Source organism: Ahaetulla prasina, chromosome 5, assembly GCF_028640845.1.
Source record: "Ahaetulla prasina isolate Xishuangbanna chromosome 5, ASM2864084v1, whole genome shotgun sequence".
In the NCBI taxonomy this organism is placed as follows: domain Eukaryota; kingdom Metazoa; phylum Chordata; class Lepidosauria; order Squamata; family Colubridae; genus Ahaetulla; species Ahaetulla prasina.
Window position 1 is genome coordinate 31,847,987 of NC_080543.1, and position 144,179 is coordinate 31,992,165.

At 39.2% G+C, this 144,179-nt stretch overlaps 1 protein-coding gene across 5 annotated transcripts; it reads right to left on the bottom strand.

Moving 5' to 3' along the window:
- Positions 1-18,035: 18,035 nt before the first annotated feature.
- LOC131199916 (galactosylgalactosylxylosylprotein 3-beta-glucuronosyltransferase 1-like) lies at positions 18,036-78,278 on the bottom strand. Of its 5 annotated transcripts, none has more exons than XM_058186199.1 (9): positions 78,048-78,278; positions 74,631-74,703; positions 65,173-65,310; positions 52,500-52,742; positions 33,441-33,646; positions 30,494-30,638; positions 28,009-28,544; positions 26,563-26,859; positions 18,036-21,119 (listed from the first exon to the last, which is right to left on the bottom strand). In XM_058186199.1, exons 6-9 carry the CDS (start codon positions 30,603-30,605, stop codon positions 21,024-21,026), a joined length of 1,041 nt encoding a protein of 346 aa, XP_058042182.1. In that variant the 5' UTR covers positions 30,606-30,638; positions 33,441-33,646; positions 52,500-52,742; positions 65,173-65,310; positions 74,631-74,703; positions 78,048-78,278; the 3' UTR covers positions 18,036-21,023. The 5 variants fall into 5 exon arrangements, with proteins under 5 accessions (XP_058042182.1, XP_058042184.1, XP_058042181.1 ...); XM_058186202.1 differs by lacking the exon at positions 65,173-65,310 and adding an exon at positions 25,312-25,415 and having other exon boundaries at positions 18,037-21,119; positions 78,048-78,271; XM_058186201.1 differs by lacking the exon at positions 74,631-74,703.
- Between the last annotated feature and the right edge of the window lie 65,901 nt (positions 78,279-144,179).

The following is a 144,179-nucleotide window of genomic DNA, read 5'->3' on the forward strand; positions in this document are numbered from 1 at the left end:
ATAGATTAGGCATAATGAGGCCAATCCTGAACAGCAAACAGACACTGTCACAAAGCCCTTGCCAGATCTTATGGCAAGCCTGGAATAGCAGTCACGACTACCTAAAGCCCCCATCCAAGCTCCAGAGTCTAGGGGGGAGTCCAAACTCCAAAGTCCAAACCCCCATCCAAGCTCCAGAGTCCGGGGGGGTGGAGGATTCCCATGCATTGAGTGCCATCATTGAACACCATCACACACGCAGACCACCAAGGCAGAAATAGCCGGCCCATAATAGCCAACAGGTCCAGATAGAGTTCCAAAGAGAGAGAGAAAAAGATGGGGAGAGCCTGCTACGATCACTGCCACGGATAGCTCAGGCATCGTCCACCACCCCAACAAGACGTCTTCGCCTCCATGGCCGCGGGCGCCCCCCCCCCCACAATGACCTCCGCTCTGCAGGGACCCGTGGGGACCTCGACGGGGTTCTTACATTCCGTTGCTTAGCCAGAGCTCCTCTTCGGATCAGAGCTAAGCCAGGGCTTCCGTTGCTTAGATCAAGGTTAAGCCGGGGCTCCTGTGACCGTCAGCACCGTCACCACAAAAGATTGAAAAGTGGGCCGGGAAAACGCTGGAAATAGGCTGAAGAAAAGGCTACCTGGGAAAGGGCCAGAAAATAGGCCGGAAGATAGGCCGGAGCTTCACCGCCCCGCCCCATCCAACCACCGCCATTTCGTCGCCCGTTCCGCCGACTCAGCTCCTGGCCCGGCACTCAGCAACTGCAGACTCCACGAGGGCGAAAAACCCCTCACGCGGTTGCTGAGCAGTTCGCCCCTCTGGCTTGTCAAACCATGTCGACTAGGTCACCCGCAGCCGCTACTGTGATCAGGACATCTCGGCCAAGGCCCGCTCCAAGACATCATCAGGCATCCATATTGTGCAGAAAGATTTATTTATTTATTTATTTATTTTTTTATTTATTATTTAAATTTATATACCGCCCTATCTCCCAAAGGACTCAGGGCGGTTCACAGGCATATAAAACATCGATACACAAAATTAAAATAATCTTTAAAAAACTTATTCCAATGCCCTATCATTAAAAATAGAAATATAAATATTAAAATCAATTTAAAACCCCTATAAAATTTAAAATCTAAGCCAGTCCTGCACAGATGAATAAATGTGTCTTGAGCTCATGACGGAAGGTTGAAGGTCCGGAAGTTGGCGGAGTCCTGGGGAGCTCGTTCCAGAGGCGGGAGCCCCACAGAAGGCCCTTCCTGGGCGTCGCCAGGCGACACTGCCTAGCTGGCGGCACCTGAGGAGTCCCTCTCTGTGAGCGCCGCAGGTCGGTGAGAGGTATCTGGTCGCAGTAGGCGGTCCCGTAGATAACCCGGCCCTATGCCATGGGCGCTTTAAAGGTGGTCACCAAAACCTTGAAGCGCACCGGAAGGCCACAGGTAGCCAGTGCAGCCTGCGCAGGATGGGTGTTATGCGGGAGCCACGAGGGCTCCATCTATCACCAGCGCAGCCGCATTCTGGACTAACTGTAGCCTCCGGATGCCCTTCAAGGAGCCCCATGTAGAGGCGTTGCAGTAATCCAGGCGAGGCGTCACGAGGCGTGGTGACCGTGCATAGGGCCTCCCGGTCCAGAAAGGCGCAACTGGCGCACCAGGCGAACCTGGTAGACGCTCTCCTGGAGCGGCCGTCAAATGATCTTCTAGAGACAGCCGTTCATCCAGGAGGCGCTAAGTTGCGCACCCTCTCCATCGGGGCCAGTGACTCGCCACCGATGGTCAGCCGCGATTTAGCTGACTGTGCGGGATGCGGCATCCACAGCCACTCTGTCTTGGAGGATTGAGCTTGAGCCTGTTTCTCCCCATCCAGACCCGTCGGCCTCCAGACACGGGACAGCACTTGATAACCGTTGGGGTGGTCCGGTGTGAAAATACAGCTGGGTGTCATCCGCATACAGCTGGTACTTCACACGAAACCACTGATGATCTCACCCAGCGGCTTCATGTAGATGTTAAACAGAAGGCGAGAGAATCGACCCTGCGGCACCCACAAGTGAGGCGCCTCGGGGCCGACCTCTGCCCCCTGTCAACACCGACTGCGACGGTCGGAGAGATAGGAGGAGAACCACCGATAAGCGGTGCCTCCACTCCCAATCCCTCAATCGGCGCAGCAGGATACCATGGTCGATGGTATCGAAAGCCGCTGAGAGGTCTAATAGGACCAGGGCAGAGGAACAACCCCTATCCTGGCCCTCAGAGATCATCCACCAACGCGACCAAAGCCGTCTCCGTGCTGTAACGGGTCGGAAACCGGACTGGAGCAGGTCTAGATAGACAGTTTCATCCAGGTGCAAGGAAACTGATATGCCACCATACTCTCTACAACCTTCGCCATGGCGGGTTGGAGACGACGATAATTACCTAAAACAGCGGGTCAGGAAGGCTTCTTGAGGAGGGCCTCACCACCGCCTCTTTCAAGGCGGCGGAAGACTCCCTCCACCAAAGAAGCGCTCGTAATCGCCTGGAGCCAGCCTCGTGTCACCTCCTGCGTGGCCAGCACCAACCAGGAGGGCACGGGTCCAGTAAACATGTGGTGGCATTTAGCCTCCCCAACAACCTGTCCATGTCCTCGGGAGCGACAGGGTCAAACTCATCCCATACAATGTCACCAAGACCGCCCTCAGCCGTCTCACCCGTATCACCGCAATCTTGGTCCAAACCATCCCGAAGCTGAACGATTTTATCGTATAGATAACCGTGGCCTCCTACAATCTTTTTAAGAAAGAGTGCTACACTTTTGCATATCCCAATCATGTTTACCTGACCACATTGATAACATTCTGACACAGTCATGAAATCCTACCGGTTTGCACTGGTTCAGGTGAACCAGTAGTGATAAAAGCTACTGGCTGGTCCGAACTCATATTTCCAACGATCAGCTGTGTTGTGCTATTTAAAATCGCTAGAAAGCAGGAAATCTGCTTTCTAGTGAATCTAAATCGCGCAGCACAGCTGTTCTCCCCCTTGCTGTTCTACTTATCTTCCCAACCCTCCTTTTTCCATGTGCAGCGCGCTTTTGGCATGTACTGCATATGCATACACGCACAGCGTGCATTTGGTGTGCACTGCGCATTTGCACACAGCATACATTAGGCACGCACTGCATGCACATGCGCAGCATGCATTTGGCATGCAGTGGATGCATGCATGCAGCACACACTTGGCGTGGATCGTGCATGCATGGGCAGTGAATCAGTGGCAAACCTGGGAAGATTTCACCACTGTTCTGACATCTTTTTCTTGTTCAGTGAATGTTCCTTGTTTATGTTCTCAGTAATATTTTGTGACAAAGAGAGATTCTTTCCCAAATATGAAGTCTGATTGTTCCATATAGTCTTGGAATTTTTTTTTTACTGCCAGTGGATATACATTCCCATCCCTTCTAACTTCAAAATTTATCTGCAGAAAAATATAGAAAATATACAAAAATATAGAAATCAGAGTCCATGGAGCAACACAGCGTTGCAACAGAAAGCAACTCTTAACACCTGTTTGGTAGAAAAAATTTTTTTTCTCCTTTGACAAAAAGGAATCTTCAAAACAGCCTTTTCTGTATTCTGGAGTACTAAATTTTAATTATAATAAAGATGCCAAAGAGAGAAATGAGAACAAAAGAAAGATCATTTTTTCTTTCACAGTTTTGGAATCATAAGTGATTAGGAAAAGAATCCATCACATCATACATTCTTTTCTTAATCATAGACTTAAGAGTTAGAGCCATTTAGGTTATCAGGTCCGAACTTCTGACAGGAATACAGTATCCCTGACAGATGCCTGACTAACTTCATCTTGAACATTTCTAATGACAGGGAGCCCATCAATGATTAATGGTTCTTCTGTAGTCATTGATAGGAAGGTTTTTCAAATTATATATATCTCTCTCTATAATTTAAATCTATTATTCTATATTCTGCTCCCCGGGAAAATGTAGAGAAAGTCTTGTCTTCTATGTCACATACATTCAGGTATTTGACATAGCAGACATTTGACATATGATATTCCTCTTCAGTTTTTTCTTCTGGCTAAATACTTCTTATTTCTTCCATCAATCTTTGTATAATTGAGTTTCTAGTACTAATCTTCTGATCATTGTCCTTCTTGGAATTTGTTCCAGTATGACTCAATTTTTCCTAAAAATGTGGTGCCAAGAACTGGACACAATAATTTATAATAAGAAACACTCTTGCCAGTTAATTGGGTGTTTTACAGATATGTAAGCACTCTCTACAACCTTCGCCATGGCGGGTTGGAGACGACGATAATTACCTAAAACAGCGGGTCAGGAAGGCTTCTTGAGGAGGGGCCTCACCACCGCCTCTTTCAAGGCGGCCGGAAAGACTCCCTCCACCAAAGAAGCACTCGTAATCGCCTGGAGCCAGCCTCGTGTCACCTCCTGCGTGGCCAGCACCAACCAGGAGGGGCACGGGTCCAGTAAACATGTGGTGGCATTTAGCCTCCCCAACAACCTGTCCATGTCCTCGGGAGCGACAGGGTCAAACTCATCCCATACAATGTCACCAAGACCGCCCTCAGCCGTCTCACCCGTATCACCGCAATCTTGGTCCAAACCATCCCGAAGCTGAACGATTTTATCGTATAGATAACCGTGGCCTCCTACAATCTTTTTAAGAAAGAGTGCTACACTTTTGCATATCCCAATCATGTTTACCTGACCACATTGATAACATTCTAACACAGTCATGAAATCCTACCGGTTTGCACTGGTTCAGGTGAACCAGTAGTGATAAAAGCTACTGGCTGGTCCGAACTCATATTTCCAACGATCAGCTGTGTTGTGCTATTTAAAATCGCTAGAAAGCAGGAAATCTGCTTTCTAGTGAATCTAAATCGCAGCACAGCTGTTCTCTGCTGTTCTACTTATCTTCCCAACCTCCTTTTCCATGTGCAGCTCGCTTTTGGCATGTACTGCATATGCATACAGCGTGCATTTGGTGTGCACTGCGCATTTGCACACAGCATACATTAGGCACGCACTGCATGCACATGCGCAGCATGCATTTGGCATGCAGTGGATGCATGCATGCAGCACACACTTGGCGTGGATCGTGCATGCATGGGCAGTGAATCGGTGGCAAACCTGGGAAGATTTCACCACTGTTCTGACATCTTTTTCTTGTTCAGTGAATGTTCCTTGTTTATGTTCTCAGTAATATTTTGTGACAAAGAGAGATTCTTTCCCAAATATGAAGTCTGATTGGAAGTCTTGGAATTTTTTTTACTGCCAGTGGATATACATTCCCATCCCTTCTAACTTCAAAATTTATCTGCAGAAAAATATAGAAAATATACAAAAATATAGAAATCAGAGTCCATGGAGCAACACAGCGTTGCAACAGAAAGCAACTCTTAACACCTGTTTGGTAGAAAAAATTTTTTTTCTCCTTTGACAAAAAGGAATCTTCAAAACAGCCTTTTCTGTATTCTGGAGTACTAAATTTTAATTATAATAAAGATGCCAAAGAGAGAAATGAGAACAAAAGAAAGATCATTTTTTCTTTCACAGTTTTGGAATCATAAGTGATTAGGAAAAGAATCCATCACATCATACATTCTTTTCTTAATCATAGACTTAAGAGTTAGAGCCATTTAGGTCATCAGGTCCGAACTTCTGACAGGAATACAAGTATCCCTGACAGATGCCTGACTAACCTCATCTTGAACATTTCTAATGACAGGGAGCCCATCAATGATTAATGGTTCTTCTGTAGTCATTGATAGGAAGGTTTTTCAAATTATATATATCTCTCTCTATAATTTAAATCTATTATTCTATATTCTGCTCCCCGGGAAAATGTAGAGAAAGTCTTGTCTTCTATGTCACATACATTCAGGTATTTGACATAGCAGACATTTGACATATGATATTCCTCTTCAGTTTTTTCTTCTGGCTAAATACTTCTTATTTCTTCCATCAATCTTTGTATAATTGAGTTTCTAGTACTAATCTTCTGATCATTGTCTTTCTTGGAATTTGTTCCAGTATGACTCAATTTTTCCTAAAAATGTGGTGCCAAGAACTGGACACAATAATTTATAATAAGAAACACTCTTGCCAGTTAATTGGGTGTTTTACAGATATGTAAGCAATTTTTTAAAAAATTACTCAAAACCAGAGATATTCAATGAATAGTTTGAGACAAAAAAGCATAGAGTGCACAAACAATACCCAGGAAGGGATGGGAAGGGGGGAGAGAGCAGATTTTTAAAGCACTTATTAGTGCTGGTCCCTGATCCAGCATCTGATGCTGCTAATATTTTGCCATTATGCTTCAGCCTGGGGGCTTAGCAATTCTGTGACATATTGAGACCTGGATAACATCTGTGCATGCAGAAATAAGCATATGGTGATATTCTCCATCTTCTGCAGTCAGCAATACCTTCTGGTAAAAGGAACCCTTCCTAAGCAAGCTTTATCGCTGCCTGTCACTGACCCCTGTTGATCTATTGTGGCTAGCTAAAGCCAGCGAGAAACAGAGAAGGAATAGTACTAACAACCTTAGGTTTTAATGTACAGTTCATTATCTAGCCTAAATAAGTGTGATTAAATATTATTGTTTTGTATCTTATGCACATGCATATTGATACATGTTCTACTGACAATGGAATAATTATAAAAGGTAACATTGATCAATGAATAAATAAATATACTGACAATGCAACACAAATGTGTGAAGTATGGGAGATAAGCAGATATGCAATTCAGCTTCACAAGAATGTTAAAAACTCAGGTTGTTTTGCAGTATTTTGTTGCAGATTTCAACTTCTCTGTCTTTTAAATGAAAATGTCTACAAGATCTCAGTCATTACAGAAGTGAAAAAGAATCAGAAAGACGTTGCTTTCTTGTTTTCAAGGAATTTGCTTTTCATCATAAGCTTGTCATATTTTACTGTATGTATAAATATTTATAATACAGTTACATTGCAATATGCTTTTCTTATGTAATTGCTGTCTTTCATCATGTTGTGAATAATAGTTCCCCAAATGATATTATCACCACTATGGCCTATATACTACTAAAACTGTCATTGTCATGACCTTTAAATGGATGAAATGGTACATCATAAGGAAGCAATTTTTAACTAAGGTATCTCAGATGCACTAACTTGTAGAATGCAGCCAAAAGCCAGGACTCACAACACTTAAGGGAATGAAATTTGGGGAAGTTTTAACTGATTCACGTTACTGCTGGGGTTGGACGGCTGCAATGGTCATGGGATGAAATAGCAATAGCATTTAGACTTACATACTGTTATGTATTAACAGTTGTGCCTTTAAATATTTGGGCGGGAAATCAGCACGTTGCTGATTGGACGAAGCCTCCAGCAGAACTGTATAAAAGGAGAGGTTTTTTCCCCCAGCCCGTCGCTGGGTTCACCCTATATTAAAGAGCTGTTGTCACTACCCTGGTCTCCAGCCTCGTTACTTCCCGAACTTAACATTGGCGACGAAGGTGGGATCTCGAGGCTAAGGAGAACCAGAACCGAGCTGAAGCACGCTAGTCCCGAACCCAGCAAACTCAGGGCAGAATGGCAAACACGCCACCCGCACCGTACAACCCGGGCAAGGAGAAATGGGAACATATATGACCCGTTTGAAAGCTTTCTAGAAGCCAACGAACTACAGGATCCCTGATAACCGAAAGGGCTTATTTCCTAAGCCATTGCGGGCGGAGTGTCGAGATTGCGGAAGCCCTGGCAGAGCCAACGCCGATACAATCGGTATCGTGGCCGACTCTGCAGACTTTGCTGAAGAACCATTTCGCACCGGCGCCGTCCAAATCGTGCAGCGGTTTGAATTGAGCGTAGACAGATGGAGGCGAGTCCGCCGGTGACTACATGGCGCTTTAAGAAGGCGTCCAAGGACTGCGGATACCGAGACTTAGGCAGTGCTACTCGAGCAACTCATCCGAGGGTCAGGACATCCGCCTCGGCGGCGACTGCTAGCCAGGAGCAACCTGACACTAGCCACCGCTCTGGGCGAGGCCAGAGCACACGAAATCTACTAAAGCAGCAGAGACTCTGCAAAAGCCTCTTCAATCCAAAGGCGGCGCAAAGCCAGCGCCAGTACACCAGGAGGAGATTCAGTCCGAATCCGAAGGTGAGGCGAGGATGAGAAGGGTCTGCGGACCGAGAAACGCGACACTGAGGACCGTGGCGAGTGCGGAAGCTGCGGAGGGCAGCATCAGCGCCAACGCTGCAGGTTTAAAGGCGCAACATGCGGCGGTGTGGGAAGAAAGGACACTTAGCTCAGGTTTGCAGGCGGCCCAACCTTCCGCCGAAAATTCAAATCGGCCAATCAAAGCGGAACCGGAAGGCGGCCCGCGATTGGTTCAAACAAGAAAGCGCAGTCTAACCAAGCGACTGTCATTATAGGCGCGCCTCAACCAAAGTGGAAAGAAGATTTTCACAAAGCCCAAGATCGAGGGAGTACGGTGCAGGCTTGAAGTGGACACGGGATCAGCGATCACCATCATGTCCTGGGACACCCTGGCGAAGTCGCTGCCGTCCGTCGCGGCGCCATCTGCAAGCACAGCGGCTACAGTGCACGACTACCAGGAATCGCATCCCTGTTCGAGGACCACCTCCGTCCGAGTCGAGTACGGCCCTCACAAAAGACCCTGCCCATCACGATCGTCGAAGGAACTCTGCCCAGTCTGTTGGGACTAGACTGGTTTCGTGCCCTGGGCATGGGAGTGACTGGCATCTACAGAAGTGACTGTAATTTGAAAGACATTCTCTTTAACGAGTTCGAAGATGTCTTCAAGGACTGCCTGGGCAAGTACAAGGGACCCCTATTTCCTTCAACTTAGACCCCAGGTAGCCCCATTAGGCTTAAGGCGAGGAGAGTCCCTTTGCCCTAAAACCAAAAATTGATAAGGAGCTGGACAAGCTCATAAATCAGGGGTTTTGGTGCCAGTCGATCACGCAAAGTGGGAGGCAATCGTCACCCCATCAAATCGGACGGGTCAATTAGAATTTGCGCTGACTACAAGGCGGCGCTTAACAAAGCCTTACAGAAAAGCGCTTACCCGGTTCCGTGGTGCAACATTTATTGCACTCTTGGGGCAAGGGCAAGTCTTTGCAAAGTTAGACTTGGCCCAAGCCTACCAACAACTGCCAGTAGCGCCCGCACAGCGAAGCCCAAGCGATTGTGGCGCACAGGGGCATTCAAGTGCACCGATTGCAATTTGGGGTTAGTGTGGCACCAGGGCTGTTCCAAAACCTGATGGAACGACTACTGCAAGGGCTCCCAGGGGTAGTTCCCTACTTCGATGATGTCCTAATTTCAGGGGAAAACATGGAGGAATTGGGGGAGCGGTTAAGAAAGGTCTTGAGCATTTTCCGGACAGCCGGATTAAAAGTCAAGACAAATAAATGTCAGATAGGGGTCGAATCGGTCGATTTCTTGGGCTACGGATAGACAAGAAAGGAATTCACCCTACTGAGAGCAAAGTTAAGGCAATTAGGAAGGCTCCAGCGCCCAAAAACAAAGCAGAGCTGCAGGCATTCCTGGGATTGGTTAATTTTTACGCGGTCTTTTTGAAGAACAAAGCAACCGTTGCGGAACCGCTGCATAGGCTCTTAGGGAAAAATACTGTTTGGTCTTGGGGAAAGTCAGAAAATAGGGCTTTTGAAGCAGTAAAGAACCTGCTCTCAAGTGATAGCCTGCTCATCCAATATCACGACTCACTACCCCTAGTGCTGGTTTGCGATGCGTCCCCTTATGGGGTGGGGGCTGTACTCAGCCATAGACTTCCAACCGGCACAGAAGCCCCTATAGCGTTCTACTCTAGAACGATGTCCTCCCCAGAGAGGAACTACAGCCAATTAGACAAAGAAGCATTAGCCATTGTATCAGGGGTCAAAAAATTCCATGAGTATGTCTTTGGGCGGAATTTTGAAATCGTGACTGACCACAGACCGTTACTGGGATTACTGGCTGGCGACCGGCCAACGCCTGTGGCACTTTCGCCACGTTTGACTCGATGGACTATATTTTTAGCCGCTTACTCATACAAGCTGCAGCATCGACCGGGGAAAGAAGTGGGGCATGCAGACGCGTTGAGCCGATGCCCACTGCCGGGCGACGAAGACCCCACCCCGGGGACACCCATCCTCCTTATTGACTCGTTGGACTCTGGCCCAGTCACATCAAAGGAAGTGGCTCGGGCATCATACCGGGACATTGTGTTAAGGACTGTACTCGGTTGGGTACAAAGAGGGTGGCCCGCTGCGCCGGGCGAACGGTTCAAAGAATTTGTTAAGAAACGTGATGAGCTCTCGGCTCAAGGGGTGCCTGTTATGGGGTGATCGTGTAATAATTCCTGTGAAGTTAAGGGGCAAGGTATTGGACCTCCTCCATGAGGGTCACCCAGGCATCGTGAGGATGAAGGGGTTAGCTAGAAGCTATGTATGGTGGCCACTCATGGACGCAGAGATTGCTGAGAGGGTAGGGAAATGCCAAGCTTGCCAAGAGTCCAGACCGCTACCCCCAACAGCCCCAGTCAGAGAATGGGAAAAGCCCCAAGGGCCTTGGTCAAGAATCCACATTGACTTTGCTGGCCCCTTTCACGGCCAAACGTTCCTAGTGGTGGTGGACGCATTTTCCAAATGGTTAGAGATCATACTTATGAAGTCCACCACAGCGAGCAGTAATCGCAACCCTGCGCCACCTATTCGCAACTCACGGGTTGCGGACACTCTGGTGTCCGACAATGAGCCCAATTCACGGCAGCCCAGTTTGAAGAGTACCTGGCAGAGGAAGGCATCCGACATGCCTCTCTGCACCTTTCCACCCTCGTCGAATGGCCTTGCAGGCGTTCCGTCCGGGCGCTAAGGAGGCATTGTCCAGGCTCAAGCCAGGTGACTGGCAAACAAAAATAGACTTTTTCCTAGCCGTCCAGCACAGAACCCCAAGCACAGCCACTGGGAAAAGCCCAGCCGAATTGCTAATGGGACGAAACTCCGGTGCCCACTTGACGTTTGAACCCCATTACACACCGAGGGTTACAAGGGGAGCTAGAAAAACAAGGGAAATGAGCATAGGCGACGGGTGTGGGCCGAAACTATGGGGACGGCCCTAGTTGGCTCGCAGGACAAATAACAAAAGTAACAGGGCCAAAATCGTATGTGGTAGAGCTACCAGACAACCGAATGTGGCGGCGCCACATAGATCAGTTAAGGAAACGAATAACTGACCAAACCAACCAACAGAGACAGGTAATGACCAATACCACTTTGAATCCACAGCTGACAATGACCGGGAGGCGCAAGACTTAGCTGAGGTCCCAGAGTTCCAGCGACGCCATCAGGTCCCCGAGGGAAACAGCAAGGAAAATTCCAAAATTAATCCAAGGCCGGATGGCCAAGAAAAAGAGTCGGCCAATAATCCAGAGCCCGATGGCCCAGAGAAAGAGCTGGGAGGAGAAAACAGCCCCTCCGACCAGCTCAAAACACCACCCAGAACTGAACCGCGCAGGTCAGAAAGAACTAGGAGACGCCCAGGTTATTTGCGTGACTACGTCGAAAAATAACATGTAAATAAATATGTAAATAAGACCAAGTGTTTTCTGGGAGGGGAGGAGTGTTATGTATTAACAGTTGTGCCTTTAAATATTTGGGCGGGAAATCAGCACGTTGCTGATTGGACGAAGCCTCCAGCAGAACTGTATAAAAGGAGAGGTTTTTTCCCCCAGCCCGTCGCTGGGTTCACCCTATATTAAAGAGCTGTTGTCACTACCCTGGTCTCCAGCCTCGTTACTTCCCGAACTTAACACATACCACTTCACAGTGCTTTACAGCAGTGGTGAAATCCAATTTTTTTTATTACCGGTTCTGTGGGTGTGGTGTGGCTTGGTGGGCATGGTGTGACTTGGTGGGCGTGGCAGGGGAAGGATACTGCAAAATCTCCATTCCCACCCCACTCCTGGAGGAAGGATATTGCAAAATCTCCATTCCCACCTCACTCGGGCCAGCCAGAGGTGGCATTTGCCAGTCCTCCAAACTACTCAAAATTTCTGCTACCGGTTCTCTGAACTACTCAAAATTTCCACTACCAGTTCTCCAGAACCTGCTGGATTTCACAGCCCTCTCTAAGTGGTTTACCAAGTCAGTATATTGCCCCCCAACAATCTGGCTCCTCATTTTACTGACCTCGGAAAGATGGAAGACTGAGTCAACCCTGAGACGGTGAGACTCGAACTGTTGAATTGCAGGCAGTTGAAGTGGCCTGCAGTGCTGCATTCTAACCACTGCACCATCATGACTCTTCAAATCTGCTTCATTTTGTATTTTTTACTGTGGTTTGATGAATTGTCCAAGCCAAGAATACAATATTGTGATCTATTTGTGCAAGTTGAAATTCTTAACAAAAATGAAGATCTAGAGCTGCATATATTGAAGCACATGATCTATGATCTATATTGTAGCAGAAACTCAGCATGTTGGAAAAATGGTAAATGCAGTAAGGGATATCAGAAGCCATGCAGGGAACATACAAGATGTGGCTGGCAATGATGCCTATCCTAGCCAATGGAGACGGTCTTCAGAAATGGGAGAATATGAAGGACATCAAGCATGACATACTATTAAAACTTTGGTTCTGACAACTTAATTGAGCAAAATGGTGCAAACTTTTTAAATCAAGGTACCTCAAATGGGCTAACTTACAGAATGCATCCAAAATCCAGGACCCATGACTCCCATAGAAATTTGGCAGATTTTATAAAACATTCTAGGACAAAAATATGTTCATAAAGCAATTTATGACATAATACCAAATATCATAAAAATTATTTGCAGATATTTGAGTGTACTATAGAATTCAACAGATATGTCTCTGAACGTATTCCAACATTTCCAGTAAAGGCAGCGTATTAGAAAAACTATCATTGTTGAATGTATTGAGGAATCTGATAAAGGAATATCTCTGAAAGAATGACTGAATGAGAGAGAGAGGGAGAGAGAGAGAAAGAGACGGAAGGAAGGAAGGAAGGAAAGAAGATAGATCTATGTGCTATTCAATTCAACATAGGCTATTTGCAAGGCAGATACATCTCTGAATATCTTCCAACATTTCAAGTGAAAGCATTATATTAGAAGCTAATAGTTAAAGGCATTGAAAAAATGGTAAGGAAATATTTCTGAAACATGTCACAGATTGTCTAGTTTATTTTTTAAAAAATGAATATGTCTCTTATCATTGATCTCCTTTTGTTCCTTCTCTAAACACCAAATTCTTTTCATTAGATAATATATTTTGGCAACATGGTATCCGAGCACGGAAAGAGTTTTAATCTAGATGAAGGATGCCTTCTTGTTTCGCCAACTTCTTTTGTTGTAGTAGTTGTGGTGAGTCGAACAAATAATCTCATTGAAATGATTCTCTAAAACAGTCTTCGCTTTTGTGATTATGTGAGAATGAGTTTGCCAGAATATCTTTCCTCTAGCATTTTCTGGCTTCAAAGATTTATTTGAACATCTAGGGTACAAAACTGCTGTCACTGTAGCACATTTTTATTTCTGATATTTTGCAAATAAGTTTGGCAGAGGGAGAAATGAATTTGTTATTCATGAAGAGTCTTTGAATACACAAATATATGCATGATTGGAATTTGATTCTTTTCCCTCTTTTATGAATACACATATTTTCATGAAGCGAAAACAAGAAAATTGCATAGCCATGTTGCAATATGGAATTTATTTTTTGGTATTTGTGTACATTCTACAGAGGAATTATTGAGTCTGTCATCTGCACCTCTATAACTGTTTGGTTTGTTTCTGCAACCCAACAAGACAGACACAGACTTCAGAGAATAATCAGAACTGCAGAAAAAACAATTACTACCAACCTTCCATTGAGGAACTGTATACTGCACAAGTCAAAAAGAGGGCTGTGAAAATATTTACAGACCCCTCGCATCCTGGACATAAACTGTTTCAACTACTACGCTCACTGCACACCAGAACAACTAGACACAAAAACAGTTTTTTCCTAAATTCCATCACTCTGCTAAACAAATAATTTCCTCAAACTAGTTACTAAGTCTGCATTACTATTAATCTTCTCATCGTTCCTATCACCCATCTCCTCCCACTTATGACGTTATGACTTGTTGCTGGTATCCTTAAGATTTATATTCACTGTTTCCTAATAGGATTTGATTGCTTATTTGTTCCCTATGGTATCATTAAGTGTTGTACATTTTGATTCTTGATTAATGTATATTTTCTTTTATGTACACCGAGATCTTATGCACCAAGACAAATTCCTTGTGTGTCCAATCACACTTGGCCAATAAAGAATTCTATTCTATTCTATTCTATTCTATTCTATTCTATTCTATTCTATTCTATCCTATCCTATTCTATTCTATTCTATTCTTCAGACATATAGGTGGTTTTTTAACAAAATATTTTACAACACTGGAAACTTATTTTTATTTCATTGGTATTTTCTCTTACAAGTCTTTCAGCATGGCCATCCCTGGGGAGACAGGATTATGGATTATGAGGGAGGAAAGTAAAAGCAGACATTTTAGAAGTAAATGCTTCTAAATAATCTCTAGCACACTTTGGTAGCAAATTTCTATCTTCTATGCTACCTGTATGCCTATCGTCAACCTGAATTTTTTTTCAAATCGGCATAGCTCTGAAAAAGAAACTACAGATGCAATCTAAAAGATGCTTTTGTAAACTGAATGGGGGAAAAAACCTATGAGGAATCTGTTGTTTCTTGTTCAGAGCAGAGAATTCATGGATCAAGTAGGCTGAATCCTCTCTAACCCCAAATCATTTGCTTTTACATAAACTCAGTTTACAAATTAAAAGATAAAGCAACTACAAGTCTACTTCGTAAAAGTATGGCTTTTGACATACACACATGCTGTGTGGCCTACACATCAGTTGAGGTTTGTTTAACCTCAATTTAATAAACCACAATTAGTTGCATTTGCAAAATACACTGTCTCATATATTTGTGTATGTATATATGCGTATCTGTATGAGTATATTCAGACTCCCTCAATGAACAGATCTGCATGTGCATGCGCGCACACACACATAAACACATAATTTGACACAAATATATAAATCGAAACAGTATCTCCTTTTCTATTATTTTTCTTTGCAAATTCCAATCCCAACAATTTTTCTATCAAGCGCACACAAACTAACACATTTTTGATATAAATCAGCCACTTAACAGCAAGAATTCTCAGACTTGTGACAATACAGCAGGAGTTATTTGGTGAAAATGGTGAGGATTGCAAATGACATAAGGAAACATCATTTTGGAATGGATAACGGTGTGAAGAGAATATTCACTCTTGTATCAAAGAAGCAGGTTATTAGAAATTCATATACCCCTGAGTTACTGAGTTAAATAATATTAATGAGTTCCAGTTCTAAATTCAACAGATTCAGGTTTTACTGCATAGAAGAGACTGCCTTCCATCTGATTCCTCCCAGATTTCTTTCTAGCTGTCAAAAATAAAAGCGATTCGGTGAACAGGGTACATTTTTTCATTATGTTCACCATTTGTGTATTATGCTCTTTGCTAATAGCCCAAGATGAATCGTTGATGCTACATAATGAGAATGGAAGATGTTTTTTTTTTAAACACGACTGTACATGCCAAGTTTTGGAATGTATGACTCATCAAACTTTAATGGAGTCAACATTTATTCAGCTAAATTTGGGGAAGGTCATAGTTTTTGCAGAGGTAAAACAATGACGTAAACATTACCTCAGAAGACATTGAGAGCTTATTCACATTGCCTATGATTAAAATGTTCAGAAGTTGTCCTATCATCAGAACATTCTGGCAACTGTTTCTGAAGGGCAGAATCCCTATTAATCCCTCCTCATTGCCGGAATGTGTTTTTCTGCTTCACTTGGTTCTGGTGGTTTAACCTGGTCCATTTCTTGGTTATGTTCAATGTTCAATTGTGACTTTATTCTTTCCCCCCACTTCCTATGGTTTTTATTTAATTGTTTCCATGTTTTTAATCATTATTTATATTGTTATCTGCCTAGAGTCATGTATCTAACTCCACTAAATAATACTAATAAATATTGTACTTTGATGTAGCTATTCCAAGTAATGTGCCTTTTACAAATGACTGGTGGTGATTTTTCAATGCCAATGATGTTCAAGTGGTGATTCAGATGTTTTGGGATTGCACCCTCAGTGCTAATACCACTGATACTATCTTCTTCTTTCACAGTTCTTCTTAATATTATTCATTTTTGTTTTCCCCAGGTTACCCACTTTTCCCTGTGCAAATGATAATATTTAGTTTCATCATTTTCCAATCGCTGAAAGTAGCAGTGTTTTACTCTCAATTTTCAATAGATGTTTACGGGCTAGGATGAAATCCTTAGATGATTGGAAAAATGTTAAGTATTGGATTTTAAAAATAGCATGGCAAGAAGTAGGAAAGTTAAAAGAAAAAGGTTGGTCTGGGTTTTGAATTAACCTTTTATTTACAAAGTAAGAAATTATAGATATATCTTTCTGTATCTATACCTGTGTGTGTGTCTATATATATGCAATAAAAATATAACTTCTGATTAAAATTATGGTAAGAAGTCTTGGTAATTATGGTAATATGGTATTAAAGGCCGAGTTATAGTCTATAAAAAGCATTCTGACATCATTCCCAGATTTCTCAAGAGACCTCAGTGCAATATGAAGAGCAGTGGTGATAGTGTCACCTGTCGACTTGTTGCTTCTATAAGCAAACTTGTTGCTTCTATAAGCAAAGTTGATCAAAATTTGGTCCTGTCTTCCACCAAATTTCGATCAACACCAATAGGAGCGGGTTTCCTCTTTTAAATTCTTGCCATCATTAGTCAAGACCTTACCTGGAAAAACGACACATCCCTGGTGGTTAGTAAGGCTCAACAGAGACTTCATTTCCTTAGTCCTGTAGAAAAATCAGGTGGAACAATGGCTGATGACTTCTTTGTATCGGTCCATGATAGAAAGTGTCCTCACATACTGTATAACAGTATGGTACACTGGTTTAACAGCTGCAGACAGGAAGGCACTAGAGAGAGTAGTTAATTTGGCACAAGAAACCATTGGTTGCCCCCTAACATTGCCAGGTCTCGCTGTTTCAACAGAGTAAGGAAGATATTTAGGGATGATTCACACCCTGGCCAGTGTCTTTTTTCACTTTTACCATTGGGCAGAAACAGGAGTGAAATCTACTTACCTTCCTTACCAGTTCAGAAGTGCACATGTCATGTGTGCGAATGAAGCAAGTGTGTGCGTGCGTCACCTGTGCATACAGACCTGCCAATGCGCAGAAGGTAAAAAGCACATTACTTCCTGGTTAACACCAGGAAGTAATGACACCCCAGGCAGTTGGGTGGAGCTTTGCTTTGCCATCACTACTGGGTCGCCGAACCACCGGCCACAATCGCTACTGGATCGTGTAATCCGGTCTGAACTGGGAGCATTTCACCCCTGGGCAGAAGACACAGAAGTATAACCAGCTGGACAAACAGGTTTAAAAACTGCTTCTACCCATGGACTATCAGACTCTTAAATACAATTAAATGGGACTTGGGAGGCAGAGAATAGATGGGGGCGGGACCAGTCAGAGGTGGTATTTGGTATTTACTCCAAAATATTCAAAATTTCCGCCACTGGTTCTCCAGAACTGGTCAGAACCTGCTGAATACCACCTCTGTAGTGTAGTGTATATTATGTATATACCATGATATAAGCTCATACACCAGAGTAATATACATGTTGCACAAAATATGATGCATATATGGAAATGATTAGTTTCCCCCCCCTAACTACTTGCATAAGGATTATTCTTTATGTTATTCATGTTGTCTTGTATTCTTGTATGGACTGCACCAGTAGAGGCTAAATCAATTTCATTGTAAACATGATGTACAATGACAATAAAGGCTTTGAACTTATGATTATGGAGTCAGTATGTTTCCAGTAATCCAACAAACTATTTGTGATAAGTTGTTCTTGGAACTATTGGAAATAAGAAATACCAACATATTTCCTTTATTGAAACCAAATGGGCAAGAGGCTGTAGCAAGAGAAGCACATACAGGATACCAGTTATCTTCATGTGATGTTTTCATTTTATATTTATCAATAGTCAACATAAATAAGCATTAAAGTGACTTGCTAACACTCTTTCTTATTTTGGCGTTGATTGGTATTGTGGATTTTTTGTGTTATGTTTTTTCTCTGACAATACAGAGTATTAACAATTCATGAAATTCACGGATCAGAACAATGGCTCCGTGACATACCCAAGAGCTTTTCTGTACAGTACTTTTTAAACAGTTCAATTCTTTCACATCACATTTCTCAGGAAATTTTACAAACACCCTTCTAAATACGTCTTTAGTGGCTGCTGTGGTCACACCTCACATAGCTCTGGGTTCCAGTAACTTTCTTTTCACTGAACCAATTCCATTTGCTCCCTTGTTGTAATAGAAGTGGAAAAAAACTTTTGTCTTCAGCCACACACTTCTTCTTTTTTTTCATTTTGTAGCTAATCATTCAACATTGCACAAAAGAAAGGCAAGTCAGGATTGAACTTTGGGAATTTGAGATATGTTAAACGGTACCAGCTGTAAGTTTGGAAGCTGTTTTCAAGTTGTGCTCCTTTTTCTCTGTGGCTCAGTAGATTTCCATGAATCTTAGCCTTCCTGGTGTTTCCACCTCATTCCCTTCCCATTGTCCTCTCTGCCTTTCTACATCTGAGCTCTTTAGGCAAACTCAACCACTGACTCCAAAGTAAGGGTATACCAGACTGAACCATTAGCCCAAATAGATTGTGATTAATTTTATGACTGGTGGATAACTTTCTTCTGATCAGGTATATTTTAATAAATATATTTGTTTCCATGGAAGGTTGGGCATATGGAAGTGATGTATTAATATTGTTAATAGGCTAGGTTGAAATTTTTGGCCTATTCTGGAAGCTTCAATTTGGTGCTAAAAGATCCTCCTCTCTTTGGGAGTTTATATCTCATTATCATATGTGGTTATATTGCTTCAGGCAAATCTGACATGTCATTTAGCAATTTTTATTAAGTAATAAATAAAGGTATCTTATGCTAAGTAGAAATAAAAACAAAACACCCCAGAAGAAGATAATGGCCAACAAATTCCTTTTTGGCAGTGTTTATTTTTGTACTTTACTTTTTTTTCTTACTATCAACATAAATAGGTGCAAGGTGGGATCTAATAATTAGTTCTCAACTATTTTTTTTTAAAACTAGGTAATATTTTTAGACACTTCTGAGGATTCTTCTGGCCACTGAGTTCTATTATGAGATGACACTCTTGGTTTCCCTCAAAGGAGTAGATGGTAAGTGAATTGAAAGGTTTGACAACCTTTTTCTGTCAACTTTAACTCCCACATAGTCTCTTTTTCCTTTAAATTATATAGACATTTCAGCAGTGAGTAGAAAAATTGTAATTCCCTGTTGAGTTTCAGATGAATACAGGGTGGAAGAGAAATAAAAATATTCTCCATAAAAATAGCAGACAATCCAGGTTAATACAAATGAAATACAGTAGGCAGAAAAGACCTATGTTATAAATAAGTCAAGAAATAAAGACACGTTCTGACATATCTCAGAATCATACTCTGAATTGGCTCAGTTGCTAGAAAATGTTCTCCTTCAGTTTCTTCAGTTACAAGAACTTAACACATACAAAACATCAAAAGTATGGTGTTTTTTTTGAAGTGAGCACAGCCCACCTTAAAAAAAATTTTTTTGTGCTTTTACCAGCCATTACATTTTTGGCCCTTATATCTCCCCACTCACTTTCTCATTTGAATTCAAACTTGCTGATGACCTATCAACTCTTTATTATCTGCAGATATGATTGCTGATTGCTAATAAGTATTTCTGTTTGCAACTGATGCTCACAATTGAAAAAAATAGGGATAGGGATAGTGGCTTTTCCTACTGTTTGTGAATGTTCACTTTTTAGTATTACTTTTAAAAAAATTTGCTTTCATCACATCTATTAAGCTAGGAGTCCATGGCTCAGTATAAGTAAACATTGTCTATTCACTCCAAGCATGGCTTGGTTGGAGTCTGTATCATTCCACATAGAGTTGAAATTCATCATGCAGCCGCATTGACAGTTTAAGAATATGCTAGATATTTACAAAGCTACAAAGACTAAAGAAAAATCTTTCTAGATTGGACCAAAGGAATACTGAGATTTTCTAGTTCCAAAAGTAAAATCATAACTAGTTCTGTCTGACATATTGCCCACAAACTGAGAACTAAGTAGCTGAGTGCTTCTTATTGTCTCTATTTCTCATGACAAAGATTTATCTATATAGCCACAGGACATGATGTTGAGTTGCTGATGCTGAAGTTCTCAAACTTGCTACTTCAGTTTATCATTCAGATTCAAGAGGAACTAGTTGATCTTGGCTTGGGTATGAAAAAAGGAACGGATGCTTATCTCATTCTCCAATAGACGTCTTCATGATCTTCCAAGCAAGAATTGCCCACCCAGATTCTTTCAAACAAGAACTCCTAAGCCTAAAAGAGGTTTTAAGTAATTCTGAGAGTGACTCTTTCTTTCTTGCAATCGTATGGAATATTTCACTGGGACTAGGCAGGAACTAGTTCATTTTGAACTCCCATTATTTGGACTACATTTGCAAAAGCTGATGTCTTAATACATATTGCAAAACAAAGCTTCAAACGTGCGGATTAGCAAAGAGAAATTTCACCCCTTACTCCAACTAGGCTTTTCTTAACAGTATCCCAAATGGGATGTTTACAGAAATGCTTCTGTTCTTGAAAAATGTCTTCCAACACAGAAATAACAATGAAGAAACAGGTCCTCTTAGTTGTGTTGTGAATGACTAGAATATAGAACAAATGGCCTTGAATTGACTTTGTTTCTTTATTCCCGGATTTTAGAGAACTTAGAAGTTGGTAAATGCAATACAAATGTGGATATTATTCTTGATTGTTGTATCAGTATTCTGCTGATCATAGACACGTGTGCAAGAAGTTGCTATCTACAAAATAAACAACAAGAAAGGGAATTTTTAAAGGGCATATATAAGCATATACTATATTCTTGGACAGATTCAGCAGAATTTAGAATACAAAGAACTACATAAATTCATGGGAGAATTTACACTAGAACAGTATAGTTTTCATCCAAACCACAAACCTCTTTTTGACACAAAAAGGAGAGCATGCCCAGAGCTGATTTGCAACAATTGTTCTGATGCTACATTACTAATTTGATTTTTATCCCTACCTATTCCCAAGAAGCATAAAGCCATTAAAAAAATTCATTACAACAAGACTGTCAATCAGCATATTGAAATGAGAAACATTGGTCCAATAATCCTGGATTTCTGACATTCCATCATATAGAAGATGTTTTAGAATGATACCATCCTTTAGCTGAATGCAGTTCATAATGGCAACAGAAATGATATTGAAAAAATTGAGAAAGTGAAATTACATGTTGCTCTGGGAGCAGATAATATATGATACATTCAAACTGTTTCTTTCTTAGCAAGCTTAGTCTTATACCCTACCCCCTTCTCCTTGCTCAAGAAGTTTACTCTGGGTTTGTTGTAGATCCTTATTTTTTTTTCCTGAAGTGCAGAGTCTCCAAATATGAAATATTTCTGCTGCATCAACACTGGGAATAGACAATGCACTCAGTGTTGGATAAGGAAATTTCCTTTCTATTTAAGGTGTCTTCATGGGTCAGTTAAGGAGACTGGGGAAAATGTGTGAGAAGAAGGATGGAGATGGAATTAGTCACTTTTGACAACGTATCTTCTTCACAAGGTCCACCTTGATCATGGTATCATTCTGTCACTTTGGCAGTCTGATCTTACATTGGAAGAGCTGCTTTGCATTAGAAAATATATTGGAATTTCCTATATGAATATTCTGGTTCAAATGTAGGAAGAGCCTGAGGGACATCAGTGACCTACACAACTCTACCTGGTATGCTGCAGGATTGCTCTCTCCCATTTATCCATGGAGCTATGTGCCTCCATGGCCATTTTTGCTTTGGCTTCTAGAGACAAAAGAATATCCCCAGCAAATTTTTATTTAGTTTTTGTTTTAAGGCTCAGTTACAAATAGTTTTTCATAGGAGTTGTTTTTCCTATCATTAACCATTTTTCTTCCCCTCAGGCAAGCAAAAAAACCTGAGATTTCCCAGGAAGTATCTATGCAGTGCATAAGTGCTGGGAAAACAGCCTCAAAGGACAGCTGTTAATAATCCAATTTGTTTTATGTGGTATCACCTATTCTACTTTTTTTCTCATTTGATTAATGAGACTTCATTTTATAAATTCTTTTAATGGTAAGGAGACTTCCTGGAGAAGTCTGCATTGCTGATGTATGGTGTTTTTGTATTTCTTGCATTTGTTAAAGTATGAAGTAATCAAGTGCCATGAGTGAAGGTCCTGTTTTTACTCTATAATCCCCTTTCTAGCTGTCTGTAGTCATGTTGGCTTCAAACTGCTGAAGAAAGATGATAGTGCAAGTAAAAACATAATGAAGGAATTCTTCCACTGAGGTTTTTTAGAAGTAGTGCCAGTTCTCATTACTCTGGGGAGTTTTCTTCTTAACAAATTGTACCATGGGAGGGAGAAATCATCTATCCAATTTCTGTGCTCATCAAACTGATAGACAATATTGAACAGACTTATGTGCCAGTTCTAGTTTTAAGAAAAACAGTCAAACTTGAAGCTGTTCAATTTTAAAACTTCCCCTGTTCCACCATTATATTGTAATATTTTTTGAACTAATCTATCTATATAAGATCCTTGGAATTTTGATTTTGGGGGGATTAAATGTAAAACTAATGAAATAAATAAAGATGGATAGGTATTTCAATCTACATATCACATCTCAAATAACTTCAAGTCACAAAGACATTGAGTTGAGTCAGGACCAAATGAAGAATTATATCAAACATATAACTGCTACCAGTAGAAGAAAATTAGTTTTCCCTTCTTCATGTGTAAAGCGTAATATGTTGAGAGGTAATGTGCAGGTTCTCTTACTTTTGTCTACTTAGTCTTCAGGAAAGGAACCAGATTCCTGACAAATCTCTTCATGGAAGAGCCATAGCTCAATAGACCAGGATGTGATTTGTACATAGGCAATTCAGGTAGATTCTTTAACATTTCATTTAAAAACAACAGATAATAAGTACACATTCAATGAGAGAGTCATTGTTAACTCTGCTAATTAGAATACATAATTCTGGGCTGAATGGTTGAGTAGTTTCATTTGATAAAAGGCTATCTGATATGTTCCATGTTTGGCATCTAATAGGGATTACTTTAGCTGCTTCGTTCTTTATTCTAAGCTCATGCTGAACAGATGAATGCAGCCCATTTTTATTTTGCAAAGAATTAGAATATTGCATTACCAATACCTACTGTAATTAACTAGAGCAGAAGCCTCAATCCCTGAAATCTTAACAGAGAGCCATCTTAGTTTTTAGAGCTGCCAGCCAATACTTCTCCCTGGATCTTTTAAAGTTATTCTTAAAGCTTGCAATATAGCCTTTTTGTAACATTGAGATTGTGCTGAGTCAGGCTCAGCTTCATAATCAATTACTTCCATAAAGCAACGAGACTGTCCAAGAACAACAAACCTGGCAATATATAGATCAACAGAGCTTTATCAGTTCAGTTTTCAAAGACTGAAATATAGGTCCCCCCCCCCAATCCTCTTTTAATTATTTTTTTAAAAAAGGAAATAAAAATAAATCTCATATTCTGGAAAACAAAAGACCACTTGTGTTGTCTTGTTAGAAATAAGTGGTTTAAAATTCTTGGTTTTAGACAGGTTTAACTATTAAATAAAATCAAACAATGCCTTTTTTGATTTTAGGGTCCCTAAATTGATTGATTGTGTTAGGCGATATAAAGAGCTACAAGAAAAACCGGGTAGCACGTACTTTGAACTAGATTAACCAAGGAATTATCTATGATGGGAAACTATTCTGACTCTACATTAGCTAGCCCTTCTACTTAACATTTTAAGGATCTCTATCAGCCAGTTTGGTGTAGTGGCTAAAAATCAGGAAACTGTGAGTTCTAGTACTGTCTTAGACATGAAAGCCAGCTGGATGATTTTGGGCCAATCTCTGTCTGTCTGATTCTCCCTCTCCCTCTCCCTCTCCCTCCCTCCCTCTCTCAGACCATGATGCCAGGCTTAGGCAACGAGCCTGTCAATTCCTGTTGCAACCAATGGATCAACACAAATGGACTCTGCACTTGCAGGAAAAAAACTAGGAAGGAAAAAATTTGACATTCAATTTTTTAATTCAGAGGGCTATTTATAAAATAATTGAAGAAAAGCATATAGCAACGAGCTGTGAACTGAGGAACAAGATTAATAATGTACTTCAGGGTATTTTGGTACTCTTCAATGTATTTTAATATATTCTGTAGTCAACTTGATGATGGGAAAAACACTAGATCTCCAAATGAGATCCTCTTGTATGCCTAGCAGGCTCCATGCCCCAAATTATGCAATTTTTAAAACATTATAATTTATTAATAGCTATTAAAATATGAACATGAAATGAAGTAAGGTAGGGCTCATTTTTCTTTTCAAGATAGCCTCTGGTCTCCACATAACTCCCCTAAATTATTTTAAGAAATAAAAATGATTGATTATAGCTGCCTGCTTAATCTAGTTGTTCATTGTATTTATATCTGCTGCAGTCTGAGAACTCTTGGTAACTCTTAGACCAAGATAAGTTCAAAACTGCTAAGAACTTCCTGGAAGCTTGACATTCAGACAAATCAATAGACACATAGAAACAATCCCTATTTACACAATATTGAAAAGAAGCAATAAAAAAGCTAAGAAGGAAACAGAAAGGCTAGAATACATCTTCTCCAAAAGCCTAGACCCAGATAAGCAGGCATTAGCACCAGGCAAACAATCAGTCAGAAAACAGTACTCTAATCAAAGAACCCCATGCCTGGGCCTAAATTCTGACTTTAAGAGTGGATTCAAAAGTACATTTTGACAGCATTTCATACAGCATCACAAGCAGACCAGGACTGATAATTTGAGACAGTAAGCTATTCATACATGTATCGAAGAACCCATCCTGATGCATATTAAATGAACCCTACATTGAAGATGCTTGAAGAGCTACTTGCAAATTATAGGGAAATCTTGAGACAGCAAAAATCTTATACTTACAGCAAAAAACAAGTTATCTACACTTCTACCCTTAGGTCTGTGAATCCACGTTTGCCTTCATTAACTAGTGTTGGCCTTTCAGTCCTTGTGTGCCAGACCAAAATCTATCAAGGAAATTTAATATTAAATATCAAATTTTAGATATTAAAATTATACAGCAACACATAATAGGTATCAGCAAACATAAACATACTCTTATGCATAAGAAATCTCTGAATAGGACTCAAAAGAAATTGCAAGTCTTTTTGGAAGGGTATATTTACATAATCACACACTTACCTGGTTTATTTTTAGACTCATTATAGATACAGCAGTATCCTATAAAAACAACAAAATATTTATTCCCACAAATGCTGGGAATAAATTGAATGAGGAGGAGGGGATGTGTCTACAGTTCATTACATTCAAAATAGCTAATTGAGACAGAGGATAAGAGGCACAAATGGGGATAGGGAGAAGCATGGAAATTGGTCAGATAGCTTCACACTGGTTCCTAACGATGTATGTGTCATTTCCAAATTGAAAAATGTACAGAAGGGTACTTGTTCTGAATCTAGAATACAGTATTTCTACTGCAATGATTGATCACCTGTATATCTACCTATCTTTAAAAAAAATCTGCCAATGTCTCCATAGAAGGGCAACCAAGTGTCGGCTGCAAAAATCTAAATGATCCTTATCCCCCACCCCTCTATTCAATTGTCTTCTTTACTCAGAAAGTGCTTGGAGAAATCCCTGTAGTTTTCTTGGAAAAGTTTTTCAGAATAGAAAAACTTCCTAAGACCAAGTGGGAAAACGTTTGGTCCAAGGTCATCCAGCTGTCTTTATGCCTAAAGTAGGACTAGAATCGATGGTCTCCTGGCCTTAACCAGTACCCAAAACTGGCTGTCACATGACCTTTAGATGGCAGCCAATACATACAGAAAAATCATTTGGATTTTTGCACCTGTTCTCATATCCATGTATTAAGATATATGTTTTTGTGTGTGTTTTATGTTTTAATTGCTTGTGGACTAATGTGCTAAATCTCTTTCTTCATTGCCTGGTTGCATTGTAATAGCTGTTTATATAAGATCCTAGCTCCAATGTTTTAAGATATCTAGATCTGGACATTAGTTATGCGCGTGTAATTATACTTATATAATTAACATAAATGTAATCGTAATTTATGTAATTGACAACATAAGCATGAGAGTAATGGTCCACTGGTTGGGGGAAATTATTGTGATTCCCCCTCCCAACTTTGCTAACCTTTGTGCAGTTGGCAGCTTTAGGCTCCAGTCCATCCATTGTCACCAGATCCTTTAATAAACTAGTTTCTTGATAGCCTCCTTTCACGCCATCCAACTTGAAACTGGCCTGCGGTTTCTCCAAAATCAGTTTTATGCTGATGGCAAAGCCAGCCATGTCGATGGCAAAAGGCCGGTTAGGATCGAACACAGTCTTCCAACCTACAACTTTGCCTGCTGGACTCACTTTGGGGGATTCGTACCTGAGACCACCAACAAAAGCAACTGGCCAGACAGATACCTTCTTTGTGTAGCGCATCTGCTTGTCAGAAAGAAAACAAGAATACATGAGTCCTTCTAATCTTTTTATTATATACTGTGAGCCCCTCTTGGGAGTTGACCAACTTTTTCTATGTTTATCCTTGCAATAGTTACATATTATCATACATTTATTATTTTCTTTTTACTTTTGGTTTTCCATGCCAAACTTTCTGCCTCACTTTCTGCATTGCCCTTCTGAAGGCCTTTTCCTGAATGAGTTCTGTCTGCGTTTTCTACATGGATACGAGATATGCAGGAACATGATCAGGTGGGGTTTTAAATATGCCAGGCAAATATCTTGTTTGTTTCCAAACACTCCTGTCTCTATTTCAGAACCATAACTATAATCGCAACCCTCATTCTCTAGCTATAATTGCTGGTATGTTGTACTGACAGTTAATCAATCATCTATGGACCTATTTCATCTTCACTCATCTGATACTACATTGATTGGAAATTCTGATAATTGTGGTCCAGCACAAATACAGGACACCTGTCTGGAAAGGGCTAATTTACATTTAGTGCAATAGCAAGTCAGGGTTTCATTGAGAAACTTTCCCAACCTTAATGTAAAATGCCAGAGATTAAAACCGTGATATTTTATATGCAAAGCATGAGCATTTCCACTGACCTTCATCCCTTCTTTATTTTACCTGCCTATCACTCTCTAACCCAGTGTTGGCGAATCGTTTTGGCACTGAGTGCTGAAACGGAAGCGCAGGCGGGTGAGGGAGTACCAGACTGGAAGAGCAGCTCCCCAGCGTGCACGCGCTGGAGCACCGGAAACTGGAAGATCAGTTCACTTTAGCTGAGTTAGCTAAATGATGTTAGCTGAACTTCCGGTTTCAGCTGCACGCACGCATGCCAGTCCCCTGGTCTTCCAGTTTCTGGTGTGCATGTGCAAGCAAAGACCAGATGGCTGGCGCGCATGTGCACGCCAGAACCTGGAAGAGCAATGTGTGGCAGCTGGCATGCCCAGAGACAGGCTGTGTGTGCCACTTCCGGCATGCGTGCCATAGATTCGCCATCACAGCTCTAACCTATACCTCCCTTTGTATAGCAAAAGAATAAAGGATAGAGAATGTAATCATTATTCTGCCTAAATCATGGGTCAAAAGTGAAGTCATCAAAACTTTGAATAGCATACCTCTTCAAATAACTCCAGGCTATAGGTGTTATCATCATCTGCAAAGTATACTACACCTTCAGGTACTGGCGTGGTGCTAAAACTTTCTCTAAGCCAATGCAGTCCAAGATTCCTCTGGAATGTGCCCCTGGGAGTGTAAGATGGAATCCAGGACAAACCTACTTTCAGGCTCTTAGGAGTCTCGATATTCAGGTGAGTAAAATGAATCCCTGCTTTCTCCAGTAGATTGGACACCAGGTTGGTTCTTCTAGGAGAGTCTTCCACCACTACCCAGTGGAGGTTCTGTACATGAAGGAACGTATTTGCCAGTCGGGTCAGCTCAGCCTTCTGTACTGGTCGAGTGTAGGTAGGTGTGATCACAAATATTGCAGGCAATGTGTCTGACCATGGGGGAGGCCTGGAGTACACGTAGTTCCGGATTATTTTGGGAGCTGTCCCAATGGCAGGCTGCCGAGTGCATGATGCAAGCCCATCCTCCCTCGCTAGAGATGTCCCATTGAAGAGTGACTTGGCTGTGCCATTTTCATCTGTTTCCTCTAAGGCAAAAGGGGGGGGGGAGATAATACAGCACAAGCCATCCATCAAAACACTTCTCTCAGTTTATATCATCTGTTTCTGATTTAAAACTGGCATTCTGTTTTCCGATCTTGGACCATCTTTTTTAAAATATATATATAAAGGAAAAACTAAAGAGAAAAAAGAACACCCCAAAAAGTAAAAATAGGGTTTGCATCAAATCCAAGTATTTATTGTAACAATAATATCCTTAAGAGTTTGCAACCATGAATCATGGAAGCAATATCCAGGAGAGTGCTTAATTTTCTTTCAGTGGGTGCACTGTGAGGTCACACTGACTGTTGTGTAGGGGAGGAAGGTATTCTGAACACTGTTTAGTTATAGTATAACATATTAACGTTGCCATTATGCAACCCATAAATTCATTGCCACCCCCCCCCCACAGCTGTGGGCGGTCTTGCTACCTTTATAATTGTAATTTAGTTACTTTAGGTCCAAAGATTCTTCCTGCTTTCACCTTTGAAAGCAAAACACCCACGCTGTGTTCTGTGTTGGACAGAATGAGGGGAAGAGAATCTAACCAAAAGCTAGACTCTGGTGTTGGCTGTTTATTTTTAAATTAGAGATTAAAAATATATCTGGATTGTATCTTGGATTGCAGCGTATACAGTATATTAGTAATGGACTACATGTGGTTAGCTGTTTGTGGATGTGCAAAAGAGCCAGCCAACCTACATGGAACTCAGCTTTTGCAAATGGCTCAGAAATGGAGCAGTCATTTAAACGGGGACTTGCTTGTAGAAGGGAAAGTAAATAATAGTCTAGTAACAAAGAGCCTCTGAGGAAATGAAAACAAATTGGTTAGTATAAACTGCCAATGAATTATCAATTAACATGAGATACACATGATCAAAAAGAAAAGACGCCTTACCCTAGCTATATATTACAGATTAATAGTGAATTAAACCTGAGTAGTCAACAATGTCTAGCTGAACTTGACTGATCTCAGAAAAGTTAGGTCTCGATAGTACTTAGAGCAAAGACAGGTAGAAATTCCAAACTGTTAGCTAATCTGGGAACCAGGAAAGTCAGTCAGTCAGTCAGTCAGTCAGTCAGTCAGTCAGTCAGTCAGTCAGTGTCTCTGCCTGTCATTCTGTCTGTCTATCATCCATCCATCCATCCATCCATCCATCCATCCATCCCAGCCAGCCAGCCATCTATCCATCTATCCAAGAATTAGGTCATTGCAAATTGTTGAAAATGGCATCATCTCTATGCAACTGACTGTTTAATACAATTTAGGCACTATTCAATTCCAAATGACTCTGGGCTATTTATAATATATTCTCATAAAAATCCAGTACAAACTCAATCAAGATGGCCTCTGGTGACTGTTTACAGACAACAAAAAGAGTAACATAAACACCCAACAAGGGCTTTATGAGTCTATTAGATGAGAAAAAAATATCTATGCTGTTTGTCAAGAATATGTGCTGTTAAGAGATAAGAAATTTTCTTCTCTTTGGTGCTTCAGATTTTATCACAATTTTCCCTGTCTTTAAGATGTAATTTAGATAAAGGCATGTATTTTTTACTTTCATATACTTCTTAATAAATCTAGCTTTTTATACAAATACAAGGAATGTTTATTAACATTTACTTATAGCTGGGCTATTTCTACATCTAGACAAACTTATGGGTATTTTTTAAAAATGGGATATTCTACTACTTAATTATTCAGTATTCTTTCAAGCATGTTTTCAAACAAGAGTGCCTGATTTCATATCTCCAACACAAATCACCTATGTCTTGCCCCTCACTCAATGAAGTCTTAAGCGTCAGAGAATTATATAAACATTATTTTTAAAATATCCTGATTTTAAGTAATTGAGTATTATTTTTTTTTGCAAAAGATTTGTTATGAAAGAATGTCACAAAACCTTTTGTAAGCCAGGATTTATATACTTACTTCTTAGAAGGCTCAGATAGCGGGTGGTTGGATACTGATGCCACAAAGTTAGGAGAAGACCCCATGGCAAAGCAATCAGAATTGTGGTGAGAAGGTTACGTCTCCTCAGCATGCTGCAGAGAACTTCCACTGGGCATTTCCCTACCTTCCAGAGCAAAGTATGGTTTTTAAAAGCAAGATAACTACAAAATATACAAAATGAAACAAGAGTTTTTGCTGGGTGGGCCAATAGATTCTAACACAGGATTTGCAAGTATGGCCCCGGTTTTCAAACCAGTTGATTTTACTTTGATTGATTTACTTTGATTGTGAACTAACATGCTACTGTATTTTTTTCTTTTGAATTAATTAAAATGGTAAAAATACGATAATGTAAAAAAGTAAAAGAAATAAACATAATCCTAAATTATGTTTAGAATTCTAACCATGCTAAAGTGGCATTAAGCTTTTGCATGGTACATAAGATGAAGGTAAAGGTAAAGGTTCCCCCTCACACATATGTGCTAGTTGTTCCCGACTCTAGGGAGCGATGCTTATCTCCATTTCAAAGCCAAAGAGCCAATGCTGTCTGATGACAATTCCGTGGTCATGTGGCTGGCATGACTCAACGCCAAAGGCACATGGAACGCTGTTACCTTCCCACCAAAGGTGGTCCCTATTTTTCTACTTGCATTTTTTACGTGCTTTTGAACTGCTAGGTTGACAGAAGCTGGGACAAGTAACAGAAGCTCACCTCGTTACGCGGCACTAGGGATTCGAACCGCTGAACTGCTGACCTTTTGATCGACAAGCTCAGCATCTTAGCCACTGAGCCACCACGTCCCTATATAGTACATATATAAGGCTAAACCAAAATATGGTTGAATTATTTTTGGCTTAGCCTGATATATACACAAGTCATAGGTTAAAACTTCTAGCTTTAATATGCATTTATACTGAGTGTATAGCTTAAAAGTAATGTAGGAGTAATGAGCAAACGAATACCCTTGTCTTATGAGCAACAACCATCGTCTCAAATAATCTTTTCAAGCCTGCTCCAAGATCAGAAAGGAAAACATACAAAAGTAATGAGAGGTAGGAAAAACAAGAGAGGATGAAAAATTTTAATTCCTTCCCATCATTTCTTGCAGTATACATTAATGCTTTTCTAACAATCTCTTCTCTGTGCATGTACACTTTGTTTCATAACAATAATGCCTGGAATTGAGATATTTGGGGTTGATGGATCAAAACATGCCAAAAGTAATTGGATGTCAAAAGTAATGGTCACTATTCAACTAAAGTAATTTATTCCACATTCCACTCCGAACCATACATTCCCATTCCTCACAAAATCAGTGACTTGATTTGAGCCCGTAGCAAAATAGTAGTAACATGTTGTTATCCACCACACCACTGTTTTTTTTTTTTAAACAGAGATTCTGTACTGTAATGGTTCAGGGATTGGCCTGAAGGAACCACCATTATGCAGTGTTTTCTCAATTTTGAAAACATGGACACGAAGAAAGGGCAAGAGAGGAAAATGATAAAATGAGCATTGCGACATTGTGATGCAAGTGCTGCCCCTTTTGTAAATGCATTGTGCATTCATGCTCATAGGTTTCTGATTAAACTGTCTGATCTGTGGATACCTCTACAAAAGGCTACACAAGCAAAAAGCTTTTTGTGTTGGGGCAGAGGAAGACATATATGTAGCCATTTTATTTAGCTCTTTAGTATACTCATTTATTCCTTTTCTTTCTCTTTCCTATGTAAGGGGGGGTTTTAGGGCTCGCCACATTCTTAAGGTAAGGTGGGGGGGAAGGAACGGATAGATACTGAGGATTGTTTTGCCTAGGTGACTTTCTTTCTGTGAGAATAGAGGCTGCTCCTGGTGAGAATGGAACATGGAGTTTGAAGACACTGAAGAATGTGAATTGAGTATTTAATGGAGAATGTGACTTTTGAGGGAAGTTTCTAACTTGCAATATTATGTGGTGTAATTCCAGTTTGTGTCAGATCCGGAATTATAACAGATTTTGCCAAATTGATGCTTACCTAAATAAAAGAAATTTGTTTTGGAAGATAGACTTTGGTTACTGTCTTTTTCAGAGTATAAGACGCACCAGTGTATAAGACGCAGCTTAGTTTTTGAGGAGGAAAATAGGGGAAAAAAATCTGCCTACCAGGTATTTATCTGGCTAGCGTCCTTAGTCTGGTCAGCTTCAGCACATTAGTTTGCTGGTTTTTTATCCCCTACTTGGGGATAAAAAACAGCTTCTAAGGCACAGCTGAGAGGAAGCAGCAATGGGGAAAGCAGGCAAAGCACGAGGAGATCACTTCACTTGGCTAGCACCTAGTTATAGGATATCTTCTGCTTGGGAATAAAAACTGCTTCTAAGGCACAGCTGAGAGGAAGCAGCAATGGGAAAAGTAGGCAAAGCACGGGGAGATTGCGTCACTCGGCTAGCACCTAGTTAGGGCTGAAAAAAAGCTGCTAAAGAACAGCTGAGAGTCGGAGCAAAGCATGGAGATCACTTCACTCACTAGGGCCTCGTTAAAGCACAGCGGACAGTCGAGGGAGCAGGCAAAGCTGGGAAGATCGCTTCACTTGCTAGTGCCTCGTTAGTGCCTCGTTAGGGCGGAAAAAAAGCTTTGAAAAAGCTACATTCGGAATATAAGACGCACCCAAATTTTCCGCCTCTTTTTTTTGGGGGGGGGGAAAGGTGCGTCTTATACTCGGAAAAATATGGTATTTTTTTTTAATGGGTTTCATCACTTGGAAACCTGACAGTTTTTCCCATTGGGCAGATAATACTAGAAGCGGGGAAAATGCATGGAGATGAAGAGACTAGTAATTCCATTCAACTGTAATCCATGTGCAAAATATGTGATTCAGAACCCCAGCACATTCTCCCTTGCATGGCAAGCACTTTATCTGCATTGCACTGTTGCAAATGCCACTCACCAGTAATCCGTCGCAGGAGAGGGCATGCCTTGACACCAATTGCTCTGAGGAACAGGAAGAAGCTGGCAGATCCCTAGTCCCTTGGCTTTCTTGGAATCAACTGGGATTTGAGGTTCCCTGAGAATTTCTTCAAGGGCTGAGTATGTATATTTAGCAACTTCTTTGCAGCCTGCTTTCCACATTCCTGTCAAATAGAAGCTGTACCTCTGGAAGAGATAGAGAGTATAATCTTCTGTATAAATTCAACTGCCTTCAAAGGAATAGCACATCTGGCTGTAATCATAGTTCTTATGAGCTACAGAATAACATTTCATTCATGCTTAGAAGAAATACGATATTATGGACATCCTACATAAAGTGCAAAACTATGAGTATTTCAACTGACTTCTCTCCATTCCTTCCTGGCGGTCAGCTTCATAAACACAAAAGCCTATGGAACAATAGAGTCTATACTATCTTAGTAAAAGAAAGGAAAATATGTGATATTACAGAGGTTTCTAAATTCTTTAGGGCAGTTGTTAATCTTAGAACCTGTTGCCCAGATTCTTGTTTTACCCACTACTAATTAATACTTAACATTCTTTATAGTATAGACCCATAATGGCGAACCTATGGCACGCATGCCAGAAGTGGCACACAGTGCCCTCTCTGATGTCACGCAAGCCGTCGCCCCAGTTCAGCTCCGCTGCACATGCGTGCACGCCTCCCGGTGGCCAGCTGGTCTTCGGGTCTCTGCTGCGCATGCAGAGGGGAAGGGCAGGTGCACAGAGGCCAGGGCACATGTGGGGGGGGGGCACGTGTGCATGCACAGATGCACATGCATGGGGCGTGGGCATGTGCAGGGGGGTGCTCGCACTGCATTTTGGGGGTTTGAGCACACTCGCGTGCTTTTGGTACTCAGTCCGGAAAAGGTTAGCCATCAGTGGCATAGACTAAAATAGAAATAAACACACAGAAACTGATTTGCTAACCCTGATGATAATGCAATTTTATTCTTTTAAAATGGAAACATAGGTGATGACATTAGTTATACACATACACACACACACAACACACACAGACAAAACCAGAAAAGGGAAAAAAGAATGCAAAAAGATACACAAAAGAGTTAAATCTCATTTAAGAAAGCTCATTTCTTAAACACAAAATTAAATCTTAATTACACAAAGCAATAGTGAGCACATTATGTCAATTTAATATTCTTCACATATAGAGAATGAGTATATTTTTTTAAAAATCAGAAATAACACAGTATTTCCATCAGAGCAAAGTAATCTTTTTTGTTACAGACTTGGCATGGTAAACCCATAGTTTTTCATACTGCTATGAGCACATTCTACTTCACATTTTAAACTCCTTAAATCAAGGCTATAAGAATAAAATGGAGTTTTGGTGCCTTAATCCTGTATGCATTCATTTTGAATTAAACACAATTTCCTTCTGCTAGAATTCCCATGCTTGTTGGGGACTTCTGGGAGTTGAAGTCCACATTTCTTAAATTTACCAAATTTGAGAAACATTGTGTTAGATTAACTGACAGCACCCTGAGACATCAGTGCAAACCACAAAACAGAACAAAAGTCAATTGATGCCTATTTCTTAAATTGTTGCGGTTCCTGAAATAGTTATTTCTGAGTAAGAAACTTGGTAGGGAACCCACTGATTGCAAAGACACCCTTACTTGTTTTACTATTAAAAACCAATAATGTGTAAAGCCATAAGAATAGCATACTTATCGTATCCTTATGGCCTTTTGGCATCTATTTTTTGTCGTAGGTATAAGTATAGTTTTGTTGTTCTAGTGCAGGGCTGTCAACTACCTGGCCTGGAGGCCAGATGGGTCACGTGCTGGCTATGCCCATGGCCAGTTTAGCAAAGGGAAAAACAGTCCCGATATGTCACGTGATGCCGACATAATGATGTGAGTTTGACACCCTATACTAGTGGCAGGAATGGAAAGAATGCTATTAGAATTGTGCTGTGTTGACCTCCTGTATTTTTTGGGAACTGTTCCAGGATGTGCAATAGCCCAGTCACAGCAATAGGGAACAAATTGGTATAGGAGTGAAATTGGCAAGATTTCAGTTTGTTTTTTCCTTTTCTTTGACAGTAGGTACAAAGTGCCAAGTTGCTGCTTGCTTTTGTTTCTATTTCCTACCAAATACCTTGACATACAACCTTGGGTCCTGAGTAACTAATTGACTGCCTCTCCCAACTGAAAGCTGTACAGTGTTAAAATCTGCAGAGGCGCACCATGCAGGGATTTCCCTTGTGTCACAAGTATTATTATTCCCTTGTGTCACTATTTAATATGTGGAAGAAAGAATACAACTCCTCTGGCAGCAAATACAGTCCCCAATCTCAATACAGCCAGGAAATCTGTAAAGACTTGTTTGTCAGATTTTTAATAGTTAGATTTAAATTTGTGGGTTTTTTTTCTTTTTTGGTAAATTTAATTCCCACCTCCCCAATAAATTTTTATCACGGTCACAGACCATCATGTTTAATTGCATTTGTAACTTTTTATATTATGCTTTTAGTTTCAATCTTTTTCAGCCAATTTAAATAGGAAGTTGTGCTATAACACAAATAGTTTTTTTTTAGTGGTATGGAAAACCAGTGAATATAATGATATATAATCATAGGAGATGAATAGTCAATAATCAACGTAATTGTGGAAATGAAATGGACCAAGGGACAGAAGAGATGGCAGGAATTCTAAATGCTAGATGAGGTTTGGAAAGACAGAACTAGAAACTTCTCAGCAACTTTTCTCCTTTTTTAAATATTCTCTTTCCTTTCCTTTTTTTTTTAAAAAAATCCTCCCAAAACAAATAGTTGTTTCATGTCTAAGAACCTTTAATAACATTCACCAGCACATGATGGATGCCTTCAATATGTTATATACAAGCTTTTTGAGCCAATTTCTGACTAAAACATGTCCTTACTTAATTTCAGTCATCAATTCCATTGTATTTTACACAGACTTTCTATGGCAGCATCAATGGTTTGAATTTCAACCTTAGAAGAGAAACCTCATTTTAACCCCAAGCCTCCTGCAAAAAAATGTATTCAGGTAATATGTATCCATGGGAATAGTGTGTTTACTAATAACAGACTTATAAGAAAGGATTAAAGTAAGGGAAAAAATATTGAAAAACAAGATCTTTCAAAAATTTGGTTGATGTGACCATCCAAGTTTAAAGTCCAGAGGAATATAAATTGAATTAAAACTGTGTACTGTATGCTTAAAATGCACAAGACGAAACTGCAGTGTGTGAAATGCTGCCCCATATGGTTTTATAGGGGTCAGTTTATCAAGTTCATCATAAACAGCTAAGCATTGGCGTGAACATCCAGAGAGGGAGGCAAGTGATAACATAGCATGCCATAATAAAGATTTGATTTGATGATTTGTTGATCCAAAGCTACATATTTGTGCGTGGTAAAAATATGTGATCCTTTCCCTAAATCTCATTTTAGCAGGAACTCCAAAATACTGCCTACCGCACTACAGCTCACTGAAAGCTCACCTTTAAAAATGTTTAATGTTTCTTAAAGGGTAACTCGGACTTAAAGTGCAAGAGAGAATGAGAGAATGAATGCCTTTCATAAAAACTTCATGACATTTTGTTATGCTCATAAAAAAATGAGAAATCTGCTAGATGTTTAGTTAAAAAAAGTATCTGGTTATTTATTGGTTTCATTCACTGTTTAGTTTTACTAACATATTTAAATACCTTTGCCATAGTACTATTTGTCAGCAATGACCATGATTTATATTTTTTTTCCAGAAAGATAAGTAATAGTTTTGTACAGGTAGTCCTCGCCTTACAACAGGGATTGTTCAAAGTTACAACAACACTGAAAAAAGTGACTTATGACCGTTTTTCATACTTATGACTATTGCAGCATTCCCATGGTCATATTGCGGCATTCCCATGGTCATTTTAATCTGGGTTTTAATCTGGGTTTTAAATGTTTATTTATTACATTGTTTTATATTGTTTTAATATGCCTGTGAACCGCCCTGAGTCCTACGGGAGATGGTGCGGTATATAAGTTTGATAAATAAATAAATAAATAAAATGTGATCAAAATTCAGATGCTTGGCAACTGACTCATACAATTGTAGTGTCCTAGGATCATGTGATCACCTTTTGTGACCTTCTGACAAGCAAAGTCAATGGGGAAGCCAGATTCATTTAACAACCCGGTTACCAAATTAACAACTGAAGTGATTCACTTAACAAATGTGGCAAGAAATGGGGCAAATTTCACTTAACAAATGTCTCACTTAGCAATAGAAATTTTGGGTTCAATTGTGGTCATAAGTTGAGGACTGTCTGTGTATGGCTATGACAATTCATTGTGACCAACTTGCTGTGGGACAACTCACCAAGGCCAACTTGCCATGGCCAACTCCCTGTGGCCAAGTTACTGCAAGACAACTCGCCGTGGCTGCAGCGAGTTGGTGATGGTGAGTTGTCTCGTTTATTAATAGCCACATTTTAAAAAATATAAAATATTATTTTTTATAGTCAAGCAGGAAATGGCTTGAAATGTTATAACAATGTAAGATTGCAATAAATGTCAATTCTATGGTCATAAGACATTTTAATTTTTTTTAATGGACATTGGTATCCGAGCACCCCCTAAAAGCTACTATATCTTGACTGAGCTGGGGCTAATATGCAATCCGTCCATTTATTTTTACTCTTTTTACATAATAATATAAAAATTAGTATACTAATATATCTGATTTGATTTTGTGTAATTAAGTCATTTTTTACTTCTAACAACCATATCGATTTTCTCCATAGCAATCTATCCCTAACTTAGTCTTTTGGGTCTTGCAGTTGTGCACTAATCACTGTAGCTGAGTCTATCCATCTTGTTGTTGGTTGTCCTTTTCTTCTCTTTCCTGCCACCTTTCCCATCATTACAGCCTTTTACAGAGAACTGAGTCTTTGCATAATGTGTCCAAAGTAAGATAATTTTAGTCTGGTCATTTATGTCTCAGGTAAGAACTCTGGGTTGATTTATTCAATGACCCACTGTTTTGTTTTCATGCATATCTACAGTATTCTCAGGAGTCTTCTCCAATATTAAGTTCAAAGACATCAATACTCTACCTACCCTGCTTCTTTAAAGTTAAACTTTGACTTCCATACAGTATCACAGGAAATACGATATCTTGCATGATTCTGATCTTTGTAGATACAGAAACATCACAACATCTGAATATCTTTTCCAAGTTATCTCTTGACTGCTTGTCCCTTAACTGTTGATCGTTGATCCTAAAAGCCATTCACTATCCATCACTACAGTTTCTTCACTGTCAATTCTAAGTCTGGTTGTTCTACCTTGTTGTTGTTAATTAGGTCTTTTAATTATGACTGCAAATTAATCCTAAATTCAACCAGAGCCTAGTATATAAGCACTGAAATTTGCTGTATATTGTCATGGTAGCATTTTCTGTTCTACAGCTTCTTTGCTCAGTTCTGAAAAATATTGAGGAAATCCATGCAGATTTCATGAATTGCTGCTGGCAGGGGAAGATACAAATGGATGGCTAGAAGTCCTTGGTCCATTATTGATGATGTTGACCTCTCTTTAAAGAAGGGATGCATAATTCATGCCAATTCTGGTATCTGTGGCATTCCAGAGCCATTCATCCTGCTCCCTGAAATTGGTAGGAGCTTGCAGTTCCTTGCCCTTCCCTCAAATTTTCCTCAGAAACACCGGAATCTTCCATGATGTGTAGCAAACATTGATTTAAATGTTCAGCAGTATCTGTTTCTACCTTAGAAGAATGCCTGCCTGTTTCAAATACTCAGAATTTTTTTTAAAAGTGGTTGTTTTGTACATTAAATACTACTAATAATAAATATTTGGTGTGGTGATTAAGGCACCAGGTACTCATGGAAAATCATGAGTTTTAATCCTGCTTTAGGCATGAAAACTAGCTGGGTGATCTTGGATCAGCCATATTCTCTTGGCCTATCTCGCCTCCAAGGGTTGTTGTTGTGGGAAGATAGAAGGAGAAAGGAATATTATGTGTGTTTGTCACCTTAAGTTTTTTTTAATAAAAATAATAAAGGCAATTGATGAACAATTGTACAGCCAAATTTAAGATCCCAAAATTGGGATGGTGGCAGACTAGAGTTGCTGACTTACTGAAACCCAGCAAAGTCCCAGATGATCTGAAAAATTACTGACCAGTATCATTCCTATGCATCTCTACAAGGCATTGGAATGTATGATTCTCAATCATATTTTAAAAAAAATATTGATGAAAATATTATAAGGGAGCAAGCAGGTTTTAGACCAGTGAGGTCATGTTGTGGTAAAATCCTAAACCTTACACAATATATTGAGGATGGTTTCAAAAGGAAACCAATTACTGGAGTGGCTTTCATCAACTTAACTGCAGCATATGACACTGTAAACCATAGGGTATTGCTATGTAAATTAAATAATATAAGCAGAGATCATAAGCTAACCAGAGTCATTGGCAGCTTCCTCCAGAACTGGAGATTCTATGTACTACTGAATGATAAGAATAGTAGAGAGAGGATGCAGAAGAACAAGCTGCCAAAAGGAAGTGTATTATCTCTGACATTGTGCAAGATATATACAATCAACTAGTCCCTGACAACACAAATCTATATATTTATATGGACAATATAGCAGTGGCCAACAAGGATCAACTTTTGATGAGGTAGCTGGAAAACCTCAGAATTAGGATGATACACCATCAACCATTTAAAGCCCAACCCAAACAAGACCCAAGTGTGCGCTTTGAACCTCCAAAATCAAGATGTAAGGGAAGAGTTGGTTATTATGTGGCAAGGGAACCAACTACAACACTGTCCAACACTGATTAGCAATAGCAATAGCACTTAGACTTATATATTGCTTCATGGTACTTTTACTCTAAGCGGTTTACAGAGTCAGCATATCTGGGTCCAATCTGGGTCCTCATTTTACCCACCTCGGAAAGATGGAAGGCTGAGTCAACCTTGAGCTGGTCAGATTCGATCTGCTGAACTGCAGCTAGCAGTCAGCTGAAGTAGCCTGCAGTATTGCACTCTAACCACTGTGCCACCTCATCTCTCAGTCAACAGGAGGCTCTTTTTTAAACAGCATTGCCTGAACACTAAGACTAAAGTCAGTTCGAGGAACAGTATCACCAGGAAACTCATAAACTATACATGGTGAGATCAACTATCTATGTTGTCCACATCAGCTTTGGCCTTGAGCATCTCTGCAGTAGAGTATGCTGCCCCAGTGCACGGTGTATCTTCACACGCAAATCAAGTTGACATTGCCATCAATGAAGCAGTACACTTAGTGACAGGATGTCTCAAATCTACACCAATTGAAAAAATATACTCCCACACTGGCATTGCCCCACTTAAGATCAGGAGAGAGGTAGCAGCAGTTGTGGAGAGAACTTAGCAAGAGTTAGCAATTATCAATATCAATTATCCCTGAAAATTCTCTGAATGGACATATGCTCAGTGGTGGGATTCAACTGGTTCGGGCTGGTTTGGGTGAACCGATTGTTAAATTGCTGGCTGGCCCCACCCCTTCCCACCCCACCCCTTCCAGGAGTCCCCTCCATGCCCTGTTTTGGCTTCCAGGTAAATGCAGGGAAGCCTACTAGGCCCAAATGGGGTGGGGAGGAGGTGCAGCGCCTGCCTGGCCTATTTTTGCTCCCAGGAGGCTGCAGGAAGGCCTACTAGGGGGCGCCCCCCCCTTGCCCCATTTTTGCTCCCAGGTGGTTGCAGGAGGCCAAATGCTGTCTATCAGACCCCTTGGCCATGCCCACCACGGCCATGCCCACCAAGCCGGTCATTAGGGCAGATAACCGGTTGCTGAATTATTTGAATCCCACCACTGCATATGCCCCAAGCCTGCTGACTCAAATCTAGGAAAAGCTTTATTAAAAGATAAGAGGAAGGAGACCATTAAGCAAGAAATAACATTAAAGGAGGTTATGGCTTCCTTTATACTACTTGGAGGACCCTGAATAGGTTGAGAGTTGGAGTGCCTAAATGTAAGACCAATCAAGTGGAGGCTTTTAGTGGATAACGACATGCTGTGTCAATGTGGAGAGACATAGAGCCTTGCCCAAGTGCCATTTTCATATTAGTATAAAATTTAAATCAATTGCTTATCTCTGAAAGTTGCTGTTAGGGCCCTTTTAATTCTTTGTTTAATCCCCGAATTGTTTTTTATAAAGCACTGAAGGAGCTATTGAAGGAGAATTGTTTTTTACTGACAATGCAGCTTCATAAGATTACTAAAGTCATTTTACTTATACTTGGGCAAAAACTTTCATTCAGATATGTAAACCTCTTTTTATACTGAGTGGAAACATCTCTTGGCTTAATTTTCCTCTGATGATTGGTTATTTTTCAAATTCTCGTGAACTGATATTAAAAAGAGAACTCTTGAGAGTATTTCTTGGAGACATACATAAGCTCATAGGGAACATATATGATCTGTATATCATTTAACCTTTATCTACATATGTAGTACATTTTGTACCAGGTGACACTTTCAAATCCTCCAAAGAGAATCTAGTGTTATACCCATTACAATCTAACCTGAGTGTGACCATACCGTATCAGTTTAACCTGCTAAAATGCACTACTCGCCACTGTCATCATTTGTGCTTTCACAGATATTTCTAAGTCCAGAACTATCCTGAAGCTTTGAACTTGGTTTTGTAGAAGTGAAATAATATTACCGATATTCAGACTCATATACGAAAGGCAATGGCCATCATAATTAACTCTGTCTTACTTGGATTGAACTTTTAGTGTGGCTCACCTCAAAACAACATCCAGGTATTGTTCAGAAGTTCCAAAGTGATTTTCTAATTAGTAGATCAAAGGGAAAGCTAGATATGATTTTCATTCTGATGACACTTTAGCATAGACTATTAGGAAAGTCTGCTTCCAACATTTGTTTAAGGAATTACAGAGAAGCTTGTGGCACTGTGCAAGCTGAAGGGAGCAAAATGGAACAAAAGAAGCCGATTTTGTGCTGCCAGGGGGGGAAAAAAGAGCATTTTAAAATGTTTTATGATGAAATGGTTGATTCAAAAGATCCTTTGATCGATGGTAACAAAGATTGTCACGAAGTTCAGAAAAATTATCATGGAGATTCTATTTGATAAGTGATGCATGTTTTTTTCATGAATTTAGCATGTCCCTTTATACCATTGCTCAGCTAGTGACGATCATCACATAAGTCAAATTCCCTAGTAACATTATGGTATCATTTATATCAGATTTTTTTTACCACACAATAGCAAGTTAAAATAAGTATTTACATAATTTCCTAGTAATTTCAAGGTGGCATCTTGAAATTTTGGGTGGAATAAGTGGGAAAAAGCTTGGCTGACAGGTCCAGCTGAAAATGGGAGTTTTGAGAATGACAACAGATAATTTGTAGTAATAGCACCGTTTAAAGAGGATGGTAGAATGATACAAAATTATGTTTATTAATTAATTCAAATTGTATAAATTGAAGGTTCAGTTTTGCAGTTTAATTGACAAGCCCAGTTCAACATTTCTTAATAATATTACAGAAACTGTATTCATGCTGGCACTGAGATTATAATACATAAATTAAATTCAAGTATCTGAATATATCCAAACATTCTGAATTCTTGATTAGACTGGGGATGCCCACATAAACATAGCAATTAATATTTAAGTATTCATTCTCAGAAAGGCAATAGACCAGAACATACAAATTGACATAAAAATCCATCAAACATTTTTTTCTGAGAATAACCTGCAATGGGAAACAATATATATGACACTATCATCAGTTATGCAAGGAGAAGATGATCCACTGTTAACAAGGTGAATCAAATCAGCTACATGAGAGTTATCAGAATAGGATGAAAATATTGTGAAACTGAGGTACCATGGCAAACTAGACATCCCTGCCAAAGCGGGATAATGTTTATGGTGGAGATCAGCAGCTGGATATCAAAGGCTGGCCAGTAAAACCTCTCAAAAGAAGAGCTTGTGGGATAGTTCATGTGCACCCTGCATAGCTGCTTCTCATGAGTAGACCGCATAAATCAAGATATTGTATTTGGCTTATGAGTTGGGTGGCTGGATGTTGAGGGATACCATCTGAGCTCACAGTCTCATACTGCTGTTGATCATCAAGCATATATTATTATTAGAGCATTGAATCAGAAAGTAGTGAGTCTGAGTTTTGTCACAGCTCAATTTTTATCCTATTGTAATATGATGGTTAGCAGCGATAGTAGCTCTTGAAGCAGTTTTCTGTCTGCTTAAAAAGCATACCTGTGACTATTAGTTTAGCCTACTGATTTCTGTCTGTGGGCACATCAGCTAAAAGACAATTCTGCATGCTGGGGAAGCGTCGTGATGGAATGGTTGCAAGCCCCAAAAACTCCGGGATAAGCACCGATATCCCCCTCGAAATGGAGGTCCATTCAGGACCATAGCTGCCCTGTAAAGGCAGCAAAGAATGAGGGAGCCGCTGGAGCGAACAGGGAAGTTGCAAATTCCCTGTAGCTCCGGCATTTTCCCCTCGATCCAGTGAGGAGGAACTGCAGCCGCCATCAGCTGCTCCAAAACTGGGACAGCCACAAGAACGGGCAGGAGGTGAAGCACAAAACTTGACCAGGATATCGAAGCTGGGTGAGTTGTCACCAGCTCACGAAGAGGCATTTTTTTCTGGAAATAAGCACAAGCTTAAAGGAAACATTGAATTAGCAGCTAACTTTAAGTGAAAGTGAAAACGGAAGGAAATAAGTTTAAAGATACCTAAATTCTGATAAAGAGGGCTTGGAATTGAAGTTTAGAGCCCCAATTAAATAAAGGAAACTAAGGTTTTTTTTCTTCTTTAATTAAATAATTGTTTGAGACTTTTGGAAGTTTTAATTGACTAAGATATATACAAGAAAAGAAAAAAGAGAAAGGAGCCAAAATAAACATTACATTAATTTTAGTGGAATAAATCCCTCTATTCTCTGCAATTTGGGACTAAAAGAAATATATAGAAACTATTAAAATGGGATAAATTCTGGAAAAAGGAAAACAAGCGGAGACAAAGGAAAGGCGTGATCTAGCATTACAGAAACAAAATGGACACTGTGTTATTTGTGGATTGTGATTCTAAATTAAAGAAGGACACCTAAAGGCAGAGGAAGAAATGAAAGAAAGAATTGTCTTTGTGATTTCAAGACAATTCCAAGAAAGATGGACATATCCTTGTGATTGCAGGATATTTTTAAGAAAGGATTTTGAATAAGAAAGCTGACTTTATGATTTAAAACAACTAAGCACAAGAAGAAACTCAATTGCCATTTAAGCACAACTGAAACAAAATGGACATTTTGTTACTTGTGAAGTGCAACTGTATTAAAGAGTGACATCTCGAGGCAGAGGAAGAAACACAAGAAGAAATGGTCTTCATGATTTCAGGACTATTTCTAGGAAGATGGATGACAGCTTAAGAAAGGATTTTGGATGGCTGACCTCAGATTTAAATATATTAAAGAATAAGCGACTGACTGGGACTTCCTGTGGTGCCGCGTCGTTGATGGCCGTTTTTTTTAGACCGCCAGCCCTGTGATCTGTAGAGCCACTCAGCCAGCGTAAATCAGCTGTCTTGCAGCTCAGAAACCTCTCCCCTGGGCGAAGAGGGAGAGGTGAGCAACCGAGCTAAGGTAGAGCTCTCTCGGAAAGCCCCAGGAATGATACTGGATGCTTGAGGGCGAGGGCTCCCTCCCAAGCTCGGGGAAGCTCTGGATCTAGGATGCCTCTACAGAAGGCAGAGCACAACGCCGCATCCCAGCTGCTACCAATTTTAAACTTGGAATGGATTTATAAACAGACAGAGCAAAATCAGGAGTACTGGCAGTTGCAAGTATCAATTTTTAACTCCCCAGTTATTTTATATAAATATTTTTTTTTTATTGGAATGATCTAAGAAGGAAGGAAGGAAATGGCATCTCCAGTGTAACAAGGCATGAAAACGAAAGTTAGAGGAAGTGCTCGTTAAAGCTGTCAGCGCCGGAGTTACATGAAGAGGCTAAGCCAAAGGAATGATTTTAAGTGATTTGATTAAAGGGCCGGTTTAGCTCACGCTGGTAAAGCCTGTTATTAAGGCTTATTAAGAACACAGTAGCCTGCAATTACTGCAGGTTCGAGCCCGGCCCAAGGTTGACTCAGCCTTCCATCCTTTATAAGGTAGGTAAAATGAGGACCCAGATTGTTGGGGGGGCAATAAGTTGACTTTGTAAAAATATACAAATAGAATGAGACTATTGCCTTATACACTGTAAGCCGCCCTGAGTCTTCGGAGAAGGGCGGGGTATAAATGTAAACCAAAAAAAAAAAAAAAATTAATTACAGTGTTTAAGAGAAGATTTGAAGATTTTCTCCTCCTTTTGAAAAGTTTAAAGTTTAACAAAAATGGCTTTTAAGCAAACTAAGTTAAGTGCTTTTAAGGACGTTGAAGTTTTGCCAGTTCAAATACATAAGTTAAAAGAAGAAATGAAAGAATATCTAAAAGGTTTAATAGATCAAAAATTTAGTAAAATTGAAAAAGAAATATTGCAACTTAAAAACACATTGGAAGTTCAGAATAAAGATATGACTGAAAGAGTGGGGGTCGTAACTCAATGTTTTTCAAAAAGTATGATCTGTTTGGAGGAAAGAATGGAAGAAATTGATCAAGTTAATTTGAATTTGGAAAAGAAGATAGAAGAGGTTCAGAATAATCAAACTAACTTGAATCTGGGAAACAAAATAGAGAGAATGGAAAAAGCAATCTTGGAACTTAAAAATAAGATGGAACCTTGGAATAATATGAGTGAAAGTGTGCTGGCAGCATTGCGATGTATTGGAGAAAATATGATTCAGTTGGATGAAAGAATAGAAGAAACTGATCAAGCTAATTTGAACTTGGAAATGAAAATAGAGGAAATCCAGAATAATCAACTTAACTTGAATCTGGAAAATAAAATAGAGGAAGTTCAGAGTAAAATGGATAGGGCGGACGAGGAAATTGTTATATTGCAATATAAATTGATGGAGTATGCTTTGAGAGTTAGAAGATTGAAGGAAAATAAGCAGGAGAACTTAAAAGAGATTTTTGTACAGGCTTTTACAGGCATAAATGGAGAGTATCCAGTAGATTTTGAAGTTCATATCAAAAAAATTTATCGAGTTAACTCGTGGATTGCTAGACAAAGGCAGCTACCAAGAGATGTTGTGATTTATTTCACAAACAAGAAGATTAGGAATGGAATTTTACAAGCATTTTATAAAAATAAAATTCAAATATTAGGACAAGATGTATTAATGATGAAAGAAATTCCTTTTAAAATGTTAAGAAATAGAAAGGAGTTTGCCTTTTTGGTGGAAGAACTTAGGAAACATCAGATACAGTATAGATGGGATGTTCCAGCTGGATTAACAGTGAATTATAAAGGAAGAAAGTTTTATTTTAGTACAGTTCTCAAAGCAAGAGACTTTTACACTAATGTACTAGAGGCTGGAAATCCTTTACTGTTAAAAGCCAAGATGAGAATAGGTGAAAAGGCAAAAGGGTGGGAGAAGGAAGTAAAACAAATACAAGATAAAGAGGGGCCTGTAATTGCTGAAGAAGAAATAGTAGGAAAAATAGGTGAAGTAAAGGAACAAATGGGTTGGGTAACTACTAAAAAGGTACAGAGAGAAAATAAAAAATGCCGCTATGCCAAAAGAGTTTTTTCTTATGGGAAAGGATAAATTATAATTGAAATTGAATATAATATAAGAAGAAAGGTTAATTTATATATGGTTTTGTAAGAATAGTTATTGGGAATTTGTAAAAATTTTATTTGTATTTGTTTGAATTTATAATGTGAGGTTATTGGTTTATATATGGTTGAATTGTTAATAATTGTATTATTTGATTTGGGAGAGTCCTGATAAACATAGAAAGAAATATTTCATTAGGGAATGTATGAAAAATGGCTATAAAATATCTGGTAATTTTTGCGTAAATTTAAAATTTCTAACCCAATTTTTTTCCCACATTTCCAAAAATATTGGTTCTTGAATATTTTGTGCCCATTTTATCATACAATCCTTTATTAAATCCCTTTCAGAGTCTATTTCTATCAACACATTATACAATCTCTTTATATGCGCCTGAGTTTGATTTATAATTTGTTTTACCAAGTTTTCTTCATTCTGCATGATACCAATTTTCTGGTCTTCTTTCCACCTAGCTCATAATTGCCCATACTGGAACCAAGTATAGTTTCTCCCTTCTTCTTTTAAATTTACACAAGCACAGAACTTGAGGGAAATTTTTTTTAAAATGTTTTATAGGTGGCACTTAGACCCTAAGAAATTATCATGTATGTATCCAGATATGCAAGTGAAATGTTGGAGATGTAATTGTAATGATGCTATATATTTTCATATTTGGTGGACTTGTAAGAAGATTAAGGCTTTTTGGATAAGGTTTTGGTGGATTATACAAAATGTTTTGAAAAAGAAGATAAAGTTCCTACCGCAATTTTTCTTATTGGGAATTATTACGGACTGTACAGTAATTGAGACTAAGTTGATTTTAAATTTAATAACAGCGGCAAGACTACTGATAGGGCAATACTGGAAGAAAAAAGAGTTACCTACAATAAAAGAATGGATATTGAAAGTTGCTAATTTGGCTGAGATGGCTAAAATCTCAGCCTTTTTGAAACACACTACAAAAGAAAAATATCTAACTGAATGGAAAAAATGGATTAAATATACGCAAAATAGGTATCAGAATAAGAGATATCAGATTGCTTTTGAATGATTAGGATGTATTTAACTTTGATTTGTATGGGGGAAGTTAGGATTTGAGAACAAGGGGAGGATTATAATTTGTGTTAGAAAAAATTTAGTGAATGATTGTTTTTTCTTTTGAACTATACCTTGTGTTTGTTCTGGGAAGTCGGGGGAGGGGGGTTTGGAGGAGGGGAGGGTATGGAGTGGGGGGGAGGGGGAAAAAAGGGGGTAAAAATTTTTGTAAAAACTTTTTCAATAAAAAAAATATCTGGTAATTTATAGGAATGGAAATAGGGGGAATAATTAGGATTAAATGTAAATTGTATTGTTTGAATTAATAATTTGAAAGTTTGATATAAAGTGATGGAAGTATGGGGAAGAATTTGGATTAAAGTTAAATGGTATTGTTTGAATTTATAATTTAAATATTTGTGTGATTGTAGTATTGTAAATTACTTAGGATAAAATTTGATTTGGGGTTAAATTAGGTAATGATAAAAATAGAATAAGAGATGGAGTATTAAGGATTGAAAAATGATATTATTTGTTAATAAGCGTGACAGAATTATAAATTTGGTGGATTACATAAGACATTATTTTGAAGAATAATAAGGCCTAAATTGACTTTAAATTTAATGTTAGTAGTTGGACTTTCGTTACTGATATATTGGAACATGCAGCACTGCTGATTGGACTAATTCTAATGGATTTAAGAAACAAAACAGAAACTTTAATGTACTCAAAGAATTTACAAGAAAGATATACACTGGAATGGAAAATTGGACTGATTACATTTAAATCAAATTTTAGATTGAGGTGTTAAATAGTTTAAGAGTGATTGTAAGAATTGTATTGTATTAAGGTACTTGTTTATAATAGAAAGGGGAGTTAAGGTTTCAAAGGGAGAGGAGAGATTATGGATTATGGTTTATTGCTGTAATTTAGCTTATGATTGATAGATGCAATAACCTGTAATCTGCTCTGGAAAGTCCTGGGGGGGGGGAAGGGTGGAGGGGAGGGGGAAAGGGAGAAGGAGGAGGGTGGGTGGTGGGTGGGTGGGAATTAAGTGGTAAAAATTTTTGTAAAACTTTTTCAATTTAAAAAAAGAATAAGCAGAAATTTTTGATATTTAATAATTATTCTATAATTATTAATAATGTTTTGGGAAATTGAAGAAAGGATTATAAAAATAATGGGGAAAGGGGGAAATGAGTGTTAAGGAATCTATGTTAAGGAAATAAGGTTTTTCTTTTCTTTTTTTCTTTTAAGAATTTGTAATGGAATTGAAATAATTTGTGACAAAACTTCCAATGGAGTAGCTGAATACAACGATGGAATTTTTTTGAGAAATAAGAAGTATTTGCCTTTTAATCTTTATGTTTCTTATTGAGAATTGATTATATGGAAATCATTAGGCATATGTTACTTAGAGACAGAGGAAGATGATAAGAAGGGAATGTCTCTGTGATCTCAGGACATTCCCAAGTAAGATAGATATGTCTTTGTGAGTGCAAGGCAGCTTTAAGAAAGGACTCTTTAATTAGATGGTTGACCTCTGATTTAAAAGCATTACAAAGTTGAGATTGAAGTGTTAAATAGTTTAAGAGTGATTGTAAGAATTGTATTGTATTAATGTACTTGTTTATAAGGAAAGGGAGTTAAGGTTTCAAAGGAGAGGAGAGATTATGGATTATGGTTTATTGGTGTAATTTAGCTTATGATTGATAGATGCAATAACCTGTAATCTGCTCTGGAAAGTCCTGGGGGAAGGTGGAGGAGGGGAAAGGGAGAAGGAGGAGGGTGGGTGGTGGGTGGGTGGGAATTAAGTGGTAAAAATTTTTGTAAAACTTTTTCAATTTAAAAAAAGAATAAGCAGAAATTTTTGATATTTAATAATTATTCTATAATTATTAATAATGTTTTGGGAAATTGAAGAAAGGATTATAAAAATAATGGGGAAAGGGGGAAATGAGTGTTAAGGAATCTATGTTAAGGAAATAAGGTTTTTCTTTTCTTTTTTTCTTTTAAGAATTTGTAATGGAATTGAAATAATTTGTGACAAAACTTCCAATGGAGTAGCTGAATACAACGATGGAATTTTTTTGAGAAATAAGAAGTATTTGCCTTTTAATCTTTATGTTTCTTATTGAGAATTGATTATATGGAAATCATTAGGCATATGTTACTTAGAGACAGAGGAAGATGATAAGAAGGGAATGTCTCTGTGATCTCAGGACATTCCCAAGTAAGATAGATATGTCTTTGTGAGTGCAAGGCAGCTTTAAGAAAGGACTCTTTAATTAGATGGTTGACCTCTGATTTAAAAGCATTACAAAGTTGAGATTGGTGATATTTAAGAAGTTAAAAGATAATTAATAGAATAATTATTAATGATGTTTTGGGGAAACTAAGAGAATTATGTTAAATATGAAATTGAAATTGAAATACTAGGTAAGAGAAAACTAAGATTTTATGTTGATCCCCTTTGTTTTTATTGGGTATTGGGTTATGAAATAATAATTGTTTTAATGAAACTACTGCTATATTTGGAATGAAGGAGGGTAGAGTAAAAAGGGGGCTTGAAATATGGGGACTAGACTTGGTTTAAAATATTGATTTCAGAATAGGGGGATGGAACAGATTTTTTGATAGATATGTGCAAATAATAATAAATTTTTAAGAGGGAAAAGGAAATATAATGGATGTAATACAATAGGGGTGAAATTTGAATTATGTTTAAGGATGTATCTGACTGATATCCTGTTCAAAAAAATTTGATTTTTTATTTCTTAAAAAAATAAAACTTTTTACAAAAAAAAAAGACAATTCTGCATGCCTACACATCTGAGCTGTACTAGCAGTACTGTGATAAGAGTTCTGCTTTACAGCACGGGAGAAATGAAAGCTATATATTTTAAGGAAGAGAAAGTGGGACTAGAAGGGAAATTGTGACAATTTGCATGGAGTTAGGAACAGTGGCAGTGCTTAGTCTTCATTTATCTTCCTAATCCTACTTAGTTATTTCAATTTCCACAGAACTGGAAGGTAGCCTAAATTTATAATTTTTAAAAAATCAAGCACAGTACATTTTAAAAGCATCAGTAATACAGCTGTTAAGTTTAGTTGTTATGAACTAAACTCAATATCGTCCAAACTTCACATATATATATAATTTCAAAACCTGTTTAAAATAAGTAAGCTTTGCAAAGCATCTAAACACAGTCCATATCAGTTTAGGGAATCATGATTGTGATGAATCACCCACAATAATCCAGATTTTTCTCTATATCATATCTTGAGCCATGATATGAAAAGGACTATGATGGACATTTGCGAGTCTTTCACTCTGTGTGTGTAGAAGATAGAACTGTCTTTTATCATAACAGAGCATAACACAAAACATAAATTCTTTTATTTCTAATACAAAACAATATCTTACTCTTTTAGTCCCTTATGTCTGATTAGCCTTCTGGACTACCTTATATCTTTCCTGATCCTCCTATTTCAAAATACCTTTGCCTAGCACTCATATCTGAGTCTGTGTCTGAACAAAACTTTTATGTGCTATGTTTTGTGCATGAAACATGTGATGGAACTTCCTGCATAACCCTTTCAGGTTCTTCTCTCTAAAGCAAGTTGGTTCTGCATAGGTACTAAATTACAAAGATTTTTGAGATATAGCAGCTCAAGAGCACCTCCAACTGTGACATCTATGTGTGGTATCTGTGTGCTGTCTTGATAGCACAAATAAGGTGACAACTTCAAGCTTCATCTCCTGGTGTATTATGTTGTCGGCTTTTGGAAAAAAAGCCTACATTAAATTTTCAGAGTAACAAAAAACAGTTTCAGTTTAGTGGAACAGTAACATGGATAACATCCTTTTTCAGATCAGAGTGAACTTGAATAGCAAATTTACCCAAGAATGATTTTAGCACCTACAGACCAAATCTACATGTCTACATGCTCTGAGGACCACTACTGCTTGAAGTATGCAAAGTTTGTATCCTATTGCACTGAAGCACTGAACCTAGGTCTCCTCTGTTCCCTATCATGACAGCTATACAGTAATGCCTTACCAATTTCTCACTGAATGTAAAAAACAGTCCTACTGGAAAGACTTCTCCACAGGATATTTGAATTATTATACTTAAATTACAAATGCAACAAAAGAGAACAAGACAAAGCAAAACCTCTGTAATGCCATTTTTTTTTCACAACTTACCTAAATCTCCTTCAAGTCAAATTTTATGGAAAACAACAGTTTCATTGGCAACATCATAGAAGTGGTTCCTATTGTCTTCTTCTGGACATCTTTTGACCTCTTAGCATGATCTGCTGTTCCTGAAGCGGTCCATTAAAGTTCTAATCAGGCCCAATTCTGCTTCGCTTCACATAGAGGCTTCCATCAGCTGATAAACTTGAAACAGTTCAAATTACTCTTATAGCAATACGGCACCTGGAATAGCTGGAGGAGGGTATATTGGGAGAAATTCAAACACATATTTCTTTCATTGTTGCCCTTTTTTTAAAAAAAATATCACAAACTAGTTAAGAAAATTATCAAGTATCTCCTCTAATCTTTTGAGGAAAAAGTGTAATCATATTATTTGAAATCAGTTGAAATAGATAAATACTAACACTATGTTGAAATCTGCCCACAGGTTTCTACCAACCTTTCTTCCCCATGGGGAAAAATATTTTTATATTTTATTCTCTGGGTGTTTTCATTTTATTTAGCTATGTTTGTGAAGTTACTTGCTGGGACACAAAGCAAGATGTTATTGATGTTGCTTTCCATTGCATGCCTCTAAGTCCTTACTAAGCGTCCTTTCAGTCATGCACCGTGGTAGAATATTCCTCATGATAGCCTTCCCTTGGCTCAACAGAAGGGTAGAAAACTAGAGTAGCAGCAAGGTGTGTCTACATGAGACTCGACACATTCTAGCTTAGCTTATAATTAAGGTAAATCTTTGAATCTTGCACATTACCAATGACAATTTAACTACAATATTATTTTATAAGTGTCAAATTAAATTATGACCCAACAGATAAAGAAGAATGCATATTATTATCACAACATTATTGACATAGCACATATATTGATTTTATTTAGTCAGGGATAGTTTTAAGCTGATTAGATCCAGTACAGGGATTCCTCTAGCTCTCCTTCATTGACATTCCAGCATGTGGAATTATTAGTAATTCTGACTGAAGAAAATTGAATACATGAGTTTTAAAACTGCATAAATGAAGGAAAAACCTGGGCATACTTTTGGTTTTATTTCAAGGAGTAGAGACAGTTTGAGAACTAGGCACAGCAAGAGTATATCTTAGTAATAGGGCACAGAAAAATGTGATGCCTGGGAAATTAAAACAGTCAGAATATTCTGAGTTTTTTCACCATTAGAACAGCGATTTGTTAGACTGCTTCATATTGCCAGTTCCCACTGTTCCACATCTAATGACATAAACTGTGAAGATATAGAACATACCAATATTTTATGCAGAAATTGCGATACTACAGCATTGATTGAACATTTGAAAAATGGATTTAGTCAGTTTTGGATAAATTACTATTTCTGAACTATAAGTTCCCATCAATAAAATCAAAATTGTAGAAATCCATTTACGTTTCAAAGTCCCTGAAAAGAACAGTTTAGATTAATGTCTCACATAAATGGTGAGCTTTCTGGGAAATATTTCAAATATTTTAATATTTCAATATTTTAATAGTTTTAATATTTTGTATTCTGAGTTTGTGTGTGCATGTTGTAAGAATAAATCTACTTATAAGTACACATAGCAAATTAATGAAATCAATATATATCTATATACTGTACTTAAAAAGAATGTAGTTAACGAAAGCATGGAATAATGAAGATTTAAAAATAACAGAGAAAATGCATAATGATTTGCATTAAAATATTTTTGATGGGAGTCAAACATGAAGCTTCCAGTAGACTGATTAAGAATAAAAATTATGAAATGATCTGCGATGCAGGTAAAGTAAGAGTGTGATGAAAGATGAATCCAAGCTTTTGGGAATGACAACAACATATTGATGAGTGGTATATGAATTCTGAAAGTACAGATACAGATTAACAGAGTTGGAAGGAACCTTGTAGGTCATCTTGTCCAAGGTCCCACCCAAGCAGACCCTACACCATTTTTGACATATGGCAGTTCAGTCTCTTCTTGAAAGCTTCCAGTGTTGAAGCTCCCACAATTTCCGAAGGCAAGCTGTTCCATTGGTTGATTGTTCTCATTGTCCAAAATTTTTTCCTTATTTCCAGGTTGAATCTTTCCTTGTTCAGTTTCCATCTATTATTCCTTGTCTGGCCTTCAGGTGCTTTGGAAAATAGCTTGACCCACTCCTCTCTGCTATCATGTCTCCCCTGGTCCTTCTCTTCACTAGACTAGGGCCGCGGTGTGGCTCAGGCTGTAAGAAGCCTGTTATTAAACACAGCTGCCTGCAATTACTGCAGGCTCGAGTCCCACCAGGCCCAAGGTTGACTCAGCCTTCCATCCTTTATAAGGTAGGTAAAATGAGGACCCAGATTGTTGGGAGGGCAATAAGTTGACTTTGTATATAAATATACAAATAGAATGAGACTATTGCCTTACACAATGTAAGCTGCCCTGAGTCTTCGGAGAAGGGTGGGATATAAATGTAAATAAAAAAAAAAAGACTAGCCATGCCCAGGTCCTGGAACCGTTCATCATATGTTTTAGCCTCCAGTCCCCTAATGATCTTGATTGCTTTTCTCTGCACTCTTTCTAGAGTCTCAGCTACTTTTTTTATAGTGTGGTGAGCAAAACTGGATGCGGCACTCTAGGTGTGGTCTTATTAAGGCTTTATAGAGTGGTATTAGTACCTCCTTTGATCTTGATTGTATCCCTCCATTAATGCAACTTAGTATTGCATTGGCTTTTTTGTGGCCGCCGCACACTGTTGGCTTATATTTAGTTGGTTGTCCACCAAGACTCCAAGATCCCTATCACAGTTATTGCTATTAAGCCTGATTTTACCCAGTCTATATGTGTACTTGTGGTTTTTCTTGCCTAAGTGTAAGACTTTACTTTTCTCTACATTGAATTTCATTTTGTTAGATGGGGCCCAGTGTTCAAGTCTGTTAATGTTAGTGTCCAAGAAAAAAAAGAATATCACAAATACTTTAAGAATGTTTTAAAAAATGGAAGGCTGGAGGTGTAGATAGTATCATTGGAGAACTGTTAAAATATGAATGTGATTTGCTTATGAAGTAGTTGTGCTTCTATCTGCACCTGGCTACTGGAAGAATGTTGCTATACTTGCTCTACACCAAAAGAAATTTTGCAAAAGTGAATGTAACAATTACCAAACAATTTGTAGAATTCTGTTTGAAAAAGTATGAAAGGAGACAACAAAAATATTTGTAGATGTATGAATGCAGGTTTGCTGATAGTATGATTTAGAGAAAACATGTAAGAGTATAGCCTGCAATTATGGAATTTTTCTAAGTATATGAGTTTAATGTTGGTTATGAGTGCAGTAAAATGACACATAACGAAAGTAAAGGATGAGTGAAATAAAGAGAACAAATGAGTACTTTGATAATGGTTTAGTACTGAACAGAAGTAAAATGTTTGGTGTCCCCCTGGTTTTCAATGAATGATTGAATAAATATATTAAGTATTCATATGGTGATGATATAAACATGTTGGTTGGGATACATGTAGTTTTGTACTCTTTGTTATTTTCTAAGGTTGGGCTCTGAAAAATTCAAAATATGGTACACAGCAAACCCTTCTCCTTTTTTACCCCGAACAAAAACATGGAAATGGTACTCTTGGCTAAGAATAACAAGCTTATGTCAAGCAATTACATATGGAAAGAGTGTGTACATCCTGGTCCTGCTAAACCAATCACTGGTTAACTATCTTCCTGGACTGTCTGCAAATGTTAGGAGTTGGAGACACTATTTTCCTGAGGTTCCACTTTAGTTCAGTGGATAGGTCCAGTCACTGGGCATCAGTGCTTGAGTCCTTAATTGCTCCAGTATGGGCTACTACCTGATTCTGTTCTTTCCTATGCTAGCTATCTATCTATCTATCTATCTATCTATCTATCTATCTATCTATCTATCTATCTATCTATCTATCTATCTATCTATTATATTTGAAGCTGCTGGGTGAGACCATCATTTGGTGATTTGAGGTGTGATATCAGCAGTATGCTGGCAATATTCAGCTATTTATAGATACTTCATACTGAACCAGGATCACTGCAAAAATGCTTAAGCAGTACCTGGAGGCTGTTAAGATCCATTGGGAAGTTGCAACATAAACTTTGTCCTCTTGATACATGCATTGCAACATTGCTCATACAGCTATAAGAGGCAGAGCTTGCATCTCACCATCCCATCCCCATCTTGGCATTCTGATTAAGGTACTGGATGTCACTGATACATTTAAAAAACTTATAGCAATAGCATTTAAGACTTATATACAACTTCGTAGTGCTTTACAGCCCTCTCTTAAGTGGTTTCGAGAGTCAGTATATTGCCCCCAACAATATGCTGGGTCCTCATTTTACCAACCTTGGAAGGGTGGAGGGTTGAGTCAACCTTGAGCTTATCAGACATGATATAATACACATTAAAAATATCTCCAGATAAACAATTAAAGGCCTATCACACACACATACACACATATTACTAGCTTGATTTCCATGCCAGGGACATCCAAAACGTGAGAACCACCACTGAGAAGGATCTTTGCTTTCTTTCATCAATCATCCCCCCTTGTTAGAGAAATCATAAAATAGGAATTTCCCCAAAGATCCAGTCACTTAGCCAGACTCAAACAGAGGATTCTGCTTTCAACTGCCTGGTTCCAAGACTAATAGGCTTTCATAAATCAACACGAGCACTGAATTCTGCCCAGAAATAAAAGGCTGGAGGTGGACGAGAATGAGAAGGGAGGGAGGAAGAGATGATAATGTGGCAGAAAACTTAGGGTACAATATAGCAAAGCATCACAAAAGGGAAGAATAAAGGGGAAACCAAAGCATAGAATGAGAAAATAAAGTGGATAAAAGATTTGGCTGCAAATATGCAGCTCCTCTTAGAACAAATTTCCTCCCCTTTTTAATTTCGTGAGCTTGCCTTAAAATTGCAAAGAACGTAACAGCACAACACCAGCTCTCTGATTTATTAATTCTATCCTACCCTAGAAATCTTCCAAACAAAAGCATTAGTGTTTTCTCCAGAGAAACACATGAAGGGACTTATTCATGTTGAAGGTGGGGAGAGAAGCACCAGATATCAGAACAGCCATCCCAGACTCCTCCTTGTTCCTAATTACCTTCCTGCAGATTGTTCCGCAAGGCGGGGGTGGGAGGAAGAATGCGGGAACAGAACTATGGGGTGTCATGATATAACAAAAGAAAGGAAAATGAGATCAACTGTAGATGAGGAAGCCAATCCAAAATGCAAAGTAAGGAAATGGGCTTTTTACCTTATATTAATCTTGCTTCCACCCAAAGCCAAACCTTAATTTAAAAAATAACATTGCGCCTCCTTTGCTTTTCCTTCAGTTTTTTCCTGAGGCCATTTGAACATCTTTATAATGTGAGCAATGCATCCCCTTGTTTACAGCCCATGGTGCAATTAATACTCCCCCTCCTACTATGATTGCTCAGAGTGCAGCTCCAACCTTGCTCAACAGCTATGATCACTCATTGCATTAAACTTTAATGTGCTTTGCTTGTTTAGTGTCATATATAAGGTCCACCACTATGGTTCATTATTATATGTAAACTGGACCATTATGCCAGGCTCAAGAAACCAGAGTTTAAACATCCTGATTTAGTATCAGGTGTGCATATAATCTATAACTGAATTAATATGACAAATGAAACACAAAGCAGGTCACCGTTTTAACTTATGCGGCAGTGCAAACTTAAGTTTACCTCTAGCATGCCATCTGAATTTTTAAAAAACTGGTTGGGTAAACCATGCTTCAATTAAACATAACCTTGTGCATTGTATTGTGCTTATAAATCAATGCCAGGAGGGACTACATTCCTTGCTTTTCATATTCTTCAAACAGAAACATAAAAGAATTACTATGTGATACTAGACAGCATAGGCAATCTATGATTCTATGGGGCTTGGAAGATGTGAAGTCCTTCAAATATTACATCTCTTACATGATTTTGTCTCCATTTTTTCCCCTTCTGCAAACAAAAACAGTTCAAAAATAGGGAAGCTACTTTACTCGTTCCTTTCTTCCTTTTTAACATTCATTCCTGTCTCATTCTTCTTTTACAGGAAAAAAATATAGTTTCTACCATTTCCTACAGAAAGGGAGAAAAAGAGTTTGGACTATGAATGTGATCTCACCTTCACCTGCCATCTGAGTACACTTCCTGAATGTCCCTCTTTTTTTTTCTAGAGAGAAAAAAGTAAATCTTTTTTTGCTTGTATCCAAATTATATTATAGTAACTGCCTCTGAAATGTTCTCAGCAATAAAAATTAAGTAGCAATCAAAGTATGACTGCAGAAAACACATACTAATTTGAAAGTAACTTCAGTAGCTCCCATGTAGTTAGGAGGCTCAAGTCATAGTAATTGCATTTTAAAGCTATTTTCAGATTGTGTTTGTGATATCTAAAAGCACATTTCTTTCATATGTGCCTATGTAATAGGAGTCTTCATCCTTTTTGAGAAGATTTAAAATTTGAAAATTGCCTGATAGAACTCTGAGACTTGGACTGTAAAGGTGCTGATGAGCATCAGATGATGGTAGGAAAGTCTTAAAAATTAGAGCTCTCACCCAGATCTGGGAGCCCACGTTATAATTGACATCCTTCTCTAATCCTTTTGCAACTCCCAAACTCATCCACCATGACGTTTTAAAATCTGTGAGAAACAAACCATTCTTTCTCTCGAGTGCCAGAAAGCAGAAGGAATTTCCTAGCTAATTGAGTTTTGGCTTGAAGCAGCCAGCAATTTTGAAGTCTCATCCTAGGAATATTGCCAGTCTCAAGAAGGTCAGCTTCCAAGAGACTTGGGGGAAAGCATCCTAAAGAGCCATCGGGGTCAAAGTCTTTTCTATCTTGTGCTCTGGGAATAAATGAGAAAAAGCATTTTAAGCAAGACAAGGATGTTCTTAAACAGAATAGAAAGAAGTCTTTAAATTAAGCAAATTCTCAAACATCTGAAGCAGAACAAGTTGAAAATCAATATTGTTGCACACACTGTGCACTGATTCAAGGAACTCGCTCATAACATATTAAATGACTTCATCTCCCTCTCCTTTCTAGTTAGTGGCCTCAGGGCTGGTTGACTTTTTTAAGCAGCAGGTGCACTGTTGTTAATCATATTAGCCAGCGTTTTACAGCTGCCGAACCCTTTTTAATTAATATGAAAAAGGCTATCATTTGAAGAATACAACAGTCAAAAACCTCAAAGAAAAAGAAATAAAGGAATGACATGATAAGGGCAAATGTGTGTTACCTAGGGCATGGATAAGAAACTCCATGAGTAAATGTACATCTATTACATGATTTTGTCTCCATTTTTTTTCCCTTCTGCAAACAAAAACAGTTCAAAAATAGGGAAGCTACTTTACTCATTCCTTTCTTCCTTTTTAACATTCATTCCTGTCTCATTCTTCTTTTACAGGAAAAAAATATAGTTTCTACCATTTCCTACAGAAAGGGAGAAAAAGAGTTTGGACTATGAATGTGATCTCACCTTCACCTGCCATCTGAGTACACTTCCTGAATGTCCCTCTTTTTTTTTCTAGAGAGAAAAAAGTAAATCTTTTTTTGCTTGTATCCAAATTATATTATAGTAACTGCCTCTGAAATGTTCTCAGCAATAAAAATTAAGTAGCAATCAAAGTGTGACTGCAGAAAACACATACTAATTTGAAAGTAACTTCAGTAGCTCCCATGTAGTTAGGAGGCTCAAGTCATAGTAATTGCATTTTAAAGCTATTTTCAGATTGTGTTTGTGATATCTAAAAGCACATTTCTTTCATATGTGCCTATGTAATAGGAGTCTTCATCCTTTTTGAGAAGATTTAAAATTTTGAAAATTGCCTGATAGAACTCTGAGACTTGGACTGTAAAGGTGCTGATGAGCATCAGATGATGGTAGGAAAGTCTTAAAAATTAGAGCTCTCCCCAGATCTGGGAGCCCACGTTATAATTGACATCCTTCTCTAATCCTTTTGCAACTCCCAAACTCATCCACCATGACGTCTTAAAATCTGTGAGAAACAAACCATTCTTTCTCTCAAGTGCCAGAAAGCAGAAGGAATTTCCTAGCTAATTGAGTTTTGGCTTGAAGCAGCCAGCAATTTTGAAGTCTCATCCTAGGAATATTGCCAGTCTCAAGAAGGACAGCTTCCAAGAGACTTGGGGGAAAGCATCCTAAAGAGCCATCAGGGGTCAAAGTCTTTTCTATCTTGTGCTCTGGGAATAAATGAGAAAAAGCATTTTAAGCAAGACAAGGATGTTCTTAAACAGAATAGAAAGAAGTCTTTAAATTAAGCAAATTCTCAAACATCTGAAGCAGAACAAGTTGAAAATCAATATTGTTGCACACACTGTGCACTGATTCAAGGAACTCGCTCATAACATATTAAATGACTTCATCTCCCTCTCCTTTCTAGTTAGTGGCCTCAGGGCTAGTTGACTTTTTTAAGCAGCAGGTGCACTGTTGTTAATCATATTAGCCAGGGTTTTACAGCTGCCGAACCCTTTTTAATTAATATGAAAAAGGCTATCATTTGAAGAATACAACAGTCAAAAACCTCAAAGAAAAAGAAATAAAGGAATGACATGATAAGGGCAAATGTGTGTTACCTAGGGCATGGATAAGAAACTCCATGAGTAAATGTACATCTATTCAGGTTTGAAACTATCATATGCAGTGACTGTAACTAAGTAGAAGAAAATCCCAAGTTCTTGGTATGTCCATGCAGGAGTTGGAAAGAACCCCAGAGAACCACAATTCATTAAGATTGAGAGCACCTTATAAGGACTTATGCAAGATAACTATCATGGTACATATAGCTAGTGAGAAGCCCTTCATTTGACAGTTACTGGGATGCAGTTATGTTCCACTATTCTCCTAGCATTTCAGAATTAGGCTACCAGATCTAGGCTGAAAAAATGCATTTGGCCAATGGATGAGAGTAAATTTAGACTGTTCTGTAATTTCTGATACCCTATAGTGATCATCTGGCTTTCTGCAGTCCACTTCTGGACTAGTGTTTTTCCTGAATGTGGCTTGCCATAATGCAGCAACTGAGTTTTGCTTAAACCAAAGAGTCATGGTTTTTGAGACATTAATCTGGTTTGCCAATGTTCTTGTGTGTCATGTGATTTCATGCCACTTCCCGCTCTCACAAAATACACAATGTATCATGGATTTTAAAATGTTGATGGAAACTTTATTCTTTCCAGTGACACACTCTACCACTGCCGTAATATGAATGAGTGATTTGGAAGCTAAGTTGTATAACTTCAAACAAGAAATGTGAAATGTGGCATTTGCTGTATAACCATTGTAGAATGAACCATAGTGGCAGGGGTGAAATGCTTCCGGTTTGGTCCTATTCGGCCAAACTGGTAGCGATCGTGGTGGGTGATTCGGAGAACCAGTAGCGATGGCGGTGCGAAGCTCCGCCCACCTTCCCAGTTCTCATTACTTCCTGGTAACTTCCTGAGCCTTCATATAAAGTCAGATTCTTTCATCCCAAAATTGTTAATCAGGTCGATGCAGATCACATGCAGTAACACCCACATGGATTATTATTCACACAACGACACTTGAGCAGAGGGGAATAGGGCTATAGCACAGTCATAGCCCAAAAAAGTCCATTATTTCCCTGGTGTATGTAATTCTGGTTTATGGATATGGTCACTTATCTAAAGATTATGAACAAAACTTCATTTCCTTCCTCCCTAAGAGTTAATGGGGGAAAAAAAATCTGCTTCTGTTAATTCAACAGAATAGACAATCAGAGAGCTGGGCCCCTAGGGTAAAAACCTTATGTTTTTGTTATGTTACTCTGTAAAATGTCATGTATATTGTTGATACTAGTGTCTCACAGGGACCTTATAGTAATAATGATAATCTCTGTACAACTTTAACAAATATCCACCACTAGGGTGTATTTCGGTTCACTGTTAAGTCATTTTCTGCAGTAGTACTGAAATGCATCCATGTGATTGTTACAGTGCCTAACAAAATGGGTTTTGCTTTGCTTTGTTTTTTAATTTCTGTAATTGGTCTCTTTAAGCTGAATAGCCAGCTCATGCAGAAAATGTTATAGATGTGAATATTTTTTTTATTTCCAATTTAATGTATCATTGCACATGGAATCAGAATGCCCATGAAAAGACCTGAACATGATTTTTTTTAAAAAAAAAACCCAATACAAAAGTCTTTGTATTCTAGTGTGGTTCATGAAATAATGTCTCAAGGGAGCTTTGCAGGTAGGGTTTAAAAAAAAACAAACAGCACTGGCAATGCAAATTACATCCTCAGCAGACAAATCCACTCTATCCAAGTATTTGTGCTTTCAAACTATAGGAAATCTGTGTCTTTTGGCGATGACTGCATACAGCTGTCATCAATATGTTCGGTATCTATGCAGAAATGACAAGTGGCCACACAAATTGGTTACATTTGTATTATTTCCACAATCAGCATTTTCTGTTTCCATTCAGTATCATCAGATTTCTTCCCCTGAATAATTTTTAATTTCACAATGCCTGTTTTTCAGATAATATTGAGTGAAACTTACAAATTTATGCTACAAATAATCAACCACTTTCAGTTCTGCCAGAAAACTTTCCATGCAGTGTTTTTCTGTATAATCATTTAAATCAATACTTGCTTATCATTGACAAAAGTTGGAATCTTGTAAATTACTACATTGGACCAATCCAGCAACCCTCAATCTACCTCCTCTTTACTGGTTGCACCCCATACATTAGCCTTCATGTCATATACCTGAATCTTTTAAAATTTTATAAATGCAATTGGATTTCATTGAAACTGTTGGTTCTGCAAAATAAGTAAATGAATTTGGAATTCTGTAAGGAGTTACAATTTATAAAAACTAGTAGCTAGAAAAGACCACTGAGTGTGATAAACTGGGAAAGGGGAAAGATACAGCAGCCTGGGCTGTTCCACATGATTTCCACATTCCCAATTGTTCTAAGCTGGCTAGACCATTTTTTTTTTGTTCCACTGATGAAATTAACGGACATGGGAGCTACTGTAACATGTTGGCTGAACAAACCTATATCTGTTTCACTCTAATTTGGGGGGTCCAGAACCTTTTCAGAAAGTCGGTTTCATTAGACCATACACGACAATGGCAGCAAACAATAAAAATGATGAACACTTTAAAATATTATTAAAATATTAATATTATTAATATGAGCTGAAATGAGTTGAAATTAACAATATTTAAAATAATATAAGCATATGTGTGTGCATTTACAAGCACATAAACAGAACCATGAGTTCTTCTAGTTCTGTCTTAGGCATGGAACCTAGCTTCTTTTAGTCATAGGAAGAAGGTACAAACATACCACTTCAAAAATGTTGTCTAGAAACTGCATAGATTTGTCCATATAGTTGCCAAGAATTAAGGTGACTCAAATGCACAATAACAATAGTCCAAATCATATCAAGCATAGAATATCTTGTGAAATTTGTTTGTTTAGATTTTGGTTAGTGGATGCCATCTAGTAGTGTCTTGGGTCCCAAAGCCTCCAGGGATCAGATGCTGTATTGTTCATTCCTATGTCTGTTAATTTATCCTTAGCTTGCAGATATTGCATTGAGAATAAAGTGAGTGGTTGGATCTACACTGCTCTAGATATCTGAGGAAACAACGATAAAAAATGTAATTAACCCCTTCTCCCAAGCAAGATCATTGCTAAAAGCAGTAGGGGGAATAGGGTAAAAATGACAAAACTATCCCAATCCGAAGTGTCAAAATTGGGTGGTCTATGGTTGACTTGGGATCAGAGCACCTGGAACACTACCCATTCCCATGCCATGTTCTTTTTCACCCTGGTTTCCAGATGTGTTAGGTTACATCTTTTTGGTTACGTCTTCAGATTTCCCCATGAACATAAACAAAGACTGGGGTTATAAGAGTTGAAATCTAAAATATCTGGAAGGCACCCGCTGGTGAACATTTCTGTATTCTGAATCACTATCCCAGTGGTGGCTGCCAAAAAGGGACTGTTGTATCACTATAATTTAGTGTGATTCAACAATCATCCTATTTAATGTTCTAATAAAGTACTATTTATTATTCACACAACATTCATGTTTAATTTGTAACTGGATGTTGTTCTTCCTTTCTTTCAATTTTCCTTACACACAATGCAAAAGCTGCATTATTTAAAGTTCTGCCTCTTTTTTTCATAATGATCTGAAGGATTACACTGTTGGAAATGTCCAGTTGTGATGGAAACAATTGTTTTATTGCATTCAATCCATATATATGATTGATAAGAGAAGTTGGCATCCAACGTAAGTTCCCAAATGCACTAGATATGTGAAGAGCCACAGAGACATAATAGTACTTGAATGTCTACAGTGAACTTGTTTTTATTTAATGTAAAATCAGTCTTGGGAGGTTTAGAGAAATATTAGGACCGGAAAATTGGAAGGTGGTATTTGAATTTTTCTTCCCCACCCTGTTGCTATAGTCCTGATAAAAACTTTGGCAGAAACCAGCAAAACAACAGTGGGCATGGGAGAAGAAATCAGCAGATAAAATAAGTAACCACTATATTTCAGAAAATATTCTTTTCACCTCTGAAATATATATTTTTGAACATATGAACAAATTACATTATTCTTACCATTACATTTGGACCAGCTCCTTGTACCTATCTGTACCATTAGGAATCAGCTATATATCTATTCTTCTAGATAAGTAGATGGATGGTTGATTGATAGATTATTTGCTCTGATACTCATGTTTCTCCAATCTGAAAATTCTGAGTGGTTTATTAAACATGACAGAATAAGATTAAAAATAGTAAAAAAAATGACAAAAGGTTATGTATAAAAAACTGACAACTACTTAAGTATAATTAACTTACTTCCTTGATATTTATATAATGGCTTATTCAATGTAATTAAGCTGTTATGTGATGCAATGTAAGAGTTCTTGAATTATTTTTGAGTTTAAAAAAAAAAAGGACTCCTGGCAAGGATGGGATGGAAGGCAGAAATGAGCCAGTATTTTGAGTGAAGCATTCCTTCAAAGCTGCTCCATGAAATAATTCATCTCCCTGCTTCTAATCAGCAAAGCAAAGCTGTTTCTACTGCTGGACAGAATGCAAAAGAACCCCATAGCAAAGCACATGGGGGAGTCAAATCCTGTCATTCCTGCACTTAATGAGGCCAACAGTGTCACCTCAATGGTGTGGAGCACCTTGGACAGATGAAATAAAGCTGTCATCCAATAAAGGATAATAAGCAGGCAATGTTCCACCCACAATGAGCTATTAGTGGCATTCTAAGCTTCCCGATACTACAGTGGGGTTACTGAAGGAGAAGTAAGAAAAGGAAGAAGGTGAGGGAGATGAGGACATTGTTAGGGGCTAGGAAATAACACACTTTTGACCTGATAACAATGAATCTTAAAGACAAGTGCTTTTTCTTCCAACAATGTCACGGTGCAAGTACTATAACATTTACATTGGACATATTCCTGTGTCAGAGCAATGCTAGCTAGATATGATATGAACCATTTTGCTGTTTCTCAATTCCCATCCTCCTCGGTTGCTTGCTTTAAGGAAAAGATGGGAGACATTCTATCAGCAACCTATTTCTGTCTTAGATTCCAAAATATTTTTGTAGATTTATTAAGTCTGCGCCCAGTACAACAGACAGCAGTTTCCCAGTTTAAACAGGGCTGATGCTGTTTACAGCAAAGTTATGAAGCAGTGAGCAACCTAACACAGAGAATTCTATGGGCACTGATAGAAAGCTATTGATGGAAATTCCATTGCTAATTTAGGAACAGAGGAGTCACTGCAGCAGGAATTAAAATTAATATTGCTTACATAATGCGGCATGGTGACAGCCATAACAAGGTCAAACCCAGCTCACCAATGAGATTTACATTCAATTAATCTTATAAGTGCTTCTCACAGCGGTGAGAGTCCCACTTCAGTGGGATGTATTCCCTAAAGATTTGTACTTAGTATGTAAGTTCAATAAATAACTTGAACTATTCTAAAGTTCATAGGCAGTTTGGAGTATGGTTGAGGATCAGGGTCAGGATTAGAATTTTGAGAGCTTGAGTCTGATCTGATCCCTTTCCAAATGTTGTGGAAATTGATCTTGGAAATATAGTCTTGGAGGTCTTCAGGGAAGCAGAAGACACTGTAACACTGCAGTGGATTTCTCTTTCAAGTCTAGATGTTTCTGTTTGATCCTAGAAAGGGAATTCCAACATAGTCAGCATTGTCCCAGGAGCTATAAAATTCCCCTTTTCAGATTTTAGGCCAGTCATTATCTGTTTGGAAAGTTAGTCACCGTATATCATGTCACAGAATACTAAAAAAAGAAAAAAAAACCAATTTAATTACAATATGTGTTTTATAGTATGCTGATTATTTTTGTTTTATTTCAATATATCTTCTGAGCAACTCTATCTGAATTTGGTTATAGCAGGCCTATGAGTGACAGGGTGAAAGCCTAATATAGATACCCAGCAATTTTATGTTTTTTGTTAATCATTCAAATACACTGAATCTTCACACATATTGAATCTGGAATGATATGAAAAGAGAATATGCTTTTAAAAAATCCTAAAAATAAAGCTCTTTCCAGGTGGGCCATAAGAATACGTTTTCAGAAAAGTTTGAAAGCAGTAGAGGAATAAGTACATCATCATGGTAGATTCCCAACAAGAGGCAATACACTACAAAAGTTTTTGCACTATTTCAATTGATATTTTCATTTGTGTCTTTTAACACCAGCTTGACATGTGAAAATTAAAAGGTGAAGTTTCACATAAAGTGTAGTTAAAGGTTATTACCCATTAACTTGGGTGGGTAAAGCCCCTGCTAAAATTATGACTACAACAATGGCTGGTTTAAAACCTTTAAGCAGAAGGTCCTTTGTGGATTACTTGAGTAATATTCTTCCTCACATAATGGGGAAGATGAAGGGATAAATCCTTCCTGAGGGATATGGAGACGAGAAGATAATGGAGCTTGCATTTCATACTAGCCAGAGGTAGTATACAAACACTTACAAGAAATAAGTCAAAACTCATCATTTTAAATGCCAAGCTAAAAAAAAAAAAGAAAGGAAGGAAGAAGAAAAACCAAACAGGGGCAAGTTCCTTGAAATGGAAGGATGCAGGAAAACAAAGAAAATATTTCTTTGCTTACAATAATACCATACACTACCACAATCATAGTTTTATCCCCTATTCCCACAGCTAAACAAAGCTGGAACTAAGATTGCTATTTTTCAGCCACTGCATTTAGTATTTTAGTAATGGTAGAAATCTGCTCTTCCCATGCAATAAAAATTGTTCATTGAGGCAATGTCACCTGAGTAAATGAGTGATAAATAAACAGTGTCTCTACTCTATCCTTTTGGCAAAAATGCAAAGCACCTTGAAAGGACATGGCATGTTTCTACATGGAAAAAAAATTCCATTTGTGAATAGCCACATGTGCAAATAAAATTGGTCTCTAGAATCTCAACAAAGGTTAAAATGTGGAGGAAAATACATTTGCTTCCATGTTGAGCAAAAAAATATATCTGTGTATTATAAATGAAATCCATTCTGAGTACTGAAAACATCCTGCTTTCTCATAAAACTCACTGGATAATTGCAGTTTTTATATCACTATTGGGCAGAAATCCCTGAGAAATCTCTCATAAGACAAAAAGAAAACTAAAGGATATTAGATAAAAGCACAACTGTGTTCTTGTAAATTCTTATTTCCTGCAATGGCACCTGAAGAAGATATATTCTTAATGACCGAGCCCATTAAATATTTTAAAAACATCAGTAAGATATGCAATTTAGAGGCTTGTCTAGTGAAGCTGCATTTCCCATGAAGATAATTAGTAAACACAATGATGTTCAAAACAGACAGACACACACATACACACACACAGAGCAGTAAATACGTGCTTTGGATACCATCAGCTAGGACTGTTGGTTGGCAGGGCCCAGAAGGAACACCTTTTCTGCCATCATGGTATTCACCCTTTGCTTTATTCTTCCCTTGAGATTAAAATGGCCCATCCCTATTGGCCTTTTGCAAAGCTTTAAAAATTTGGGTTTGTGCTGGCCATTGGTTAGAGCCCATCTCCTGGTTGTATGGATTAGATGGATGGATTAGATCATGCCTGGCTGCTATGTGTTTTTATTTTTGCTTTAAATGTTTGTATTTTGTGTTTTCATTTTGTTTTATTATAAGAGTTGTGTAAAAGTGAGATGGATGGCTATATAAACCAATTAATAAATACGTTTCAGATCTTACCTCACTCCAAGACAAGTGAAAGCAGATCCTAAGGAATTTGCCACTGTTGTCATGATGCCATTATAGTTGCTGTTCTTTGCCCTAATTAAAAAAGAAGTCTAAGATAGATTTTTTGGATGAGGACTCTATTCCTTTCCACATCCCCTAAGCAATATTTGAAATGGCAAAAATCCAGCTAGCTAGACTTTTTTAAGGACAACTAAGCATTCAGTATGTTTATTAGGTGCTCATGAATGACATACTCATGGATCCTTGTGCTTGGGTGCTTTTGTGAGAGGAAATATTTTTCCTCAAAGTCTCTGAAAGCCTGATGCTTTAATATTAAATGTTTGGTCAAAGAAAGAAGAAATTATCACACATGGACTTCCATTTATATGCTATTAATCACAATATATAAAATAAGTTTCTAGAAGGTGATCCAGGATTCAAAAGCTTTCAGGGTTTAGATAGAAAATCTGGATCTTCTTGGTTACTGACAAAGCATCAGAGCATCTGAATTTCAGAATAAGCTGAGAATAATATGACATTTTTTGTAACAGATGGACAATGATAAATACAGTACTGGGAAAATAATTCAGTGGAATTTGGAATAAATCAATGTATCAAAATGAGGGAATATTGTTTTTCAATATTTAAAATTCTTTTTCCTGTCTACTCCTTTTTGTATATACAACTTACAACAGTTACAACAGTATATACAACATTTACTGACTGTTCAATGTTACAACAGCACTGAAAAAAAGTGATTTATAACCATTTATCACACTGATGACCATTTTGCAGCATTTCCCTGGTCATGTGATCAATATTTGGTTGGTTGGCAACTGACTCATATTTATGACAGTTGCAGTGTCCTGGAGTCATGTGATCACTTTTTCTGACCTTCTGATGAGCAAAGTTAATAGGAAAGCCAGATTCAATTAATAACCGTGTTACTAACTTAACAATTGCATTGATTCATTTAACAACTGTGGCAAGAAAGTTAAAATGGGTTAAAATTTACTTAACTAATTTTTTGCTTAGCAACAGAAATTTTCGGCTAAATTGTGGTCGCAACTCGAGGACTAGGTGTATACATGTAATGGCTAAATTTTTATTTCTGAAATAGTTATTCTCAAAGCAAAATTTAATTGGATTTGCGCAGCAAGGTTTGCTTAAAACTAGGAATGATACATTACTAGGTACCAGTTTGTTGTCTGTTGGTGTTGGCTCTGACTTAGCTCGCTTTAATTCATATCAACAGCCTTTCAAAACACACAATACTGATTATTAATTGTTGCAAGGTTTCTTCCCCCATTGTTGTTAAATATTTATTCAATGTAAAGTTGAGCATACGCTAATAAATGCAATGTGGCATTGCCTTTTTCTGCAAGACATGGATGATGATTATACTTGCTCTCCTGTTTCCAGCTTTCAGATTGCATACAGCATTTAAGTGGAATAACCATTAAATAATGCATGCGGATATATATTTATTAGGGATGAACACAGGCCACTTAAGCTCTTTAAGGAGTATGATACAGACATGAAGAAACATGACTCGGTCTGGAATGGGCTGTTCTACCTAGATCTGGATGATAAAAAGAAAAAAAAACTGAACTCAATTCTCCCATAATATGGAGATTTTTTTTTACAGAGCAGCCATTTTTGTTTTATATTAATTATATGAAATTTGTAAGCAAGCTGAAGTTTTAAGTAATGATCAACCATGCCTAATTTCTCTGCAGCACAAGAACCACCTAAAGCCTTCAACCTACCTACCTCTATTAGTGACATGGATATGCTGGTACCTGAACAACCTCCTATTTATATAACAGCTGGGAAGCAGGATAGTTTAGTCATTATATAGCCATTTTGTGGATGAAGGCACTTCTCCCAGCTATGTTGGTACTTGTTTATGTTCTCAAGATCTCCATCACTGTGTTTGTAGTGACAGACAGGCATAGACTCCAGACATTAAATTATATCATGTATAACAATTCCTCTGGAGCTAATTTAGCATCTTCCCAGTGGCTGTTTGATACAGAGAACACCACCAAGCAGATAATTCACATCCGCAATATGATGTATATTTGCAATGGGTCCATCAAAAGAATCGATGTATGTGAAATAATGATGCCACCATGCTGAATGGTGGGTTGTCCAATTTCAGCTAAGTAGCATATGCAAGTGGCAATCTATATTAAACTTGAAAATCATCATCATCTGATGGACTAGACTACAAATCTAGGTAGCTTTCTATTGCAAACACTTTTTATAAGTGGGTGGGTGTGTGCAGAAGGGGAAAAATATGCTACACTTTCCAAGAGTTTTTCAAAATCCTTCAGTTTTATGGACAAAGAAATTGGGTATATGATTTTCTGAATTTTTCCAGAGAAAGCAAATTTTTTCAACCACTTGGCCAGGCAGGATCTTCCTTAACAATAACAACGTCCCAGGGGTTGGAATTCCCTCTTGATACCTAACTTTCCAAATTAATTGAAGGCCAGGAAGCCAAGAGGACAGAAGACAACCAGAAAAAGTCTTGAGGTTCAAACACACGTTTTTTATCTTCTGGGAAAGAAAAGTCTCTTTCATCAAATGGAAGAAGAACCAGTAAAAGAAAATAGTGGAGAAATGTCAATGCCCAACGATTGTGCATTATATTTGCCCATGTTTGTGTGGGCATGAAAGGGAGGGGTGACTGCTCATGCTGTCTCTGCTGTGCCTTACTGATTTTTTCCCCTGCCTCTTTTGCTAGCAATACAGACCATCATAGCCTCTGTGAATGCATCGCCAAACTGCTAATGCTGTACTGTCCCGTTTTTTCCCTCCTGCTTGGGTGATTTTTGCAATGAGAGCTGCTGTAGCACTGCCACTTCAAAATGACCCCAGACCATGCTGCTTCTCACTTTCTACCTCTCTGCAGTCACTCTGGAAACACTGCCTGGAATTGGGAATGGTCTTAGACACTTTCACTAGTCAGCTAGTTTCTGCAGAAGGTCTCCTGGTCTCCTCTTTCAGGCATGCTGTGGCTCATTGTCTCCCCCCCTCCCATCACCACCACACTTTTGCAGGGTTTGTGCAGCTTTCAAGAAGAATCCCATTCTTCTGCCACTAAGTCTACCTCATTAGTATCAGCCTCTTGAAGCTCAGGTGGTACTGAAAGAAGAAGCTGCCTTCTTCTTTCTCTAGCAGCTCTGAAATTGACACTACCAATTATTATATACCAGTTGTATATATTAATATACCAATTACTTTTGTTACTACACCGAATATGCTGCAGTATGATTACTATCCTGCCATGGCTCGCCTCCTTATTTTCTCTGGCTTAATTAAAGACTTTTTAGCACTATTAAATCATCACGTTTAAAGGGATAAAAGAAGATTGAATTTATTTCTAAAAAATTATGTTTTATTTATTTACATTTATTGGCCATCTAACCCAAATGGACTCTGGGTGGCAAAGAGGTTGGGGGGAGATATTGGAAAATATGTTGGACAAATTAGGAGATCATTTGCTTTGTACCATGATTATTAAGTATAGTGGATTTATGATGTCATGGCAATACTATTGCAATGTAGATTTTGTACCACAACATACTTATCTATAGGTAGAACACCCCACTGAAAGAGGCCAAAGCTTAGTCAGAGTTTTGGAAGTTCAAGGCTTAGTCCTGTGCTAGCTCAGGGGTTATTCTTGGCTCTGATCTATCCATAACGTAACACTAATGATAGACACAGAAGTAAAGTCATATCACAATTAATTATTGAATTCCACAATACTTCCAATCCCCAACTATATTACAGAATTACATTTTTGACTAATTCAGGAATCAATATAAGACAATATTGACTCATTGGGAAGCTTGATATTTATTTTTAAACAAACTGATCTGAGCCAGGCTTTTTGACTAATAAATAGGTCAGAATACAGACATCCTTTGGAATTTTCCTCTATTGGAACTTTGCAAAATTTGTTCATGGTACTAGAATTATATATAATATGCATTTCACAGAAAAATACAAAAGAATGAATATTTTCTCTAAAAATGAAGGATTAATGAAGAAATTGAAAAGGACAACTATGAATTAACTCATATGAAACTGAGGAGGACTTGTGGGTTACTGGAATTAGATGCAGCTGTCCATTCTTACATAAAACTCTGAAAGGGAACACAGATTTTGCATACTAAGATCTTCTCCAGTCTGGTGTCTTCCAAGTACCGGTATGTTGAAATTACAATTACAAGCATTTCCTAGTGCAATCAGCCTCAACAGTTCAACCTTCAAAAATGAAGACCATAAATGATAGTATAAAATCATGACAGTTTCCATATCCGAGGTGATTCAGTGTGTCCTAGGGCTCCAGAAGTTCCTTTTAGAAATGATTGGTAGATGTTCTGTACCTGTTCTATCATCTCAGAAATCTTCATGACAAGGCACACAATTGGAAGACAGAAAGAGGTGTTTCATCATAGTAACCCACTAGATCAAAGCCTTACAAGATGAAGAAAGAAATCCCAAACTCCAAAAAACACTGATAGTAGGATAAATTAAATGATATGGCTACCATGATATGAAATATAGTTGGTTAACTAATTACAATTTCCTGATTGCTTATTTGTAGCCTATGAATATCATTAAGTGTTGTAAGTGTTGTACCTTTTCTTTTATGTACACTGAGAGCACATGCACCAAGACAAATTCCTTGTGTGTCCAATCACAATTGGCCAATAAAAAATTCTCTTCTCTTCTCTTCTCTTCCCTTCTCTCTTACAATGTAAGCCGAGAAACTAGCCAGACATTGTTCATGATTGAAGTAAGAAAATAGGGTTAGGTAGAAAGACAGAAAAAACAAAGGTTTTGGAGATGAAATAGAATCCACTACTTAATTAGATGAGGTCACTTGCAGGAGGATTTGGCACTGCAGCATCATGTATTTCAAGATTAGACTCTATTGGTCTTCTTCTCAACCAGTAAAATAATAGGTAAGGAGATAAGGACTGCAAGGACCATGGGCATGACTGCAAGGACATTACTGTACAAAATTGCTGGAGAAAAAATGACATTCGTGGTTCTTGGAGGTGGGGGCCCTGTTCATTAAACTTCTACCAATCTTAAAGGACACATTTTCTTTCTTAAACTCCCATTATTCCAAACAAGCGAATTTGACCTCTGTGAAAGTAAAGCTAGGGGCCATAGATGGCCCACACAGGCTCTACCTTTTAAATTCCACATCCAGATGTGACATATGCTGTGTGTACATGGTAACCTACTACCCAACAACCCGCTATTGAGATGTGTAAGCTTTGACAAAGAAGTAGGGTATGTTCCTATTGAAGTGAAATTGTTCATTATATATGAGAAGAGATGTGGAGTGGTTTTGTAACAACTTTGTTTCATTGGGACTGCCAGAGTAGGTTAGAAGATAGGCAGCTATATTGCGAGCCGAGCCGTCTTCAATCTGATTTGGAGCACTTGGGACAGCACTTGGGACTCAGGGAAGAGGAACAGTAAAACAAATAAGTAAATAACAAACATATTAAGCCTGGTAAACTCTTCATGAAATTGTTTTGCATATTATTAATAAACAAAACTGACCCCCCAAAAAAGCCCAACTCCAAACTGAAACATTTTGACAGCGAGAATCAGGTAGCCAAATGTTGGTGATACGACCTGAGTGTAACCTGGGAGCTATCAAATACTCTACAAATTGTGAGTTACCAAACAATTTTATTACATATAGGTATAATTGCCAAAAAGTTCAGATTTTGATTCCTATAACTAAATAGAAGAAAACATCTTGTTCTACTCACTGTTTAGAGATAGAAGAAATCTCTTTCGTTTCAGTTAGCAGTTGAGTCTCTTCAAATATTGAATCAAATAAATCTGTCAAATACCAAATGGTGGAATTTAAAATAATTTCTCACTAGAACACTTCACTGGTTTCTGCATTCAAGACACATCAGGAATGTTTTCCAGGTAGCTAAACCTAGTGCTTTAATCTTCAAAGTTCTTCACACATTATAGTTGTTGCTATAAATTTCTTTCTTCTACATTTCATATTTTTATTTTATTATCCAGCTTTTTTCTTTTTCTACTTTACTTGTGCTTTTATATCACTTCAAGACTTATCAAAGGAATACTGCATGAAATACGTCCATTAAAAAATTCGTTATGTAGAAAAAGCAACTAGAATCAATATTACTTTCATGTTTTCTGATTGGAAGTCTGCAAGCAAGAAAAAGCAACATGAAAATCAACATAAGGCCAAATTAGAAGTAATGTTAAACACATTTTTGCACTTAATGGCCTTGGGTGTTTTCTCCCAAATGCAGCATACAGTATGTTAATTATGGAGACTGTACCAAATTAGCAGGGAGAGGAAGACCCTGCTGCAGCCTTGATAAAAAGGCCCTCTTCTGAAGCTGCTATTTGTAATGGGAGAAAACTTTCTGCACTTGTACCAAAGAAGCATATTCTTGCCAATGAAAATTGCAGCTTTTTCATCAGGACTAGAACCGGCAGAGAAAACTCCCTTTTAGCACCTTCTTCAAGACTTTATAGTCTTTTTAATTGGGCATGAAACTTTGAAAAGGACAAACTTGAGATGTAACGTCCCCCCAAATGGGGAAAGTATGAAATGGCACTGATTATGCATTCTGGCTGAACCCATGCAATAAAGAAAGCACATACTCTGCGGATAGCTGCTTACCAACTGGTTATTCAATATTCCACCACTACCCCACTTGAACCTGCTGCATTTCTATTTGTATTCAATTCACCTCCACTCCACTTTTGCCAGGAGCTAAATTCTGATTTAAGGGAAGCATTTGCAGTTTGTTTGGGAAACCTCTATGAAATATGTGTGTAAACATGTATGTACACATTTATGCACAGAAACATTCAAGATTATCTTTATATCTCCTGTTGCTCTGAGGATGATACATATATACCATAACAAACCCAAGTTGGTATGCTCAAACAACAGCTTCAGCCAAAAACATATGTCTCACAATACACCTTTCCAGTCATTTGACATATTCATACTTTGTATATACTATATTTTAATTTGTGTAACATTCAAACATATGAAAACTGACAATTCTGGCTAGCTAAAGGTTAGTTTGTGCTGTACAGAAATAACAAAGTAAAAATGACCCTTTTAATTACCACTACAAAGCGGTCTTCCAGAGTAAGAGCAGAAGCTAATGGAGATGTGGATGATCCCCAAATCTATGTGTGCTTTGTAAGAGATTTCTAATGCTCTTTTGAAGGGTATATTGCTAACATTTTTTTTAAAAATGTCCTTTTGCTGGAGAATGTTAGAGACTTAATCTGCTAATCATCTGGACTTAGTTCACAGTATATCTCACCTTTTTGTAATTCCTGAAAGAAAATTCAATAAACTCATTTCCCTCTAAAAATGCCTCAAATTGCAGAATTGCAGTATATGATTTCAGATTATCTTGATTGGGATCAGATTGTCTTCTTCTATATATGTGGTTTTTGCCTACATTTCACCTGAGTGATAGTGACTTCTCTGATACTTTGTTCTAGGCACTTTTATTGCAAGCATGACTGGAGGAAATGATACATTGCTAAAGCCATTTTAGATTCTAGAAGCAGATGAGAAACAGATGGAAGGACCCTGAAGTTCCTTATGCTTCCTACTCATTTTTCCCTGTGACAAGGATTTTTCAAAAGGAGCTGGAATTGCATATTGTCATTATTCATGCCAGGCAGGATCCAAATTATCTGAATTAAAATAATCTACCATGCGAGGAAGCTATATTCAAATGAGATTGGATTTTATTTAACACTGGGACATTCTCCTAGAAGTTGAACCTACCAAACTTCAAATAAAAGGTTCAAAATACTGGGGTTCTGTCCAATAAAACTGGAGGGGGAAAGATTACATTTATTAGATGTTACTATGCCAGGGCTGCAGAGGAATTCAAGACAACCATTGTCCAAAGCAGCTCTTATGTTTTTTTCTGAGACGTCTATGTCAAATCTATAACAAACTTTCCATTCCATTGGTACTGTATGCTTTGCGTACCAAGAGGGTTTGCATCAGAAACTATCTTTAATGTCATAATTCAGTTCTGTAAATGCTTCAGGGCAAATCTAAGAGTTTTTTGCAAACCAAAGTACAACTCATGCTAGTCCCGAATCATCCTAATGATGACAATAGATTTTTGAATAGCCCAGTAGGACTTTACACAGAACTCTCCTTTTGGGGAATTAAATCTCCATTTCACTTGCTTGATATTTCCCCGATTTTTCATTTCAGGTAGAGCTGCTTGAGAACAGCAAGAGAAATGAAATTCTTATCTTTATCTAATTTATCCACCACCCAAAAAAAACCCCCTAAAGCAGAAGGATGTTTCCTACATAAAATCAGCCATAACAAGGACAAAGGGATTGAGGAGACCAAGAATATATCCTTCTACTTAATATTTAACTAGCACCCCATCACATCGCATTGCTTCCAAACTTGAGCTAGATCTATCTTGCCATCTTATAATTAGTCATTTTTACTGCATCTTGAAAAATCGTTCTCCCCCTACTCACTACAGCTGCTAGTTGTAATCTCTTTTGTTCACTCAAACAAAAGGAGGTTAGCTTGAAAATTAGAAAAGGGAGTCCTTTTGAATTTCTCTACCCCTGCTTTGCTTTTTCTCCCACAGGCAAGTAGGATCAGCAAAGTGTACCATCACATCCCACATACGCATTTCCTCATTAATTAAGCCCAGGTGATTTTGCCCCAGAGGACGGATGGGTTAAAGGGAATGGTTTAGTCTCCAGGATTCTTTCACTGGAATACTAGAGAGACATCATGGGGAAAAATACATGGGAGGTAGTGGGGAAGAATTGTAATGGGGCTTTTTTTCACCCCCAAAAAATTTGCTGGAAAGACATAAATAATTCATACTTGAGGATGGAATAAAAGGGAACCTGAGACTTGGTAATTTCTATTTACTAATAAACCAAATCTATTTTGCGCTTGCTGTTTAAAGAGTTGCTCCTGTCCAGCTATCTGTCCCATCTTGACCAAAAAAACCAAACAAACAACCCCCCCAAAAAAAACCCCAGAAAAGTGCCCAGTGTTCCTTGATCAATTTTAAATATAGTGAGGGGAGAGAGAGGGAGACCCACAAGCCCATTTGTCCCCGTCCCTCCCATGTACCATCAGTGGTAGAAGATTCAAGCTGTATGTCCCTCCTTACCTGAGGGAAATCAATGCGTCGGTTTGCTTCTGAAGCCGGTCTTGAAGATCTTCGAGAACCTCCGAGCAAGTGCCGGCGGAGGCTCAGCCAGCGTATCAAAGCAGCGGCGTCTCCCGCAGACGAAGGCGGCTGGTCCAGCTTCTCGGCTACAGGTTCACTAGTGCGACTGCCGCACGTGCCCGCGGCGGCAGCAGCAGCCGCTTTCCAGCGATTCGGCTCTTGGACGGTGTTGTTGTTTTTTTCCCCCCTCTCTCTTGCTCTTGCTCTTCCCGACTGGAGCGAAGCCGGTGTGAGACGCTTCCTTACAGGCAGAGCCGCGGAACGCAGCTCAAGCTGGAGGCTGGCGGTGGAGGGAGGCGAAGAGGTTTCTTTTAAGGCCCCCTGCCCTCGGAGAAGCGCAACGCTTTCGGCGGAAAACGCCGCAACTCGCCGAGCCACCTTAAGAGGGGAAAAAGCGGGCTAAAAAGCGAGGAAGGCAACTTGAGCAAAAGAAGAAGAAGAAGAAGAAGAAGAGAGAGAAAAAGGGGGGGGGGAGAGAAAGGGGGCGCGGCGACCAAAGCAGCAGCAGAAGCAACAGGACAGCCCAACCTGATTAGGCGCCTTTTTTTTTTTCTGGTGCAGATCATTTAGTGAAGCGGAAATCTCTTCACTCTTTCCCCTCGCGGCCTTGACACCCGCCCCCGCCCCTCTGCCGGTGCCTTTTATTCTCGACGGGCGCCAAACTAAAAACTCCTCCACGGTTTTAGTCCACGAGCCGCCCACCCCCCCCGGGTCTTCGGTTCGCTTGAGCGTTAACCCGGGAGACAACATTTGAGAAGCGACGCGGGAACGATGAAGTGTCGGTGCAAGAAGCACCCGGCGATTCGCCCGGGGAATGCGTAGAGTCTGTCTATTTATTGGTGGGTTGGTTCGTTGGTTTTAAATTTACTTGCTGCCATCTCCGCCGTGGGGGGCTACTCTGGGCCGTTTAACGACCATTCCTAACTTGGTGGCTTCGTTCTCCACATGTGAAGAGCATATGCACCAAGACAAATTCCTTGTGTGTCCAGTCACACTTGGCCAATAAATTCTATTCTATTCTATGTGCTGGACGGCGAGTGAAGTCGCGGTAAAGGCCCCGCACGTAAAGGCCACTAGCTTTGCTGGATGGAAATGAGGAGAGCTACCGTCCAACATTTGGAGAGCATCTGCTGTAGATGGGGGAAAGGCTGCGGAAAAGGTTATACGAGAAGGGCAGAATGGAGATGCTAAAAGGGAGGGAGGGGGAGTTTAGAAGAAATTAGAAGGAAGCCAGGTGGATTGGGTAGGGGAGATAAAGCTAGATAAGGCGATCAGCGCATATATTGCTCAGTTACAAATTACAGCATTTCCGAGGAAGCATAGACATTGATAAGGGATGCCTGTTAATGAATTCCAGCAACATCTACCTACCTGATTGTACAATACAGCAGCAGTCTTAATGAGGGCTTCTATTACATCTATTAATGAATTGGGTTAATGGGACCAAAAGCTTATTACTAGATTTACATCAAACAATGTGCGGCAAAACTCCTATGAGAACAAGTGTTTCCTTCCAGCAAGGGAAATGTCTTTTGGAAGATAGTGTCTGCCCCCTGAGACTTGTGAGATTACAAATCCTGAACGTTTAAAAAAAAGAAAAGAAAAAGGTAACAATTCCTCCCTATCTCTGCCTCTTACACTCATGCAAACACAAACTGCAAACTTCCCTTTGTAACCATGACACCTGAAGCTTCCTTTTGTGAATTTTCAAGCATAATACAAAACGAAGTCTTCTGTTTCTTTCATGTTTTATTACTGTCTTAATACAGTCATTAATCTTACAGAATAAAGGCATTTTAAGCTGGAACAATTTGTAAATCCATAATCATATAGGATTTGAACTGATTCCTGGTATTGATCACAGCTAGGTTTTCTGCATTATGGGAAATTTTGGGTTAGTATTGTTGGACACAGGGAAAACTAGCAGTTCTGATATGAGCAGAGTACATTACACAGGAGGGAATGCCCTTCTAGTTAAAGAAGTATTAAGTGTGCTTGATTAAAATGGAATACATTTACATATGAATAAATAATTCTCTGTTGAAAGATGAGGAACTTGGCACCATGATATTTAAGTATTATTCTGAAACCAGGACTGAATAGCATAATTGCTCAGTCGCAGAAAGGTAGTTTGCCCACACTCCCTGCATCATTCCATTTGACGATGTTCTTAAACTGCCTTTTATGCTGCTCTGTTGATTTCCAAGTGACAGGATTGTTCCCTTGGAATGGTAAATATACTTTTTAAAAAGAAACTGAAGTAAAAGAAATTGAATGCCTCACTTATGCTTCCTTTTAATCAACCACAGCATTGATCTAAATAACTATTGGTTAACAGTGCAATCTAGCAAAATAAGGCTTCTCTTGTTTTACTCACCGTTTTTACTTTAGCCACAAGAGACAACCCAAAAGTGTTCTAACAAAGAAATCATAGTCAATGTCAAGTTTGTTTTCCATTTTTCTTTTTATTAGCTCTTGATCTGCTCCTTTAGGGAACTGAGCTGAGACCAGGATGAAGCTTATGGACCTCAATCAGTTCCAAAACATCTTCTTTGGTATCCATCTTTATTTCATCTTTTATTCAACATAAAAGACATGCCACATAGCAAAAGATCAGCTTCTGGCATTTTCTTTTTTTCTCTCAAAAGTGCCTTGAGCGGTGTAGATCTTAGACAATAAAAATAGTTCATGCGACAGAAGTCTTCTTGTTCAAAAAGGAAAAATGTGGGAGGCTTTAAAATACATCATCAAAATTTCAAATATGGCCCCTGGCTCAAAAAAGTTGAGATCCTTGCAACAGAGGTCTGAAGGATGCATAAAAATACGCCAAGAATACACTAGAAAACTACAAACAAACAAAAAACAGCAAGGTGCATTTTCAAATAGTGATGTATAGTCTGAATACAAATCCAATTTATTCACTGACTCTTCTACACATTCCACTAATTCAAAATCAGACAAACCATATTGTACCTACAATGAACTCTGACAACATATTGCAGGGCTCAGTTTAGTTTCTGATACTTTGAATTCAGTTACTTGATTACTTTGAACTTTTGAACAATTACATTTTCTCGACTGATCACAGCCTAATACTTTCTGGTACTGGTCTTTTAAAAGTAAGCTCTCCCTCAAGCTGAACAGAGTACCTGCTGTTTTCATGCTGTTTTCCTGGAAATGGTACAAATCATTGCTTTTTTTCCTCCAATCTAGCCTGTAACCATATTGTTTTTGGATGTTCTAACTTGGTCCAGCCTGATTTAGATTTATTAGATTAATCAAGGTTATCTAGGTGCTTCAATTTGGGCAATTCCTTTAAAAGCTACAGCTTTATCTACTAGTATTTCCTTGGATTATTTTTTTTAATGCAGTTAAGAGAGGCTGTTGGTGATCTTTCCCTCTTGAAGTAAGATGCCTGGTTTTTCTTCACTGACTTCTTTTGGACTGATTGGGAAAATCACGTAGAGAGAATAACTCTCCACAAAATGAGAGGGGCACATTTTCCTGACACCCTCAGCCATTGTATTTTAGTCCTAGCTGTGTGGTATAATGAGAGGCAGTGTCTTGTCTCTAACCTCTAGCCTTACTTTGCTGGCTTCTAGCAGAGCAGTATAACTAACACTGCAATATACATTTGCCAGATTCAATTGCCCTGGGAAGAAAAGTCTTACTGAGTGTGTATATATATATATATATATATATATATATATATATATATATATATGTATGTATGTATGTATGTATGTATGTATGTATGTATGTATGTATGTATGTATATGACGTAGACATCAATTGCCAGAAAGACTCAAAACAGCTAAGCAGTGGTATTCTAATGCTTCCAATATATCAGCGCTGCCTCTCAGAACCATCTGCTACTGCTGTCTTTAGCCAAGCAAAGTGAAGGCTGGGGATATTGTGTGAGTCTATGATCTTTTGCTCCCATCCCATCCCATTAAGGAATTGGATCATATGAGATAATTTTTCAGAAGCAGCTGCATTTTTGGTTGACCATCGTAAAAGAGAAAAGAACTGCATTTGAGTTATGCCTGCTAGATTTTTTTTTCCTTGAACGAAGACTGATATTGTAACTATTTTTCACAAAGAACTGGCTGCTTTCACAATATCAATATCTTCAAGGTGAACATTTGAAACCTTGCTTCAAAACTTGTTGGTTTTTTTCCTTCACTCTCATCTTTCCCCATCAACTTACGAAACAGTGCCTTTGGAAATACAAACATGATATTTAGATTCTCCTCTTCAAGACATCCAGTAAATCACGGATAAGAAAAGATTTTGAGAATGTGTTGTGATAATGGTAGGAATGGGCAAAGCTCTTGTGAGTTGTGACAGAGTTATAAATGAGTTGAACTGTGAATAAAAAATGAGCGTAGAACTTTTCTTCCCAACCTTTTTCAGGCTACTCTGTGAACCTAAAAAAGGCTGCAGGTATGTGATTTTATTAAAGCGGTAGCATCTTTATTCCAGCCTTGCTGAAGAATCTTGAAAAGGGACAGGTCATATTTACTAAACTAATATCTTGCAGAAAAATTTAAAATTAGACCCAAAACCATGGATTTCTTGACCCTACTTTGAAAATTTATATTCAGGGCATTAAAAAAAACTGTTTGCACCTGAAGATGTAGTTAATGCCAATTTTCCAATCATTTCAAAGTAATTCAGATTTCTACAAGTGGAAAAACTAATGATATTAAGACTTACCAAATACTGACTAATTACTATCAGCTATTCTAAAGCTCTTTTCTAAGCAAATTCCACCTCCCCACCCCAATAATATATAACATTACATTACAGATTTATATTAATGGAATAATAATTTGGTAATGGGTTTTGTAGTTTTCGTTGGACTAGATTATGGCTTTTAAATTGTTGATTGTGCTTGTTTTGTTTGTAAATTATTTAAATTAATTAATTAATTAATTAATAATTTATTTATTTATTTATTATAAGCAACTCAATGTAAACATGCCTAATACTTTTTCCTCCTCCTATTTTTCCGTACAGCAAAGATGTGAGATAACTTGGGCTGAGAGAGAGTGATTGGCCCAAAGTCACGCAGCTGGCTTTCAAGCCCGGAGTGGGATTAGAACTCAGTTTTCTGGTTTATAGCCTGATGCCTTTAACCACTACACTAAATTGTCTTTCTATGTCATTTATATGAATATAATAAAGACTTTAAAATTCTTTTAATCTACTATCACTGGCAGGTTTTAGATATATTTCACTCATTTCAACCATAGCTTTGTTTTTAGATAGACCACAAAATACAGAAGATTAATTTAAGATTTATGTGAGATAGACAGTAAGAAATGTGATACTAACTATCAGTATTTTTTGCAGATTTTAAAAGGCTGCAGTGTTGTCAAACATCAGACTAAAATGGAATTTATAAAAGTAGAATAAAGGCTGGGGGGAAAAATATACTATAAATGAACAATGAAAAAAGGCCAAGATTCTGAAAAATCTCTGGCACTGCTTCAGAAGCAGATCAATCACCACTACCTAGTACAAGGTAGCTTTTTATGTCCATATAATTCTGATGGAATTGATACAACTTTCTATGACCTTTAATTTTAAAAGTTCCACTCAAAAGTCAAATGTTGTAGGATAGACCTTCAGTAGCACACAGCTTGCTGCACTTAACCCAGAAACAATAAATTGCAACAGATAACTCCAGCTGGTCTATCTAGGTAAACCTAGTTAGTATATAAAGCATGAAAGTACAATACAGGTAGTCCTCAACTTACAACAGTTCATCTGGTGACAATTCAAAGTTACAATGGCACTATAAAAGTGACCTATGACCATTTTTCACACAACTCTTGCAGCATCTCTATGGTCACATGATCAAAATTCAAATGCTTGACAACTGGTTCATATTTATGACGGTTGCAGTGTCCTGGGGTCATGTGATAAACTTTTGCAATCTCCTGACAACCAAAGTGAATGGGAAAGCCAGATTCACTTGACAACCGTGTTACTAACTTAATAATTGCAACAATTCACTTATCAACAGTGGCAAGAAAAGTTGTAAAATGGGGCAAAATCATTTAACAAATATTTTACTTAGCAACATAAATTTTGCGCTCAACTGTGCCCGTGAGTTGAGGACTACCTGTATTACTGTATTGTAAAATCACTGCTACTGGCAATAATAAATAATAAAAGGTATACTGATATAATAAAAGGTATACTGAGAAGCAAACACCATTTTCTGTATGGATTGTAGTAATTTTTCTCCAGTAACTAGGGCAGTTATTGGGGAAAAAAACAGACAGAAACAAGTTATTAATCTCATATTCTGTGCTTGATCAGATGTTGTGGGAACATAACATTGAAAGAGTCCATTAGTGTGTTTATTTTTCTATTAAGAATTTCCCATTGACATTTCAAGTAAGTAAATATGCTTGACAAATAGGTGAATACCCTATACTGTCATATCTAGCAGACAATTAACTTACTCTTAATTTTTCAGTTTTATTTGTTTTGTTGTTGTTAGTTGCGAAGTTGTGTCCGACCCATTGCGACCCCCATGGGGTTTTCATGGCAAAGATACTGGAGTGGGTTGCCATTTCCTTCTCCAGTGGATCACATTTTGTCAGAACTCTCTGCTATGACCTGTCCGTCCTGGGTGTCCCTGCACGGCATAGCTCATAGCTTCATTGAGCTACGCAAGCCCTTTCGCCACGACAAGGCAGTAATCCATGAAGGGGTTTTATTTGTTTAACCACCCTTAAAAGAAAAATTTTGAACTCAAATTTATTTATTTATTTATTTATTTTGTCACAACATCATACAAAAAGATTATATAGTATATAACCATGTAAACATATATAGGAAGAAGAAAAGAAAAACAATAGGACAGGAACGGTAGGCACGTTTGTGCGCTTATGCACGCCCCTTATGGTCCTCTTAGGAATGGGGTGAGGTCAATAGTAGAAAGTTTTTGGTTAAAGCTTTTAGGATTATGGGAAGAGACCACAGAGTCAGGTAAAGTATTCCAAGCACTGATGATTCTGTTACAGAAGTCATATTTTCTGCAATCTAGATTAAAGCGGTTAACATTAAGTTTAAATCTATTGGTTGCTCTTGTATTATTGCAATTAAAGCTGAAGTAGTCTTTGACAGGAAGGACATTACAATAGATGATTCTATGAGTTAAACTTAGGTCTTGTCGAAGGCGACGGAGTTCCAAGTTTTCTAAGCCTAGGATTTCAAGTCTGGTGGGATAAGGTATTTTGTTGTTTTCAGAGGAATGGAGAACTCTTCTTGTAAAATATTTCTGGACACGTTCAATTGTATTGATGTCAGAGATGTGAGCTGTATTCTAGAATTGGTCTAGCAAATGTTTTATATGCTCTGGTTAGTAGTGTGGTGTTTTTGGAAAAGAAGCTACGCAAAATTAGGTTTACAACTCTTAGAGCTTTTTTTGCTATGTAGTTGCAGTGGGCTTTGGCACTTAGATCATTTGACATGAAAACTCCAAGGTCTTTAACGGATGGGGTCGCCTGTTAGGTAATGTCCATCTAGTATGTACTTAGTTTTAGAGTTTCTTTTCCCTATATGTAAGACTGAGCATTTGCTGGTTGAAATTTGGAGCTGCCAATTTTTAGACCAAGCGGTTAGATGGTCAAGGTCGTTTTGAATGATAGAAGTGTTGTCTGTGGTGTTAAATAGTTTGACATCGTCAGCAAAGAGAACACAATTACTTGAGATATGGTCACAAAGATCATTAATGTATAGTATAAAGAGTGTTGGTCCAAGGACGCTGCCTTGAGGAACGCCACTCTTGACAGGAACAGGATTTGATAAAGCATTGCCAATTTTGACCACTTGTTGTCTGTTAGACAGAAAAGCAGATATCCATTTGTGGAGGGGTCCTGAGATGCCATAGGATGTTAGTTTAAGGAGAAGTTTATCGTGTACTACTGAGTCAAAAGCTTTGCAGAAGTCTATGTAGATTGCATCTATTGATTTGCCTTGATCTAGATTTGAAGTCCATATGTTTTTGCAGTGGAGAAGTTGTAAGTTACATGATAACTTTCCCTGAAACCAAATTGTTTGTTGGAGAGTAGGTTGTTAGTTTCTAAGTGTGAGGTAATGGATTGGTTGATGATAGATTCCATGACTTTGCAGGTGACGCAGCAAAGGGAGATCGGTCTGTAGTTTTCGACTAAGCTGGGGTCTCCTTTTTTGAAGATGGGGATGACTGTGGCTAGTGACCAAAGTTTGGGAAGAGAACTGGTAGTGAAAGCTTTATCAAAGATAATACTTAGGGGTTCGGCTATATTAATGGAAAGTTTTTTTAAGAAATATGCACAAAGTCCATCAGGTCCAATAGAAAGCGATGGTTTTAAGTTGTGTAGAGCTTTACCAACGTTGTCTTCTGTGAAATCTATATAAATACACATATAGACAATCATATTAGCGTTAAGTATTAACCAATTTACCTGTTTTACATTTGCAACTATGTGTATAAAGTTTTCTATCAATGTGTGCTACATGCTCTAAGATATGCCGATGAAATATAGACAGTAACTTCACAATCGATAGAAAAGCTATGAGTGGCTCAAAGAACCATGGAATGATACATGCTCAGCATTTCAAGACGAGACAGAAAGACCTGCACATGGATTAAAGAACAAACAAAAGTATACAATAGCATCAAGAAAGTAAAAGAATTGAAATGGAAATGGGTTGGTCACATAGCAAGAACTGATGGCAGGTGGATCAAGGCAGTCAGAGAATGGATCCCACTTGATAAAAAGCATCCACGAAAGAGATCTAAAACAAGATGGATCGATGACATTAGCAAGTATTGCAGGCCCAAGTGGCCCAAAGAAAGCTCAGCACCATATTGATTGGGAACATGCGGAAGTGGCCTTCATCCTGCAGTGGATAGACAATGATGATATGATAATATATTATAATTGTTATTGCAAGCCTTTTTTTAGTGTATTTTAGTCTTCTTGAGAGCTGAGAAGTGAAGTAAACCACAAAAACATATAGCAGTAAGGTATAATTCTTACCATTTTTAAGAGGTGAACCACAGCAAAGATATGTGAATAAATCTGGTCCAAGGTTATTTACTCAATCAATATCAGAACTATGGATAAAAGCCAGGAATCCCATTGCAGATCACCTATTCTAAATGACTAGAGACATTATTTCTGTGTTTATTAAGCTGCATGGCTTTTGATCTCCCAAATCTGCCTTCTTGCAAAGGGCATGCACTGCTGTGCTCAGCAAGGCAGCTGGGCATCTGCAACCTAAAAAGAAATTCAGAATGTCAGTTCTGCAAGTTAAATGCTGCACTCCCCCACCGCCCCTGCTCCCTAGCGGTAATAGACCTGTACACTTTTTTCAAAAATCAAGCTATTTTTGCTACAGCTTGGGAGACAGTATAGAAAAGTGAGAGAGAGAATGATCAGGGAGAGATTGTTTTTATGTCACATCTATTTTTAAATGTTTGGGCGGCATTCTACTACGACAATGATTGTAAGAAAGGGCTGCATATGATTGAGATACTTTGCTTATGCACTAGCCCTTTCTAGAACTTGGAAGCTAGGGTTCTCTTACTGGGAAGTATAAGTAAGTACTGTGTTTCCCCGAAAATAAGACTGGGTCTTATATTAATTTTTGCTCCAAAAGATCCATTAGGGTTAGGGCTTATTTTGGGGAAAATACGGTACTAAATGCATCTATCGACTGACAATCTTAACTGGGGCTTATTTTGAAGGTGGTAGGGCTTATATTATGAGCATCTTGAAAAATCGTGCTAGGACTTATTTTCCGGTTGTGTCTTATTTTCGGGGAAACAGGGTATCAAGAATCATATGTATTTATTTATCTACTAATATTAATATAATAACCCAATCCAAATGCTGACCAGTACAAATAACAATCCCTTTCCATAACCACATTCAGCATCAAAACATAAACCAGAGGTCATCCACAATTCCTCATTATGGGTCAAAGATCTGCTGAAAGAGAATGGTTAGAGCAGTTTTTCGTCAATCTTGGCAACTTTAAGATGTGTGAACTTCAACTCCCAGAATTCCCCAGCCAGCCATGTCCCAAACCCTGGGTGAAAGAATAGGTCTGTTTTTGGTTCATACCTTTCTGGTTTGTTTGTTTTTTATGGTGGTGGGATCTTCAGCAGATCCCCTTGATGTCTGGATCAGATAAGCAGAAAGGCTTAGTAAGCAGGAATGTGGAGGTATTAGAGCTTACATACAAAACTAGTTTTTGGTCTGCATTGTCAGCATCCTCCTGATATTCTCAATAGTTTACAGAGAAAATAAATCTCCTTCTGGCTATACAGTAAGATAAGGATGCATATGGAACGTAAGCCATCTGAAATTCTGATTCAACTTACTTTACATTTGCATACAAAAACTAGGTTGATCCATCTATTAAGGCCCCTACTAGTCTTTCTATATTTCAATGCCATCCCATAACCTTTAGGATAGGTTCAACCATTTAAAAATACCTAATTATTTTATTTGATCATACAGTATATTCAGTGGTGGGATTCAGCCAGTTCGCACCACTTCGGGAGAACCGGTTGTTAACTTTCTCAGCAGTTTGGCAAACTGGTTGTTGGAAGAAATCATTAGGACAGAGAACCGGTTGTTAAATTACTTGAATCCCACTACTGAGTATATTGTATTTTATTGGGTTTTTAAAAAATATTTTCTCAAGATTTGCTACAAGTTTCTTAGATACAGTAACAGCAGAAATGCCGTTCTGGGTTCTGTTCTGACTGATTTCATAAAGATGTTGATTTGGGGGAGCTGAATTGATTAATGCTGGTTTGTCTTCAGTGTATTGAAAACCATAGATGTTTCTTCTGAATTACTTATTCCAGCTCTGTAAATACTGTGGTAATTTCTTTTCCCACTGATGGGGATAGTTATCTTATCTCATCTCCTGGGATCAACTGAAGCTACTATTTTTTCTTTGCCAATTCCTGCCACTGTCATCCAATATCGTACCCCTAAAGTTTGTCTCTTTCTGTATGCATTTCTTAGAAATTTTCTTTCTCCTTTATCCAAGTCAACCATAATAGTGACATACAATTATGGTAACGGCTATGTCAAATTTCTTAAATATTATCATTTCACCTTCACAAGGATGTTTAAATGCATCAGAGGACTGTCAGCTAGGAAGACTTTGGAAGATTATAGTGGTTTTGTTACCATTTCCTGCCATAATTGATCTTTCCTTATATAGTTTCCCATCACACAAACTTCTCACCTCTAAGCCACCATCCAATCAGGGACAAACATGCATACTAAAGAATATGAATGGTAGGTAGAAGAATGCTAGCAATTCAGAATAAAGGTGTATTTTTAAACATTCAATGGTCAGTAGTAAAAAATTGATAATATTTCTTTACATTCCATATATTAGTCAGCTCTATAAAAAAAGAGAGAATATGAATTGGTTCATAGAATTGCCTGCGTATTCTCAATATTTTGAGGCTGATGAAAATGAAATGTAGGTTTCAAACTGTATTTTATGGAAAAGCTGTTAGCAAGGAAATACTACTATGAAAAGCCCTGAGTCTCAATGTGGCTTTTAACTCTTGTGCTTTATGATGGGATACATTATATTTCTACCCTGATTTATTGAAATTTTGTATTCTAGATTTATTATAAAATATAGAAAATATTTTATGAAGGTACTTAATTAAATCAATACAATTGCAAATGGATGTTATTGGATGAAATAAATTTAAGACTGAAAATGTTAAAAACAAAAACACAAAATGGCAGAGGAACCAACTTAGCTGCCAACAACTAGGCTTCTGCATTTTGCTATTCAAGAAGATATTTATTTGATATATATAATTATAGGAACTAAGCTGGTTTTCATGAACATTTTTTGCACTGCAGATGCTGAAGTGTCCTTTCTCTCTTCTGTAGAATATGCCATAACCTTGTATAAAAAAGAAGGGAAGGAATATGCCATACCCTTTGTATCAATCAAAAAGGGAGGTGAGGAGGAAAAGCGTTTGAACAGAGGCAACTTGTCATGCAGCTACTCTGAGATTTGAGAAAGTAACCTCTTTTCTGTAGCCCCTTTCTACTCAATGAATTTCATCAAAATGGATTAAAACAAGACTGCCTTTTGTTGATGGGAATGAATAGACTGAAGAAAGGTCAAACACAAATGCAGTAGTTGAAGTTGTATTACATAGTATAATTGGGTACTGAAGAACCTTTACATCAATCAATACAGAAATATAGATGTATGTACATATACATATATGCACTGACGTACATATAAACACACACAGGCACAGTGACCCTGAATCCTTTTTCCATTCTGTCCTTAATGTCTGTAAATAGCACTCTACTACCACAGTGGGTACATGAAAAGCAATTTTTTTCATAGATTCCATTTTAAATTGAGGTAGGTATTCTGAGAGGGCAATTTATTTATCAAATTTATATGGCTGCCCACTTCACACAAAGTGACTGTGGCACTGTACAAGAAAAGGTACTAAAACATACTACAAAACCAATTAAAACCAGTTCTTTTTCTATGCTAAACAAGAAAACATACATAAAAATTCTTTAACACTGCACCTATAGTGCACTCTTTTTCAGGGTTTTCCTTATTTGGAAGTTACGCCCTTCCAAATGCACTGTTTTCACGATAGATTCGCCTACTCTTAATCATAGTTTCACTAATCATAGTTTCACTAATTTGTGGTGGAGTTGGTTGAATGCAGGATTTGCCTACAGAGTGATTTGTTTTCTTAGTTTTTTATTTTTCAATTCAAAAAAGCTATTTATTACTGATAAGCTGAAATGAAGCAAGATGAAATACTGTGCTAAAAACAAAACACCAAAAACGATTCAATCATTTAAGTAAGTTCAAAATGCTCATTGTTTCCCCAATATGCCATCTCTGCAGCTGTCCTGCTGGTGACCTCTCATTAGGACACCAAATAGGCCATAATATGCGGGCAGCTGAATTCCAGCCTCTGTTTTCAGTGGACATCTTCAGTTAGCGAGGGTGCTTCCCACACAGGCTCTGCAAAAATGGTTGCCATTGTCCAAGGTCAGGAACTCTTAGAGAAGGGAAGACATAATTTGCTGACTCCACACATAATCTTATTTGTGGATATTTGCAAACCTCTTTATTTGCACAGGAGAATGTATTTGAAAGCTGCTTCTCCACATTTTGAAGCCTGGAAGGAATATTCAGCCCTACATGACTGTGCTGCACAAAGCTGATGAAACAATAGCAATATCACCGTAGAGGGTTAATGAGAAAGACCTAATGACTTCTTCCACTCATAGTGGTGGGAACCAACAAAATATAAATTCTTCAGCTTTTCACTTAAGTCTTCAGCACTTAAACAATTGGATTGGATGATGAAATCAACCAGGATAGAAAATCAACTTTTTTTAAAAAAAGCTTCATATACTGGCTTACTCTGAGAAATTAACTAGATATGCCCTGTTCAGATAGTGTAATAAATTGATGGCCTTTTACAAATACATTAGCAAAAGTACCTAAGTCAAGCCTTGACTCTTCTTCATTTGAGATACAGTTATATCAGGAGTGAAATGCTACTGGTTCGGACAGGTTCACCCAAATCGGTAGCATTTTTTTACTACCAGTTCGCCCAAACCGGTAGTAATAAAAACTACCGGTTTGGGTGAACCAGTAGTAAAAAAAAATGCTATCGGTTTGGACGAACTGGTATTTCTGACGATAAGCTGTGCCGCATGATTTGTATTAGCTATTAGCTATATCACGAATATAAATCGCATGGCACAGCTGTTCCCGCCTCACTGTTCTACTTATCTTAGAAAAGGCTTCTTAATCCTCCTTTTTCAGGCTGTGCGGTATCGCCTGTGGTGTGCAGGTGCACAAAGCATGCATTTGGCGCGCACTGCAGAGGTGCACGTGCAGCAAACCGGTAGCAAAGCAAAGTGGTAGCAGACTTTGGAGCATTTCACCCCTGAGTTACATGGTTAAAGCTACTGATCAAATAACTATATTTTCTTTGCCCAGGATATCAGACAGCTCCTCCAGCCTTCTTAACTTGTGAATATTAGTGACTGAAATGTTGCACATGCAATATAGGAGATGATAGTAGTGATCCTAAAGTACAATTATAAATCAAAATGGATCAAGCTTCCCTAAACTTCTTCCTGAGTTTCCAAGCAATGGTATTGTTGTTGAGAATGGATGATAAAAATTGGTAACAAAATGCCTAAAGAAGGGTCAGGATCTTGGACCACTTCTCTGCAATAGCTGTTTTAGTTACTGTATTCTGCACTCAGAATCAGTTTCACAATTACTCACACTTAGCTTCCTAGAAAAGCTGATTTCTCCCCAGAAGTTTACCGTGGACATTCCAGTTGACCAACAGAAGAATACAGAAATAGATTTTCAACCAGTCCCCTATCCCTTATCCCAACCTCATATTTAATATAAATTCTGTTCATTTCCTTGCGATTTTTTAAAAGGGGCTGATTGCTATGAGGAAGACATGACCCTCTGCTCAGTGCAAAAGACCAGAGTATAAGTAATGCAATGCTATGGTGTTTTTCAGCACTGGAAACACTCAGAAGCTAAAGAAAAGCTGAAATGAAACTGTAAAAAATTATGCTGAGGCTGAGAGAGGAGGGATACTTCAGGCACAAACAATCAGCAAAGGGGAAAGGTTGTTATTGGCTCATCAAAGAAAGTCTCTTAGCTTGTCATGCCTACAATCTAGGAACGAGAAATTCAAAAGCTTCAAAAAGACTCAATCTAATTAACTTAGTAATGTGGGAGGGCTGGAGGGTTCATATCTCAATTTTTAAGATTTAATACCCTAACTCCCAATTCCTGGCAACAGCACCCATTTTAAAAAGTCAGTTGGAGTTAGTTTGTGTTCTGTGTTTAAGGGGATTGACCCCCCCCCCAATCCCTGCAAGCACCAGTTATTCTGTATGCAAAAGTACAGCGACTGTTCCAGAAGCAACCAGAAACAGCTTGAGCCAGATGCGCCAGAAGTTAATTGATTTAACTGCCAAAACCAGGTGTGGTTCCAATTCTGGAGATATACAATGTTCTGTAAAAATGTGATTAGACCATTTAAGTCAACAGCAAAACAGTACAAAATAACTGTCAGATTTTAGCCTGTTTCCCATTACTTGTCCATTTGGCGGCTAATCCATCTGAATAAATAAAAAGATACAAAGCACATTTTCTTTAAAATCTGGACCGGGTGGCTTGAGTATGTTGTTTCATATTTAATTGCTGTAAGTTGCTTTGTCTTTTGCTTTATCTTTTCATTAATTCCTTAATGGAAAGGACACTCCTGTGCTTTGTTTATTCTAAGGCTGGTTGTCCCCCTGTTATAATTACTTTGGTCTTCTTTATATTTAATTTTAGTTCCATTTTTTTCACTGCAGTCCTTGATTTTATTAGTTGACCTTGCAGGTCCTTTGCATTTTCAGCTAACAAAGAGTGTCATCAGCAGATTATTGATGTTTCTTCCTCCAGTTTTAAAAGCATACTCATCTTCTAATCCAGCCTCTCTTAAAATATATTCATCACATTGATTGAATAAAAAGGGAAGTCTCATTACTTCGCTAACCTGGAACCAGTCTGTTTCATCATGTTCTGTCTGTATTGTACCTTCCTGACCTCCAGTTTCTCTGGAAGACAATGAGATATTCTGGGATCCTGATTTTTCTAAGCACATTCTGCAATTGTACATGTGCAATACAACTGAAGACCTTTCTATAATCAACAAAGCAAACAATGACCTCTTTTTTATATCATTTGTCTTAATTGACCCCCCACCTCATTTTAGCAATAATATAGTCAATTTGAATTCTATTTACTGCATCTGGTAATGTTCATGAACAGAAGCATTGTTTAGTGGTTGAAGACAGAGTTAGCTATGAAGAAATCACTGGGGACTTACCACTCAGAAACTGGTAAGTCAGTATTCTACTTAATTTCAGTTTCCTAACCCTACAGTCCAATTTTATGTTCATCCTTAACACTTCCGATGTTGATACTTCAGTCTCCAATCACAAGCAGTTTCCTTACTTATTCTGTCAATTTCAAATTGAACTTGATCATAAAATGCATCAACCTCCTTCTGCATCAGATTGGCTGAAGTACAAACCAATCCCTCATTAAAGTACTTTTTAGCCACAATCTAAATAAAGTGAAAATAAAAATAAAATAAAAAAATAAAAAAGTCCAAAAATAGGGTCTGCTGCTTGAGCAGGGGATTGGACTACAAGAACTCCAAGATCCCTCTGTTAACAGATAACTCTGTTATTCTGTTATTCTGTTAAACTGCCTAATTTCATAGTGAAATGACTATATATATATATATGACTTTTTTGACTCAGTCAAAAAAGAGGAACCAACTTCTTCCCTGGTCCAACACCTTAAAGCCACAGGATACGATATTGACTTTAAAAAGACCAGAACTATCGCCAAAACTGAACACTTTAACAACAGAATAATCAGAGAAGCCATTGAGATAGAAAAACGCCCACACAGCATGAACAAACGAGATGATACCTCCCGCCTACCAGCCATTTGGAAACCTGCCCTTATTGACAAACATGTCCCTAACAGGAGGAATGACACCAGACCCACACTCACGAGGTCCACACAGGATGTCACCACCACACATCCACCCAGAAAGCAGACCCAAACCCACACTGATCATGAAGCATGATTAAGGACCAGAAGCCAGACCGCAGCTGCAACATTGGCCATTTCAAACCCCTCCAATCCATACATGCAGCAGACTGACACCCACTGTGAAGATGTGGCATGACCGCGAACACGAAGCCGGACAACAGCTGTGCAGCTCACCAGCTCAAATCCCTCTGCAGCTCAGACTAATCTGAGCACAACCAAGCCCCCACCCAAAGAGGACACACCCCCATCCAATCAGAGCACCAAAAAACCCCCATCCAATCACACCCATCCAATCAACCCCCATCCAATCACACCCCCATCCAATCAGAGCACAGCCAAGCTCCCACCCAATCAGTTCAAACCCCCACTAGCAGTTAAAAAAGGAAGAAACAGCTGCAGTCACACATTGCTCCCAGAAGCACGAAGCTGAAGCCTGAAGATGATGAATGAGACTTCGTCGAAACGTCGCCAAGACACTTCCAATTTTACGCGGGAGAAAACCCGAATAACCAAAGTTGAAGTATGTCCAACTTCAATATAGTCTTAATACCATTTGATCATGGTGGGAATTTCATGAGATATTCTTGAACTAATGCAGGACAGAAAAAAAATGTTGTTTTGATAAATTATGAAGATTGCAAGGAATATGACAGCATAGTCCCATCTATATGTAGTCTGGCAGATTTCATTTCTTTCTCCTTCTATTATTTTTTAAATTGGGTAAAATGGTATTGTCATCTATCCGATTAAGGAACCCAACAAAAGCAGGCACTTTATGGAACTTTAAAATTGCAAAAGCAAAACTTTATTGAGTACATGGTTTTGGCACTGAAGAAAGCAAAACCAACTCTAAATTTTCCCATGCAAGGCTCCATAATTAAGAAATAGGTTTCACCCTTCCTCCCATGGAACAGGTCACATTGTTCAATTAGGAAGTGTTTGTCAGCCCTGATATGCGGCCACATGTCGGGGCTGCCATTACAGTGGCTGCGGTGGTTCCAGTGGTGTGGCGGCCCTGGCGGTACCCCGACTCTGCGGCACACCCACCTGGTGACTGGGCATGCTGTTGCCTCTCCCTCCAGCCTGCCTGTTCGTCTCCTGGTCAGCCTTCTCACCACTAAACAGCTGAGAGGCACGTTGGCCATGGGGAAGCAGGCTGGCAGCGGCAGTGGACTCCAGGGACTGCAGGTGCCATCTGATAATGTTGCCAGGTCCATGGCAGCATCCTCCAGACTTTTAGGAAGTGACCTCACAGCGGCTGAACTGAACAGGCAGCAGGGTGTCTATGGGTGGCCTGGGCAGCAGTTGTCTCTCCTGGCTGCTCCTGCACGTGATGCTGGGCAGGAAGCATGGAGCCGCATGGGGGTTTGTACGTGGCTGCCTTGCTTGCCATGCCTGGGGCGTGGCCGGCTGGCTGGGAGTGCAGGGGGAGTGGGAAGGATCTAATTGCACAATAGCTAACGAGCAGGGTGGATTGGATTAAGGGTCACCTGGGTGATAAGGCTTTATAAGGTGATGGGGAGCACGAATAATTAGCTCCAACAATACCTTCCTGTAGTTGTTTATGGATGTCAGTCTATGCCGGTAAACAAGATTCAAACCATCATTTGTGTGTGGAATTTTCATTGTGTATTGGAACCTGACATTTGTTGGCGCTCACAACAACTACCATAGCTGAAGGTACGGTGCCAGGGCTGGAGGCTGCAGACTTGGAAGAGTCTGTTGCAGCTACAAAGGTGACTATGCTGGAGGCTGTGGAACCAGCAGAGGGAGTTCCCCCAGCAGTCAGGCCAAAGGAACGCCTGGTTTTAGGGCAAGGGACGTTGAAAGGCCAGGAGGGTCTTGAGTCTGGGCAGCGTGGAATGCAGAACTGGTGGCCTCCGGGGCTGAGGGATTACCAGGCCCAACCATCTTCTGGTCAGCAGCTCACCCCTTCCGGGGTCCCTTTCAGTGGAGATAGAGAAGGATCTCAGATGACGATTGGAGATACTCCATAGCTCTTGGCAGTCAGACATTAGACATTTTGCAAGAGATGTTCAGGACTGTGGGGTTTAGGGGCACAGGCCAGAACAGGGAATGGCAGGACTCCAAGGTGGCGGGTCACCCTCCACAGAAACTACACACTCTAGGGCAGTTGGCAAGCTGATGCCAGTGATGTGGCTCTGGCTGCAGTCCTGTTACAGAGAAACGAGGAGGGGGTGCTACAGCCATGCGCATACACGTCCTGAAAGTTAATGGAGATGGAGTGTAACTGGCTGATCTGGGAAAAAGAGGCCTTTGCGGTTTGGTGGGCATTATGACTTGGCATCATCTCTTGGAGGTGGGGGGTTGTGCCCTTCGAAGTGTGGACAGACCACAAGAACTTGGAAGCCCTGCAACAACCCCGACAGCTGTCACCGAAGCAGGTGAGGTGGGCCCTATATTTCAGGCAATTCCGTTTCACCCTGAAATACATACCTGGGGAAAAAAACCTTCTTGGCTGATGCTCTTTCCAGGAAGCCTCAATATGACAGTGCCTGTGAGGAGGTGGTGCAAGCTATCATACCAGCTGACCAGATCCAAGCAGTAGACACCCACCACTCTCAGTCTGTAGCCCACAAAAACCCCAGTAGCCGTATTCCTCAGGCCATCCAGTCTGCGCTTCCAGGAGACTGCTGGTACCAGGAAAACCATTCCCTACTGACTCAGAGGGATGGTTTTGCTTTGAAGGGGTCCAAATTATATGTCCCCCGGGAGGTGCAGTTGGAGGTATTAAGGCGTTGTCATGATGTGCATACTGCTAACCATTTCTGGTACTTAAAGACCTTTCACTTCACCAACCACCAGTTCTGGTGGTCTCAAATGAAAAGGGACATCAAGGAATATGTAAGGACCTGTGTGGTGTGTGCTACCACAAAACCCCAACCGGGCAAACCACCAGGCCTGTTGCAGACAGTGGCAAGCCCTGCACAACAGTGGGAACAGATAGCTATGGACTTTGTTGTGGAGCTGCAGTCAGCGTAATACAGTCATCTGGACTGTGATGATTTATTTTCAAAACAGGCCTGTTTCATAACCTGCCCCTCTGGGTCTCCCCTCTGCGAGGAAGTTGGCCAAGTTATTCATAGTCCATATCTATCGGCTCCATGGTGTCCCCCAGAGGGTGATTTCAGATAGGGGGGTGCAATTTACTGCCAGATTCTGGAGAGATTTCCTGACCAGAATCGGGGCATCCAAGGGTCTTAGTTCAGTGTTTCATCCTGTGACCAATGGGGCTGTAGAAAGAACCAACACCATGGTGGTGCGTTACCTACGGTGTTATGTCAAACATCGACAGACTGATTGGGCGGATTTACTCCTGTTTGCTGAGGTAGCGTACAATAATGCTATCCATAGCAGTATGGGATATACCCCATTCCAAGTAACAACAGGACAAGAGTTTGTCCCAATACCAGAATGCCCTAGAACTGCCCCGATGGATGGGGAGGTGGGGTAAGGGAGTGGACAGACCGAACAAAGGGCATGTGGTGAGTAGTAAAAGAGACATTAAGCCAGGCGATGGCAAGCTACAAGTGACAAGCGGACAAAAAGTGAAGGCCACAGCCTGCGTTCAGAGTGGGTCAGATGGTGTACCTGTCCACCAAATACCTGAAGCTAAACCTACATGGTAAGAAACTCGGATCTAAATACATAGAGCCCTTCCCCATTGTACAGGTGATAAACCCGGTAGCCGTACAGCTTCGCCTGCCCCGGCTGCTGGGGAAAACCCATCCGGTTTTCCACAGCAGCCTACTCAGGCTGATTCATAAGATAAGGGGACCCGCTGTGTCACCCCCATGGCCTATCGTGGGGGGTGAGTGGGAAACAGCACCAGAAGGTGGAAGATATACTGGATACGCGATGGCACAGAGGACAGCTCCAATATATGATAGTATGGAAGGGGTATCCATTCTCAGAGGCCTCCTGGGTACCCAGTAAGGACGTTAATGACAGTGTTCTTTTGTTTTGATAACAGTCCATGTCTTGGTGGCCACCTGCAGAAGTGTCCTTGGTCTCACAGTTGAAGTCTGGAGCCTCTGCATTCCCTCTCATCCTTCCCTGCCCCCAGTTCTTTGGCAAGTTGAAAAGCAATAATAATCACAAGAAGTTAAGCATTTTTCAGTCTTAACAGGTATTTATAGTTTGGCTGGAGATAATTTTAACTTTTAGATAACTTAAATTTCTAAAGATAGAAAAAATGTTTATCAGTATTAGCTATGATTTCTAACACATTATTGTCAACAAACATAAGGTTGTCTGAATTTTACATATAAAGCTTCTCATCTGTTTGATGATCATTGCATTATATTACTGTATGCTCTTCTGACCCAGAGGTGTTATGTTTCAATATTAAGGTTGTGCAATGTGATGTTCTAGACCGGGGTGTCAAACTCAATTTCATTGAGGGCTACATCAAGGTTGTGTTTGACCTCGGGGAGGGGGGATGCTGGAGTGAGGGTGGCCAGGGTGGGCATGGCCAGCTCAATATTACTCGATATTACTCATGTACACAATACTCATGTGGCAGCCTGAGCACTCTGCTAGCGAAAACAGGCCCCCGAGCTCTGTTTTCGACTGCAATGTCCTCCTGCAACCCTCTGCCAGTGAAAATGGAGCTTGGCCCTCCCAAACTCTGTTTTAGCTGGCAGAGGCACCATGGGCTGGTCCTTTGCTGTTTCCAGGGCGGGCCCATGGATCAGATCTAAGCACCCTGCAGGCTGGATCCAGCCCTCGGGCCTTGAGTTTGACACCTTTGTTCTAGACCGCAGATGTCAAACTCAATTTCATTGAGGGCTACATCAAGGTTGTGTTTGACCTCGGGGAGGGGGGATGCTGGAGTGAGGGTGGCCAGGGTGGGCATGGCCAGCTCAATATTACTCGATATTACTCATGTACACAATACTCATGTGGCAGCCTGAGCACTCTGCTAGCGAAAACAGGCCCCCGAGCTCTGTTTTCGACTGCAATGTCCTCCTGCAACCCTCTGCCAGTGAAAATGGAGCTTGGCCCTCCCAAACTCTGTTTTAGCTGGCAGAGGCACCATGGGCTGGTCCTTTGCTGTTTCCAGGGCGGGCCCATGGATCAGATCTAAGCACCCTGCAGGCTGGATCCAGCCCTCGGGCCTTGAGTTTGACACCCTTGTTCTAGACCGCAGATGTCAAACTCGCTGCATCACATTGCCATCAAGTGATGTATTGCAATGTTTTTTCGCCTTCACGGAGCTGGGGTGGGCGTGACCTGCATGTGACACATCTGGCCCGGGGGCCCACCAGCTTGACACCCCTGCTCTAACTCAATTTGGACATTTAGCTACATCAAGGAGTGCAAAAGACAGCATTTATCTTTCCAGCATCTCTCTTTGTGAATTCCATTTCATTCCAGGAATGGCAGAGAGATCCATATTTGCATTATTTTACACTTACACACTTCCTCACATTCCAGAGAACTTCTTTGGAATCAGTTCTTTGGAATCATTGCCCAGCCCTATTAAATATTAGTGTTTTATGGGAAGGATGTAAGTGTTACAGGTGATCTGCCTTATGGAGTTGTGGCAAAAGCATTCAGAGTAGCAAAATGTTTCCCACAAGGGTGAGTCAAGGTGGGGCCAAGCTGCTTGAATCAGAAATCTGCCTTGTAAATAACTGTTTCTGCCCATGTGCCATTCATGCGCAGAATCTTCCATCAGAGCAATGTGAATCAGTGTAGTAACCCACTTCACTGAATAAAAGTAGCCATTGTTTCATTTCACAGAGGCCCTTTGAAAGAGTGCTTCCTTTGGATAATTAATGAAGCAATCCACCCCCCTCTGGCCTTCAAAGAGCTGCACAGCCTGTATTTTGGATCGTCTGGAGTTCAGTCACCGACATGCGGCAATATTTGTTTGGTGGGTGGGGGGATATATGGCTCCAGATTTATTACATTATTCCTCTTACTAGATGTTTATATGTTGTTCTGGCAATCTAATATGAAGATACCTAGTAAGGATAAGCGCAGACATAGAAAAAAAATTAATTTCCAAACTTCTTCCAGAGACTGAATACAGGAATATTTTTGGTAGTACTTGATTTGATTCAGATCCAGGTTGGCAGCCATGTCTCCATGTGCCAGGTTTTGAATATTTGTCTGTGGATTCTATTGAGGAATCAACATGGTAATTTAAAAAATTAGGCAGGAGTGGATGAAACCTGCAGGCATGGTTTCTGCTTCTGATTAGATGAACTAATCACTTTAAAAAAAGAAATGCAGGGATTTTGTACAAGGAAGCCTACAACCTGATAATGGAGAAGAGAAGATCTTGCTAAAATCTGCCTCGGACACAAGACAAGCTTTGTCCTGCATCTGCAATATTGATGAAATAGACACATCTAATTTGGAATTAGAAATATAGGCCACTTATGGCAATGAAGATCTAAACACAGATGTAGCCAAACCCTCCTTCCTGCCCTTCCAGTTAGCAAAATACTTTTGTTGGGGTTCACTATCACCCTGGATGTCAGCTTCTTCCTGAGCTCTTCCTAGAGTTCTGTCTTGAACTCTCATCAGATAATCATTTGCAAACAGGAAATGTTGCTGCAGAAATGACATCGTTTCACCAAACATTGTAGCTATAGGAGGCGATGCCAGGTTTATCCCTATGTCCCAAGACGTGGGGGAGTCTCCAACGCATCCTCAGCCACGGAAGATTTTAGACTAGTCATTGTTTCTCAGGCTCTGAGTCGTGCAGTGGGCTAAAGGTGGAACTCTTGCCTCTCAATCAGGAGGCTGTGAGTTCGATCCTAGGAAGAGGCAGATATTTCTCTCTCTGGGCATGATGAGAATATTTCTGCTGAATATAACTTCGCATTGGCGACAGGAAGGGCATCTGGCCAGTAATCACTCTGCTCCATTCAGTTGCCCAGACTCCACCTCGCAAGGGATTATAGGATTATTAAAAGATGATGATTGTTTCTTCGGCTCAAAAACTACCTCACAGGGTTGTTTGCTGGGAACACTCTTAGACTGGATTCCTGCACTGAGAAAAAGACTATAAATCATTGTGTAAAGCTTTCTCTACATAACACAAAAAGCATGGCAAAAAAATAATCAAGAACCGAACTGCTTTGAGTTGCCAATATACTGTGTAAGGTCTGCATTTGAAAGCAAAATTGCTCAGAATTCTTGAGCTAGCATCTTAGTCTTTTTCTTAATTACTTAGAGTCAAACAGACTAGTTCCTTTACTGTTTGTTCTAATTCTGATTGCTGCTTGCAGAATTTGACATCTATACATCTTTTTTATCTCTTGGAAGGAAGATGGCATGTAAATCAAAATCATAACAACATATACTATGTCTTTGAAAGCTGCCAATCCCAAAACTATAACTGCTCCCCTACACATTCCAGAAATGCATCTGTATTAAAGTAGATTGGAAATTCTGGAAGCAGTGTGTTGATTTGTTTCTACTTGCATAAACACTGAGTTTGGTTTGGCACTGGAGTTATATCTAAAAAAAACCATAAATTCTCAAGAAGCTGAATCTGATGGAGCTATTTCTACAAGTAATGCAACAGATGCCATGACATGTAGTTTGGGAATTCTGGGAGTATTTTAAATGCAAAGTTAAGACTGAAAGCTTGCCACCAGGAATGGAATTAAATTTCACTTTACAGTACAGAAGAAACTTCGCCAGATTTGGAAAAGACTTGACAGATCAATACCTTTACAAATAATTCTTCAGACTTGTCTGCTCTAATTTGGTAGAGTTATTGACCTGGGTAATTTTGATAACAAAGCTTGAGTACACTGACTTGCTATCACTTTAGCGTTTATAAAAGTGTGAATAGCTCCAGCTTTCTAGACAGCTGCAGAGGTCACAGCTGGCCCGAGCTTTTTACAGAGTCATTAGAATCGGGCAAGTCTGGCAGATTATTGGTACAGAACAGTCATCCAGCTAAAGTCGGTGTGCTTTACAACAGTTCACCAACAGGGCCTGTAGTAATGGTGAAAGAAGCATTTGTTTTTCATTTTATTAAAGGCAGCTTCTTTTTGGTAGTTTAAACTCATTTTTGGCTGAGATTAGGGAAAGGATCTACTTCTTTAAATTGTCAAAGCAAGCCTTACATGCATATCATGATTAAGTGTCCTTATCCATCCAGTGAAGCCATGATGAGAGTACTTGGCATTTCCTCAGGCTATAGAACATGTAAGCTGACTACAAGCTGTGCACAATCTCCTGTTTTGCTTCAAACAAAACTCTAAAATGGTTTTAAAATAAATCTCCATTTCCAGATTTTGCAATTAGCCATCAAACTAGTTTGTCTGAAAAGATGTTGCATTTGACATGCCAAGTTAGCAGTTCAATATTTAAACAAAGATGACTGGGCTGAAAGACAGGAGAGTTATGAACTGGAGGACTGTGAAGTACAAAGCAGAAGATAATTTGTAACAGAAAAGCAAAGATTTAATTTGAACTAGAGTTTACTGGGGGGGAAAAAATCAGTTCTGGTGATAAAGAATGCTCCTGAGCCTCTTAAGAGCAGCATTTTTTAGATTTTGGGCAAACTTATAAGCTGGATCTGTTCTCCATTTTATTTTTCTGTCATAGAACTCATTATTTGGTTTGAAAAAAAATGGAGAGTTAGTCTTTTCTCTCCCTTGCATTTCTGGGTTGTCTGCTTTGTATTTATAGCCAGAAGTGGCAGTTTGCATACATTTTTTTTCTTTTATTCAATTGTATCTGATTCTCAGAGATTGGTAGGATAAGTCCCTGCAGTTTCTTGGCAAGGTTCTTCTTGGTTTGCCATTTTATTAGGCTAAGAGAGAGTAACTGGCTCAAGGTCATCCAACTGGCTTTGTGCTTAAGATGGGGCTAGAATTCCATGTCTGCTGGTTTCTAGCCTGATGCTTTAACCACTATACAAAACTAGCTCTCACTTTATATGTAAATAGGCATAAGAGCTCTAGATGCTGTTCCCTGAGATATTCTATCAGTTATTCTATGTACTTTGGAAACCAGAGACCATACTAACTTAGACAAACACTTTCTGCAAGCTGGCTATAAATTCTATCCAGCAGCATTGACTTCCATTATCCCTGGAATTTATTATATTATATTATGTTTTATTTTGTTTTATTTTATTTTAGTTATAGCCACTCTTAACAAACTCTGAGTGGCTCCCAATAAAAAATTAAACAACATAAAAACCATATTAAAACTATTAAAAAGCCATATTATTTTAACTATATTTGTTGTATGAAGGGAGGACAGGGGCAGCTCTACTGGCTCTGTTATTTATACTCTGTGGCCTGATAGCATTGTCCCTAAGAACTATAAGGGGGTTCAAAGTGCAACTTTGAGTGGAAATGGTTAACACTCCATACAGTTGCTACAGACAGTCCCTAGTCGCCTTGCGACTGGATTATTGCTGGATGGAACACCTTAGATTATGATCCAGAAACTACAGCCAATTCAAAATGAAGCAGCATGAGAAGTAACAGTTGCCTTTCGGAGCGCCCGTGTAGTACCATTGTTATGTGAGCTGCATTGGCTGCCAGCTGGCTTCTGAATACAATTCAAGTTGGTGCTGATTAGTATGAAGTCCTATATGATATAGGATCCATCGCCAATTGTTGTAATAATGCTAAAAATACACTTCTCCTGGTTTTAGAAATTATATAATGCTGTTGAACTTTTGCCACTTTGTGATGTGTTGACAAGACAAATATATATGACTAGGGTGCAAAGGGACCAGAATTCAAAGCTGTCAATTTGGCACTGGTTTTCTCAACATGAATAATTGCAGAACTATGACTTTGTGTTGAAAATGTGAACTTACCAGTTGCTTTTTTTATTCTACTGTCTGGAACTGAGTTGTCGACATCTTGACTCTTGGATAAGCTGACCAGAGAATGATTACTCTGTCTGCTCTTTGGAGTTTTCTTCATTGCATCTTCAGCTGCTTATCTTCTATGAGGAAGTTGGCTGTTGTATACACAACAGTGTATACTGTTGTGTATACAACAGTATACATAAGCATCAACATAAAACAACAACACATCATATAAGCATATATATGAGCAAAAGTACGCAATAACTATATTAATTTGATATAATGAAAGGAAACAATAGGACAGGAACGGTAGGCACGTTTGTGCGCTTATGCACGCCCCTTATAGTCCTCTTAGGAATGGGGTGAGGTCAATAGTAGACAGTTTTTGATTAAAGCTTTTGGGATTTTGAGAAGCTTCTCAGATTTCAAACCCTTGTGTCACTTTGGTCACAATTAGCACCAGATATTCTGATCCGCCATGTGCTGGATTTGTCTTTCCCTCCTAGTCATGTCAGAAAAACAAGTGCCAATTGCTTTGCTTTTTGTGGGCATGTCTTATGAGGTAGAAACAATAGAAACAAAAAAGACAACTGTATTACAGTTCCGGTCCCTTGGACTAGAAGGGGAAACTTGGAATTCTTATTAATTTCATTCAGTTAAAAGAAAAAGGAAGGAGAAGAAATGGCCATCATATCACTGGTCTATCTAACTTGCAGGGGGTGGATAAGAGCTAGATTTTCATGGCAGGCAACCCAAAGAACAGGGACTGGGGAAATGCCTGCTAGATGACACAGTAACCAGCTGGAACAGAGGCAGAATAAAGCACAGCAGATGGACAAGACTACTCTGCTTTTGCTATAGGAGTGGGGGGGGGACGACGACACTGCTTTTGTTGTGGAGCTGGTAAATCCATTCCTGTCTTTCTAATATATTAGGTAGCAAGCAGGAAGTGCAGATCAGCCCTTTCTCTAAGAAGTAAAGTGAAGTTAAGGTCCTTTCCTTCTGCCTATCTTTCCAGGTGTACATGCATTGAACATGCATTCATTTTCTGTTTCTTCTGCAGTTAACTAAGTGCTAACTTTGCCTATGCCTATAATGAATTTCTTCTAAATTAATCTGCTTCCTGTTATAAAACCTGCATCACTATTGCTCGGATCAAATTCCTGTCCTCAGCACTGAACTCACAAAAGTCTTCCAATTTTAACAGTATGTTAAAATACTGTTATAAAGCTTGGAGATCTATAGTTATCATGAAAGTGAATGAAAGAAACAAAGATGGATGAGAAATCTGAGCTCCTTGGAGGATAAATAGCACAAATACTTAGTATAACAAGTGCAGAATTTTGGGGTGGCTCAGTGGCTAAGATGCTGAGTTTGTCGATTGAGAGGTCGGCAGTTCAGCGGTTCAAATCCCTAGTGCTGTGTAATAGGGTGAGCTCACATTATTTGTCCCAGCTTCTGCCAACCTAGCAGTTTGAAACCACATAAAAAATGCAAGTAGAAAAACAGGGACCACCTTTGGTGGGAAGATATCAGCGTTACGTGCACCTTTGGCATTTAGTCATGCTGTCCACATGATCACGGAGATGTCTTCAGACAGCGTTGGCTCTTTGTCTTTGAAACAGAGATGAGCACCGCCCCCTAGATTCGGGAACGACTAGCACATATGTTAAAGGGGAACCTTTACCTTAAGTTTAGCAGATCTTTCAATATCAGTATCTTACAAAAGATCATTGCAAGAATTACTATGTAATTTTAATGGACTAGTAACTGAATTTGCTTGTTATTCACAACCATTCTTCCTTTTGCATTACACTGTTCCTTTTGTTAGACTTTCAACTTATGGGGAAGGAAAAATTGTTCCAATTATAGGCAATAATCACTAGGACGCTTTTCATTCAAAGGATACAAATGCTTAGAATTAAGTGAGTGGATGAAAAAAGTTTTATTACCAACAATAATAGCAAAGTATAGAGAAGAACAGTAGAATGTATAATTTTAAGAACAGCCTCTCTGTTCTGAATCTGACATATATGCATGCATTAATTTCCAGATGCTACCTTTATGCTGCTTAAAAACCCCTATACTTTTCCAAAGTTTCATTTATATGAATTGGTTTCATGTTCCCACTCAGTGAGGCTTTGCAGTAAATGAACTAAATGCATCAAATGATATTGCCTTCTGGGGAGACAGTCTGCTGTAAAAGTTGGCAGCACTTTTTACATTCTGTCACTTTGGCTAAAGAATAAGCCAGTAGCTAAAATATGAGCAGACTCTCTATTTTGGACAAATCTCATCAAGTTTAAGAAGGATAAAATACTTCTTTTGGTTTCAGTCAAAGTACAGGTAGCTATTATCTGTCTGAAGCTAGTATACTAAATGTTTTACTCTATTCTGATTTTGGAGGCCACCTGTCAATACCTCAGCCTCTCTTACCTTTTCATACATTTTTCAATCCAGGTACAGTTTTAAACATAATAGACATCATGTATTTAACACAAAGATTACTTCATTGTGTGTGTTTGTGTGTCTGTGTGTCTGTGTAAGCCCAGACAAGCATTCGTAGTATGCCTGTTTCATGTCTGACAGAGCTGCCCAAAATGACATCATGTAAATCTGGTATAAAACTGCCACATAAAGACAGAATGATTTTCTGTAGTTTTTCTTTAGAGTTTTTCTTTAAATAAAGAGACTCTTTTATTAACCAAAATAAAACCCAAGAACAGAGAGGGGCCACAGATTTATCGTAGCCCATAATATCCTCCAAAGCTATCTATGCTTTGGTCTGTGAAAACTTATGGTACAATAAATGTCAACCTTTAAGATGCCAAAAGATGCATTTCTGTGACTGCAAATCAAGGATAGACATTTCTGTATGAATTAAGAGGTGGCTTGAAAATGTATACCATTAGTAGATCTTAAGATATGCAGAGAACATAGACATTGAATTTAGACGAAGGGGAATATTTATTGTATCTTTTTCTCTATTTGTGTCTCAATGGAAGAAGCAAAAGTATATCAGAAAATATGCTGATCTATTTTATTGTGAATGAATATTTTATTGTGATTGACACACAGTGTCAATAAGGCAACCACAAAGGATTGGAAAATAAAAACAATTCTCTTCAGTAGTAGATATTTCAAAGGAACTTCGCAAAACTAAATGCTGTGGTATTCTGCTGTAATCATTCAGCCTTAACAATTTCCAAAAGGTTTCAAAACTTCAAAGCAGAAGAATGATCAAATTAAGCTTTAGCTACTTAGTAATTCAAGCTGTAATTGCGGTGGAAAGTATTATTAAAGAAAACATGATTGATTACTCAGAAGAACAAGTCTTGGTGAAGAAGAACTAATGTGGCTTTTGCAAAGGTAAAGCCTGAAGCTGTGTATCAATACATATTATTTACTTGAACAATCCCAGAGATCTTAAGCAAAAAATGCAATCATGAGAAAAGGGAAGCGATCCATCCTCTTGCGCATTGGAAATTGGTCGAAGAGCAGTAGGGAAATAATAGAAATAAATGGTTAATTCTTGAAAGGAAAAGATGTTACATAGATCCCAATGGACTCTGTTAGGATAAATGATTTTTAATTTGTTTAATTTAAAATGTTAAAAAGCTAGGAGTGACTAGAGAGATAGACAACTCCTACTTCTTTACTGTAGTTACAGGGTTAAGTAAAATCTCTAAAGCAGTGGTTCTCAATCTTTATAGTGCTGCGACCCCTTTAATACAATTCCCCATGATGTGGCGATCCCTTTAATACAATTCCCCACGATGTGGCGACCCCAACCATAAAATTATTTTCGTTTTGAATTTATCGCGCCTGAAGCCATATTGGCTAGCGATCTGAACTGCTTGCAATTGCCTTGAGGACGGAGGCATTAAAGCGGAGACTCCTCCCCTATTAAGTTTATCGCGCCTGAAGCCAGATTAGGCTAGCGATTGGGAGTGATTGCAGGTGGTTTGAGAAGGAGACATCAGAGCAAAGATTTCTCTCTTTTTTAATTCATCGCACCTGAAGCCGAATTCGGCTAGCGATTTGAAGAGCCTGCAGCTGGCTTGTGGAGTCAACCATTGGAGCGCGATTCTTCGACTCGCAAGTATACTTCCCATATTTCCGATGGTCTTAGGTGACCCCTGGCAAATCGTCATTCGACCCCCAATGGGGTCCCGACCCACAGGTTGAGAACTGCTGCTCTAAAGAATTACTACAGTACTGAAATCTTCCAGAGAGGGTTCTAGGCAAATTGTCCCACTGTTCAATAGCATTTATCTTTTATCATCATCGTATCTGAACATCATAAGCTTATTTTTAATTTTCCAAGACATTGAGTCTTGACCGGCTTGATTTCAGTAGATAACTTAACCTCCTCCCTTGCACATGGTAACCTATTAGATAATGATTGGCCACATATCACATCTTTCCTCTTCTCTTTTGCAGATTAAACGTCTGCTGTTCTTTTAACTGTTCCTCATAGGAGACATCCCCTTATTATCACAATATTTCATTCCTTTTAAAGTCATTGGGGTGGTGCAGAACATGATGGAATTTTACGTTCCATGATCTGGATTCAGTTCTTCTGCTAATGCAGACCAAGACCGCACTGGATTCTTTTTGTTGCTGTATAAGGAGTGCTCTGCTGGATTAGATCCATGGCCCAACTAGTCCAGCATTCTTTTCTCACAGTAATCAACCAACTGCACAAGAAAATCAGAGGCAGTTACAATAACAGCCATTGAGCCACCTAAGTTCCATGAATTGACCCAACTCTTTTTAAAAGCCAGCCAAGATGGTAGCCAGCATACCTCTTTTTGTAACATCAGACTGCTGGTTTATGTTAAGACAGTGGTCTACTAGTACTCCAAGATCTTTTTAAACTCTGAGCTGCTGAGACAGGTTCTCCATTCCTTTACATTTCTCCATTTGATTTTTTTTTTTATTGAGATGCAGGACCTTATACTTTTCAAAGATGATGGATTTGATCCAAATTTAAAGGCTCTTGAGGTAATTTTGAATTGTGATTATGTCCTGTGAAATATTAATCTACCTTCGGTGATGTTCTGCAAACTATATTTAGTTTTTTAAAAAATATTTGTCGACAATTGGTAGCTTTGCTTCCTCATGATATAGTATAACAACTCCTATTATAAAAAATAAATTTTCAGTACTTTATATGACCAAGCTAAATATAAAATTGTATATGATGCACTATAGCAGTTCCAGTGGTGCCTCCTTTGGAGCCGATGGAGAAGAAGTACTAAAAAATGTCTTTCATAATTATTCTTCAGTTGAATTTAAGCTTATTTTCTTTCATCTTTTTTTTTTACCTTGAATGAGCAATGGATGAAAAAAGCTAGGAGGAATCCATTTTGTTTTGCACTGCCTTAAGCTTTAAGTCACAAAATTTGACAAATGTCAGTAATTTGTTGAAACTGAATTTCCAAGTGAAAAGTTTATTCACTTTCAAGAATCGACTATTTTGCAGAAAGGTAATGGTGCTTAAGCCCTGCAAGTTAAAAAAATAAAGGAGACTTTTATTCAAGATTCTAGGCAGATTTAATGTCTAATCAGAGATATAACCTTCATCTAATATCATCAACAGTCTATCCAGAATTGGCCAAAGTATATTTCTTTGAATAATTATATTTTATTGAATTTTCTCTCTTGTTCTTTTCATCTGCTGGCAATCACGACTGGAAGTCATGAATTTTGTTGGTCACATCCTCTGAAACCCATACCAATACCAGCTATTCTGCATTCCTTTTGGCCAAACATCTCTTCCAGAAAACAATATTCTCAGTTTTTTGTAAAGGTGTTCAAACTCTTCTTCCACCGTGAGGTAGACTCTTCACAGAACTACACTAAGGTCTTTAGGAATCATTTTCCTTTCACTAGAGGCTTCAAAATAAAAATGGAGTCACTTGCATACCACATATCTACCCATCATACTATTATTATTTTTTGCAGAAAAACAATAACATTCAAAGTGCAGAATGCTTCTTAATGATAACTATTTCATGCTTTCCTTGACTACAATTTTTATAATTATCTTTTCCCCCCTATGGGCATATAAACAATACCTTTGCATCCTGATGTTTTTTTTCCTTCAGTCATTGTTTCCTGCAGTTTTCATCTTTCCACTAATCATCATTTTTATACTTCCTATTAATGTAAATCTATACAATCCATTATCTTATCTCATGCAAGCATAGTAGACGTTTCACAGTTCAACCATCTGGGATCATCCTTGTATCCTTCACTAATTTCGTCATAAACGATTACAATCAGTTTTACATTCATTTCCTTGCCATGATGAGGCTTATGGTTAAGCAATGTATTTGAAACAGACCTTTTTAAGCAGATACTTGTGAATCATTATTCTAATTCATTCCTTGTTCTCTATATGGCCTGGTTCCCCCCCCTTCCCCACAGTCTCATATCTTTTCTCTATCTGTTCAAGTCAACCAGTAGAATAATCCTTTCTTCTGAATCATTCATCCAAATTTCCCCAAAACTCATTTCTCATTCTTTGATTATTACCATCCACAGCAGCACAACATAAACCAGCCTATGGACCTATCCTACTTTTATATGCTTCTACAACAAATACCAATTTGTACTTCTGAAATGAATGTTAGCTCTTCTATCTATATTGTTAAGTTCGGGCAATGAGGAGGCAGGAGACAGTCTTTGGTGACAACAGCTCTTAAGTTTATTGTGAGAACCCAGCAAAAGCAACTGGCAAACAGCCCTCTTTATATAGTATTTTGGCTGAGGCATCAGCCAATCAGAAACGTGCTTTTTCCCACCCAAATTTCCCACTCTGCAGCTGAATGTCCCGAACTCCACAGATAAGCTGCTCTAATAGGGAATCCTCTAAATCCATATATTCGCAGTGAGTCGCGGCTTTTCTCAACGCAGCCATATAGACGCTGATTGATTTGCCCTCGCGTTGGACTCTCTGTTGGAGTTCATATCTCTGCACAAACTTCGATGGCACCGGGGCGTAGTGCGCTCTGAGCGTCTTCTGTAGTACTGGCCAGGGCACTGACTGGACGGGCGTCAGTTCAGATAACGATTTGGCGGTATCAAATACTTCTGGCCTGCAATGGCTCAGGAAGTATGCATGCTTCCGATTGTCCGATACCCCTTACAATTCGTTAGCTTTAAGAAAGCACTCGAAACGAGCCATGTATGACCCCCACTTCTCTTTGGCTGGGTCAAATGGCACTGGCGGTGTGTAGTTAGACATTTCCGATCACTTCTACGTGGCTGCCCTAAACTGGCTGGGTTCTAAACTATTTCTCCGCTTCAGCTCTTTCTTGGTCTCACTGCCCACAACATCCCACCTTTGTCGCCAATGTTAAGTTCGGCAATGAGGAGACAGTCATTGGTGACACCAGCTCTTAAGTTTATTGTGAGAACCCAGCAAAAGCAACTGGCAAACAGCCCTCTTTATATAGTATTTTGGCTGAGGCATCAGCCAATCAGAAACGTGCTTTTTCCCACCCAAATTTCCCGCTCTGCAGCTGAATGTCCCAAACTCCACAGATAAGCTGCTCTAATAGGGAATCCTCTAAATCCCTATATTCGCAGTGAATCGCGGCTTTTCTCAACGCAGCCATATAGACGCTGATTGATTTGCCCTCGCGTTGGACTCTCTGTTGGAGTTCATATCTCTGCACAAACTTCGATGGCACCGGGGCGTAGTGCGCTCTGAGCGTCTTCTGTAGTACTGGCCAGGGCACTGACTGGATGGGCGTCAGTTCAGATAACGATTCGGCGGTATCAAATACTTCTGGCCTGCAATGGCTCAGGAAGTATGCATGCTTCCGATTGTCCGATACCCCTTACAATTCGTTAGCTTTAAGAAAGCACTCGAAACGAGCCATGTATGACCCCCATTTCTCTTTGGCTGGGTCAAAGGCACTGGCGGTGTGTAGTTAGACATTTCCGATCACTTCTACGTGGCCGCCCTAAACTGGCTGGGTTCTAAACTATTTCTCCGCTTCAGCTCTTTCTTGGTCTCACTGCCCACAACATCCCACCTTTGTCGCCAATGTTAAGTTCGGGCAACGAGGAGGCAGGAGACAGTCATTGGTGACAACAGCTCTTAAGTTTATTGTGAGAACCCAGCAAAAGCAACTGGCAAACAGCCCTCTTTATATAGTATTTTGGCTGAGGCATCAGCCAATCAGAAACGTGCTTTTTCCCACCCAAATTTCCCACCAAAAATTCAAACACATAACATATATACTGCTAAAATTCTCCTGTTTGTCCATTTGTAATTTACCCTGGGCAAAATGGTAAGGCAACAATTTATGAAACTGATCCAAAATGGGCTAACTTAAAGGATGCATCCACAATCTGGAACCTATTACTCCTATGGAAGCTGAAATTTTGCTAAGTTGTGGTGACTTCAGCACTGCACTGTTGCTATGCCACCATGCTGGTCACATGATTGTCATTTCTAATGCTCCCCTGCCAGTTTCCCACTTGGATGGGGATGCTGGAAGGAAGGAAGGAAGGAAAGAAGGAAGGAAGGAAGGAAGGAAGGAAGGAAGGAAGGAAGGAAGGAAGGAAGGAAGAAGTCACTCCTGCTCCCATTGCTTGATGCTTCTGTTTCTTAGTTTAAGTAAGGAAATATATCTGAAACGATCACTCAAAGATTCATGAATTGTCTAGTTCATAATTAAATATATATCCTCTCCTCCTTTTATATATGCATCAACTCTATTCCTCAGATTGCCTTCATTCAAATCTAGCATATCTTTCCCGTTTCTCATAGATTTACAAATACAGATCTATTGTTCTTTCATTTCGTTATTATTTCTTTATCATTAATTTCTCTTACATTTGAAGTCACAACCTTCTATTTGCAAGATCATCCACAGATGGTCCAATACATTTTTGATTTTGCACTACCTATAATGCTTTTGCTTGTTTGAACTACTTTTATATGGTGCTGTGTAATAATATGGAGAAATTTAGACAGATTTCCAGCCTTAATTGCACCCATCTTGATGGACAGTTCTGATCAATTTTGTCATGTTTTGAGCAATGTGTGATGATTCCAACTAAAGCCATAGAACCAACTTATTCTATGAAAGTTAGGATTTCTAATATAGACCTGCCTGCTTCCATCAGTTAGAGAAGAGTACTTTACATGCAGTGAACTGACATATTTGGTGGGTGGAAAGGGGGCTTGATCAAACAAAAGTAAATAGGAAAGAAGGAAGGAAGGAAGGAAGGAAGGAAGGAAGGAAGGAAGGAAGATAGTTGAATATTACTTTTCAGGTATGATTATGTACTTTGCATCTACTTGTGAAAAAGTCACACACACACACACACACACACACACACACACACACACACACACACACGTAGTGTCTAACAAACGTTAAGCCAACTTTGTTTTCAATGCCTTAGGATAGTGTGCATCTTAAATGCATCTTACAGTATCTACCTTAGTTGTCCTTCTAAGTGCATCTCTCTCTAAAACAAGGGTTAGAGTTTTTTTGTTTTGCTTGGTTTTTTCAGACAGGAAAATGTATTGCCAGAAGCAAGCCACACACAGGGGAAGAATTACTAAAAAGGTAATAAAATCCTCAAAACTAGTTTACTAGTCACCAGAACTCTGGTGGTGTAGCAATAGCAAATATATACCTCTTCAAAGTGTTTTACAACCATCTCTAAGCAGTTTACAGACTTAGCATATTGCCTCCAACCATCTGGGTCCTCATTTTACTGACCTTGGAAGGATGGAAGGCTGAGTCAACCTTCAGCTGATGAGACTCAACTGCTGAATTGCTGGCAGTCAGCAGTCAGCAGAATTAGTCTGCAATACTGCATTCTAACCACTTGCCACAACAGCTCTAGCGTATCTAGTGCAGAGGGAATACAAATATATATTGAATACTTCAATATATTATAGATCCTTGCATTATAGAAAGTTTATTTCTAAACTGCCAGTCTTATTGATAAGCATTTAACTGCTACATTGTAGACTAACTACTTAAATAACAAGTGTTATCAGCACCAGATGCATTTCTCATTCATTTGTGCAGGGCAGAAATAAGATTGAGTTTGCATGCAAGACTCTCAGTGAGGTCAAGCTGCAAATAAACAAGGGAATATTGAGGCCAGCTGCAATGTTGTATTATTTAATAGAGAATTGTTTTCACTGTTCCCCTATTGGTTTCATGCTTCTGTTTCCATGTAATACATAAGATAGCCAATATTAATACAAGATATTCGCACTTCCTCAGAGACTCACAAGCCATTCTTGGTGTATACTCCTGGTTGCTATAAAAGAGCTTGAAGCTACAATTATTTTTCAGTAAATGATTGCTTTTTGTCTTATCAGAATACAGTATTAAAAAAGGAGAAAAAAATTAGCAATACTGATCAACACACTGAACATGAAAAATATATGGCAAAGGAATTGGAAAGACCCAGGAATAGTGGTAGATATTGACATTGAAGATACTCTAACAAGATTTTATGGCCTGGTTAATAAAAATAGAAGTTAAAATTATGGATTGATTTAGACACGTTCTATTGAATAAATCAGAGTTATCTGATTTTTGTAACATGCTAAGTCATAAATCCTGGCTTACAAATTATCATAGCTGGAGTATTTAGTGTAATGTACATGTATGCAACATCTTCTGAACTTCCAAACAGTGATATAAATTAATACAATTAAAATTTGTTAAAATTAATAAAATAGTTACAACTTAATAAAGTTAATAGTTAACAAAAATAAAATACAAGGACAAAATTCTACTGTTTTCTACTGTGTTATATTGACAAAAAGCTATTCTACTGTGAGATAAATAAGCACTATTTTTCTATAAATTTATTGTCCAAAAGCTCTGGCCAAGTAAAATAATTTCAGTAATATATATAACTCTCCAAATTTTATAATTCCATTCATACATTCCTAAATTATGTTCTGAACCTGATAGTTATCCATTGGTATGTTAATATATGCTCAATATATTTTTTGTTATTAACGTAACAAAATCATACTTATGCTAATGGTTTTAAAAAGAAATCCAGCAAAAGTCATGTTCTTATTTTGTTTTAGGATTATTATGGCACAGAAGTTTTAGTTTAGATAGGAAATTTCCACCCTTGCCACTGTTCTTCTTTTCCAAACCCTTTGAAACAGATTGAAAGCAATCATTATCGTCTTCTCTTCTGCCCACTGGAAATGCTGAGAACAGCAGCAAAATCAGTGCTCTGCCTCAAGCAGAGATAGGAAGTAAAAATCTCATTCTCAGTCCACAGGAAAAAAACCCAAGAGAGTTACAGATCCCAGTAACTGCACAAATGCTGAAGAAGATGAGATATTGACAAAGCATTTACCAGTTTAAGCCAAGCTGGTTTTACTTACTTGAGAGGGAGCTGCAAAGTCGTTAGTTTTTGCTTTTACAGAATTTATTTATTTATTTATTTATTTATTTTGTCACAACAATATATGTAACTATCATACAGAAAGGTTATATAGTATATAAAGGTATAGAAGAAAAGAAAAACAATAGGACAGGAACAGTAGTGATGGGTTTTGAAACCCGCCCCTGATCTGAAGTTCAGACTAAATTCTCTGAAGCTCAGATGCCCATAAGGAAATGAAATCACTGAATCTCAAAACAACAAAGCCATAATAAAAATTGTGATGTCACTCAGAAGTGATTTTCAAACTGGTGCAGAATCTCGTATGAAACTTCCCATAATGCAGCATCTATTATCTTATTCTTTTTGGGTCATGACACTTTTTACATTCATACTGAGTTGAGCCATTGGAAGAGAATGTTACTGAAGGCGCAAAATACACAATCGTATTTTGGAGACTAATATCTCCAGTGAAAAAATGGTGATGGAGGTAGAACTCTGATTATTGAAGCTTTAAAAATCATTCCACCAAATGTGAAAAAGAACATAATGAAATAGCTATGATAATTTTATTTTTAACACTCAGACATAATGAAAGATTTGTTCTTCATTTCAGTGCTGAAGCTTTGTTTTCCAAGTGACCTTTAAAATAGTTCCATTCAGATTGCAATTCAAGGAGAAGATCGAAAAAAGACTTGAATGCTTGCTGTGCCTTCTCCTCTTCATTCTCACTATTAGTATTAGATGAGTTCCCTTTCTTTTCTTTTTTTTTTTTACACAGAAACTATGTTCCCTTGACAAGTAGTTTCCAATGTTTTTGAGCCAATATTAAATGTTGGCAATTACAATGTAGATGCTATCACAAAATGGCTGCAAGGAAGAAGGGGTGTGTGTGTGTGTGTGTGTGTGTGTGTGTGTATGTGTGTGTGTGTGTGTGTGTGTGAGAGAGAGAGAGAGAGAGAGAGACATGCCTTCTCAAAATGCCAAGGTGGACATTATCAGTCTTAGAAGATCAGAATTGTACATATGCAAGCAGGGGTAAGTGCGGAATACATTTTAAAAAGTCAAAATGGTGGCCATGACGGATCACACTTTGTGAAACCCGGTGGTGGTATTCAGCCGGTTCTATCTGGTTCAGGCAAACTGGTAGCGGCAGCTGCAGGAGGCTCTGCCCTCCCACCCGGACATCATCACATCCCATTTTTGATGCTCTGCGCATGCACAGAAGGTTCAGCGCATGCCCAGAGATGGTGCACGTGCTCCCATTTGTGAACCTGTAGTAAAGGTTAGTGAATACCACCACTAGTGAAACCCCCATAATTTAGACAATGGGTGAAGAAAATATTTGGTAGTCTTGCCCCATAGGATGGCTACCAAGTATTCTTTGCACCCATTGTCCAAATTATTAAATACAAATTTCAAAATTTCCAATAAAAACAAGATTTTTGGCAGAGACATTAGAAAGTGTTGATTGCCTTATTTCTTTCTATATAAAGCACTGAGGATTAATAATCTATATACATTTTAATTACTCCTTGATGTTTTACACCCATTGCAGCCCACCAAAACAGTTAAGAAATATAGCTGGCACAGGATGTCCTTCCAATAAAATGCTTTACCTGCTTAAAACATCCTGCAATAACTACATTTAGTTTATAATTAGTGTGAAAAAAACCTCAGATAATTAAAATGACCTATTCACTGAAAGAAAATGAGGGAAAAAATGATAAATTTTAATCAAGCAGCCAACCATGAGAGAGAAACTGAAAAGGAAAACAAATGCATAAAGGAAGCAGGTTGAATAAAAGAAAGTACTCCACTGATTCATTAAACTAAGGCACAGCCTAAGAAAAGACTCTGTATGGAAATGCTAAGGCACAAAGTTTGATTTATACTCAATAGCTAAATTTCAATTCCCATTGGCTTTTTGCCCCTCAGAATTTTGAGATCAGGGTAAATGAAACACAGCAGAATCTATTCATTCTGATTTCAATGGCTAGGATTTTCCCCCTTAAGCAGATAAAAGGAGTGCCAGTTAAAAACAATGAAGCTATTCTCAGAAAAATAATTTGACCATAATTACTTCTTACATCACAAATTATGCACAGGAACTGTTGCTGAGATTGTATTTGTATTTAACAAACAAATAAGCAAACTAATTATCCCAAAGGTGCTTTTTCAAGAGGCAAGTGACTTTCTTGTTTTTCTTTGAAGACATTTTGCTTTTCATCAAAGAAGCTTCTTTAGCTCTGACTGGATGGTGGGGAATCCTTTCATTCCCCACCATCCAGTCAGAGCTGAAGAAGTTTCTTGGGTGAGAAGCAAAACATATTCAAAGAAAAACAAGAAAGTCTAGTTGCCTCTTGAAAAAGCACCTTTGGAACAGCCATGACCTGGATGACTGAGAATCTTCATAGACAAAATCAAATTATATCAATGGCCCTTGTGGTGAGGAGTTGTGTTTGAAATGGTAAAGTACAGGTAGTCTTCATTTAACCATCATAATTGGAATTGACAACTCAGTAATTAACTGAAGAGGTCATTAAGTGAAAGATCACAATTTTATTATCTTATTTCAGCTTCCTTTGCTTTAGACTTGCAAAAGTTGTAAATGTGACCTGTTTGGAAAGTTACTTTTTCATCTTCTTCATAACTGTGAATGGTTGCTAAATGAGACATCTTCATACAAATTGGGTATGTCTAGTTTAATGAAAAGAAGGACTAGGGGTGACATGATAGCAGTGTTCTGATATCTCATGGGTTGCCACAAAGAAGAGGGAGTCAAGCTATTCTCCAAAGCACCTGAGGGCAGGACAAGAAACAATGGATGAAGGATAATCATGGAGAGAAGCAACCTAGAACTAAGAAGAAATTTCCTGTCAGAACAATTAACCAGTGGAGCAACTTGCCTCCAAAAGTTGTGAATTCTCCAACACTGGAGGTTTTTAAGAAGAGTTTGGACAACCATTTGTTTGAGATGGCATAGGGCTTCCTGCCTGAGCAGGGGGTTGGACTAGAAGACCTCAAAGGTACCTTCCAACTCTGTTACTCTGTTCTGTTCTGTTCTGTTCTGTTCTGAACTGCTCTGCTCTGCTCTGCTCTGCTCTATTCTATTCTATTCTATTCTATTCTATTCTATTCTATTCTATTCTATTCTATTCTATTCTATTCTGTTTACCTGTAGCTACAAAACCAACCACCAATTAAACAACAAATGCTCTCATGGAAAAAAACCTAACAGTGTACCAAAGTAGTTTTTAAAAATGAAACTAATGATTTGTTGCAGAAGAAAAAGTTTTAGTCAGCCTGAGCAGGGACATTGTAAAGACCTTGAAATTTGGTTGCTATAGAGGGCAGCATCTGCTTTAGAAGGAGGTGCTTACTGAACAGTGTAAGTTATATCAGAAAATGTCTTAGTGCTGTTGTACTTGTACGGGAACCAAATTACACAATGACAAACCCACTTTCTTTCCAGATTCTCATTTTCATGTTTTCCTTCAACTTGCTATAAAGAAGCCTTAGTATTTAGGAACCAGAGGTGATGATTTCCAACCTTTAATTTATATAGAGTTTCTCAAGTTGTGCCTGATTTAAATAAATAACAAGTTCTTAAATTGAGTATACTGCCAAGAAGCACTTGGATAAATCAAACTTGTCTTTTAATTCTGGAAAAAAATTGAAACTAATTTCCTCAGGGCTGAGTTGATTCTAAATAACACTCAAATAGCTGGGATTTAGAGCTGGATGTGAGTAGCAGTAATTATGAAATGAAAATCTTGCAGTAAAGAAATGTATTTAATACCTTTGATATTTGTTGAAAATAATGTGTTGAAATAAATGTGGCAAGGCCTCTCAAAAATATAATTTAATCTTGGATTTATGTTCACCTCAATCAAATTTAATGAACCCCAAATATTCATAGAAATTCAAGATCATCTCTCTAGATCATCTTGCATATGGATCAAAACAGGATATATTTAACTGAGAAGGATTTCTGAGATATAACATAAAAATAAAGCAGTCAAAACATAATCTAAAACCTCAAACCTTATACTTTACTAAATTATTATTGTGATTTTGTGATATCAAGTTTTGTTTATACCCATTTTTAAAGCAACCAGACAAGATCAAAGTTAGTAATGAGATAAGATTAGGGATATTAATTTCTGTTCTATTTACAAAATATTGTCAGTACATAATGAAATGTTCCGCTTTGCTCCCCATACTATAATTCCATCAATACTTTCAGAAATGTGTAATCATATAGACAAGGAGTTCTAAAGCCCGATTAAAAAGAAAAGAAGAAAAAGAACATCCTTGACATATACTTCCTCATAAATTTAACCAGAGAGAAAGTGCACTATTAATAATCGCACATGATTTAGGAGTTGAATAAATTATATCAAAGCAAGATGTAAAACTCAGGCAAAATCCCAAAATAAATCAAGACCCATTTCACAAACTGTCAAGAGATCATATCAAATATTGTCTTGGCTTCCACAGAAATTATCGTGACTATGTCTTATTAATTGTGAGTTAAAGCATGAGCGTCAATTAAAATTCTGTTATTATATGAATCTAGCTTGCAATGAAATTGGAAGAGCATACTGATAATATAAAGGCCAAGGTGGCTTTTAAAATCTTAGTATCCATATTTATACAGGAATTAGGTCTATAAGTTAGAACAGATGGTAGCATCATTGCCTGATTGAGGGATAACTGAAATCTGGATTCATTAAAAATTGAAGACAAAATTTTATTCCAAAAAGCTTGACTGCATACCTCAAATTAAAAAGTGAGCAAAGTCTCATTCTTTTAAAATACCAATCAGTTTGTAAACTATCCCCCAATTTCATAAATTTAATTGTAATGACTGCCAACAGTTCAGCAATCTGAGTCTCACTGGCTCAAGACTGACTCAGCCTTCCATCCTTCTGAGGTCGGTAAAATGAGGACCCAGACTGTTGGGGGCAATATGCAGAGTCTGTAAAACTGCTTAGAGAGGGCTGTGAAGCACTGTGAAGTGATATATAAGTCTTAATGCTATTGCTATTGATGCAGAGATCGATAAGATACAAAGACGAATACAAATTATTTAACTTTTTTCTTCTATAATGTAAACTTGTCCAATTGTGGTTTTGTTTTCTTATGAAGTGTGTACAATATATGACTTCAAAAAATGTTTTTCTCTCCTTTTATTGCTACATTTGGTAATATATATATATGCAGCTACCTTTCTGAGACAGATGAAGCTATTCTCAGATAACTCATTTCTGTGGATGAGTAACCAAATTGTTAAGCACCAGGGAAATCAGGAGATCCAGGCAGTTCAAGTGTGTATAAATATTTATTGTAAGCTTAAGATCTCTAAAAGAATCTGATCTACTAATGATCAAAGGAAATTAGTGGGAGTTAAGAACAGAAAGGAATTCAAAGTGGGCTGGACTGAGATCTCTTGTGGATGTGTGACTGATGACACGTTTGACCTCTCCCTTGGGCTCAGCCTGGTCATCTCCTATACAAGTGCTGCTTCAATGTTGCTAGTGGAAGGAAATAGGTAAAGGAAATGGAATCTATCATAGAAAATTCTTTATAATGTTCCCCAGCTGCATTTAATGTATTACCATATTTTTGTAAATAAATAGCAACCTGTAGAGATTGCAACCAACGGTGGAAGCAAAGCAGGAAGGATGGCCATATTTATTTGACTGTTGGCTGGTTTCTCCCCAAAGCTCTTTCCCTTACTTTGCCTTTCTTCTTTTCAACAATAGATAGATTGAGGGACAATTCTGTGAAACCTTTGATTAATTGCCTCCTCCCCACTCACCCTTCTTTTCTCCTGATTACACCATCTAATGGCTACTTTTCACAAAGATTTAAGAAAAAAATTGGAGGAAATTACATAGAATGCTGCAAATCCTGCAGTTTGGTTCTTGACAACTTCCAGTCACAGTGAATAATAATGCAGCAGTCATTCATTGCACCCCAAACATATAACATAATACTATATGTTTGGCTTGCAAATTAAGTTCTGTATACTGGAGGTTTCTCAAATTCAGTTCCATATTAATTTTTCCTTAAAAAGTGAATATGGTAAGGGAAGAACATAGTTTGGGAAAGATATCAATTAGCAACCTATCTTTCTAGAAGGAAGACTGCAAAGTGATAAGAACAGCCTCTCTGTGGCATACAGTAGTGGCCAAAATTGTGGAAACCTTTTAGGAAAAGTGTATTTTCTAAAACTAGCTAATAATGCCACTTTTTTTTAGTACTACCATAAAATTATATATCAATGGAAAGATAATTTAATCAAGAATGTAATGCAATAAGTTTTATGAAGGATTTGCTATTAGAATAGCAGTTACAGTATAAAGAAGAAAAGTGAAACACCTAGAAAAAACGAGTCATACAAAAATTATCATGTCGGTTAATACTAAGTTGGGTAACCTTTAGCATGAATTACAGCTTTACAATGTCTTCCTATGGAGTGAATCAAGTTTTTTTTAGTTCTGCAGCTGTTATAATGTGAAACCAAGTTTGCATGATTGCTTCTATTAACTGGGTTTTATTGCTGGGTAGCTTCTGACTAACAAGTTTCTTTAGTTGTCTCCGTAGATTTTCAATTGGGTTAAGATCTGGGCTATTCCCAGGCCATTCCAGCAGTGGAATATGATTATCTTGAAAACTCGCCCCCCCAAAACAAGTGGTGTTATTAGCCATCAAACATCAAAAATACACTTTTCCCAAAATGTTTCCACAATTTTGGCCACTACTGTAGTTGATGAAAATGGTGGCTATATGGAAAGGCATCTGGATAGACCCAAGAACAATTTGTCTTTCAAAAGCTACTATGACTAATTATTGTATTATTTTGACATTTTAAAGATAATACAGGCAAGAAATATTTAATATAAAAGGTCGATAAGAGAGAAAAGTTAAAGAGGAGGGAAGAAAACAAAGACTGTTGGACAGTTAATTTTTGGGGATGGTTTAAGGATTTCTATCCTGGGGTGGGTGTTGGATTAGAATAGAATAGAATTTTATTGGCCAAGTGTGATTGGACACACAAGGAATTTGTCTTGGTGCATATGCTCTCAGTGTACATAAAAGAAAAGATACGTTCATCAAGGTACAACATTTACAACACAATTGATGATCAATATATCAATATAAATCATAAGGATTGCCAGCAACAAGTTATAGTCATACAGTCATAAGTGGAAAGAGATTGGTGATGGGAACTATGAAACGATTAATAGTAGTGCAGATTCAGTAAATAGTCTGACAGTGTTGAGGGAATTATTTGTTTAGTAGAGTGATGGCCTTCGGGAAAAAACTGTTCTTGTGTCTAGTTGTTCTGGTGTGCAGTGCTCTATAGCGTCGTTTTGAGGGTAGGAGTTGAAACAGTTTATGTCCAGGATGCGAGGGATCTGCAAATATTTTCACGGCCCTCTTCTTGATTCGTGCAGTATACAGGTCCTCAATGGAAGGCAAGTTGGTAGCAATTATTTTTTCTGCAGTTCTAATTATCCTCTGAAGTCTGTGTTTTTCTTGTTGGGTTGCAGAACCGAACCAGACAGTTATAGAGGTGCAAATGACAGACTCAATAATTCCTCTGTAGAATTGGATCAGCAGCTCCTTGGGCAGTTTGAGCTTCCGTTGAGCCCTATGATTATAGAAAAAGTTCAATATCAGAAAGTAGCAATGCTTAACATTTTTTAAAGAATGGTCATAATGATAAGAGGATATACCTGGAACACCTTTTTCTGAGTGATTTGATTCCATATATACATTTCTGTGTCTACTACATAAGCGCAAGTATCCTTTGCCCCTTGTGTACTTATTTTTATCTGGCTATTTCTTTTTTTAACAGTGGTACTACAAAGGTAAATGTGTTGTAGTTCCACATCAGCTGTAAGAATCACTGTAAGAATGATTCTTACAGCATCACTGTAAGAATCATGCAGAACTTTTGGCTCTCCTAACAGCTTGGTAGCTGTGGTGTGAATAATAGGAATGAAATCCAGTTTTTGAGTTTTTCAGGAGAGAATTCTTAGTGGAAGGAAAAAGGAGCTCTTTGTTGGGCATAACTCTTCCCTTTCCTACACAACTGAAGATTATAAATTGCAATCTATTGAAATACTTCTATATAATATGTAGGAAGAACCTCATTCTCAGGTTAACCCTTTACACTCTTATTCTGGCTGTATAGAAGGTCTTCAAGAGAGACGAGATTTTGAAATTTAGTCATAGGCTACATCAAACTAATTGAAGTGTCACATATACTGCAAGGCTACTTAAAACCTGAGGAAGCTATCTTTACTGCAGGGTCTAGCCTTGAGGTATTTGTGTAAACCCCATTTGTGGAGTTCTCCAATTTCCTGATAGTCTTCCTTTAAAAAAATCACTTTTAAGTTGCAATGTAAGAATCTTGCTGTTGGGTTTTTGTGAAGCTATCAGTTCTTCTTTCTGCAAAGCTTTCACAGACTTATAGAGGAATTTTGGAGTGAAAACAATCTGTTTTTTCTAGTCAGCTTCACTGCTCTAATGAAGGCAATTTCCTTCTAACAATATCTTGCTGTTTAATATCTCTTCTGTTAAATGTCAATTGGGGTAATCATATATACATGTACCCATTATTTCATAAATTGGCAATAGGAGTTACTGATAACATGATTCACCAGCTCACAAAGGAGGATAGATTCCTACCTTGTGCTAACTCATAATGTGGTTTCTTGGTTTCAGCTTAAGGTGATGCGTGAACCCATCATTTATTGTTCTGCAACACTATGCTAATAGCATTATGTGTTAATCAACCCAGTAGGACTTGCTCAATAAATCATGAGTAAATAAATTGTCAACCCAATGTTAAGCATGTCTAAATAAGCTGATTGTGTAAGCAGGAGCAAGTACACATGGAGGATATATTAGGCAGGAAATAAAAAGAATAATAACATGTTAAAAACAGGCTATTGAAGGACTATCATAAAAAATATGAATATAATGCCCAAAATGCTTTTTTGTTTTCAATCCTTCTCCTGAAGGAAAAGCAGCCTGGGCAACCTGAATTCGGGTAGACTATAACAACTGAAAATTTTCAGATCTGTTTTCCAGGACATTTTTTTAAAAAAAGTTTCATTATGTAAGTGAATATAAAAGACCTTGCTGGCCTTTTGTAAGGCTCGTTCTAAAGAGCAGGTTATATGCTTGGACCCTCAAGTATGTGAAGGGCCCCATGTCTTGTCTGTTAACATCCATAGATTATAACAACCTATATACATAGGTTGCTATGTATATTCTAGCACATGTATATTCTATAGGGACCCGGTGGCTCAGGGGCTAGGATGTTGAGCTTGTCGATCGAAAGGTCAGCAGCTCGGTGGTTCGAATCCCTAGTGCTGCCGTGTAACAGGGTGAGCTCCCGTTACTTGTCCCAGCTTCTGCCAACCTAGCAGTTTCGAAAGCACGTAAAAATGCAAGTAGAAAAAATAGGGACCACCTTTGGTGGGAAGGTAACAGCGTTCCGTGCACCTTTGGCGTTGAGTCATGCCGGCCACATGACCACGGAGACATCTTCGGACAGCGCTGGCTCTTCGCCTTTGAAACGGAGATGAGCACCTTTACCTTTACCTTTACCTTATATGTTGTATTCTCAGAACAACAATGAGGAGGCGATGCAGGGTAACAATTAACAACCATTTATTAACTGACAGAAACCTTCAACCGTGACTCGCTTCCGATACTTGGATAACGAGTTAACAAGCAACAACAACAGCGCTGACAGCTCTTTTATATAGGAGCTGTCAGCGTCTCAGCCAATCAGCGTGCTACTGTGTCCCGCCAGTTTGCTGCCTTGCCGGCAGACCAATCAGCTGTGCGCCCCATATCACATGGCCGCCGGCTGTCCATAGCACTCCTTCCCTCCTGGATCGCGCAAGCGTAATCGGCCAAGTATGCCGGGCGGTGTCGGCTCCTCCCTGACCTGCGCGGTGCAGCATTTTCAATTTGGGATGGTGGACCTTTCAGCGGAGTTTCTGTAACTGCTGGAGGCGGATCGGCTGCTACTGCAGGAAACTCGCTTACAGCCTGTTGACCCTGACATGGGGTAAGTCTGTGGCCTCGCTTGTACTGGAAGACCCCCCTGTGCTAGGAATGTCCTCAACTTCCTCCTCATTGCCTACCATCACAGGTGTCAGTGGGGTAGCTATCTCATTGGGGGTTTCTCCCACCGAGGGTAAACGGCGTTTCCGTATTTGATCAATGTGCCGCCGCCAAATCGCCCATCGTCCAATTGCACACGGTATGAATGAGGCCCAGTTACCTCAACTACCTGACCTGGCAGCCATCGGGGGTCCCCACCAAAATTTAGGGCATAAATCCATTCCCCTGATTGGAATATCCTAGCCCCTCCCATGGAGTCCGGGGGTTTCTCTGTCGAGTAGTCAGGATGCAATCGATCAAGAGTAGTTCTCAACCGCCGGCCCATCAGTAGCTCGGCCGGGCTACGGTTAGTTATTGGGTTAGGTGTTGAGTGCTGTGATAGGAGATACGTGGCAAGTTTTGTATGCCAGTCCCCAGGCCCTAACTTTACCAGGACCTCTTTGGCCGATCGGACGGTTCGTTCAGCCAGGCCATTGCTGGCCGGATGGAACGGGGCCGACAGCGCATGGCGAATGCCATGCCTCGCGAGGAAGGTCTGGAAGTGTGCTGATGTTAATTGCGGACCGTTGTCTGACACCAACACATCAGGCAGGCCATGAGTAGCGAACACCTTCCTCAATGTCTTTACAACCACCTCAGCAGTGGTCGAAGTCATGGATGCAACCTCGACCCACTTAGAATATGCATCCACTACCACCATGAATGTATGGCCCTGGAAAGGGCGGCGAAATCAAGTGGATACGGGACCAAGGAGCCCTAGGGGTTTCCCATTCCCTAATGGCCGCTGTGGGAGGAGCTGCCATATTCTCTTGGCATCGCTGACAGCTCGCTACCCAGTCTGCAATAGCTTCATCTAACTTTGGCCACCACACGTAGCTGCGGGCCAAAGCTTTCATTCGGGCTATGCCGGGGTGACCCTCATGCAACGTGTGCAACACCACCTCCTGTAACTCCTTAGGTATTATGACCCTGGAGCCCCACAACAGGCAGCCTCGCAAGATAGAGATCTCGTGCTGCTTGAGCCCGTAATGTTGAAATTGGCTCTAGCTCCCTGGGGCCAACCCCTTTTCACCCAGTCACAGATCTGGCGGAGTACTATCCCTGGAGGTGAGCCTAGCCACATCTGCAGCAGTAACAGCTGCCAGCCGGTCATCTATAAGAAGGACGGAGGGGCGCGGAGCGGGGTCCTCAACCTCAACAGGCAGGGACACCGGCTCAGAGCATCGGCATGACCCATAGCTTTGCCAGCCCGATGAACCAGTCTGTACTTGTAAGCAGCCAGGAAAACAACCCAACGAGTCATTCTGGGAGACAGGATACTCGGAGTCTGGCGATCGCTGGCCAGGATGCCCAACAACGGCTTGTGGTCGGTGATCAAGTCAAACGAGCGCCATACAAATAGTCATGCAAACGTTCCACGCCCGCCACAGCCGCCAAAGCTTCCTTGTCAATGTGACCGTAGTTCCGTTCTGTAGATGAAAGAGTTCTGGAAAAATAGGCAATGGGGGCTTCTGAACCATTAGGCAGCCTATGGCTCAAGACAGCCCCCACCCCGTATGGAGAAGCGTCACAGGCCAATGTGAGTGGTAAGTTGGCGTTGTATTGCACCAATACCTGGTTGGACAACAGTAAGTCCTTAACAGCATGAAATGCCTGGCCTCCTTCTGTCCCCAGGCCCACGGCATATGGGATCTCAGGAGTCGGTGGGCGGCTCTGCAGCAGTAGATTTGTGGGGCAAAATATGTTCTAAAAGTTCAGTATGCCCAAGAAAGCTTGTAGCTCCGTTTTATTCTCGGGTGTAGGGGCCTCCTTGATGGCACGCACCTTCGACGGTGATGGGTGCAGACCATTGGCATCCACCAGGAACCCGAGGAATTCGACCTGTCGACGCCTAGCTTGCATTTGTGCAGTTTAAGCTTTAGTCCCTTCTGCCGGAAACGAGACAATACAATACGAGGTTAACAAGCTCTGCTTGGACATGGCTGACACGAATATGTCATCAAAATATGGTATCACTCCCGGCAAGCCATGTAAAAGCCTCTCCATGAGGCTCTGAAAGATGCCGGGGCGACGCACACGCCGAATTGGAGCCGGCGACACTTGAATGCTCCCTGTGTGTGACGATGGTCTGTGCTTCCGCAGTTGCGCCGTCCACCTCCAACTGCTGATATGCTTGAGCCATGTCGAGCTTTGCGAAGATCGAACCACGGCCCAAGGAATGAAGAAGGTGCTGGACCACGGAACTGGATAGGGATTCGCCTGGAGAGCCCGATTGATTGTCGCCTTATAATCTGCACAGATGCGAATAGAGCCGTCCGATTTAATCGGAATCACTATGGGTGTCTCCCACCTAGCCTGCTCTCTGGTTCTAAAATTCCCTGCTCTATCAGTTTATCGATCTCCTTGTCCACCTTGGGACGGAGGCGAAGGAACCAGCGTGGCTTAAGGCGTCTAGGGGCTATGCTAGGGTCCATATTAAATGATATAGGAGTCGGTATATTTTCCTAGCTTGTCATTGAATCGTCAGCAAATTCAGTAACCAGATCTGAGAATGGATCTGGCGTAGTGCCGTGTATTCCAGTTACTGCCAATCCCAGAGCCTCGAACCACTCTAGGCCTAGCAGGCTGGGCAGCGAGCCATTGACCACAACTAACTTAAGGCGGCCACTGAAATTTCTGTATTGTACCTAAATCTTCCGCAACCTAAAATGGGAATATGATTCCCTGGTAATCAGCAGTCTGAGCCTGCAGGACAACAATCTGCTCTTCACTATCGAAGGCACTAACCTCCTAAGTGTATCCCATGATATGATTGACACAGATGATCCTGTGTCAATCTCCATTACAAATCTTGCCCTCGATTAACACTGAGAGAAACAACTTCTTTTTCAGGTTTTATATTTTGTGACTTTCTCCATTCCTTTCTCTTTTACTCTGCTGTCTCTAGCAGAGGTGATATTCAGCCGGTTCGCTCAAGAACAACAGAAATTTTGGGCTCAGTTGAGGTCGTAAGTTGAGAACTATCTGTTTGCATGTCAGGTAGACTTCCTTGGTTTTAGAAAAGATTAGCTGGATTTTCTGATAACACTGTGGTAAAGCAAGTAGAAAGAAAAAGGAAAGGAAAGGAAAAGGAAAAGAAGAAAGGCCCTTTATATGATCAGGCACGCAGCAGAAAGTCTGAAATTTTATAGTGTATGTTCCTCTGTTACCATTAATTGGTTTGGTTAGCTTTTATCTCCCATGCATGTATTTTAAAACTCTGAATGCTGCCCAGAGCGATTGCTAAATTCTGCAGACCTTCCAATCCAAATTATTAATAAATTGTAAATAATTCAGATTTTGATAGCATGGCATAGTTGATTTCATAAAATGACTGTCTTAGGGTGAAATTACTTGTTCCACAATTGGATGCCCAATAAAACCCATTCCCTAACGGCCGCTGTGGGTGGAGCTGCCATATTCTCTTGGCATCGCTGACAGCTCGCTACCCAGTCTGCAATAGCTTCATCTAACTTTGGCCACCACACGTAGCTGCGGGCCAAAGCTTTCATTCGGGCTATGCCGGGGTGACCCTCATGCAACGTGTGCAACACCACCTCCTGTAACTCCTTAGGTATTATGACCCTGGGGCCCCACAACAGGCAGCCTCGCAAGATAGAGATCTCGTGCTGCTTGAGTCCGTAATGTTGAAATTGGCTCTAGCTTTCCTGGGGCCAACCCCTTTTCACCCAGTCACAGATCTGGCGGAGTACTATCCCTGGAGGTGAGCCTAGCCACATCTGCAGCAGTAACAGCTGCCAGCCGGTCATCTATAAGAAGGACGGAGGGCGAGGAGCGGGTCCTCAACCTCAACAGGCAGGGACACCGGCTCAGAGCATCGGCATGACCCATAGCTTTGCCAGCCCGATGAACCAGTCTGTACTTGTAAGCAGCCAGGAAAACAACCCAACGAGTCATTCTGGGAGACAGGATACTCGGAGTCTGGCGATCGCTGGCCAGGATGCCCAACAACGGCTTGTGGTCGGTGATCAAGTCAAACGAGCGGCCATACAAATAGTCATGGAAACGTTTCACGCCCGCCACAGCCGCCAAAGCTTCCTTGTCAATGTGACCGTAGTTCCGTTCCGTAGATGAAAGAGTTCTGGAAAAATAGGCAATGGGGGCTTCTGAACCATTAGGCAGCCTATGGCTCAAGACAGCCCCCACCCCGTATGGAGAAGCGTCACAGGCCAATGTGAGTGGTAAGTTGGCGTCGTATTGCACCAATACCTGGGTGGACAACAGTAAGTCCTTAACAGCATGAAATGCCCTGGCCTCCTTCTGTCCCCAGGCCCACGGCATATGGGATCTCAGGAGTCGGTGGAGCGGCTCTGCAACGGTAGATTTGTGGGGCAAAAATATGTTATAAAAGTTCAGTATGCCCAAGAAAGCTTGTAGCTCCGTTTTATTCTTGATGTAGGGGCCTCCTTGATGGCACGCACCTTCGACGGTGATGGGTGCAGACCATTGGCGTCCACCAGGAACCCGAGGAATTCGACCTGTCGTCGCCTAGCTTGCATTTGTGCAGTTTAAGCTTTAGTCCCTTCTGCGGAAGCGAGACAATACAATACGAAGGCGGTTAACAAGCTCTGCTTGGACATGGCTGACACGAATATGTCATCAAAATATGGTATCACTCCCGGCAAGCCATGTAAAAGCCTCTCCATGAGGCTCTGAAAGATGCCGGGGCGACACGCCGAATTGGAGCCGACGACACTTGAATGCTCCCTGTGTGTGACGATGGTCTGTGCTTCCGCAGTTGCATCGTCCACCTCCAACTGCTGATATGCTTGAGCCATGTCGAGCTTTGCGAAGATCGAACCACGGCCCAAGGAATGAAGAAGGTGCTGGACCACGGAACTGGATAGGGATTCGCCTGGAGAGCCCGATTGATTGTCGCCTTATAATCTGCACAGATTCGAATAGAGCCGTCCGATTTAATCGGAATCACTATGGGTGTCTCCCACCTAGCCTGCTCTCGGGTTCTAAAATTCCCTGCTCTATCAGTTTATCGATCTCCTTGTCCACCTTGGGACGGAGGGCGAGGAGCGGGTCCTCAACCTCAACAGGCAGGGACACCGGCTCAGAGCATCGGCATGACCCATAGCTTTGCCAGCCCGATGAACCAGTCTGTACTTGTAAGCAGCCAGGAAAACAACCCAACGAGTCATTCTGGGAGACAGGATACTCGAGTCTGGCGATCGCTGGCCAGGATGCCCAACAACGGCTTGTGGTCGGTGATCAAGTCAAGCAGCCATACAAATAGTCATGGAAACGTTTCACGCCCGCCACAGCCGCCAAAGCTTCCTTGTCAATGTGACCGTAGTTCCGTTCCGTAGATGAAAGAGTTCTGGAAAAATAGGCAATGGGGGCTTCTGAACCATTAGGCAGCCTATGGCTCAAGACAGCCCCCACCCCGTATGGAGAAGCGTCACAGGCCAATGTGAGTGGTAAGTTGGCGTCGTATTGCACCAATACCTGGGTGGACAACAGTAAGTCCTTAACAGCATGAAATGCCCTGGCCTCCTTCTGTCCCCAGGCCCACGGCATATGGGATCTCAGGAGTCGGTGGGCGGCTCTGCAGCAGTAGATTTGTGGGGCAAAAATATGTTATAAAAGTTCAGTATGCCCAAGAAAGCTTGTAGCTCCGTTTTATTCTTGATGTAGGGGCCTCCTTGATGGCACGCACCTTCGACGGTGATGGGTGCAGACCATTGGCGTCCACCAGGAACCGAGGAATTCGACCTGTCGTCGCCTAGCTTGCATTTGTGCAGTTTAAGCTTTAGTCCCTTCTGCGGAAGCGAGACAATACAATACTGAAGGCGGTTAACAAGCTCTGCTTGGACATGGCTGACACGAATATGTCATCAAAATATGGTATCACTCGGCAAGCCATGTAAAAGCCTCTCCATGAGGCTCTGAAAGATGCCGGGCGGCCACGCGAATTGGAGCCGGCGACACTTGAATGCTCCCTGTGTGTGACGATGGTCTGTGCTTCCGCAGTTGCATCGTCCACCTCCAACTGCTGATATGCTTGAGCCATGTCGAGCTTTGCGAAGATCGAACCACGGCCCAAGGAATGAAGAAGGTGCTGGACCACGGAACTGGATAGGGATTCGCCTGGAGAGCCCGATTGATTGTCGCCTTATAATCTGCACAGATTCGAATAGAGCCGTCCGATTTAATCGGAATCACTATGGGTGTCTCCCACCTAGCCTGCTCTCGGGTTCTAAAATTCCCTGCTCTATCAGTTTATCGATCTCCTTGTCCACCTTGGGACGGAGGCGAAGGAACTCGGCGTGGCTTAAGGCGTCTAGGGGCTATGCTAGGGTCCATATTAAATGATATAGGAGTCCCGGTATATTTTCCTAGCTTGTCATTGAATACGTCAGCAAATTCAGTAACCAGATCTGAGAATGGATCTGGCGTAGTGCCGTGTATTCCAGTTACTGCCAATCCCAGAGCCTCGAACCACTCTAGGCCTAGCAGGCTGGGCAGCGAGCCATTGACCACAACTAACTTAAGGCGGCCACTGAAATTTCTATATTGTACCCTAAATCTTCCAACCTAAAATGGGAATATGATTCCCTGGTAATCGCGCAGTCTGAGCCTGCAGGACAACAATCTGCTCTTCACTATCGAAGGCACTAACCTCCTAAGTGTATCCCATGATATGATTGACACAGATGATCCTGTGTCAATCTCCATTACAAATCTTGCCCTCGATTAACACTGAGAGAAACAACTTCTTTTTCAAACTGGAGCTAGCCTGATCAACTATTTCCTCAGGCCAGCTGCGCACAATTGTAAAACAGTCCTCTTCCACCTGTTCCATTCTATTCTGTGGCCTGTAACCTCGAGTGTTAGGCCTCGCTGGGTTACCATTTACAGGGAGTATGGCTCTACAGACCCTTGCTAAATGCCCCTTCTTACCGCACCGCCTGCAATCAACATTTTTAAAACGGCAGGCAGAGCGGTTGTGGTTTCCTCCACACCCCCCACACGGACCCTGAGTCTTCTTTCCCTCAGGTTCCCTATTATTTTTGGTCTGGGAGGCTTTAAGGCGGCTGATCTCCCATTCCCCTTCACTTGCTTGGTCCAATTCTACTTCCTCCTGGTGAACAGCGGATGGTTTATCCGTTGTTGCTGAATTAAAAGGCTTCCTAATTTCTGTAGCTGACTGATTAGATAATTCAGAGGCTCTAGCCTCATCTATGGCCGTTTGCAATGTTATATCAGTTCTAGCGAGCAGACGGCGTTGAAGTCGAATGTCCCTGACTCCACAAATCAACTGATCCAGCAATATCTCCTCCAGCTCCTTAAACTCACAATACAGGGCGGCTTGTCTTAGAGCAGCTGTGTATTGTGCAATGGTCTCCTCCTTCTGATATCTAAATCTAAATGCATGGCGTCTAGCAACTCTAGATGGCAGTGGGGCATAGTGACCCTTCAAAACAGCTAACAGGGTCTCCCAAGCCACATCCTGGACTGATTGAGGTGCCAAAAGAGCTCGTGCATTCTCAAACATATCATGTCCACAGACACTCAGGAATACAGCTAACTTCCTGTCCCAGGTAGCCCCTTATAATCATTAGCAGATAGGAAACAAGCAAAACGGTCTAAGAAGGAATCCCAGGTTTCCTTTGTCTGATCAAAGGTGTGAAGGTTGATACCGTTGCCATGCTTGGTTAGGCACTGTTCTGCAGCTTTAACTGACCCGTCTTTGTCTTCGCTGTGGATCTGCTCAGCTGATAGTTCTTAACGACTCTGTAAATGACTCTGTTAGCCCTGCCGCCTCAGGCAAATCCCATCCTCCGTCGCCAGTGTTGTATTCTCAGAACAACAATGAGGAGGCGATGCAGGGTAACAATTAACAACCATTTATTAACTGACAGAAACCTTCAACCGTGACTCGCTTCCGATACTTGGATAACGAGTTAACAAGCAACAACAACAGCGCTGACAGCTCTTTTATATAGGAGCTGTCAGCGTCTCAGCCAATCAGCGTGCTACTGTGTCCCGCCAGTTTGCTGCCTTGCCGGCAGACCAATCAGCTGTGCGCCCCATATCACATGGCCGCCGGCTGTCCATAGCATTATATATATTCTAATTTTTGTAATGTGATGATTGGTCTTCATGACCAATCCATATTGTGCTAGAGGCTGGTGATCAGAATTATATACTAAATCTCAAGCCATTTTTAAAAATAAAATCAATGTGCAGACATATCAGTGTCAATATTGTGTGTGTATATTTGTGGCAAGAGGAGGAGGAGGAACAAGAGGGGGGGGAGGGAGAGAGAGAGAGAGACACTCTCTCTCTCTCTCTGTGTATCCAACGTATCTGCCCAGTAAACATTCAGACAAACATTAGATGGAACCAAAGAGTTCACTGTGAGTTTACTTTTGTTGGAAACGGTATAGGCCAGGGTTTCTTGCCTGAGCAAGGGGTTGGATTTGAAAACCTCCAAAGTCCCTTCCAACTCTGTTATTCTATTTAGTATACTTACTGTATACTTATTGTCTGTAGCACTCATATGATTAGAAATCAGAGGCTGCTCTGAATTGAACTGGAGAGTCAGTGGATCAAACAGAGCTTAAGGCCATTTTACAAATTCAAATGAGGGCAGGTCTTCACTGGGTGAATTTGCTCAAGACATTAACTTTCAGCTTCATTTACGTCCCAAGGTTGTTGTAAGTAAAGATGTGTGCATGTTTGTGCATCTGAGTGCGTGAGAAGGAGAAAAGCGAATGAAAAAGAAGCACATACATACATACAAACTGCTCTCAATTGCAGCCTGCTTCCATATGTAATGCTAGCAAGCTGTGGACAGCTCATCAGCAGAAGGTTGAGTTTAAGTAGGCTACATGAAATTTAAAAGCATTAGCATTTTTTTATTTGCTTGTGTTGGAATCATTACTGTTGTCCCAGGGGTGTTATGTCAACACCAGCATCACATTCTGTAGAATATACTTGGTCACCTCTTTTGTTGAGGCAAGCACTTAAAAACAGTATATCAAAGGAAATGACACATCAGCTGTTTTTTCTGCATTTTTATACCTTGCCTGCTCATTAGGGCGCTGTGAGAGCCCATCTCCATCTCAATGGCATTAATTGCAGCCGGTTTGTCAGAAGCACCAGAGGCAAATAGTTTCGAAGCAGTGTGGTGGAAGAGGAACACATTACTAATTAATCTGTGGGCTCCCGGAGTGATGTTGAAATTGGTTGCTCTTTTTGGAATTATGCCTCCATGTGTTTCTGAGAAAAAGAAGGCTTTTACATAGTTCTTAATCCCTTAGGGACAGAGCATGCTGTAATATGCTTAGTTGATAATATATTGGCTAAAATCACAATAGAAAGAAAAAAAACAACTATCAAGATCTTGGACGAAAAAGGTCAATTGGGAATAAAATAAAAAGCTCTTGCAGATTCAGTTCATTTCCAATGTTTTTCATGCATGAAGTTTTACTGTTCCTTTGAGACATACTTCTGATAGAATTGAACACTCAAACCATGTTTTAAATTGAAGAAGGCAGCCTGGGGGGGGGGAACGGACGGTGTCATTGGACTGGACCCTGCAATCCTTTAAATGATAATTGAAAATATGCCTCCCCCCAGCTCTGTAAAAGATCGAGATGTGTCTACTTGGAGCATATTGTCTTTTGTTGTTTTTATAGTGTATGTTCCTCTGTTACCATTAATTGGTTTGGTTAGCTTTTATCTCCCATGCATGTATTTTAAAACTCTGAATGCTGCCCAGAGCGATTGCTAAATTCTGCAGACCTTCCAATCCAAATTATTAATAAATTGTAAATAATTCAGATTTTGATAGCATGGCATAGTTGATTTCATAAAATGACTGTCTTAGGGTGAAATTACTTGTTCCACAATTGGATGCCCAATAAAACCCATTCCCTAAATTGGGGAGTTCATATTTCATGATCTCAGGTAATGTCCTGTCACCCCACCTGACTTAATCCAATTCATGAATAAGTGGACAATTTAATTTATTCATTATAGTTAATTAACTATTAATTTAATGAATACAATAGTATTTGTAAAATATCAATTACGTTATTATCACTATGATATGGCATAGACAGCCAGATGTTTAGACTGGATTTGGCATTTGTAACTACCTGTGAAGTCATTCCCAAGGAATTGGAATAGGTAAATGTTTGATGGTGTTAAAGATATCCTTGCAAGATGTAAGCTGTTACAAGTAAAGCTGCCTTTTCCAGTTGACTGATGATGATTTTGTCAATGCCAATGGTGTTCAAATGGTGCTCTAGATATTTTGGAAATACACCCAAGGCACCCAAATACATCTATTGGTACTATTTTTGCTCTACTTGTTCTACTTCTTTTTTCAGGTTTTATATTTTGTGACTTTCTCCATTCCTTTCTCTTTTACTCTGCTGTCTCTAGCAGAGGTGATATTCAGCCGGTTCGCTCAAGAACAACAGAAATTTTGGGCTCAGTTGAGGTCGTAAGTTGAGAACTATCTGTTTGCATGTCAGGTAGACTTCCTTGGTTTTAGAAAAGATTAGCTGGATTTTCTGATAACACTGTGGTAAAGCAAGTAGAAAGAAAAAGGAAAGGGAAAAGGGAAAAGGGAAAAGAAGAAAGGCCCTTTATATGATCAGGCACGCAGCAGAAAGTCTGAAATTAGACTAACTGTGCTGAGCATAAATTGCCAAAATGACTAAGAAGATAAAATACCAAAGAGGGTTGTCACATAGTACATAGAAGAATGTGTATTCAACTGCTATGGTACAGAATGCTTTCATATGTCATTAGACATTTTCCTGGTTTTTAAATCTTTCTTTGCACATCATAATGAGGATTTTGTGATTTGTGGCAAAATATTCTATAATTAAAATGATTAGTTTTTCAATGAGAATGAAAAATAATAAAGATAAATCACTTTGTTCACAGAGTTGGCATAAAAAACATACTTAAAGCCTAGAACACGATATAATAGTACAAAGAGATGGCCCTATAAAAAAGCTAGAATGAACCCAAGTTTTCAAATACTGTAACAATTAATTTTCATATAATTGGAGATAAAGGAAATAAATTCTCCTCCTCCTCCTCCTCCTCCTCCTCCTCCTCCTCTTCCTCCTCTTCTTCACTCTTGGTTGCTATCACTATTTTGCACATTTTTGTTGACAAGTCAGCCAGATTCACCAAAGACTTGACTCTTCCTGGTTGAACTGTATGCAAGTGCCCAGATGGTGTTTTTGCCCAATAAGGAGCCCTTTTGACTATGAATTCTATGGATGCATTGCTGCATAGCATGTTGCCCTGCCACTGGTTGGCCAATTTCTCCTCCTATGGAGATCAGGAGGAAGCATAGCAGTCTCAGATGTGATCAAAGTCTTATTAGAGGAAAAACTGTTTACCATGTCCCTGAAAGAAAATATTATATGCTTCCTTCTTGAGGGTCCTTCCCTGGATCTAGCAGCATTAGATAGCCAACTTCATGACTTCCATCTTCTCTTTTTAGTGATAGTTACTAATGCTGTGATAGGAAACAGCCACAAAGCACTTCGGAGGAAGTGAATTATTTTGATCCTTTTCTGTCAGGGTTCAGGTATGGGTAGAAAGTTTATTCATCACATTGGTTGATAAATTTCATTGCAGTTTAAATGGAAGACACACACTCTCTTCTATTAGAATGCTCTGTGTCCTTCAATGCCATCAACCATGGCATCTTTCTGGTTCACTTATAAGGTTGAGATTGGAGGTTGTGTGCTTCCTTGGCAGATGATTCATGTCAGTGATTACAGTGTAGGAAATATCAGCTTTCTGGCTTCTTACATACAGAAGGCCACCTCCTCCCCACTTTTAACATATGCATGAAGGCACTGGAAGAGGTAATCCATCAGTTTAGAGTGCCATATCATCAAAATGCTGATAATATCCAATTTATTTTGCCAACCCAGGCTATTCTGGCAATGCGGTTGAAGTACTTTTTTATCTAAATCTGAATGGAAGAGACACCATTGGAAATACTACTTGTAATTCCTCACTATTAGGAAATTAAGGGGGTAGGATATTAAGGGGGTAGGAAATTAAGGGGGTAGGATAGGACCTTGACTAAAACTTGTTTCTCTTCATTTCTACCCACACATTTGAGTCAGGACCTCTGGAGCAATAGAGAATGATAGATACTATCAAATAAGCAAGAAGTCCAATTAATATAACCATTTTAAAGCAGCAATCTGACCATGCTTACCTTTATAGATAAAAAGTAACATTTCCTGGAATAGAAACCCAAGCTGACTCATAATGACATTTATAAGTCATTTTATTACTTCAAAGTGAAAATTAGGTATACTATGATAAATAAGGATCTTAAAAGACTTCAACAGTCCATATACAAGAAACTACCATCCATCCTTCCATCCATCCATCCATCTAGCCATCCATTGGTTTATGGCATTACTATAGCATTATATTCTGTACCAGGTGCACTTTCTAAAAACTCTCCTGTTTTTAATGTGCTGACACAGACTGGATAAAAGCTCACAGGGCAAAAACTATCACCACATGGTCTAGGAGCAAACCTGGATTCATTCTCTCTCCCTCTTTCTCTCCCTCTCCCTCTCCCTCTCCCTCCCTCCCTCTCTCTCTCTCTCTCTCTCTGTCATATCTAAGTCTGAATGGAAGAGACACCATTGGAAATACTACCTGTAATTCCTACTAGGAAACTAAGGGGGTATTAAGGGGGTATCTATCTATCATCTATCTATCTATCTATCTATCTATCTATCTATCTATCTATCTATCTATCTATCTATCTATCTATCTATCATCTCAAACTAATAAATATAGGTGCCTTTTAAAATGAAAAGATTCCAAATAAGCCACACAAGGTGTTGAGAAATAAACAATAAAAACTAAGCGAGGTATTTTGGATATTTGGGAATAGCTTCTGTAAACATCCATAAATCTGTTTTTATAGTAGCAGCAAAACACATCATCTAACATGTGCCCTTGGGCAATCACTGGAGCTTTTCTGTGCTGACTCCAGAAGTTTTCTGCTGCTAGAAAAACTTGAAATTGAAGTTTTTGACATAATGGGGCTTTCAATTTATTTGTCTTGGCACATGCCAGAATAGATAAGGCAGTGCCACCATGCCATCTATAGTATGTGTGTGTGTATGTGTGTGCAGGTACACATTTCTTTGACATATATTTTTCTAGTTAACAATCATTTCTCTGTATCTATCATACATGTATACACACACACACACATACGCAAGATATTTTCTGTAAGGGTGAGAGATACGCTTTATAATTTGAAAACTTATTCAGAAAAAGTACAGCATGTTTCTGCTATTCATTAAAGTAGTCTTTTATACGAACTGGAAAAAGATGCAGTTACTTTAAGGAGTAAACATATTCAAGTTAATGCTTTTTTTTCAGATCTAAAACCCTACATAAGAACCATATTTAGTAAAAACAGCCCAATTTCATAAAACACAGAGTGAAATTCATAACTAAAATTAAGCAGAGCAAATTGTGTTTAATAAATAGCAGAAGCTTCCAAACTCTTGAAAACTAACAAGGAATCCTGAAACAAGAGCAAAGGCATAGCTACATTAAAGGGCTGCAGGCAGATTTTACACTTGTACTTTGATGAGTTTGGAAACTGCTTTGTTTTGCAATTAATTGATAGGAATTAAATGCTTCATGCTTTACAAGTTGCTACAGGAGTAGTGTTTAGCATATTGTTCATTAATTCAAATTCAAAGATATGTAATCTTTTTAGCCAAGATTATTTGGCATTATGAGAGCATTTTGTGAGTACAATTCAAAAAGTGGGTGGAAGGTAGAAAAAACTGTACCATATTTTTCGGAGTATAAGACGCACCCTAGTTTTTGGGGAGGAAAATAAGAAAAAAGCTGATTGGCGGGTGGATTGGCCTCCCGGAATACCTCCAATCAGCTGTTCCCAGAGGTGAATTTTAGCAACAGGTTCCTTGGTTGTGAGCTCTGTGCCTTGCCTTTTTTGACTTTTTTTTCCTGCTTCTGAAACTCCATTTCAGAAAAAAACTTTTTCTGCTTCTGAAAGCCTCCAAAACAGAACTTCAGAAAAAAAGCCTCTGAAGCGCCATTTGAGGCTTTTTTCCTAAGTTCCTTGTAGCTCCGTTTCAGACTTTTTTTTTCTAAGCTCCTTGGAGCTCCATTTCGGGCTTTTTTCCTAAAGTTCCGTTTGGAACTTTTTTCAGCCTCCGAAACCTCCGTTTGAGAAGCTGGGTGGGGATACATTCGGAGTATAAGACGCACCCAGATTTTCACCCTCTTTTTGGGGGGGAAAAGGTGCATCTTATACTCCGAAAAATATGGTAATTATGATTTAAGCATTATTTTAATTAAAAATATAGCAATTATTCTGAGGGTTTCTTATATTTCTTCATATATTAATAGTATAGTTCAGTGGCAATGTTTGAATATGATGGGGAACACATGAATCTGGAACTATAGTTTCTGCACCCCTAATGTAAGGAGCAATCAAGATGTTAGAGGAGTTACCTATCTCCTCTGTTTGGGTGACTGCCTGTTAAGCATGACAGCTGATGAGGGAAGTTTGGATATTTACAAGTTCCTGCAGTCAAGATAATACACTGTGTATGATTCATACTATATGAATTATGCAGTATGCAAACTACTCTGAAAGCTGCTATACCCACTTGTATACATCACTTGTTGCAGGTAAAATATGGTTCTTCCTTCCTCCATCCTGGTAATATCTCAGTGCTGAGAATGATTGTGTTTTGTGATAGCTGATTCACAGGCAAGTTCTCAAATGATACACATGTATTCATGAATCAGCTCTAGATGTTGGTTTACTCCAGCTGTCATTAATTAAAGAGAGTTGACTATAATTAGTTTTAATAATCATACATATGCTTATATATGAAAAAAAGATAATCATGCTTACACAAAATAATACAGAATACATGAGTTTAACTTTCCATATGAATAAGGAAGTTCTGAGAACATAAAAATCAGAGGTGATATTCAGCAGGTTCTGACCAGTTCTGGAGAATTGATAGCACAAATTTTGAGTAATTTGGAGAACCGGTAAATACCACCTCTGACTGGCCTTTCCCCCATCTATTTTCTGCCTCCCAAGTCCCAGCTGATCAAGAGGAAATGGGGATTTTGCAGTAACCTTCCCCTGGAGTGGGGAGGGAATAGAGATTTTACAGTATTCTTCCCCTGCCATGCCTACCAAGCCAAGCCATATCCATGCCACACCATGCCTACCAAGCCATGCCCACAGAACCGGTAATAAAAAATTTTGAATCCCACCACTGATCAAAATGTATCAATGATGCATTTATATCAAGATCCACCAATACGATTTCGCCATCATGATTTCGCCATCATGTCCTGATTTTTCTACTAATGTTTCTATAACTTTTTTCAAATGTTTATAATGATTTTAACTATTTAACAGTTTTCCATACCTGTAGCACCCATTATTACTTATTTCAGTCAGTCCAGGTTGCTGGTTTATGATATTTTTGCACAATTAATAGTATTAGTTGGCACCATTTTTTGTGATTGAGTTCATACATAATTTTTATTAAAATAACCTTTATAGTCATTATTTTGTTATTTATTCTTAATTCCTATCCTTTAAGCTTTCTGTGACTTTCTAGCCATAGTTGTTGAAAGATATGTTTTCTAAGCTAGCTTTATAAAAGATATGCACTGTATCTTCCATGCATCAATTAGTTGATATCTTTGAACAACCTACTCTAAATAGCATAGCAATAGCATTTAGGCTTATACACTATATAGGCTTATATAGTGCTTTGTAGCTTCTCTGGGCACTTTACAATGTAAGCATTATTTGTATATTGCCTTCAACAATCTGGGTCCTCATTTTACTGACCTTGGAAGGATGGAAGGAAGACTCAACCTTGAATTTCATCAGGATCGAACTCCAGGGCAAGTAAGTATTCCATAAATACGTTTTATACGTATGAAATGGATGGCCTGAATATCAATAGTAATTTTGCATTGTACTTCACTTTATATATATACTTTATATATATATAAAGTGAAATATAGTGCAAAATTACTGCTGATATTGAGACCATTTTTGGAGGTAAATTTTGCACATTTACCTAGTAGTTAGCCCCAAAATAGGGTAATAAGGCTTACTTTGAGTAAACATACATATGCTTGCATTGTAAAGGTAGCATCTCCTAAGTAGAATTCCTCCTGCAGTTTTGCATTTTCCATAAATGTGCTAGTTAAAACCCACCCACTAGAGTCTAAAACTATTTATTTGCGACACATTAGGAAGTTTCATTAGCTGTTTTAGGAAAAAACATTTTACCCACATTAACCACAAGATGATATTTTTTGAGTTAAGCCCCACAGTACAGTAATGTGCTCCTGAATGTTTTTAAATCAGGAAATTTATTTTTGTATAATTCAGCAGTATGTTTGCTTAACTATCCTTTAACTTTCTAATTATCTGCTAATGAGTGATATGTAATTACATAGACATATGTTCAACTTAATTATTTCTCACAAGGTATGAGGGAGACTGGCTTTTAAAATGGTAACTGTTGAGGCATGGGCCATGAGAAGGTCTAGCCTGAACATGTGATGAAGAGTCAGGAGTATAAAACAGGAATAGATAACTTTTATTCTACGCACCTTCAAAAGGCTCTATAAAGCCCTAATAAGACCACAACTAGAATACTGCATCCAGTTTTGGTCACCACACCATAAAAAAAGATGTTGAGATTCTAGAAAAAGTGCAGAGGAAAGCAACCAGGATGATTAGGGGACCGGAGACTAAAAGATATGCAGAGCGGTTACAGGAACTGGGCATGGCTAGTCTAGTGAAGAGAAGGACCAGGGGAGACATGATAGCAGTGTTCCAATTTTTGAGAGGCTGCCACAGAGAGGAGGGGGTCAAGCTGTTTTCCAAAGCACTTGAAGGCCAGACAAGGAATAATGGATTGAAACTGACCAAGGAGAGATTCAACCTAGAAATGAAGAGGAACTTTCTGACAGGGAGAACAATTGACCAATGTAACAGCTTGCTTTCAGAAGTTGTGCAATCTAGAATAACCCATTGGGCTACAAAAGAATTTGGCTCATGGGGTTCTTTTCTCTTTTATATATTGAAATCATGACTGTACAAGGTCTGACCACAACTTGCCAACCAGCTGATTTTTCTGCAATTTTGTACATGTATAATTTTGTACATTGTACCTTGAATTATCAAATCCGTAAATAAAATACCATACTTAAAACCTGTGTAACTCTGATGCTTAAGGAAGAAAGAGGTGGGGGAAAGACTGCCACTAAATTTCATCGCTCTGAATAAAAATGCAAATTTGTCTTGATCTGCTGATTTTTTTTCCTGTAGATTAGGATTTTTTTAATGAACCTTTATTCAAATTGTAAATTTGACCCACCGTGTGGCCTGTTAATCAGAGCAGATGTACCTTAGTTTGCCAATCCTAATTCATACTAAGCAATCCCAGCCCATTCTTTCCCAATGGAAGGTTTAGAATAAAACTCTCAATTGTCTGGGAACCTTCTCTCATCATAAGATCACAAGGCAGCTTTTTTCTATCAGTATTATTATAATCCATACCAGAAACCTGTAGGAAAAACAAACACAGTTGTTCTTAGCATCTCTCTCTCTCATCTATCTATCACATTTCTAAACTGCCCATCTCTCGCAAAGAGGGACCCTTGCTGCTATCTGTATTCTTATTTGTTATTAATCTGTTTATTAATGGGACAGTCAAGTTGGCTAAACAATTAAAAACTCATTGATAATCTCATAAAATCAGTAAAAAACACTGTTAAACCCAATGGTGAAATCCAATTTTTTTTACTACTGGTTCTGTGGGTGTGGTTTGGTGGGCATGGCAGGGGAAGGTTAC

Bases quoted from the DNA above. Each gene is read 5' to 3' on its own strand.
- LOC131199916 (XM_058186200.1), bottom strand. From the start codon at position 30,605: ATGCTGAGGAGACGTAACCTTCTCACCACAATTCTGATTGCTTTGCCA. The intron at 26,860-28,008 runs GTATGCTATTCA...TCTGACAAGCAG, and splicing joins GCCTGGAGTTATTTGAAGAG to ATGCGCTACACAAAGAAGGT. The intron at 21,120-26,562 runs GTTAGCAAAGTT...TTTATTTTGTAG, and splicing joins AAGCTGCCAACTGCACAAAG to ATAGCAACTTCTTGCACACG.